This window comes from Amblyomma americanum, chromosome 8 (genome assembly GCF_052857255.1).
Source record: "Amblyomma americanum isolate KBUSLIRL-KWMA chromosome 8, ASM5285725v1, whole genome shotgun sequence".
Lineage (NCBI taxonomy): Eukaryota > Metazoa > Arthropoda > Arachnida > Ixodida > Ixodidae > Amblyomma > Amblyomma americanum.
This window is the reverse complement of record NC_135504.1, coordinates 109,871,599-110,015,777: the sequence shown is the minus strand read 5'-3', so window position 1 is coordinate 110,015,777 and position 144,179 is coordinate 109,871,599. Positions and strand designations below refer to the sequence as shown.

The 144,179-nt window shown below is 46.2% G+C and overlaps 1 protein-coding gene and 1 non-coding gene across 6 annotated transcripts; both read left to right on the top strand.

Moving 5' to 3' along the window:
- Positions 1–40,198: 40,198 nt before the first annotated feature.
- LOC144102031 (uncharacterized) lies at positions 40,199–97,191 on the top strand. Of its 5 annotated transcripts, XM_077635291.1 has the most exons (10): positions 40,211–40,465; positions 65,997–66,091; positions 68,762–68,800; positions 71,283–71,315; positions 76,554–76,653; positions 77,964–78,088; positions 82,507–82,554; positions 92,730–92,765; positions 93,321–93,456; positions 96,889–97,191. In XM_077635291.1, the coding sequence occupies exons 1-10, from the start codon at positions 40,396–40,398 to the stop codon at positions 96,912–96,914; spliced, it is 708 nt and encodes a 235-aa protein (XP_077491417.1). In that variant the 5' UTR covers positions 40,211–40,395; the 3' UTR covers positions 96,915–97,191. The 5 variants fall into 5 exon arrangements, with proteins under 5 accessions (XP_077491421.1, XP_077491420.1, XP_077491418.1 ...); XM_077635294.1 differs by lacking the exon at positions 93,321–93,456 and having other exon boundaries at positions 40,201–40,465; XM_077635292.1 differs by lacking the exon at positions 68,762–68,800 and having other exon boundaries at positions 40,204–40,465.
- Positions 97,192–111,323: 14,132 nt separating this feature from the next.
- On the top strand, positions 111,324–111,395 carry TRNAS-ACU (transfer RNA serine (anticodon ACU)). Its single transcript has one exon. It is a non-coding gene; the product is annotated as a tRNA-Ser (tRNA).
- Positions 111,396–144,179: the final 32,784 nt, after the last annotated feature.

Here is a 144,179-nt window from a genome sequence, read left to right as displayed (position 1 = left end):
CACAGCTTGACTCTTGGCTGCTTAAGTAGTAAGTGTAGATCATGTTCTAAATATCACAAAGCAGCATGACCAGAAATAAGATCAACACCTTCAGCCTTACTTGCCTGTACACTTCAAATACAAAGCCCTCACAGTGAAATACTGTTAAAATGAAGAACTAGCATATGAGTTAAGACCAAGAAACACAGCAAATGGCACTGTAACATACAAATATATTGCACATTGAAAGAAAATAACACTGCTTTGCACTGACTGGAAGCATTTAACACATCTATTATGCGACTCCAACACAAATGCTCAACATACCGTGTGCACCCAAAAGGCCTCATGAAGGTTCCATGTTTATGCATATTCATGTAGGAAAATTGGACGCTTTATGTGTACAAAAGGAACACCACTGTTTGCAATGTGCTTTGTGCATTGCAGATAAAATGTGTTTTTTTATCATGTGCACTGTCACAGCTAAGATCTACGCGAGATTCCGTGGCACCAAACAAGAGACCAAGGCACAAGTGCTCTTTACTTCCTTGTTTCGCGCTATGGAACGGCACGTGAATTACCCACTAGCCTGAACCCTCACACTTCTAAGCTAAGGATCATAGGCAATGTTACCAGTGGTTCATCATTATTCACTCAAACACTCACTGCTTAATCAATCAGACAGGAGTGCCACGTTAAAGTGCAGATTTCCTGCAGCTATACAGATACTGTATAGACAAGCCAAGGAGCTGCATAATATGCTTAATGTGTAAGACAACTACTAAGTGCAATCAATGAACCTGCATATTTTATTTTCCATACAATGTGCACCAACTCCACACATATAGTTCTTTGGGTCACCACTATGCATATGTAGCTCACATGTATCAGATTTTGTTTCATATAACTTCCAGTTGACAGGAACGTCTTCCTGCAACCAAGCAGTTGAAAAATGGCAGCACTTTTGTTGCATTAACTGCTCACCAAAACCTCAGAGGGTAGCACAAACACTGTGTCACCTTTATACTACAATTATGGTAGTCTTCATGAAGAGGTCAGTAGTAGTAATGCATAGCAAAAGCAGCCAAAAGATGAAGCGGTGCAGTGCACGAAACAAAAAATTTGGGAACATAAGTAGGCTTAGAGCAGTTTAAAAATTTTACAATAATGTTTACAGGACTTTACAAGATAAAAATGCAAAAAAGCTAGGATATACAAGACAGTGCTCAAAAAATGGTATGCAAGACATACGAGGGAACAGCATATGAGGATGCCACAGTATGTACAGCTGTCATGAGCCAGAATAGGGTCAGTCCGTTCTGCAAATATCATTGCATGACATGAAAATGATGAATGAATGTAAAAACACTCGTTAAACGTATATCGAGACATTCTTGCAAAAAGTGACTTGAAACACGCAACTTCATGGTGCATATACATGTACACTCTCATATACAGGACGTCAGGAAACTACAGGCAGCAATTAAAGGAGCCAGGTGCAAATGTCGTGCCAGGGGCAAGCAGTACGCCGGCGTACCAGCACACCAGTGCCCCAGAGCTATCAGTGATCATCATTGAGTTGGAGGAGTGGCGACTGGACTGCGTATCGCAGGCGTCACTCGTGCACGAGGTGGTGACTGACGAGCCACTGCCATCACGCCACGAGTCGCTGCCCTCACGCCACGAGTCACCTGCGTCGAGCCAGTCGGTGTCATCCCTCCAGGCACCTGTTGGCTTGCTGGAACAAGAGGCATCAGTGCTGCAGTCATCAGCGCCTAGACAGAACAAGCGAAAGAGGAAAAGAGAATGTGCTGATGATGCTCTGGTAGAACACGTCGGAAAACTTGCAGATGCACTGCAGACCTGTGACGGACATGACGAGTACGACCAATTTTGTCTTTCAGTGGCCAAAATGATGAAGCGCGTGAACAAGAATCAGCAGATTGACCTGCGCGTCAAGCTGCTACAAGTTTTTAATGAATTTACTTTTGAATGAAGTTGCACTGTTTGGCATCTTTCTTTTGGCTCTAGAATATACTTAAAATGTGACACCAAAATAGTAATTTATGCCACAGTGTAAAATTACGATGCGCGAGAGATTTTGGTCAGGAACATATGCTTGATTATGTGCCTGACACAGGCTATGGGATTCACGAGTATAGACAATTCCTTTACCCCAAAGAAAGAACAGAGGCCGTGCTTTTGATTGCCTAAACACATTATGCGTAAAGAGGCGTCAATCTGTTGCGCAAGCCTCACAAAATTGCTTTCACTAGCTTTATTCACTTTCATGAAATTCGGACTGTCCTTGGCTGCATTTGCTTGCTTTCTTTTCTTTTTAAGTCCTCGGGTGCTACAACCCGGCCTTCCTGTGCTGTGAACCTGCATTGCTAGGGGTTCCCTACTCTTTTGGCCACGTCTTAACCATTTTGTTTTTGTTCTGGTTTCTCCAGTTGTGACTTATTACTTTTATCTGACTTTTTTTTTCTTCGCATTTTTCAGAATATATTTTTGAGCATTTAGCACTGTTCAGTTTGCCTTAATTGGTTTCAGCTCTGTAAGCAACAGCTGCTCCGATCTCTCTCGCCCTTTCATTTTTTATTTTTTGAGAGGACCATTACAAGGCTTAAAGGGTAGCATGTGCATTTCGCCAAACTATCACACAACTATGTGTCGAAATGCTTCTTCTCAGAATATAGAACTCAAGCTTTACAAACCTCAATGCTATAGCCAGTCGCTCGCCTGGCTCCAGGGGCTCTCTCACAACATGCTGCCGTGTGAGGTCTGGCAAAGCAAATCCCAGCACTTCGTCAAACAGCACTGGAGTCATCCGGAAAAACTTTCGGAAAAATTCATGGTCACCTTCACGCATGCGACGCATCTGTAGAGGGAAAATATGTGGTTTGTTATGCGAACAAGTAAAAACCAGACAGCATGACTGCAATACACTGTAATGCGCTATTACAGCACAACTATTGTGGGTGGTTTCTGTGACTGAATGAAGCAGCCTTGTTGTGTACAGTGTCTGTGAAAAGTCTTCAGGAAAAAAGATTTTCATTTCAGCCGCACAGTGGAGATATCACGATGCTATTAAGTCCAAAGAGCCTTGAAATGCTAGGTTTCTTCTGATTGAGAGAAGTTTACTTCTTGAATTCTTCACTACAAGAAGCATTCAAGGGACATTGATTGCACAAGTGAAAGTTGTGGCCTGACGACCTGACAGCGTGTGCATACTATTTATGCCAGCTCAGTTATTGAAGTTTTTTCAAAGCTGCATCTTGTCAATGTCAGTGCTGCCCTTCTGCCTCACTAGCTTTGTTATTTCAAAGTTGCATCTCTGCGATGCTGGCACTACACTTCTGCACGAGCAGTGCAGAAGCAGCCAATTTTTCATGCCCCTTGGCTCTCCTGACACTGTTTTGCAATAGCGATGTGCCCCAGAGACCACCGAGAGGAGCCCCAACTTTCGAAGACCGCGCTTATTCGTCAGTTGCCAATGTTCGAATACGCTGACGTGAAACTCCTTTGCCTTTTTTATGTATCTCTGTTGGCAGCGAAGAACTTTGGAGCGTACTTCATCCGAGTTACTTCACATCTCCAACGGTGGATGATAGTTGGCCTCCAAGTGGAACTCAATGCTTTCAGATAGATAGATAAAGAGGAGGAGGGAAAGACAGGGAGTATATATATATATATATATATATATATATATATATATATATATATACTCTCAACGGTTCACTTGGAGGCAAACTATCATCCAACGCTTTCAAGAGTATATATATATATATATATATATATATATATATATATATATATATATATATATATATATATATATATATATGCACTAAGTGCCTAGAAATCAGTTCAGATGGAACATGACTGCTATTTTAGTCCCATCAAACAGCAACTACCGGCACTGCAGTTCCACCTGTACCAAAGCCTCCATTCCTTTTTGTCACTAACCCCTGCCACCCACTCCCGCTGTTGAATGTCACTTCTTATGTTAACGGTATGTGTGGACACCACTACAGAACATTAAAACATGTATGATGGCGTATTGGTAGCTGGCTTTTTTTCTTAACCATTACACCTCAAATCCAAGCAGTTATGTTTGTTTCAGTTTGGGTTCGTTGTCACAGAGTGGCAGTTGCTGTTCATTTTGGACACAGCTACAACAGCGGCGAACTTTTCTTTCTCACAGTGCACAGCCGACAATGTACCTGCTGCTGGAATTCCGTCCGCACGTACCACTGCACAGTACCACAAAATGTAGCAATATTTGCTGTTGCGTGGCTTTAACCTGTTAGCTAGATCACGTCCGCTGTCGTTACGGGACCTATAAGTGACAGCACAGTGTAGACGCAATCAAACCAGTGATAATATAGCCCCACGGGACAAAGCATTCTTCTTTGCACAAGGTGCAGTCAAAGGCACATTTTCCAAGCAGATTAATGCAGAGAAGCCGACCACCAGACCAGGGGAAAAGGATCCCTGTACCCAGTGTATCATAGTGGGTACCCGGCGGCACTGGCGACCGAACTGCGCGCCTACGGCATAGGGGTCGGATGTTTTAACCACTAAGCCGCCGAACTGTTGCGCTAAATGTCTTTTCAATACTCTACACGGACCTTTTACACTTACAGAGGAAACGAAGATACTTACCGTAGGGTGATATCGGCCTTCTTGCCTGCGCGCCACGAACACGGGTCGAACCCACCATCGGTGCCTCATCCGCTGGCGACGCTCCTGCCTCCTCCTCACAATGAGCTGAAGTGCTGTTCTTATCACAAGCAGTAAAACTAGTCTTCGTGCACACATCGCTGGCATTATTGCAAATAATGATGCTTGGAGGGGAGCGCAATACCGAAGATCTGAACTGGGATCCAAGCGATGCTATGTCGATCGTGCTGCAGATTACGCTAAACACCGAAGAAAACTGCGAGGCGATGTGTGCGCGTTTGCATAAAAACCTATTGTGCAAACTACAATTCAGTTTATAAATAGATTTACTTCTCCTGCCGCTTTAAAAAGCTAAAGGCTTCAAGTGGCAGTCGAAAAGTTTCGGCCGATTTTAGCCTATGCAGTCTAGCAACGATACGGCAGCGCGAGCGATACGCGAGCACAAGCGCGCGCCAGCAACTGGCCATGGAGATTCGCACCGCTTTCGACGTCCGTCGCGGCGCGCCGCTAGGCGCGTTGGCGCTTCGCGTGTACGCCTCGGAAGTGTTCATCGAGTTGGGGCTTTACGCTCAAGTCGCTGCCTCGTCCTCTCCCTTTGTCCACCCTCCCCGACCGGCACCGACATCCAACCACATCAGCGCAATGGCGACGGCTCAACCTCGCCATCCTATAACGCACCTTGGCGCCCCTCACGTCCAGAGTGCTACTACTGCGGAATTCGAGGACATATCTCCCGCTTTTGTCGTCGACGCCTTCAGGACGAGCGCCGTGGTTACGCCGCCTTCGAGAGTGAGCTACCCTCTTCTTCCTATTATCAACGCCGGCCTTCTTCCAGCCCACCTCGCCGCTTCTCTCCGCCGCCGGTACCCTCGTCTGCACCTAGTGGGGTCCATGTTTCCCGACGCCGGTCCCCGTCTCCATATCGCCGCTCAGCCTCCCCCCTCCGACCAGCAACCACTCTGCCTCTCCGTCAACCGGAAAACTAGGAGTTGCAGTTTCCGGAGGTGAAACTGCCCTTTGCGAAATCCCCAAAAGTCCTCCAGATCGCCCGTTCAATATGATTTCTGTTTTAGCGGAAGGATTACCGGTTGAAGCTTTGATTCACACAGGGGCTGCAATTTCTGTTATTCACGCTGATTTGTGCGGCCGTTTGCGGAAAGTGATGACACCATATGATGGCCCTGAACTTCGTGGAGCAAATGATGTCACACTGCGTCCTTCCGCGAAGTGCACTGTGCGCGTTGTTATCGACGGTGTCCGCCACCATGTGCAGTTTGCTGTGCTCTCACCTTGTGCGCATCTGATGATTTTAGGATGGGATTTCTTGTCTACAGCTTCAGCGCTAATTTCTTGTGGCGACCGTGTCATCCATATGACAGACAGTGATTTTTCGTGTGATTCTTCCGACCGACATCATTCCCATCATTCCCTCACTGCAGCAGCTGATAGTTTTGCCTCCTCAGTGCGAAAAACTCCTTACAGTTGTTTCCGACTGCATCACTGCTGGGGACGTCCTCATTGCACCATCTCATCGCCACTTTGCGCGTGGAATCGCCTTCCCATCCAGTCTGGTCCGGTTCTGCAACGGCTCAGCGATCATAACAGCCATGAACACTTCACGAGAATCCCTCGTGTTGCCTAAAGGAACTTCCCTTCCTTGTGTAGTGGATGCTCAACCTATATCCGTGATGGTGCTCACCGCCCCTCTGCACCAGCAGCCTGCTTCATCAGACGTTCCTCCACTGTTATATCAAAGACAATTAATCCTAACCTCACGCCGCATCAACGACAAGAATTGCTCACATTGCTTCGCCATCACCAAGCCATTTTTGATGCAACTTCCCAACCACTCGGCCGGACTACTGTTGCACACCATCGCATCTTTACCGAAGGGAACTCGATTGTACGGCGACGCCCTTATCGGATTTCTTTCTCCGAACGCAAGGTCATTGAAGAGAATGTCAATGATATGCTACACCGCAATATTATTCGTCCCTCAACACGCCCATGGTCCTCACCAGTAGTGTTGGTTAAAAAAAAGGACGGCTCGGTCCGATTTTGTGTTGACTACCGTGCGCTCAACAAAATTACCCGCAAAGATGTCTACCCGCTGCCACGGATTGATGACGCCCTTGACTCTCTCCAAGGCGCCGAATATTTCTCCACCTTAGACCTACGCTCAGGCTATTGGCAAATACCTATGCACGAGGCCGACAAAGAAAAAACTGCTTTCGCAACTCCCGATGGACTTTACGAATTTAATGTTATGCCCTTCGGCCTCTGTAATGCACCAGCCACATTTGAAAGAATGATCGATACAGTACTTCGTGGTCTGAAGTGGAGAACCTGCTTGTGCTACTTGGATGACATTATCTTTTCTTCAACTTTTCAAGGCATTCTCACGCGCTTGAATGAGGTTCTCACGTGCCTCGCTTCAGCGGGCCTTCAGCTGAACACCAAGAAGTGCCACTTTGCACAGAAGGAAATTACAATTTTGGGACATCTCGTTAGTCGCGACGGCATTCGTCCAGACCCTGATAAAATCATCGCGGTCCTGAACTTCCCTCGTCCACAACGGACGGCAGGTTTGCGCAGCTTTCTCGGCCTGGCGTCCCATTTCCGCCGTTTTGTCAGAAATTTCGCAACTATTGCTGCTCCACTTCATGACCTCCTTAAAGCACACAACACTTTCGTGTGGACTGACCAGTGCGACACTGCTTTTACCAACCTCAAGCACGCTGTCACATCGGACCCTGTCCTTGGGCACTTTAGTGACACCGCTCCAACAATTCTTCATACTGATGCCAGTGGTCACGGTCTCGGCGCTGTACTTCTGCAGCGCGACGCAACTTCGCGTGAGAAAGTGATTGCGTTCGCCAGCCGGACCATGACTCCATCAGAGAAAAGTTACACCATTACCGAGCAGGAATGTCTAGGAATCGTCTGGGCAGTCCAAAAATTTCACCCTTACCTGTACGGTCGCCACTTCACAGTTACGATCGATCACGATGCCCTTTGCTGGTTGTCTTTGCTCAAAAATTTGACTGGACATCTTGGCCGTTGGGTTCTACGCTTACAAGAGTACCACTTCGACATCCTTTATAAATCGGGTCGCCAACACAAGGACGCTGACGCGCTTTCTCGCTGCCCACTTTCGGAATCAGCCTGCTGTTTTTCTACGCAATGCCGTTTCTCCTCTGACCAAAGCCGGCACTCTCCGACGCACATCACAGCAGTTTCTTTTGACGACTCCGACAACAAACAGGCTCTCCGCTCGCAGCAACTAGCCGACGCCTACTGCCGTCCCATCATCGACCACCTTACCGGCGCTTCGAGACCACCCAATGCTCGACTGCGCCGACAGCTACGCAACTTCAAGCTCGAAGATGGCATCCTACGCCGCTACGTATATTGCCCCGATGGAACTCGCTGGATCCCAGTCGTGCCGCGGGTGCTTCGCTCCCATATCCTAGCGGCTCTCCATGATGACGCTACTGCCGGTCACCTCGGTTTCCACAAAACCTACGACCGCGTGAAGCGACGTTTCTTTTGGCCTGGCCTCTCCTCAAGCGTTGCTAAATACGTCGCTTCATGCCTCCTGTGCCAACGTCGCAAACGGCCGACTTCTCCACCCGCTGGCCTCCTTCAACCCCTTCCCTGTCCCGCCACGCCGTTTGAAGTCGTCGGCATCGACTTATATGGTCCCCTGCCTCTCTCCGATCGAGGTAATCATTGGGTCATTACAGCTGTCGATCACCTTACGCGATACGCCGAGACAGCACCCGTACCCACTGGCTCGGCTCAAGAGGTTGCAAATTTCTTTTTGCAATCTGTTGTGTTGCGGCATGGTGCTCCCCGGGTGCTCTTCAGTGACCGCGGGAAGACCTTCTTATCGACAGTTGTTGCCGAAGTTCTTCACGCATCGTCCACATTTCATAAGACAACCTCAAGCTATCACCCCCAGACCAACGGTCTAACTGAGCGTTTTCATCGCACCCTATCGGATATGATCTCCATGTACGTGACACCGGATCATCGAAATTGGGACACTATTCTTCCGTTCGTCACTTTCGCCTATAATACAGCAATACAGCGTGCTACCGGTTACTCTCCCTTCTTCCTCGTGTACGGCCGTCCTCCCACCACCATTCTGGACAGTTCTTTCTTCTCTACGCCTGAATATTCCTCCCCATCAGTACCTGCCCAGGTTGTATCCCGTGTGGCCAGATGCCGTCACCTTGCTCGCCTCAACACTGAAGCCTGCCAGCAAGACCGCAAGAGTGACTACGATTCTGCTCGTCGGGTGGTCTCTTTCCGACCATGTGACGAAGTACTCCTTTTTACACCACTGCGCACACCTGGCCTTAGTGACAAATTTGTCCACCGCTAACTTGGTCCCTATCGGGTCATCAATCGAACTTCTCCTGTGAACTACAGTGTCACACCTGTTGTTCCTCCAGCCGATCGACGCCACCGTGGTACTGAAATTGTTCACGTTTCCCGTTTGAAACCGTTTGTGCGCCGCAGAGCATCGGTTGTTTAGGAGCGGCCAGGATGGCCGCTTCCGACCCCCCGGACAGATTGTGTGAGCCTTCCAGGGATCATCTTCTTTCTCTTGTACATACCATCATCATCATCCCACGGCTGCGCTGGTGGCACGCGCCTCAGGTCCGCCATTAAAAAAACGCCAGGCACAGCCATCTTGCCGTCTCGGACTATCCTTCTTTCACAAACGTCTTGCCGTCGCGGCCTGGCCTTCCTTCACAAGATATATATATATATATATATATATATCCTGCGCAATTTGGTTTCCGAAAGCGGGTCAAGCAGAATGAAGATATATTAAGGGGACAGATAATATATATAAGTCTACTCACTGTATTGCTAGACCTTCGAAAGGCCTCAGATACAATGGACCTTGATCTATTATAAGCTGAATTATAGGAGGCACCCGTGTCAATGCTTTTTAAACAATCATTTTTATGGCCGATCAAAGTGCCTCCGATTTGATATAAGACTTTGAACAAACTGCTCACTGTGAAATACGGCGTACCAAAGGTTTCATATTATGTCCTTTCTTAACACGTACGTGAATGACTTGGACAACATGGCGTTGAAATAAAAATGTACCTATGTGCTGATGATGCAGTTCTTGGTTTCCATTTTAAAGCTTGTGACGAAACCGCTAACATTGTACAAAAAAATAGGAATACCTGTTTAACTGATATATATATATATATATATATATATATATATATATATATATATATATATATATATATATATATATATATATATATATATATATATATATATATAAGATCATATTTATACGAAAACAAAAACAAGTTTTATTTGCTTTCATGGCCTGTAGAAATTATTTAGTGAAGCTCAGCCAGCGCCCCTACATTCCAGCGACTGCTTACTCTGTGCATTTCCCTTTGTCAACCTCACACACTGCGCAAAGTAACTTGGCCTCATTCTTGGTAACACACTATAATAAAAACTCCAGAATGAGGAGATCGCAAAATGATTACGTTTGGCATGTGTGAATCTATTGCTTAACATTTGCTTTGTATCCTCCTGTAGCAAAAATAGCCCCCAAAAGCTTGGGGAATCTGTGTGAAGGATACGCACCAGCTGTATGGCAAAGTGGAGAATACCTCAATACGATTACCCCATTTGATATACTTTCATTCTCTAATTCTGCTGGTTTGACAAAATAAGCAATTTTTTTTTCATAGCAATTGGAACATAGAATATGCCAACGGGGCTACAACGCACAGTCGAAAAATTTCTCGTTCCCCATGAACCCAGGAACAGAAAAACAGCCGAGACTTTTATACTTCACCCTGTTCTTATAACCAGAATAATAAAAGGGACGCATATAGCACTAAGCAGATGAAAAGCCTTCTACGATTGTTGGCGAGTATGCCATAGCTGCAAGGAAACACTAGATAGTGCTCAGGCTCTCATGTTAAGATATATATAAAGGCTTTTCACAATTTTAGATTTTGTGCTCCATGCGAAATAGCGCATTTTTGATTAATAATATGACGTGTGTATTTCGAATTGCACGAAGGCTGATTGTTGATGCTTTGCATTTGGGATAATAACAATACAATTTCTTTTTTAAAATTCATAGGGCTTTTAAAGATCTCTCAACAGCGTTTTTTTCTTGACTCCCAAATCGCATTCACAACCTGGCCTCGCTAGCTTATGCTGGATGGAAAATTATTTTACACATTCAGATGAATAGAGAATTATAGAAACCGAGAGGAGCAATGGTAATACTCACTGACGTCAAATAACGGCCATTACAAACGAGAAGAGAAGAATACGGTATGTTTAGTAGAGATAAAGTTGGGAACGCGTGCTGGTCGCAAACTCGGTACAGAATGAGCGTTGTGTCATCTATTTTTGCCCGAAATGGGTTTTACCAAGTGGGACTCATCATCAGCAAGTTAAGAAGAGCAGGTTACTGAGCGATTTTTGCTTAAAATCGCCTGTTGGGTTCGTAATGAGGTATAGAGCGCCCATGAGGAAGATATAGCATATGGTCGAGGAACGGTTTCGTTATTTTTCTTTCAGAAGATGCAATGCCTCTTAGAACTTCTTAATTTTAATGCTCCCCGGTGGCTCCTCTATGCTTTCTTTGTTCTTTTATCGGCATTCAACGAAAGATTTTGCCCGACCGTTAACTCCAGTTCGAAGTAGTGTTTCTCTTGGTTTCCGACACCTGCGCTACTATTTTCCCAGTGCCCTCTGTAGCTACCTTCCGGAACCTTGCTTTTTTAATATCAATTGCATGCAAAGTGCGTTTAATCTCCAGGCACGTGTAATATATGCATAGCTTTTTCATTTCATTTTATGTGTCATATATCAGGTACTAACCTAAGTGCTGGTGCATCGAATAACCTGGTGCAGGACTTATGTAACCGAGCATTCTCTAGCGATAGTTTTAGTGGGATTTTTGCTCCCCTTCATGGAATGCAATTGCTCTGCTGAAGTTGCTCTGCTGAGCATAGTTCGCGCGCACTGCAAGATAACTTTGTGGTGTAATTTATAGTGCATCTGATTTTGGAAGGAAGCGCAAAAACCTGTTTACGCTGTTTGTCGCATCGGTACCAAAGCCAGTGCTATCTGACGCCAAAGCAAAAAGTGGTTAAAAAACGATGCGAGTGTTCCCTTTTGTGAGTAATTACTCTCTTTTAGATTAGCCTGCCGGCATCTGGAAAGGTTAAGCCAAGAGACTTGAAGAGGAATCTCTGGGAGCCATTTGCGTCCTTCAGTAAGCAAGCTGAAAAAATATATTCGACTGCTCGGCACTGTTGTTCGCAATAAGTTCCATTTTGTTTCAAAAACTTTAGTTGCACACACCGCTACAGCAAAGCGCCGCGCTTCCAATGAGGTCTGTCAGATATCGTACGGGTGCTTACCTAACAATTCTGTTCTGCCACAGCTGGGATCAGCGCAGCACGTGCCTCTGCGTCAGCCTCTGACCAGCTGCGGAAACATGCTCCAGCACTGCACATGCTGTCAGAGTTTAAAGTAAACAAGTCTTGAATCGTCAGATTGAGACACGTGTATGAAATGATATAACACAAGGAAGGGGATATATTTATAATTGCTAAAGCATACCCAATATCATTACTATCGGAAAATAAAATGATCATTACGAAAGGCTGTGAAGCGCACTACAGCTCGTAATTTGGGGTTGGCTATACTGAATCTAGACAAAAGACGCCGACAGTAGAGATGCGAAAGGACATACGCTAGTCCTTGCGTGCGACAGGAATTGTGTATGTACTGTCACTTATCCATTGTCCATGTCGTTTTTTGCGCTAATACGTTTGACATCATTATATTAGTAAACCACTTACTGAAATACTTCAGAAATGTAGTAATCTGGGGTATTAAAATATCCTCTAATGTAGATAATCTTTACTTGGTCACGCGCTGGATCACATAAACATTTATTTAGGTCATTCTGCTTGCTTTTTAAACTATGGAAGGGTAGAATAAGCTCTTCTTGCCAATAGAACCTCAGACATTTTGAGCCTGCTGCGAACGTAGTTCCCCAGGTTATTTGAGCAGTCTCCTAAACGACACATTTAGTTGCACTATTGGAGGGCCTGCGTGTGAGATAAGATTGTATTTCCGTGTGTTTGCGTTACTTGGAACCCCAGTTTAAGCTGATTGTTGTAATTCTTTGTAGCGCCACCTGTGCCGCGCTCGGCTCGCGTGCCAAGACTTGAGAGCCGAGCGCTACGCGAGGTGTGCCACAGGGCTGCCCCTCGTAGAGCAGAAGTTACAGGATGCGCCGAGCCGATGTGCTTGGAGGACGGTGCGCACAATGGTGGCGAAGTCGAAGCGACAGTGACTGTAGGGCCCACGAGCAGAGTAGTGGCAATGTACGCTGGTTTGAGGCGGTCATCAGCCATGACGTCCTCACGGGCGTTTATGTCTTATGTGAAGCTCTTCTGCGCACGATGGAGGACGCGGAACGGTCCATCCTAGGCCGGCGTGAGGGGTGAACGGACGTAGTCACGGCGGATGAAGACATGGGGGCAGGAGGCCAAGTCCTGGCTGGCGAACACGGACTGAGGGTGACGGGCTGCAGGGGCGACGGAGTAATGTGGCGAAATTTGTTGCGTAGGTCTTGGATGTAGGTGGAAGCGTCATGGATTTACAGAGTGGTGGAAGGAGAGAAGTCCCCAAGGAGACACAGGGGAACGCCGTAGACAAGCTCAGCGAAAGAGCTGCCCAGGTCAGCCTTCAGAGCCGAGCGACTGCCCACGAGAACGAGGGGGAGGTGGTCGGATCAGCGTTCCCTTGACAGATAAGTGTTAAGGGCAGCCGTCAGTTGTCGATGCAGTCATTCCACTATGCAATTGGCCGAAGGGTGGTAGGCGGTCATATGGATGTGGCGGACATCCAGAATAATGACAAGGGCAGTAAACAGGGCTGATTGAAACTGGTTGCCCGTCTGTCGTTACCACCGATTGGGGCCACGACCACGACCGTGGCCTAATATACCAAGTTAAAGCTCGGCACCGACACATGAAAACCGACCTACCATGCGCGATAGGAGGCTACTCTCGACACCATCCTCCTTGTGCTGCCGAAAAAGCCGCAGCCCGCGGTCATTTTGAGAAGGATACACAGTGTAGCCTCCTGAGGTGAGGTGACTTGTTGACCACTGGCGGTGTTCATGAATCTGACGCCACGCTGCGGCAGCGCTGCGAACTAGTCTAAGGAATCATCCTTACAAGGGCACAAATTTGGACCAGTTGGTTATAATGCATGGTTGGAAAAGCGCTTGACAAATTGGGGCGACGAAAAGCCACAACAAAAGTGCAACTTCCGTTGCGAGTTAACGCTTCTCATTATGGTTTTCCATCGTCCGCTTTTTTACCCATGCAGTTTAAGATCGCCGTGCGGAACCGCGTGGATTTCTCCGTCACATTAGTGGTTCATGGTAGAAAAAGCACCCGTGCTCGTTTCTTTGTTCCGTCTTCGTCTTAACGCGCTTTTTCCACCTTGCACCTAAACCAACACGCCCAACTTTCTGCTCTAATCAGGCAGAGTGGTTTGCCGGCACATTTAAGAGTTGTCAAAATTTGGCTGTAAACTTTTTACCCGGAAGCACTGGTACATAAATATCGGCGATCTAACGAGATAAAGTGCCGCTGAGTGTCACGGCGTGATTTTTCTGATGCGAGCAATGCATAGAGGATGCGAACTCGAGGTTTCCACACTGCAGTGAAATGCTCACAATTCTTAGGCCCCCAAACTATATGTGGAAAGTTGCAACTTGCTTCAACTAGAAGCGCCTATCTAAATACGAGGCGCTATGTGTTAAATAAAAGGTCGCCTTGCATACATGAATAAAGGGCACGTTTCAAACGCGAACATCATGTGAACGACTGCCTTTCTCGCTGCAGTGATCGTCGCAAAGTGACTGTAACCACGCAGACGCTGTAGTGCGATAGCCAATCCTGTACCGAAGCTAGCCTTAAATTGCTCGTGAACCTAACAATCTCTCTGTAAGGCCTACAACCCCACCAACTGTGAGTTCTTTCTGTATTTCTGTAAAGAAACATGTAAATAATGCAGGTGTAGCGGTGTCGATGAAACATCAGCTCTTCTTGTTGGACGTAGGAACCTGAAGTCTGGTTTGGTATAGATTATGGGATGGGGTTTAGCATCTCAAAGCGCCTCCGGCTACTAGGGAGGCTGTACTCGAGGACTCTGGATAATTGCGACCACCTGGGGTTTTTAATGCGCACTGACAACGCACAGTACATCGAAATGCAACCGCCGCCGCTGGGACCAAACACGCGTCTTTTGGGTCGGCACCTGAGCTCCATAACCACTGAACCACGCGGGTGGATAAAAAATTTCAAGAGACAACTGATAATTACAGCGATGTCCGAAAATGTAGCATAGACTCGGCAGCAACATAATGGTGTTTGAAGGAAACGAACTTCAAGAGTGTCACAATTTCCGCGAGTTGCGGCCCCTTCCGTTGCTGTGGTGCTGTGGCGTATTGCATGCCGGGGTGGGGGGAGAGGCGCCTTTTTCTGATTGAAATAAAAGGTGTTCCAATCAATCAATAAATCAATCAGTCAATCAATCAATTTCCGCTTCTGTGTCTTGTTAGCAGCTGCAATATGTATTCTCGCACTTTGCTTGGCAGCAGTAAGCATTAATTTTCTTTAGGGTCCATGTATCAAGGGTATTAATTTCTGTGGAGCTTTATGTTACCAGATGTCCAATGTCAATCATCCTGGGACTCTACCCAGCCTACCACCTCTTATAGGGAAAAAGAGCGCTACACACCATGGCCGTGAAAAACGAGGACACAAGCGCTCAGTTTTTGATACTGTTGTCTTCAGGAAATAACAACTCACTCAGTGCTTGTGTTTTCGTCGTTCACCATCCTGGTCTATTGTACTGCTCTTCCCTCGAAGCACAAACAACAAAATATCCAAGACAGCTAACCTAGTCTTTCTTTGCACTTGCGTAATGGCGCTTCAGTAGGACTGACCATATTAATGAAAACCAAAGCTTGATGCTTCCTTTGCACTGTTCACTAAATTAGCCATTTTCCTAAAGTTGTGGTTGGAATGAGCCACTCAGATCCGAATACAGGGGGGATTTTCTCTTCAGGAATTTGGCAAGGAAAATTTTTGAGTGGAGGAAATGAGAAAAAAACACAGCGGGAGTATCCTAGCTTCTGCAAAGTTAGAAGTTGCGGCTGACTCTTTGTGGAACCATACATCGTGTGGTGTGGAAGTGGTATGCTTGAGGTTCTGGTTAGGTCTTGACCGAACAGCGATCCTTCATCCCTGGTGAGAAGCAGGAGGAAAACATGCTTATTTCTGTGGTGTGAGATTTGCGCGGGGAGGTGAATGCGCATTTCAGTAGTGCAGTACTTTCATTAGAGTGCATTTCTTAATATAATGCATTGGATTCCGTTTACAAGGAAGGCGTCATTACAGGTCAGTGCCGCCACGTTTTAGCAAGTTGCAGTTTTATTACTCAACATAATGAAACAGCAACCGCTGAAATAAAAGAATTTTTCGCATTAAGGCTCTTTCGTCATATTATCTGCTATAGATGGCACAGTTTAGGACACCGAGTGCCGTGTAAAAGACGTTCGGTTGAAGACGTCTGTCTTAGCCAAGTAGTGGCAACAGCTTTTTATGATGTGATTCAAATAACTAAGAGAATAAGAAGGAGTTTAAATGCGCCCGGGAGATAGCTAAAGATAAAAAAGAGAGTTTAACAATATATTTTGAAAGTAAAGTACAATAGTTAGGTCTCGTCACTTCTAATCTGTGAAGTGGAAACTTCGATGCAAACGAGATGGCTGGGATCTAACCAAGTGCAATGAAGCAATATATGAGGACGAAAACAATTGGGAGAAGTTAAAACACAAGAAAAGAGGACATTGGGTTAGAGATTTATCGGGAGTATGATATTCAAGCTGAAATCAAGAACAAAATATGAGCAAGGACAAGGCTCTTAATATTGGCAGCAGTTCAGCGATGATCGTGTAGGGTAGAAGATTGAATAACTAGATAATGAAATTGGAGGAGGCCAATGGTGGGAGGGGCAGAGATTGAATTGGGAAGATCAGACTGGAAAAACTGTGCTGTTATGATGGCCGCATTTGACGGAGGGCAGTCACTAGAAGAAGCCTTTGCCCGGCACTATACGCATGGGCAAGATGATGATTATGAGGGACATTGTTCTTGATGTCTTACTGAAGGCTTCATGTGAACGTGTCAACGCGTTACGAGTAATGCACTCTTTATCCAGTGATAGCTCCTGTATGCACTTGAGGCTTCTACTATGGATACTATAGCAGGTTTGCCTGACGTTAGTGGCTGCCGTTGAATGGAAGATATCCTTACTAACATTCAGTGGAATCAGCAAACGACGTGTTATCCAAGAGGCGCAGTTCACAGATGCCCATATAACTGCATTAAATTGTACACGCGAGAAAGCGGAACCATCCTTCAGCTCCTTTAACCCGTTCAGGTTGCTCGCTAGCAGATCTATGCTGTACCAATGTAGGCAATGCCACTCCTTAGGCGATCTGAGTACACGAAAGAACTTCTACGGAGAATACAGCAGCCGGTTACTCTTGAGGAAAGAGTACCTGATATTGGAGTGGAGCACACAATAAAGAATAATTAGGGCGTGCTAAAACCGTTCACATCAGTCTGCAATCATGAAACCACTTGTAGCAATAGAATGTTCGAGAGAGGCATACTTGCAAGGGCAAGTTCGTAGTTCGCAAGGACTCTGCGGAAAGTACTTCTCAAATGGCGCTATCACTACAAAAGTTGCTCCGCTTCTGGCTTTCCATTTTCTTACAAAAGGCTAGACAGTGAAAGTAATCGTTACAGGTAAGTAATAATGAATGAAAGTGCACTAATTGAAGAAGTCGAGCGTCTATTCGCTGTTTCAATACGTAAGGCCTCTTAACTTGTAAAACTGGAAGTTAAAGTACTTGATACGTGTTATTTGAAGAAAGAGTGGAAAAGACACCGGAGCGCCAAATAAACGGGACTAGCGGTGCCGCAAAACTTTGCTCCCAAATTAAGAAACTCCGATGTGCTTCGGGCACATGCTTCTAATTCTTTTCTAGTATGACACATGCCATAAAACACAAACAGTATGCCAGAAAACACCAACAGGTTCTTATACTGGGACGAAAGTTTTTTGTCAGCGCTTGTTCTATTTACTTGCTTATGTTACCTTTACGCTGTTTCGACAAGTACTCCTACTTTTCAACGTTGACGCTACTAACAGGGGCTGTTTCGCAGTTTTGACCAATTAGTATTTGTTTATCGGCGCTCACAGTTATCTTTTATGCGCCGGAATAAAGGAGATAAGTGCACAAACAGAGTAGAATAAAGAAGGGGACCATCGTTGAAGCTAAGTACATCTTGAAGGAAGACTCATTTTTCCGCATGATGAAAACTGAGTACAGCAACAAATGCGTCATAAAGCCAGTCGTTCTTCCGCGTAAGTCGTTTCCTTTGATGCTGAAGGACTTGGATCGTCATAAATACAGTGACTTGAAAATAACAGTACAATGCGTCCAAATTCGTGTCGCAGAGGCTTTCGTCAACCACAGCAACGATGCATCCCCTGTACGGCTCGAGATTCCAAAGGAGGTAGCCTCATTTGGAAGATTATATGCATAGAAATGCAGGTCACAAACGAACAGCTGTAGCATCACTGACCTATATTTGTGCCATCGGAAATGTGATTAGCCCCACATATATTGGGCTCCGCTCCAGTGCTTTATTGTTCAGTTTCGACGTTTTCCCTTTGTGCTGCTGATGCCGAGAGGCAAGTTTCGCTGTTACTCTTTGCTCTCAAAGGAACAGGAACAGACAGGACTTGTTATCACAGCTGTGTCAGTGGATAATCGAGGTCTATTTTGCTCGCCAGGACTACAGAGAACCTACCAAAGAAGTGAGCGAACTAGGTCACATACAATGCAGCAAGCATGTTGGCAAGCTTCAAACCGGAACATTGTTGTCTGCTTATCAGAAAATAGCTTCATCGGAGCAAAACCCATTCTTGTCTTTCGGCGCCTCTTCTTATCTAACCAATGACAGTTTTCTGATCAGTGTCTACGCCTGCGAAGAAATGTATGGACATCTTGAGAGACGTGACTTTTGTGCTTGCCACGTCGGCAAGGCATGGGATTGCCAACGCAGGCGATTCATGAAATTGAAACATAGTTTCGATAATCGAGGTCTATTTTGCTCGCCAGGAGTACAGAGAACCTACCAGAGAAGTGAGCGAACTAGGTCACATACAAGACGCACACTAGCTGAGACAAACGCAAACGCGGGCATTATTATTTAGTTTGGATTCCGACAGGAAGTAAACATGAACCATAAAGTGCATTACGGGTCCCTGAGAACAGAAAAAGTGACTAGTGTTGGAAAATATTGTGACAAGAGGACAGAGCCCCCCTGGCCATTCCGTTCGGTGCGTCCAAGGGCCTCAGCAGTCGGCTCCTGGCAACTTGCGCCCCGGATGCTTCGTTGACTGGGACTCATTCGCTCATCTCTTTCATCTTTGCGGTCGGCACTTCAACACTTTCTTATTGCTGTTCTGTCAATATCTCAAGCCCATCACCCTTATCGCTCGGCGGCCCCGGATAGTGTGACGAAAAAGACGAGGCTGGCACTGGCGCGCGGGACGGAACGCTCGCGGTAGGCCAGAGGCCATTAAAATCATTTCAGTGCCATTAGTCATCTCGTCTGAATCTTCGGCGTGCCACCTCGAGACAAGATTATACATCTCTAGTCTCTGCGAATGCTTTTCTTGCAAAATTCTTATCGGATCGGACATGTATTTACATTCCTTACTCGAATCCTGAGAACTAAGCCTGTATGCACCCTAGCTATTGTTCCCTGAACCTGGAAAGAAAATGGTGTCTGTTGAATAGAAAATTAGCAACCTCTGCCTCCCGATTCTTGGCCAATTCTCCAGTATGGGTAGGTACCACCTTTTGAAAGGCCAACAAAAACTATAAGTCAAAGGCATAACGCAAAGGACTTGAGACGCGCAAGAGGCACGCAATATTTCGCACCAATTACCTTTCATTGGGTGCTGTCCTGATGAAACTTACAGTTTCTCGCACAAGTACTGTGGTGTGGGGCGGGGCACACGAGCCATCAGAGAGTTCCTCTGGAAAGTAAACTATCAATTGTTTCTAGTTGACGCTGGCTGTTCACAAAGGTTGCTTCCAAACTGTGAACGTAGGATTACACACCACGCAAGAGTTAAATTTCTACAATATACCGTAAAACTCCAAAAGAATGAATGCCAATTTTTCAATTTCTCAGTTAAACATAGAACGTCATGGCTAACAGAGACTGTATCTGATGGACAGAAGTTTCGTTTCATAAATTTTCTATGATTAATACTGTCCAAAACGCTTCATGCCTCTTTATGAATGTCCATCAATTTGTTGGCAGCGACATTTTATATATCATTCGAATATTTTAATCATTTTATACAAACCATTTGATGTTGTTTTGGTGTAGTTCGGAAAGCATTCACTGGAAGAAAGTTTTTGGTTTAGGTCCGCGGATACAGTGACATTGCAAAGACGATGCAGGTACATACTGCCAATGTCTATATCAATTAGGCCTTCTGTGTGTAAGGTTCGCAGTTTTTCATTTGATGTAAGCTTCACTGTAGAGCAAGTTGTAATGCATGCTTGTGTTTTTTTTTCTGCTGTATGCCCGTATGCCTGTCTTATTCTTTACAATGGTCATAATATTTTAATTCCGCACTACTCGAGTATCGCGACACTTGGTGCCGTTGGCGGCTAAGCCTCAAAGAGGTGTAAACATAAAACGCTACAATAGTGCAAAAGCAATATTCGAGAGAAGTATGTCAGATGCAGGCGCATCATAATATACAGTGTGCCCCGTTTAGGTGGCCACTGAGACATCAGTGCGTTGTTAATACAGCGTGAAAATTTCCTTCAAGGAATTTTGACATGCTCCTCATTTGGTTCACTGCTGAGCCTGTGTGACGTATTATTCAGTACTTAGTTGATTCAATTGCAAGTCTGGTTTTGTATGAATATGAATGCTAAAGCAGCCCCGCAGAGAAGAGGACAAGTACCGGAACATCAGGCACAGGATGCACAGGAAGGACCGTGAATGTGCCTGATTGGTACATTCGTATAAATGTACCAGAATGAAAATTAGCCATCACAAAAGCGAGAAACGATAACGTTGGTTATCCAGTGCGCGCTTATTGCACACATAGAACACTGTCACCCACTTTACGCAGAAAACTTTAAAAAGCTGAGGTTTGCTTTAAACACACATTGTGCGCAAAAAAATATCACCTGAAATCATAGGCCATGAAATGCACAAAACACTGAGGCCTGTGTTCGGTTTTTTGTTTTGTGTACGTGGTAGGCCTCGTCCTGTCGAATGCAACTTCACAGCAGTTTATGAACCTGCAGCTCAGGTGCCAACCGTTCGTCACAATAACTTAACAGAATTCAATCAGAACGTCCAAAAAGATTTCGGAGGTATGCTACACAAGATATACATGCAGTATAATTGCACAAAGCTCGGTACGCTGACATATGCTAGCAACTGACATGGTGACGAGTGGTTATACCTGTAAAGTCAGTCATTCATTTTCGTAATACCCTTTCCTTATTGTTCAATGTTTGCTTCATTTTTATTCGGAGATATGTCAGATATATAAACTTCCTTGAAATAGAACTCGGTGCAAGACATATACACGTTGCTGAAGGGGAAAAAAGATCCAAAGCTTAAAATCTGAGCTAATCTTTTAGGCAGGTGTAATTTCACAAGCTGGATACGCTGACATAAGCTGCCCACTGACATGGTGGTGCCTGGCTCTTTCAGTAATGCCACTCATTCATTTTCTCGATATCCTTTCCCTACTGTTCCATGTTTATTCAATTTTTACTGAAAGAAAATTCAGTGCGTCACTTTCCTGATGTAAAGTCCTGTGAGGCGAAAGCCTTTAGCGCGGTGTTGCTTGCATCACTCACGTGTGGCTAAGATGTTGAACAAGTACACAATTGTTTGTGAGTTTTAAATGCTTGAGACACTGGAGAGCGTTTGGGAGGCATCCGCCTGATTTGACGCCTTTCCTCAAGCACTCTCCAGCGTCCTTACGCTGTACATGTATTAGTGTGGGCAGAGAATAAGAAATATAATGTTCTTCAGTCCACTTACGCTTGATAAAAATTATTGTGGAACTGTAAAAAGATTGAAAAATAAAGTTTCCCTGCCCATGCCATTAAAAGGAGAACTGCGTATGCATTGGCAGGAAGTAGTGTAGTCGTTACCACGCTCGGCTGTGGAACGGAAGGATGGTGACGAATCCCTCCGTTCACAATTATTTTTCTTATCGAGTTGACGTCATTTGATTGACAGCTTTAGTGTGACAGATTTCGCGGATAGGCGGACGGACAACGATCAGCCACTAAAGGCTTTCGCCTTAATATTTCAGATATACAAAATGCGCCGGAATCAAACTCTGCGCAAGACACGCACATGTTTCTGAAGGGCACTCAAGATGAAACTTTTAAAATCTGAGCTCATATTTCAGGGTTCAGTGTTAACATTGTCGAAGAAAAACTGGCGATTTCAATGTTTGGTGACATAATCGAATGGCCGCTGCTTCATTAAAATTCGGCGTAATTTCCTTTAAGTCGGCTGTACGCGAAAGTACATTATTCAATGCTGGTTCAATGTATCATGGCGTATGGAGCATTTTATCAAATTCACGCATTAAAAGCCGGCGCTGTCCCCGAAGATTGTGCAGATTTTTTACAAGTAATGAAAATCACCATTAACCAAACTGCGGCGGCGTAGATCGCCATGTGTCGTCACTGGCCTGTCACCGATGAAACTATCCATATAGGGTTCATGCTGAACGTGCACGAACTTGGCCCCGTTAACTGATCGGCAACATATACAGGACCTATTGCGCTACGGGCTCCCCTCATAATTCGTGTATTGCAGGATTCAGCCCGGTGCTGCTGGCGCTTCAAGAAAAGATGCGGCGAAAGATGTCAATAGTCACAGATTCCTCCTTTACACCGCTTGCTTTTTGTGCGCGCCTGGGTTGCGGTAGGAAAGGCGAGGGCGAGCATAAGTGATCCAAGGAGTTCCAAATTTCAGAAACCTTACGAGGATATAGTAGATAGCAGGAGACAAGAGCTCATAGCACAAAGACTGACGAGAATGGGCCGTCATTGTCGGCGTAAATTTCTCCATGAAGATTCCCAATCCAAGAAGATTCACAATGAATTCAATGCTCCACCGTCAATCATTACAGAACGAAGAAAATCCTGTGCCCACACGTATTGCAGAACCCTGGAGTAAAGGTTTCTCGCTCGTTTTTTTATTCCCTCTTCGCACCTCCGTGAGCGCTCTGCAAAGGGGTGTCCATTAGGTTGGTGAGCGGTGCCTGCTACTTGAACCTTCACAGTACTTTTATTGCGTTCATCACCATGTGCCACATGGATGGGTAATTCGTGAATAGCACGGAACAGAAGCGGCGAATAACAAAGAACTATCATAATAATTAGGCTTCGACTTGCAGTAGGTTACCAAAAAGTGCGTAACCGTTGGTTTCTGTGTGGCGTACCGTCTTTTAGAGCTGTGCGATCTCGTTTTGCCGATGTGGGCGCGATTGACACTGGAAAAACAGGGTGCGCCACTTATTTAGCTTATGCAAAAGCACAAAATAGAAATAGGAGCGTCGCTCTGGCAACAAATCTATTCGTTGAGCTTCACAGTCACCCGTACTAACAGCCACCGCTTTTCGGAATACCTCTATTTTGCTCTCATAGCCAAATTTTAGAGCTCTGCTTGGCTGAGTGGGGATCCTTCAACTGGGTATCTAAATCGTTAGGCCAATCACTGAACGCGGTTTACTATGGCGACCACAGTGAAGGCTAGCTTGGAGCGCACTTATCAAAGGTAGCCAGCGCGTTACCTTCGTTCTTCCTTACCTCGGTCCGTACCGTGAACGCATGCCTCTCCATCGAATCTCTCGCACTGCATGTGCGGAGTTAGGTCCTTCCCACAGATACGAAGATTCGAGAATTTGGCCAGACTTGTGTTCCGTTAGGTTGAGTTTGCGTAAGTGCACGCGAACCCGCCTTCCTGGATTCGCAGCGCTGCTGTCTTCCTTGGTTCGGCGGTTGACACACCTACTGTCAGATTGGTGGAGGGGGCTACATGGTTAAATGAAATACTTTTAGGAAGGAAAGTGTGAATTCCTTTTCGCACAGGTTGAATTCGGGGTTCTGTGTAGGCGTAGTAAAATGGTGAGTGAACAGCGTCCTGCCCTCTGTGCTCTGCGACTTATACGGAAAACCAAGTCGCTGCCCAGTTTACACCTCATTTTGAAGCACGATGCTGATTGCACTGCCCACGAGCACGCCAAGCGCTGCCTATTAGAAAATGCAGCTCGCGGCTCGTGAGGAGTGTAACTATGCAGCATTGTACGCGTGCTTGCTGTCGATCTTCTATTTATTGCCACATTGCTTTCGTATTAAGAATGGCAACGGCATATAAATAATCGTAAGGCCTGAATTATAATACGGGTATCTTATTTGCAGTCCGTACCAAGACAGCATAATAAGTAAGTTTGAACGTAAACTTTGGCTCTACGCTTCATACAACACATGTATAAGCGTTGCTCTAGCGTTTACAAGTTAACAGATAAAACAAAACTTGCAGACTCTGTCGCAGCACAGAAGAACATGATGATGATGATGATTATGGATTTTTATGGCGCAAAGGCATCTAAGGCCAAAGAGCGCCATGACACAAGGTATTTTTCTTTTTCTCAAGGTGGGGTCAAAGACCCGTTTTTCCAAGCATTTCACCCTAAATAAGCCGAGCACCAGACCAGGGGAAAGCTTGTACCCATTGTATCACCGGTGGGTACCCGGCGGCACTGGGGATCGAACCCCGCACCTCCCGCATGCGAGGCGGATGCTCAACCACTTGGCCACCGCTGCGGTACACAGAAGAACATGGGGATCAAAATGGGCTTTTCATTTTTACTTCCCCGGACCTTCTCAACCCACAAGGCCCCCAGATTTTGGCAGGAGCTTAGAGGAAACACAAGCTGGACCACTGGGACACCAAATTCAAGACGGTGGGACCAATTTTTGGTTTTTTACCGGAGTTGGAAGATTCCAGGTGGCCGAGCGGGCGCTAGGGCTAACGAGGCTTAGCTCGACTACGGGCGCTCGCGGGCTCCCCGGCTCACCCCTAGGCGACGATGCAGCCCGGTACGGGTCCTCGCCCCACGAATTACCCTAGTTTTGAACCGACAACGAGCAGACCAGCCCAGAATTACTTGGAAGCCCAGGAAATGGACGAGGACTACCTAGACGCCACCGACTCCGAGAACTCGGCAGACGGGGAAATCGAGGATGCCGCCATGCGAGAACAGCAACAAGACGCCCCAAGGCAAGACGAAGCAAATTGGGAATTGGCCCTGTCCGAACGCCAAAAGAAACGCCAATGGAAGAACGAACGGAACACTCCCGGGAATTTTCCACCGACCGCTCAAGGTGACCTCGGCGGAGAAACCCCGGCCAATGCTCCGTCGGCAGCTGGTGCGACAGCTGACGCTACTTCGAACAGCGATGGGAAGGGAGCGCCGTGGCGGCCTAGGATGAGGCTGCCACCACTCCCCAAAGACGATTTCAAGATCATTCTGCCACCGAAGGGACTTGCAGTCAAGTCGCTCCAGACTCATCAAGTAGCCCGCGCCGTAGCGGTAGCATGCAACCACGAATGTAAAGGAGAAGATCTGATCATCAGGCTTCGCACCGGTTCCAACATTATAATAGTGAGCACTGCAACCGAGATGGCCGTCCAACACGTGAGACGCATTTCCAGTCTCACTTTGGGGGCAAACTCATACGAAGTAAACGCTTACGTGGCAGCCCCGGAAGACACTCACCGTGGTGTGATACACGGAGTGGACCCCGGGACATCGCCGGAAGAATTGAAAGCCAACCTACGAGTGCGCACTCAAGGAGTAAAAGTCCACAGCGCTCGAATGCTAGGACAATCCAAGTCGGCCGTCATCACCTTGGACGGTCCCATAGTCCCGAAGCAAGTCATCTATTACGGAGGCGAGATGTGGTGCTACCTGTATTGCCCCACGCGGCAGGTATGCTACATCTGCTGTCTACAAGGCCATCGGTCAGACGTGTGCCCGAATCCGGAAGCCAAGGCGTGCAAGTAATGCAGCACGCAAAATCCGGCGGAGGGCCACCAATGCACACCCAAATGCTTGATCTGCGGCGGCAGCCGCGTCACCAGAGCCAAGGAGTGCAAGGACAAACTGAAGAAGACATTAAAACTGCGCAACAACCACGGCGGCAGCGGAGGCGGTGGCGGCAGCCACGACAGCAGACGACGCAGTCGGGACGACCGCGGAAAGAATCCGCGGTGGTTCAGCTCTGAGGGGGAGACCTCGCGGAGCCGTTCGAGTTCCCGGGCTTCACGGAGCTGGTCGAGGAGCCGTTCACGGTCCTTCCCGCCCCTGGTGCCCCTGGTTGGCCAGCAGCAACAGCAGCAAAAGCAGATGAAACCCGCAAGGAACACCGGAGTCAAGGTGAGCTGGGGAGCAGGAAATCCTTGGTTTGCTCCGCACTCGGGTGGGAAGCTGAACAGAACACAAATACAAACAACAGTAACGCGCCCAAGCAGCAGGAGGACGCGAGCAAAGTTATCACAGCCCTAAGACGCGAACTAGAGGTCGCCCGTATCAGACAGAGCGATCTAGAACGCCAGGTAGCCGAGCTCACGAAGGCAGTTAGGGAACAGGGACCAAACAGCCCTCGGCAGCCGCAACTCGAGAAAATCCAACCGCCACCTTCGCCGCAAGCAGGTAATGAGGATTTCAACAACTTCAAAGCTGAAATGCAGCAGATGATGCAACAGATGCAACTACAAATTATATAGATACGGAGCTCAATCCACAAGCAAAAATTCACTGAGAATATTAGAGAGAAGGCGTATCACAGTCCCGCGCTGGCGGCTCTCGCCAACACGACAACAACCAACACGGAAGCTTAAACATGGCGAACAAACCTTAAGCAAACAAGAAAACCTAGAATTTTGGCAATGGAACTGCAGAGGCTATAGGTAGAAGCTAGACCTACTTCAACAGTACATTCACACACAGCAAACGCCACCGGACATTATAGTGCTTCAGGAAACGGGCATCACCCCAAACCTAGGAGGATACACGTGCTACAAAACCCAGGAAAAAGGAAGGGCGGCAATCCTAGTCAACAAAGCGGTCATAGCCATAAGCCACGACAGCATAGCTGAATTGGACATAAAGCATGTGATCATAGAAATTATTCCACAGAAACAGAGAAAAAGGGGCAACATTTTCATCATTATTACCTACAGCCCGCCGAAACAGAGGGAAGCCAAATTCCAAGAGCTTTTACAAGGCGCCAGAAAACTGGCAAAGGGCAACACGCTAGTCGTGTTAGGCGACTTTAATGCCCGGGATAAAAGCTGGGGATACAAGGCTTTCAATGTCGAAGGAAAGACATTAGCGAAAGCGGCAAAACTGCAGGCTACAATTTACTCACAGACCCAGAGACTCCGACCAGAATAGGCAACAGTGTCAGTACCGCCACCTGCCCGGACCTCACCTTCATTAAGGGTTCGGGACATGCGCAATGGAAAAACCTGATGGAAGATCTGGGGAGTGACCACTACATAATCAAAACCCAAGTGGCCTCCGACCGACTCAAGCGGCAACTAGGCACGGCTAAAATTACAGACTGGAACGCCTTTAGAGAAGCATGCGACGAACACCTCATCAAAGGAGGGATTCAGTCGATTGAAGAATGGGGAAACATACTCAAGCAAAGGCAAAATGAGCACACCAAAGAGATCAAACGAACAACACAGACACCCGAAGTAGAGCCAGGCTCCTTAGGCTATGGGAAGCCAGACGTGGTCTAATCAAGAGGTGGAAAAAACAGAAAAACAACAGGAAGCTCAAACTTAAAATAGCAGAAATTACAACGAAAGCAGAGGAGTACGCAGTACAGTTGGCGAAAACGAACTGGCAGCATTTCAGTGACTCCCTCAACGGAACTCTGAGCAGAGCTAGGACATGGCATATCCCGAATGCGCTCATCGATCCGACCAAAACCAAAGCAGAAAACAATAAAGCAATATACCGATTAATCCACCAGTTAGAAGGTACCGATGAGGAACTCCTGGACAAAGTGTGCATCAAGCGCTTCGGGGACAAAACCCGAGAACCTATGCAAGAGATTATCGGGGGAAAGAAAATCCAAACCTAGATAGACCCATCACACGAGAACAAGTATATGCAGCAATTCGAAGCACAACTAGGAATACGGCAGCAGGTGCGGACAAAATCAACAACGCTCTCATCCGCAACCTCAATGACGAGCTAGTCGCAGAATTAACCGATTTCCTCATCAACCACTGGGCAGCGGAGACCGTTCCCGAAGATTGGAAGCATGCAGAGGTGGTTATGATTCCAAAACCGGGTAAAAAGCTACAAATAAAAAATTTAAGACCCATCTCCCTCACATCGTTCCTCGGCAAGCTGTACGAGAGAGTGGTAACATTAAGGCTACAACAATACATGGAGGATCACGAACTCCATCCCCAAAGTATGTTCGGATTCAGGGCGAAGCTGTCGACCCAAGACGTACTTCTACAAATCAAAGAAGGAGTTCTAAGTTCTAAGTAACGTTCCTAGGGACGGAGAGAACGTAATAATGGCACTGGATATCAAAGGAGCTTTTGACAACTTAAGCCACGAAGCCATCCTGACAGGCATGGACGACCTGAACTGCGGCAGGAGGGTCTTCGGTTACGTCAACGCTTTCCTCTCAGATAGAACAGCGACGATAGGGCTGGGAGAACTCCACTCGGAGTAGTTCCGCACCCCTAACAGAACTCCCCAGGGCTCGGTCATCTCACCTACGATTTTTAACGTTGCAATGATCAGCCTTGCGAAACAACTTAAGGAAGTCGAAGGAATACACCATTCCATGTATGCCGACGACATCACCATCTGGACAAATACGGGCTCACTAAAAGAAAAGAAAGAAAGACTATAGGAGGCCGCGAGCTGCGTAGAGAACTACGTAATCGCGAGAGGGTTAGCATGCTCCACCGAAAAATCAGAACTGCTCAGAGTCTGGAGAGGGAAACAAAACCGCACAGTCCCGAACAGCGACGAGCTTAGGCTCAACGTCCACCTAGAGGGAAGACCCATACCAGAGCAAACACTCATAAGAATTTTGGACAAGTGGATACAATCAAACCAACGGTGTACACATGCACTTGCTCTACTCAAAGCTTCCACCCTACAAGTTGCCCGCATGATCACGCGCGTCTCCCATAAGGACGGGACAAAACAACCCCAACGCGGGAGCGGCTGTGATAAACTCGGACATGCGGGAAATCATCAGCGCGTCGCTACGGGACTGCACGGTAGTCGAGGCTGAAGAAGTGGCCGTCGCTCTAGCGGCAGGGGAGGGCTACCGGACTAAGCGATCCTTAACAATACTAACCGGCTCTCAAACGGCATGCCGAAACTTCATGTTAGGCAGAATAGGTCACAGAGCGCTCCGCATACTCCGCTCTGGGGACCGACTCAAACAAAGCACAGAAGAAGAACCAATAAAACATACGATAGTATGGACGTCGGGACACGCGGGAGTGGAAGGCAACTAAGCGGTCGACAGGGTAGCTCAAGGGTACACTTTTTACCGAGCTCCCCCCACAAGCGACCTCGAGGAAGCCGAACATCTTCCTAGAGATTACACGGCAATCTTAAACCAACACAAGGGCTGCAGGAAACGGTACCCCCCACAACATAAATCTCTCTCCAGGGAAGACGCCGTCGCTTGGAGGCTGCTACAGACGGGCTCATACCCGAATCTAAATACACTCAACAAAATAAGACCCACACAATACAGAGACAAATGCCAATAGTGCCATGAAACACCCACGCTCTATCACATAACGTGTGCCTGCCAGAAAATAGAGTTGGCACCAAAAATACCAAACCCGAGTGCGGAGCAATGGGAAGGAATGCTCTCCAGCGACCGTCAGGACGTCCAACGTGGGCTGATCCGGCGAGCGCAGCTTGCAGCGGCATCCAGCGGAGCCCTGGACTAGGTGCAGACGACAATTGCTAAGAAGACGGACGACACACCTGACTCCGCCAAATTGCTCACCTACTCTCTAGAGCTCAATAAACGTTTTCCTTCCTTCCCTCCTCCTTTACCGCAGTCACCTTAAACTAAACCCAATGCACTAGCTTAAGGAAACTTGCAGGCACTCATTACCACTAAATCACAACAAAACTATACTGCAGCCTATTAGCCGCGTTAACATATGCAAGTTTACATGAATCTCATTAGTGAATTCTCAATGAAACAAATTATTGGAGATCGAAAGTAGGGGTACCTCTGGAAAAACATTTGGTATGAAATATTGACTTTACTTAGTTAATATGTCTTCCAGACATGTAATCATTACTGGTTGTTCTGGCTTCAGATCAATCTTTTGTCATGTGTTATACGAGCATTGTATTTGATTATTTTTTTTCTCTGCTACCTCTGCTGCAGCACTAGCACGAGACGCGTCTGCAGTATATGCAAACAAATTATAAACGAAAGACGCCAAACCTCTCAATAACGATGCTCGGCTAAACAGAAGATTCCGCGCCGTGAGAAGCCCGGGGCGTAGCGTGCCGAAAATCGCCTCCACCAAGTTATACCACGAAGCGGAAAGCGGCTATATCCTCCATAGCTATAGGAACTGCTGGCAGGCGCCTGGGTGGCCGACCACACGCACTGCAACGGCAACAACGCGGTGCACCGCCCTGCCGAGAGTGTCTCTGTACAACCGCTTAGGCGACTAGGTCCATGAACTACTGCTGCACACACCAAAAAAAAAAGGCAGGAGAGGAAAGGTGGGAAGCAATGAAGCGACAAAGCAACGACAGAAAGCGTTGTCCAAAAAATTGTACGCAACATATGCCCCATACTCAATGGCATGCCGGCAGGAGCAGCAGAGCTGGTGCACAAATTTCGCTCGGATTGCGCAGTGACAGAGGTCGTGTTGGCCAGCTGGTATTTCTAAGTATCCTTGGCCCGGCATGAGGTGCGGCCGCTGAACACACTATCCGGGGAAGTAGATAAAGATTTAGAGCCCAATGCACAACGGGACTCACGCCCAGCATCAGACTTCACATCTAGGACTGCGCAGGTTTATAAGTCTTGATAAGAAAGAACAGGGGCACAGAAAGCCCTATGGAGGATTGAATATGCTCCCTTTCTGTGTATTCCGAGGCGGCACTGCGCTATATATAGACTTTCGCACTTGAAACTGGTGTTGCTGAGCCTGTTTGATGTCACAGCGCTTGAGGGGCTTCCCTACTCTCAAAGCTATTCGTTTACGCTCCTATGTGCTCCCTTTCCCCCACCTAAGCGAACGGGCAAGCCATCTCAAATAAAATTCATTCTTTGATTCATGGAATATTTCCTTATGTGATCAACAAATATATGGAACTCGGCAAAGTATTCAACATAAATGGGTATTGTACAACTCTAAGATTATAAGCCATTATGCGTTATTTATTTTTTCCCCATGAAGTGATGCCAAGTGCAGGGCCCGGTTGCGCGAGTACCATGCTGGCTGCGCAGAAAAGTGCATCGACATTCGATAAAGGAGACATTGTGTCGACTAGAAAGGAAAAGCGCTAAGGCACAAGGACGAGAGCGGAGGAGTGAACGAGACGAGCTTTAACTTTCAACATATTGATTGAAGAACGTGGATCCTAGCGCTTTTGAAGCGAACGCTTCACTGCGCCAGGTTTTCAAGAGGGTAGTGTAGTTCTGTTTATCACCTCGAAATGCTTTAGAGGTTAAACCGTGAAGCAAAGTCACGTAGCCCCTCCCCCATTTTTCGTAGGCCAGGTCAAAGTCAAGGTCAAAGGTTGAAGGGCTGGGACAACTTGCGATGTTGTATGACGGTGACGTCATATAAAAGGAATTTGAGAAAACAAGCTCATAAATCATGGTGATAGATACTCTGCTTGACAAAGGGGGCGGAGCCGTCTGTGACGTCAATGGAGAGCTGTATATATATACCAACGGTGAGCCGGTGGGGTGGGGGGGGCTAGAAACTGGTTTTAAGATGAAGGAGGAAGAACATCCTGTCATGATAGTGCCCCGAAAACCGCAGCTTCAACGTTTGAAGGAGACTAGGAAGAAACGCCGTGCCGAAGAGACAGAGGAGGAGGAGAAGGATAAACTTTATTTTTGTCGAACAAGGTAGCAGCTGGTGTGGGGTTATAGCCGCATCAAGTGGCCATGAGCCCGTGAGAAGAAAGTGTGACACGCGTCGAGAAACGACGGTAGAGTGCTAGTGGCGAAGAAACAGCAGAAAGTACTTAAGGCGGTACGTCTAACCAGCGACGAAGAGCCGGAGGTTTGTTTTGCTTCTCACCCAAGCTAAACCACAGTTACTTTTTTCTTTGCACTATTTCATCCTCATTATGAGCTACCAACAATCCCAAATTACCACTCTTGTAGCTACTATGGCCGGCAACAACTCAATAACGGAGCGGCCAGTGCAACAGCATGGAGGCCCTGGAGTCAATGGTGTCGAGCTTAATCCGTGCTTAATGCTCTGTAACGGTAGCGTGACATGGAACTAACTATGAATAAACCTAGCATGACAGAGAATTAATCGGGACATCATGAAAATCGATCTACACCACTGCCTGGAAGGTCTCTTTTTAGGGATATTTACCGTTTCGTTCCAGAGTTGCATCCGACTGTAGCGCTCTTGGCAAGACAAGAAAAATGTACCTCAGCTGCAAAACGTTTTGAGCAAACAGTGCATATCCACCTTGTCCAGAATGTAATGAAATTCAGCATTCTTTTCGGAAATCAAAAACGTGGAGCACGCTTAAGCTTCGCCTTCAAGTGTAGAATGCGAAAGCGTTGTCGGACCGCGGCCGCTACACGGCAGCCGCTATCTGTAGCTGCTCGGGTAGGGTAGATAGATAGATAAAGAGGAGGAGGGAAAGACAGGGATGTTAACCAGAAAGGGGTTCCGGTTGGCTACCCTGCACTGGGGAAGAGGGATTAGGGGGCTAAAAGGAGGAAGAGAGAAGGGGAAAAAGGCATAACACACACATACACGCACAACGCTGTCACAATTTGTCACTCAATCCAGTCGCTATCAAGTAGGCAAAGAGTGCCTTGTATGCCTTGAAGGCAGTCGACTGCTGTGGCCTCGGATCGAGGATCTTTTGCTCTGTTAATGGGCGAGGATCGAGGCGGTCCAGAGCACAACACAGTGTATGTCTTGCACTCGCAAATGCAGGGCACTCACAGAGAAGATGAGCGACGGTCTGAGCGATGGCAGGACTGTCGGCCATCCCCATCCGGAAAGCATAGTGGTTGGTAAATGCAACGCCGATCCATAAACGGCATAACAATGTTGCGTCGCGACGTGCTAAGTTACGTGTAAGACGAAGGCGCAGTCCAGGGTCCAGTGCCTTGAGGCGGAGGTTGCAAAACACTCCCGTGTTCCACGCTAAAAGCGTGAGCTCCAGCGCCAAAGGGCGAAGCCCACACGCTGCATCAGGTCTTGATATTGGGATCCTCACTGGAAGTCCGTCGTTGTGAGTAGAACGCGCAGCCGCATCGGCCTGGTGATTACCGTTAATACCACAGTATCCTGGCAGCCATTGAAAAATGATGTCATGACCTTTGGAAACGGTGCCGTGGTACAGTAGACGGATCTCAGCAACACGTTCCTGCGACCCGTGGCGTAGCGCAGCTTGCAGGGCTTGAAGGGCTGCTTTAGAGTCAGTGAAAACCGTCCAGTCATGTGGAGGTTCCTGAGTGATCATGTGGAGACTCCTGACTGAACGCGCAGCCCGTAAGGCTGCGAGTTCCGCACCAGTTGAAGATGTTGGATAGGTCGTCTTCACTTTCATGAAGATGGATCTGGCCTGTATCTCCACCGACCCCGCAGAACTGGTCGAGTGAACTGATCCATCTTTGTAAACATGTATACGGTGACTGTGGTAAGAATGCAGGTGATTCACTGTCAGTTGTTTGCGAGCGGGTAGTGATACACCAGCTTTCTTCGTAATTCCAGGAATATAGAGGTGAACCCGAGGTTCATGAAGACTCCATAAGGATGAGCACGGTCTTGACGGAGGGGTGAACTCCGATGGAAGATATGCGCGATGAGCTTCAATGACTTTGGCGAATGCAGTACGCGGCCTAATTATTGGGAGTGTTGCGAGGTGATGACAGGGAACCCGTGTGAGGTGCCGAATATGTGTTCTAATGGTGTCAACAGCAATATATGTAGTAACAGGATGTTCCCGGGCGACAAGAACAGTTGCTGCCGTTGATGCACATTTAGCCAGTCCAAGGAAGAGCTTGCGCTTGCACACTTTGAAGAGTCTTGATATTTGTCTTACTAATGGAACTGAATATCGGAAGACTGTACCGTATGTAGCCCAGAAATAGGGAACGGTACAGTTGCAGCATAGAGCGCATTGATGCGCTCCAGGACTTTCCCCCGAGGAAGGAGAGGACGTGGACAATCGCAATTAGCCTCTTTCTCGTGTCGTAGACATGTGGACTCCACGAGAGGTTCCTGTCGATGACGACACCAAGGAATCTGTGGCTGCTCTCATAGGGAATGGCTTCACCATTAATGCGAACGGTGTAGCGTGACATTATTTTGCGTGTGAACACCAGAAGTGAACACTTTTCGGTCGAAATGTTCAGGCCCTGCAAGCGAAGATAAGATGTCAATATCGATGCCGCCTTTTGAAGTCTTGCACGAACTTGAGGACGGGTCACCCGTGATGCCGAAATACAGATGTCGTCTGCAATACCGAGATCTGAGCAGATTGTGGCAATACGTCGACCAGGCCGATGAGAGAAAGGTTGAAGAGAACTGGGCTCAGCACTCCACCCTGAGGGACTCCGCGCGAATTTCGGTGTAAGGACGTTGGTCCGTTCGCAGTCAGGAGAAAAAACGACCTCTCTGATAAATAGCTGCGTATCCAGCTGAACGTGCGGCCTCCGATCTCAGCAGCTTCCATTGCGTCCAAAATGGCCTGATGCGTTACGTTGTCGTACGGGCCCTTTATATCCTAAAACAATGCCGCGGTCAATCTTTTCAAGCTTTTGCTGTGGTGCACCGACGTTACAAGGTCAACTACGTTGTCGATAGAAGAGCGGCCCCGTCGGAACCCAGACATGAAGGTTGGATAAATCTGATATCGCTCCAAGTACCATTGCACGCTTGTGAGCAGCATTCTTTCCATGACTTTGCCGACGCAGCTGGCGAGTGCAATTGGACGGTATGATGAAAGGTCGAGCGGTGATTTCCTCGACTTAAGAAGTGGAACCAGACGACTGGTCTGCCAATCATGAGGAAATATGCCAGCAGTCCATGACTTGTTATAAGTGTCCAGAAGAGCCCATCGAGCTTCTTTGCCAAGGTTGGCAAGTGCGGAGTACGTCACACCATCGGGCCCTGGTGATGATGACCTTATACAACAAGCCAGCGCAGCATCAAGTTCTTCCATGGAGATTAGTGCATCCATCCGAGAATCACGTGAGGGTGGAACATTGTTGCAGTGCAGCGTTGCGCCTGGATTCGGAGGGCCTGTTATTCTTGCGCAGAAATCTTCAGCTACCTCAACCACACTGCGCCTTTGGTGGAGCGCTACGGATTTGAACGGGTAGCGCTGTTGAGGGTACGTGCGAAGACCCCGAATTACACTCCAAACGCGTGACAAAGGCTTCCGTGGATCAAGTGTTTGGCAAAATGTCTTCCACCGTTGTGTTTGCAGTGCCTGAATTCTGCGCTGAATCTTCTTCTGTATGCGCCTAGCATCTCTTAGGTCTAGGCGTGACTTTGTGCGTCGGTATCGGCGCTCTGCCCTGCGGCGTTGTGATCGCAGTCGCTGCAATTCGAAGTCAAAATTGGTGTAGTTAGCGACAGGGCTAAAGGGGCAGGTGGCGTGTTCCGTGACCTCTTTAATTTTTTGTTCAAGACCGGTAGAGAAGCCCTCTGCGTAAGCAGCCTCCATAAGTAATTTAAAAACTGTCCAGTCAATACGCTGCCTACACGTGGCTGGGAAAAATGTGGAATGGCCAGTAATAATCAGATAGGTTGGGATATGGTCGCTGTCATGAGTTTCTACATCCGAAAACCACCGAACGCTGGTGTTAAGGCACTTTGAAACGAAAGTCAAGTCCAAACGGCTGCTATAAGTCATCCCTCGTATATAGGTCGGGCTTCCGTCATTCAGGCATTGGAGGTCATGGTCAGAGGCGAAGGAAACAAGCTGTCTTCCCCTAACGTCCATCCTAATGCCTCCCCACAGGGTGTGATGAGCATTGAAGTCACCCATAATAACCCACGGGGCAGGTGTAGCTGCCATCAAACCACTCAACCTTCTGGCGTCGAAACGACTTGATGACGCCAAGTACACCGCCAGTAGCGTAAACGTCAGGTCACGGCTCTTCACTGTCAGGCAAACGTACTGATTGCCTTCGTTCGGAGGAACTGGATGTTTCACATATGTAAGTTCACGTCGAATGTAGACTTACATTCGGGTAGGGGGATGGCGGCGCGGAGGGTGCATGGCTCCGCTTCCTCCGGGGATTGACAGCGCCCTTCGGTGGAATCCGCGACCGATATGGAAAGCTTCCTTCAGACGAACCAAAGCTGATGTCAAAGTACTATACTGCGTGACCACGTGGCGGCACACTCGGCGGCCTCGCGGCGGGCTTATACCTCCCTCTTTCCCCGATTTGTGATGTCCGAGTCACAATTTGCACATTGATACTGAACACATACACACGCATCAAACCGCTCAAGTACCATAAACAGTCTCTGAAGTCTAATTAATCTCGTTGAATTAACCAATCACTAATTTGCTTAGTCATAGTTAAATATGCACGCATCTGTGCATGTCCTTAAGACTCAATGCCTAGTTAGAGACCAGAACGGATTCACCAGGTCCACATCTATCCCGCTTAAACCGACGAGATATTGTGGCCTATGGGTAGCATGCCAGTCTCGCAGACCATGGGCTTCGTGTTAATTCACCGCAATTAGTTTGCTTTGCGTATATCAACATCCTTAAGACGTTTGCAATCAATCTGAGCATGCTAGCACCAATTTATGTCTTTCAGCCGGACGGTTCCGCGCATTGACGGCGCAGCGTATGTATATACGGAAAGTGATCGCACAGGGTGTTTGAATTACCCGTGCGAGGTCATGCGGCTGTGATGTCACGACTCGGTTAATTATTTCTTTTACGGCCACGCCGCCGGTCAACGCCGACACCGGCTTTTCTGCGACATGGGGCCATTAACGCTAGCGAGCTAAAGCTCTCATCATCATCATCATCGTCATCGTCATCACCAGCCTTACTACACCCACTGCAGGCCAAACGTTTCTCCCATGTCTCTACAATTAACCCTGTTCTTTGCCTGCAAACTTGTTAATCTCATCCGCCCTCCTAACCTGCTGCCGCCCCCTGCTACGCTTACTTTCGCTTGGAATCCACTCCGTTACCCTTAAGGACCAGCGCTTATCTTGCCTTCGCATTACATGCCCTGCTCAAGCCCATTTCTTCCTCTTTATTTCGACTAGGATGTCATTAACTCGCGTCTGTTCCCTCACCCACTCTGCCCACTTCCGGTCTCTTAACGTTACACCTATCATTTTTCTTTCCATGGCTCGCTGCGTTGTTCCTAAGCTTAAGCGTTTCTGCCCCGTAGGTGAGTACCGGTAAGATACAGCTGTTGTACACTTTTCTCTTGAGGGAAATTGGTAAACTGCCGCTCATGATCGGAGAGAACCTGCCATATGCGCTCCACCCCATTCTTATCCTTCTAGTTATCTCCCTCTCATGATCCGGGTCAGCTGTCACTACCTGCCCTAAGTAGACGTATTCCGTCACAACTTCTACGCTCTCGCTGCCAATTGTGAACTGTTGTTCCCTTGCTAAGCAGTTGAACATTACTTTGGTTTTCTGCATGTTAATTTTTAGACCCATCGATCTGCTCTGCCCGTTTAACTCATTGATCATGATTTGCAGTTCACCTCCTGAGTGACTCAGCAAGGCAATGTCATCAGCGAATCGCAGAATATTTATGTATTCTCCAATTACTCTTATTCCCAACTGTTCCCTATTCATGCCTCGGAATGCCTCCTGTAAACAGGTAACAGGCGGTGAATAGCATTGGCGAGATCGATTCTCCTTGTCTGACGCCCTTCCTTATTGGAATTTTATTGCTGACTTTATGGTGAACTATAGTAGCTGTGCAGTTGCTATATATATCTTCCAGTATTTTTACATAAGGTTCTTCTACCCCCAGTCCTTGGCGTCTCCGTTCTTATGAATTAAGACAATGTTTGCATTCTTCCAAGCTTCTGGTACAGTCGAGGTCATAAGGCATTGCGTATACAGGGTGGCTAGTTTTTCTAGCACAATGTCCCCTCCAACCTTCAACAGATCTGCTGTTACCTGATCCTCCCAAGCTGCTTTTTCCCTTTCCATTGCTGCTAAGGCTTTCTTTACTTCATCTTTCGTTACTGGCGGAATGACGCATTGCTGTGCGCTACTGTCATTCTCGTTAACGCTCTGGATACATCGGCTACTGTACAGATTTGTGTAGAACTTTTTGGCTACGTTAACTATCTTATCCATATTGCTAATGACATTGCCCTGCTGGTCTCTTAACGCATATATCTGGTTTTTACCTATGCCTAGTTTCCTCTTCACCGCTTTTAGGCTACCTTTGTTCTTTAGAGCATGCACGATTCTCTCCATATTATACTTCCATATGTCGGCTACCACACGCTAATGTATTAACTTCGATACCTCTGTCAGTTATACTCTGTCGGTAGGGTTAGACGCCCTCATGCTTTGGCGTTTCTTAATCAGATCTTTCGTCACCTGAGATAGCTTTCCGGTATCCTGTCGAACTGTTTTAGCGCCTACTTCTACTTCGCACTCCGTGATGATGGCTGTCCGATTATCGTTCATTGTATGAACATCAAGATCATCTGCCTCAGTTAAAGCCGAATATCTGTTTTGCAGCGCTATCCTAAACTCCTGTGCTTTCCCTCTTACGGCTAACTCGTTAATGGTCTTCTTCTTCACTAGCTTCTTCCGTTCCCTGTTCATGTCTAAGCTAATTCTAGACCTTACCATTCTGTGGTCGCTACAACGCACCTTTCCGAGGACGGCCACATCCTGAATGATGCCAGGTTTAGCGCATAGTATGAAGTCGATTTCATTTTTATTCTCACCATTGGGGCTCTTCCAGGTCCACTTCCTGTTTTCTCGTTTGGGGAAGAAGGTATTCATGATCCGTAAATTATATCTATCCGCGAATGCGACTAATACCTCTCCCCTGCTATTTCTAGAGCCTATCCCATAGTCACCTACCATGTGGTCGTTAGCCTGCTTCTTGCCCACCTTCGCATTGAAGTCGCCCATCAGTACAGTGTACTGCGATTTTACTTTATTCATTGCCGATTCTACGTCCTCATAGAAACTTTCAATGGTCTGGTCATCATGGCTGGATGTGGGTGCGTAGGCTTGCACCACTTTCAGCTTGTACCTCCTATACAGCCTAATTACTATAGCTGCTACCCTATCGTTAATACTGTAGAACTCCTCTACGTTGCCAGCTGTATCCTTATTAATGAGGAATCCCACACCTAGTTCTCGTCTATCCTCTAACCAGCGATAGCACAGTGTGTGTCCGTCCTTTAGTACTGTGTACGCCTCACCTGTCCTCCTAACTTCGCTAAGCCCTATCACATCCCATTTAATTCCCGCTAGTTCCTCAAACAGCACTGCTAGGCTAGCCTCACTAGCGAAAGTTCTAGCGTTAAACGGTGCCAGGTTCAGATTCGAATGGCGGCCTGTCCGGAGCCAGAAATTCTTAACACCTTCCGCCGCCTCACAGGTCTGACCGCCGCCATGGTCAGTTGCTCCGGAGCGCTGGGGACTGAGGGCCGATGGTTAATTGGTTTGTTCATAGAAGGTGGTGGCCAAGTACTACACCAGGGTGGCCAAGTCCTGTTCTGGTGACGGGGGGCGCTGTCGGTTGTTGTCACCGAGATCAGGCCGCAGCCCTGGCCTCGTTATGCAATTCCATTTACACGCGTTTTTTTCCGTTTTTTTTAACCCGGTGGAGAATTGCGCGGCACCAGGATTTGAACCCCGGTCCTCTTGCACGCTAGGCGGACGCTCTACCTCTGCGTCATCGCTGCCTCTGCGGAAGGCTAAATCGCCTATTTTCAAGTTTATCATTTCACACCGCTAACGCAATACGCAGAGTATGCAGCAAGCAGCTGGCACGCGCTGGAATTTTGCGTGATAGTACGACTGCCGTGCATTCCGTGCCACCTGCAGCAGCACCGCTGGGTACCTCGTACGCAGTGCAGTTGTATTCGACGGTGTTCGCCGGATGTTGAAGGCTTCAGAGGAAAAGCGAGCAACCCTCTGAGCTACGTTCGTCAGGGTGATCGAGTGAGCTAATCCACAGCGATGAACTGCCCAGCAATATGGATCCCTTCGGTTCTGATCGCATTGTATACCGTTCGCTACAGTATCACAGGTAGGCATTAACGTAAGATTTTATTTTGCATCTGTTTTGACGCGCATTGTTGTCCTGGATTCCTTTCCGTCGTTGACAGAGGTAGGCGGATCACATGTGCACAACGTGTGGAGGTTAGAAAATGCGACGGTGGCTCTAATGACAAACAAGAAAATGTTCAACTCCTTTCGTGTCTGTTTTAAAGTCGGAAGATGAGAAGAAAATCAGCAGCCTGGCATGATTTGTTAACACAGCAAAACAAAAAGATGGAGCCCACAGAGGTAAAACTCCGCCAGCTATTAATACAATAAATATTATGCGGGATTTTTTCGACATTTACGTAAGACATCTCCATGCCGATCGGAGTCAAAGTATCTCGCTACGAAAACCGCCACTTTAATCCCTACGCCATGGACAGTTTGGGACCGGGTGAGCTTGTGCTCGTGAAGGAAACATTATAAAAGAGTTATAGAGCATTATCAATCTGTTTATAAAAAAATTGAGACGTTATCTGCCGCGAACTATCGTCCAATCTGAATCACAAGCAAATGCTGTAAAATGCTGGAACATGCAGCATCATATATTCAACAACACTTGAAAGACAGTAGGTAATATCAGAATTTCAGCACAGTTTTCGGAAAGGCTTATCATCTGCCAAACAAGTGTTATCGAGTGTGCAGGAACCTGCTTGAGTATTGGACGGGAACGGTCAATTAGATGTGTTGTTCCTTGACTTTTATACAGCCATTGACCAGGTTTCACATGCTAAACTGTTGCTTTGAAACTGAAATGTATCCACGTTTTGTTGAATGGATCAAAGCCTATCTTACTGATAGGAAACAGTGTGCTATCATTCGGAACTGTTCTTCTCGGATGTTGAATGTTACATCTTCTGTACCCAAGCGTGGCGTTTGGGGCCCACTGATTTTTTTATTTTCATGAATGATTTGTTAGATGCTATTCCTACGTAAGTGTATGCCCCGTTATTTGCCGAGAGTTGTGTTGTTTTGTAATGATAGCAACACTACGTCAGCCCATCCGCGAGGTCAGCTTGGCTGCGCGCTGAGCCGTGGCACCGCCGCTCCGCCAGCTGTGCGTATGCGCGGAGTGACGTCAAAGCCCGCTGATAGTGTGCGTGCCGCGCGCCTCGCCGCTGCGCCGACGACGGAGCAGAAGCCGCCCGCCTCGTCAGTTGGGCGCATGCGCGGAGTGACGTCAGAGCACGCAGCTGGTGTGCGCGCCGCGCGCCTACATTTACGCCAGCATTTCCAGCCTTCAGACTGGCGGCGCCGTGGCCACCGTGGCAGCTGCCGGCGGCGCGGCGCTCCGGCAAAACCCAGTGGAGGAGGAGTGAAGAGGGGGAGAGAAAGAATCCACGTACAAGGACGAAGATGAAGAAGGAACGCGCAGGGAAACGCAGTGGCGAAAGACTGACTTTGCTATTCGACCGAGCGAGTTCCAATCGGCCAGCTGTAGCTGTCGCGCCAATCCAGGTTTAACCAGAGCTAAACCACAATCAGTTTTTGAAAGAAATTACGTGCACAAAAGATCAAGAGACATTACTGCACTCCACTGCACTTAAGACTGATTTTGCCAGTACTAAATAAACATCTTGCAGATAAGAGCTGCGTAAGGGCTAAACTCGAGTATGCGGCGGTTGGTTTGGTACCCGAACAATAAAAAAAAAGATGTAGTAAAACTTGAGCGTGTGCAAGAAAAAGCTGTGCGGGTTATTTCTGGAAAATATAGAAGGCATGATTCACCGTCTAGGTTAATGAAGGAACACAACATACACACTTTAGAATCCTTAAGGAAGAGTAGTCGCCAGCAGCTTGCTTAATCGCTGCCTACAAGGAAGAATAAAATTGAAGTTGGCTAAATGCGTCAAAACAAATTGTACGAGGAGGACCAGACACACGCAAGAACACTCTCTGGGCCCAGTTATGGCCCGCACAAACAAATTTAGAAACAGCTTCTTTCCCACAACTAATATCCGATTGGAATGCCTTACCGTCTGATATTTCTGTGACTTGTAATTCTGCACAGGAATTGGAGTGTAACCTCATTATTTCTTGAGTTTGTTATTCATAGGTTGTTAGTTTATTTTACAATGCCTGTTTTTATTTGTTTACAATTGATTGTTGATTTTTTTTCTGCGCCAAAATTATCTGCATATGCTTGTAATTTCTTCTTTTTTAAAATACTTGAATGCACCCCTCCTGCTAGGACCATGCATGGTCTGCAGTATTTGAAGTAAATAAATAAATATTGCTCATCCAATCAACGTCGACCAGAGAGCGCCAACTTTCGTGTGGATGATGTTTGGGGCGCAAACAACGTTGTATCTTTTAAACTCCTGGCGGAGGACAAAAAGTGGGTTTTTGTCTCTCTCTTGCACTGTTCTATGGTCTGATATGCTGCTCAGATTTTGAGTGAAAGTATTCTGTCCATTTCACGAAATTATGAAGCAAAGAGCGAATCAAGGCGTACAGGTATTTTTCCGGAGACAAGATCCCTTCATACAGCGCCGCCGTCTGTGCTTGGGGCTGCATGTATTCTTGCAGGAGCGAATGGGCTGTCTCATTGAAGAACTTTATGTGCCCAGCAAAGCCATTCTTCTTTTTTTTCACTCGCACAATTGCGAATGGAGACTCGGCATGAAACACCCATAATAAATTAGAAGCAACCATATCCAAAACCACCTAAAAAGTACGCATGAAGGTGCTCTCCACGTACAGGAGCCGCCGCGGTGGATTATTCGTTATGGCTCTTGGCTGCTGGTCCGAAAGACGCGGGTTCGATCCCGGCCGCGGCGGTCAAATTTTGATGGAAGCGAAATTCTAGAGAACCCCAGGGGGTCAAAATTTCTGAGGCCCTTCACTATGGCTTTTCTGATAGCCTGAGTCATTTTGGGACGTTAAACCCCACAAACCATAAAATATAAACCTTAACCTCCCCACATACTAAATTCTCTAAGCCAGTTCATGTCTGCCATAAAAAAAAAATGAGTGGTGTAGCGAACAGAGTTATAGGCAAGAGGTATAGCGCAGAGGCAGGAAAATCTGCGTTGAAGAACGATTCATAATTGAATGAAGCATTGCAATAGCTTTTAAAAACCTTAAATAGTTTCTCTTGAATTTAAATATCCTTTGGTTTAGGGTCTAAGTTATACATTGCACTTCCGCACGCACCAGAGACGGGGAATTACGCTAGTAACTTGGCTTGCCCGTCCCTTAAATTTGTGTAAATCGTACCTGCTAGGTGAAGATTGCCCACATACGTAGGTTTTGGTACGGCTTTCCGTCGGGTATCCTGCGGCAGCACATCTACTTGAAAAGGAAATACAGGACATTTCAACTAAGACTTTGCCTATGTTTTAAATATAGGTTTTTAAAGTTAGAAGAGCGCTTCTTTGTCATAGCATTGTCAGCGGTGTAGTGCATCAGATCACAGCTAAGAGGTGCTAACATACAGGTCGACCAAGCAATACTGAATAAATAAATTTCTGCCTATTACTGTGAGGCTCCTTAATTATTGAGAGGGGTGTAACCCACCGTAAGTAATATCCAGACCAGATTTTAGAGTATCGAAAACACTGTTACCCTCGATGCTTTGGCACAACACATTTTGGCTACATCGCGACTAGAATACATGCGCTTTCCAGAAGCAGCAGGCAAAACGTCACCTCCTGTACATGTAAATTTCCGAAAAAGCCAAAAGTTGTCGGGTAACTGCGCCGAGGGTAACCGCGCTTTCGAAATGGGTATTACTTACGACGGGCTACACGCCGCTGAATAATTCAGTAGCCTAGGATTAATAGTTATGAAGTTAAATATTGAATATTAGTTAACCGGCCCGCCGGCTAGAACGTCTTGACTGTATTCTGACGAACTGCACCGCTGACAATGTTATGCTGAAAAAGCGCTTTCCCAACTGAAGATTAATATTTTTAAAAATTGTGTAAAGCCTGAGATGAAAAGCCCTTTATAAAATCACGAGCATAGAAAGCTTGGGCGCGCAGCGTCTGCAACCTGACCAACCATCTCCGCCACAGCTCAAAGCAGCTGCCTCCGGAGACAAACGTAACACCGAATAAAAATCGACAATATAAATACGTCAGCAGTGACTTCACACTGAATGAGACCGGGGGTGAGACATTTAGCTTTTATTGGGCTGTGCAGAAGCGAAGAGATGTTCTGCTATCCATAAAGAATAAACAACATTTGTCATACATGGCCTGAGAATTTTGACCACTGTTTGAGGTTATGTAGATGAAACTGTGGACTTTATGGCAGAGATGGCGATGTGATGAAACAAGTTGAAGAAAAATCTAAATGAGTGATTTTGCACTGACTGCAATGTTTCGGGGTGGAACAAAAAAAGACAATACCATACTGCGGAACATATTCCAGGTCGGCCCGAACAAGGCAAGCAGCAGAATTTGTAGCATAGCTTCAGGTCTGAGCAGTTTTTTTATATTTTCGTGTCTTTGTGTCAAGGTGTGTCAAGGCGATGGAAGTGGAGGCTGCTGCGCCTTCTGTGGAACCCGGTGGGTCGGCAGCGGCCGCCCAGAGGAAGCGCCTGCACGCCCCGGGTGACTCAAGCAGCCAGGACGCTGTTGTGTACTGTGATAACTCCTGGGCTCTTCGAAATGATGGCTCCTCGACCGACAAAGGATCCATACCCGTCCTTAGTAAGAAGGCCAAGCGCAGACTGCACAAAGTAGCTGAGTCGCCGTCAACGAGGTCCTCAAGCACAGGCACGATCATCATGGCGCGAAGTGCCGAGGCACATACAGCCTTGTTTTTGATATTCGAACTAACGGACAACTTGGGCCGCCTGAACAGGCAAGCCCTCTCTGTGTATCTTGAAAGCCTCGTACCAGGAGGGATGAAAGACGTTAAAGTGAACCCCCGCAAAAACATCATTGCCACTGATGTCATGAAGCGAAGCGTACTCGACAGTTTGGCCGCTGTCACCAAACTCAGCAATATCAGTGCACGCTCTTTAATTCTACAAGACAGCGGAGCCACGGCTGGCGCAATATACAACGTCAATATCGCGATCTCTGATGCCTACTTTCCCATCTTAATCAAGCCGGCAGCCAACAGCAGTTTCATTATACAAGTTCAGCGCCTTGGAAGGTCTACATGCATCAAGCTGACGTTCAAGGGTGACTGCATTTCGTCATACGTGAAGGTGGGGCAATTTCGTCACCCAGTTCGTCCATTTGTACCTAAGCCGCTACAGTGCAGGAAATGCATGAGGACTGGTCCCGTGAGCGGCCTCTTTCACAGTTCCATCACGTGCCCAAGATGCTGCGAGCCACACAGCGGCGACAGTAGCCGCGCGACTGGCTTGAAGTGCGCCAACCGTCGTGGACCTCATGGCTCTTTCTCGAAGGACTGCCCTCGCCTAAAGGCTGAGAAGGTGTTGCTGAAGCAAATTGTGTGAGGCCATTCCACCCAAAGAGAGGCCGTTGCAAAGGTGCGACAACGTCGTTCGAGCCGCCGAAGGTCGTTGAAGAAAGCATTCAAATTTGAAAAGAAGACCACATGCGGCACTGCAGTTTGTCCGCCTCCACCAACAACCCCACTAAATTAGGAAAGCTCAGCGTCTGGTGACACATGACCGCTGCCTCAGATGCAACGTGGCCTCCACTACCTCAGCCAACGTGGCGAACACTGCGTCAGGTACGTTGCCGCACCCCATGTCTAGAACACCTATGATTGATCCGGGCAGAAGGCACGATTTGGACCATGGCCAAGATGTACAAGTGATTGCAATGCTTCCGTCAGTGATGAATGTCATGCGTGTTCTGCTTTCCAGCTTGCGCACGCCAGCAGCACAAAATGCATTGCAAGTACTGGACGCGCTTCATCCAGTTCTTGAAGCTCTATATTAGAAGACACCATGGCTCTCCTGGAACTATATTTTCCGAAGAAAGTCAAGCAAGCTTTTACTTTTTAATGGAATTCCCGCGCAATCCAGTCCCGGATTTCAGATATTCGACATTATGTTTATGAAAACCACTTCACCATTTGTTATCTGTAAACCTAATCCACTTAACATTTTATGGTTACCTGGTTATGAATTAAGCATTTGCTTCCACCACGCGCTGCAGAACCAGCAAAGTCATCGTCGACATTCGTCGTGAAATTAGATATGTGCTCCATTCGGGTCTCCCACACAACGATAACCATTACGTTTCCCTAATAGTGAAGAGCCGTGACCTTACGTTTACGCTTGTGGCTGTGTACATGGCGCCGTCAAGCCGCATTGACGACAAATGATTGAGTTGAGTGATTTGATGCGAACCACATCTGGTTCATGGGCGATTATAGCTGACTTCAATGCTCACCACACCATGTGGAGAGGCGTTAGGATAAACCTTAGTGGAAGGAAACTCGTGTCTTTTGCCTCTGATCATATCCTCCAGCGCCTTACTGACGGAACCCTGATGTATATTCGAGGGGTGACCTATAGCAGCTGCCTCGATTTGACATTCGTTTCGCGACGCCTTATCAACAACGTCGGATGGTTTTCGGATGTAGAAACCCGTGGCAGCGATCATGTTCCAACCTATCTGATTATTACCGGCCATTCCACGTTCCGTTCAGCCAAACGTATTCGGCGCATTGATTGGACAGCTTTTAGAAGACATAGGGAGGATGCTTGTATTAAAGAATTCTTGAAAGGTCATGAAAAAAATTAAGGACGTCATGCAGAACGCAACGTGCTGCTATAACCCTGTCGCAAAGTGCACCGACTTTCATATCGAATTGCAACGACTACGGGCACTACGGCGCAGGCAGAGCGCAGATACCGACGCACAAAGTCGCGTTTAGACCTCAGAGGTGCAAGACGCCTGTAGAAGAAAATTCAGCGAAGAATTCAAGCGCTGCAGACACAGTGGTGGTGGTCATTTTGGCAAACGCTTGACCCACGGAAGCCTTTGTCATGCGTTTGGAATGTAATCCTTGGCCTTCGCACGTCCCCTCAACTGCGCCACCCGTTAACGTCCCTCGCTCTCCAACAAAAACGCAGCGAGGTCAAAGTAGCCGAAGAATTTCGCGCAAGGATAATAGGCCAACCGAACCTACCCACCACGCTGCACTCCAGTGATGTTCTACCCTCCCGGGATTCGCGAATCGATCATCTGTTCTCCATGGAGTAACTTGACGCTGCACTGGCTTGTTGTAGATGGTCATCATGGCCGGGACCCGAAGGTGTGACATACTCCGCACTTGCCAACCTTGGCCAAGAGGGTCGACGGGTTTTTTGGATACATGAAAAAAGTCATTGTGTGACGGCATAGTTCCTAATGAGTGGAAGGCCAGTCGTCTGGTTCCAATTCTTAAATTGGAAAATATTTCAGCATACTGCCCAACTGCACTCTCCAGCTGTGTCGGGATAATCATAGAAAGAATGTTGTTAACACTGTGGAATGGTGCCTGGAGCGATAGCAAATTGACCCAGGATTTAAGTCTGGGTTTCGACGTGGCCTTTCTTCCATCAACAATGTAGTTGACCTTGTAACACCGATCCAGCACCAAAAACAAATTGAAAAGATCGACCATGGCGATGTCTTTGGACATCAAGGGCGCCTACGACAACGTAACACATCAGGCCATTTTGGACCCATTAGAAGCTGCTGAGACTGGAGGCCGCATGTACCGCTGGTTGCGCAGCTATTTGGCAGAAAGGTCGTGTTCTAACCACACTGAGGAGGGACCATCCTCTTTAAATCTAAGTCCACGCGGAGTCCAACAGGCTGGAGTGCGGACTGAGCCCAACTCCCTTCATCCTTGCTCTCATCGGCCTGTTTGACTCATTGCCACAATCTGTTCAGATCTCAAATATGGCGATGACATCTGTATTTGGGCCTCAAGCGCGACTCGTCCCTAAGTGCGTGCGAGACTTCAAAAAGTGGCAAAGATACTGAACTTCGGCAACAGGGCCTAAAAATTTCGACCGAGAAATGTTCACTCGCGGAGCTCAGACGCAAAGAAATGACAAGTTGCCCCATATATATATATATATATATATATATATATATATATATATATATATATATATATATATATATATATATGAAGGGAGCCAACAGTCACCGAAACCAAGGTGCATAGGGGAACGTTAATTTTTTTTTTAATGTGTTATGCTTATCAGTGGGATAATTATTCTTAGATTAATAAATCGCTTATAGAAAATTACTTATAAAGCAGCAGAAAAAACAACTATGCCGCCGGTGGGATCCGAACCCACGACCTCCGAATATCGCGTCCGGTGCTCTTACCAACTGAGCTACGGCGACGGCTGTCCAATCTGCTGCTCTCGTGGGTATTTATGTTTACTGGGTGTAAGCGAGCCTTGAGAGTGTTCACCAGCGCCACCCTCGACCATAGCGGCGGACGTAGCACGTCCTGTAATACCGCGAGCGTGACGTAGAACGTCATCTAACGGCGAGGGCGGAAACTGTGCGAGAGCCCTCTTATGCTACCTTTGGCATTAAGACTGCCAGAACCGAGACCCTCGTTAAGCTATCAGCAGACAAGTTAAAGGAAATGAGAGGCCCGTTTGACAAATTTATGAAGGGAGCCAACAGTCACCGAAACCAAGGTGCATAGGGGAACGTTAATTTTTTTTTTAATGTGTTATGCTTATCAGTTGGATAATTATTCTTAGATTAATAAATCGCTTATAGAAAATTACTTATAAAGCAGCAGAAAAAACAACTATGCCGCCGGTGGGATCCGAACCCACGACCTCCGAATATCGCGTCCGGTGCTCTTACCAACTGAGCTACGGCGACGGCTGTCCAATCTGCTGCTCTCGTGGGTATTTATGTTTACTGGGTGTAAGCGAGCCTTGAGAGTGTTCACCAGCGCCACCCTCGACCATAGCGGCGGACGTAGCACGTCCTGTAATACCGCGAGCGTGACGTAGAACGTCATCTAACGGCGAGGGCGGAAACTGTGCGAGAGCCCTCTTATGCTACCTTTGGCATTAAGACTGCCAGAACCGAGACCCTCGTTAAGCTATCAGCAGACAAGTTAAAGGAAATGAGGGGCCCGTTTGACAAATTTATGAAGGGAGCCAACAGTCACCGAAACCAAGGTGCATAGGGGAACGTTAATTTTTTTTTAATGTGTTATGCTTATCAGTGGGATAATTATTCTTAGATTAATAAATCGCTTAATGAAAATTACTTATAAAGCAGCAGAAAATACAACTATGCCGCCGGTGGGATCCGAACCCACGACCTCCGAATATCGCGTCCGGTGCTCTTACCAACTGAGCTACGGCGACGGCTGTCCAATCTGCTGCTCTCGTGGGTATTTATGTTTACTGGGTGTAAGCGAGCCTTGAGAGTGTTCACCAGCGCCACCCTCGACCATAGCGGCGGACGTAGCACGTCCTGTAATACCGCGAGCGTGACGTAGAACGTCATCTAACGTTCCCCTATGCACCTTGGTTTCGGTGACTGTTGGCTCCTTCATAAATTTGTCAAACGGGCCCCTCATTTCCTTTAACTTGTCTGCTGATAGCTTAACGAGGGTCTCGGTTCTGGCAGTCTTAATGCCAAAGGTAGCATAAGAGGGCTCTCGCACAGTTTCCGCCCTCGCCGTTAGATGACGTTCTACGTCACGCTCGCGGTATTACAGGACGTGCTACGTCCGCCGCTATGGTCGAGGGTGGCGCTGGTGAACACTCTCAAGGCTCGCTTACACCCAGTAAACATAAATACCCACGAGAGCAGCAGATTGGACAGCCGTCGCCGTAGCTCAGTTGGTAAGAGCACCGGACGCGATATTCGGAGGTTGTGGGTTCGGATCCCACCGACGGCATAGTTGTTTTTTCTGCTGCTTTATAAGTAATTTTCTATAAGCGATTTATTAATCTAAGAATAATTATCCCACTGATAAGCATAACACATTAAAAAAAAAATTAACGTTCCCCTATGCACCTTGGTTTCGGTGACTGTTGGCTCCCTTCATAAATTTGTCAAACGGGCCCCTCATTTCCTTTAACTTGTCTGCTGATAGCTTAACGAGGGTCTCGGTTCTGGCAGTCTTAATGCCAAAGGTAGCATAAGAGGGCTCTCGCACAGTTTCCGCCCTCGCCGTTAGATGACGTTCTACGTCACGCTCGCGGTATTACAGGACGTGCTACGTCCGCCGCTATGGTCGAGGGTGGCGCTGGTGAACACTCTCAAGGCTCGCTTACACCCAGTAAACATAAATACCCACGAGAGCAGCAGATTGGACAGCCGTCGCCGTAGCTCAGTTGGTAAGAGCACCGGACGCGATATTCGGAGGTCGTGGGTTCGGATCCCACCGGCGGCATAGTTGTTTTTTCTGCTGCTTTATAAGTAATTTTCTATAAGCGATTTATTAATCTAAGAATAATTATCCCACTGATAAGCATAACACATTAAAAAAAAATTAACGTTCCCCTATCCACTTGGTTTCGGTGACTGTTGGCTCCCTTCATAAATTTGTCAAACGGGCCCCTCATTTCCTTTAACTTGTCTGCTGATAGCTTAACGAGGGTCTCGGTTCTGGCAGTCTTAATGCCAAAGGTAGCATAAGAGGGCTCTCGCACAGTTTCCGCCCTCGCCGTTAGATGACGTTCTACGTCACGCTCGCGGTATTACAGGACGTGCTACGTCCGCCGCTATGGTCGAGGGTGGCGCTGGTGAACACTCTCAAGGCTCGCTTACACCCAGTAAATATAAATACCCACGAGAGCAGCAGATTGGACAGCCGTCGCCGTAGCTCAGTTGGTAAGAGCACCGGACGCGATATTCGGAGGTCGTGGGTTCGGATCCCACCGGCGGCATAGTTGTTTTTTCTGCTGCTTTATAAGTAATTTTCTATAAGCGATTTATTAATCTAAGAATAATTATCCCACTGATAAGCATAACACATTAAAAAAAAAAATTAACGTTCCCCAATGCACCTTGGTTTCGGTGACTGTTGGCTCCCTTCATAAATTTGTCAAACGGGCCCCTCATTTCCTTTAACTTGTCTGCTGATAGCTTAACGAGGGTCTCGGTTCTGGCAGTCTTAATGCCAAAGGTAGCATAAGAGGGCTCTCGCACAGTTTCCGCCCTCGCCGTTAGATGACGTTCTACGTCACGCTCGCGGTATTACAGGACGTGCTACGTCCGCCGCTATGGTCGAGGTTGGCGCTGGTGAACACTCTCAAGGCTCGCTTACACCCAGTAAACATAAATACCCACGAGAGCAGCAGATTGGACAGCCGTCGCCGTCGCTCATTTGGTAAGAGCACCGGACGCGATATTCGGAGGTCGTGGGTTCGGATCCCACCGGCGGCATAGTTGTTTTTTCTGCTGCTTTATAAGTAATTTTCTATAAGCGATTTATTAATCTAAGAATAATTATCCCACTGATAAGCATAACACATTAAAAAAAAAATTAACGTTCCCCTATGCACCTTGGTTTCGGTGACTGTTGGCTCCCTTCATAAATTTGTCAAACGGGCCCCTCATTTCCTTTAACTTGTCTGCTGATATATATATATATATATATATATATATATATATATATATATATATATATATATATATATATATATATATATATATATTATTGGCAATGTCATTCCCTATGAAAGAAGCAATCGCTTCCTTGGCATTGTTATCGGGAGGAATCTCTCGTGGAGTCCCCATCTCTACAACATGAGAAAGATACTGACAGCGATTTTTCATTCATAGCCTCTCATTTCTCGGATGAAAGTCCTTGGGCGCATCTGTGCACGCGATGCTTCAACTGTACCGTTCGCTGTTCCTGGGCTACATGCAATACAGCTTTTCCTTTTTAAGCAATATTAAAAAGGCAAATATCACGACACTTCAAAGCGTTCAAGCGCAAGCTGTACGAATCTGCCATGGACTGCCTAAATGTGCGTAAACAGCAGCCACTGTTCTTGTCTTTGGGGAGCATCCTGTTACTACATACATTGCAGCTGAAACCATGAGAACGCACATTCGGCACCTCGCACGAGTTCCGAGCCATCATCATGACGATCTTCCAGTACTCAGACCACATACTGCATTTGTAAAAGTAATTGAAGCTCATCGTGCCTATCTTCCTTCGCAGTTCACCGCTGCTTCAAGACCGCATGTGGAGTCTGCATGAACCTCGGGTACACCTCTCTATTCCGGGAATTACTAAGAAAGCTGGTTTGTCACTGCCTGCTCTCAAACAAATGACATTGGACCATCTGAATTTTAACCACAATCACCGCACACATGTTTAAACAGTTGGCTCAGTGACTTCAACAAGTTCTGCTGGGTCTGTGGTGATACCGGCCAGGTCTATCTTAATGAAGGTGAGGAGTTCCTATCTCACCTCTTGAACTGGTGCTGAACTAGCTGTCTTAGGAACTGCAGTTCAGTTCGTCGGTCAGGAATCTCCACATGATTGGACAATTTTCACCGACTCTAAAGCAACTCTTCAAGGCCTGCAAACTGCACTACGTCACGGGTCACACGAATAACTTGTTGCAGGAATCCGCAAGCTTTACCACGACGCCACATTGAAAGGGCGTGACATAATTTTCCAGTGGCTGCCAAGACACTGCGGTATTAGTGGCAGCCACCGGGCAGAAGAAGGTGCCCGTTCTGCCTACAACGACGGGATCCCTGTCGATATTCCTGTAACGAGAGCTGACGCTGCGTGTGGGCTTCGTTCTTTGAGGCTGGCGTTCACACATTCAGCGTGGAACACTGAAGAGTTCTGCAACCGTCGCCCCAGGGCATTGGACCCTGGATTGCGCCTCCGTCTTCGCATGACATAGCGCGTCGCGAAGCAACATTACTGTGCCGTCTATGGCTCGGTGTTGCCTTCACAAATCACTATGCTTTCCGGAGCGGGATGGCCGACAGCCCTTCTTGTGTAAACTGTGTCTGCGAAGAGACAATCAGTAATCTTCTGTGTGAGTGTCCTGTCTTTGTCAACGAAAGACTTAAGCTGTGTTGTGATCTGGACCACCTTGATCCTCGCCCCCTCACAGAGGACAAGATCCTCGGCCCGCGGCCACTACAGTCGACTGCCATTAAGGTTAACAGGACACTGTTTTCTTTTTTTTTTACTAACGACTGCCTTGAATGACAGATTGTGACTGTGTTTCCCGTTTCTTCTCTCTTGTCTTTTTAATCCCCTCATTCCCTTACCCATCGCAAGGTAGCCAACCGGAAGCCTTTCTGGTTGACATCGCTGCCTCCCCCTCCCTTTATTTTATCTCTCTAGTGGCATTTGGTTTTAGCTGTTTTCAAACCCGATCCGCTCGAGAATGTTACTGTGGTTCAACGTGTGAAAGATAACATTGTGCTGCAAAAGTAGGCGCAATAAGATTTTATTGCCTATTTTCAAAAAATTCGACGCCAGGCTGCGGCGGCGCCGCGAACTAGTCGAAGAAGGATCGTCAGCGCGTGAAAGCTTATGCTTGCTCCTTTGTGAGTGCTTTTTTGTCGCATTCAGACTCCGTTTTCAGAGTTTTCCTTTAAATATTGGCAATTTTCACGACATAGACGCGTCGCATTAAGACGGCACTTGCTGGTGCGTGCCGTTGGTGATGCGTAGCAAATAGTTGTTTTTTTTGGGGAAAGGAAATTGCGCAGTATCTGTCTCATATATCGTTGGACTCCTGAACTGCGCCGTAAGGGAAGAGCTAAAGGAGGGAGTGAAAGAAGAAAGGAAGAAGTGCCATTAGTGGAGGGCTCCGGAATAATTTCGACCACGTGGGGATCTTTAACGTGCACTCAGATCGCACAGCACACCGGCGCCTTAGCGTTTTTCCTCCATAAAAACGCAGCTGTCGCGGTCGGGTTCGAACCCGGGTACTCCGGATCAGTAGTAAACACTTTCAGAAGTTATCCTCTGTACGTAGTGGCGAAAGGATGGGCAGTACTGCTGGTTCCCTTTTGTATGTCAACGAGACAGAAAGGCCAATGCGTATCGTTTCATTGCTTAACCACTGCTAGCAGCCCGCAGAGAAGGCAGCTTTGAGTGCAGAAACTGTGGATTGGCAAGCCCGTCACAGCGTCGTTGGTCTTGTGTCCCCGTGCTTTTTAGGGAGACGACGTTTTTTTCAGGCAAGGACTCGGTGCCGTTATAGTTTGCTTTAGTTGTGACTGAACGACTACGGTTATAATAGCGGCCGGTCGTTACATCTTCTGCCGCGAAACATCCGTTATCCGTGCGAAATAGTACCTCGTGGTACCCAAGCTGCAACCAATGCATCGGCTATATATTTTTTCCTCTCTGCGTTTTATATTTTCGCATTTGTGTCTGTGCTTCGTAAACACTCGTGATTCACAATCTCCGAATAAAGCCTCAAAGCGAAGAGACCGAAGGAGCGAGAGACGAGGGAGTTTGATAAAGTATGCGCCAGCGGGCAAGAGAAAATAAAGCTACGAGGCAGGTGGAATTAACTCGCCGCAGAGTGTAGGTTTACACGATAGATCTGATTGGTAAATTGCACCGCGCCTGGTAATTTCATTACCGGTAAATGAAAGCAGGAACATAAGCTTGCACCTACTACCCGGGCCGCCGTGCCGCGGAGAGGGCGCTCCTGCTCGATGGCTTTGAATTCACGGCGCAGTGTACAGATGGGAGCAGGTTCGTATCGCAGAGCTCAAGCGGCATTCTGCAGAGGGAACGAAGCAAAATTTTACACTAGGTATGGGTTTCCACGGCTAATGCTTGCGCTGAAGTGAAGCTGCAGAGGAATGTAAGCAAGGAACGAGCATTCTGCCCTTAGCACAGCACTTGCGCGCTGTGGTTTGTGCATGCCGCAGCACACGGCTCTAGCATTCTAAACAAGTCTCCTCGCAAATGTACACATAAGCACATTGCTTGCTAGTTTGAAATTATTGCCTCGCGCAAATGCTAGTGGGGTCCATATATATGAATTGATATCTAAGCACTTGATGGTCGAAAGGGAAGCCATCGCAAACCGTTTTACCTTTCAGAGTTATGCATTGAACTCGCAAAGCCTTGCTTATCTGTAAAAATGGAGCAGCAAACCCCAGACGTGCTTGCATTTCACTGACTTTCCCGCCGTATCGCAACTTTGCGCTAGCTTTCTTTACACCGTTTAAAGCATCATGGAGGCTGGTGACGATCGCGCGAGCTTGCGCTTGGTCGGCGGATCTTTGCAGATACAGGCCGACGACCTCGAGTTTGCCATCGGTTTTCTTCTTTACGCGACTAATACAAAGTGTTTACCTATAATATAGCACTCGCCTTTAATAAAGAAGACTGACTCAAGTGTCACGGGGTGCTATTTACGGCTGCCATCTGAGCACGATCGGCAGCTGCCCCGGCTATAATTCGCAAAAATCGCAACAACAATATCTGTTGTATGACCGAACATGACAGGTCATGCAGTGTGTTCGTGCCTATGTACTTACGTTCATAGTTTACGGGGTTTTAACGTCCCAAAGTGACTCAGGCGATGAGGGACGCCGTAGTGAAGAGCTCAGGAAATTTCTGCCGCCTGGGGTTCTTTAACGGTCACTGACAAGGCGCAGTACACGGGCCTCTAGAATTTCGCCTCCATCGAAATTCGACCACCACGGCCGGGATCGAACCCGCATATTTCGGGTCAGCAGCTGAGCACCTTAATCACGTGATGGCATAGAAGAAATAGTGATGTAAAATTGGTTGGAGCTAGGAATAATGTTGCCGCCGTCGCCATCAAGAACGCGATGAACTGCCTAAACTCACATCAGTAAACGGAGAGAAGGACGTTAAAGGAAATCCTTGCAGTAATGTAATTCTAGTAGTAGAAGAAGTACTTGCCTGATTTCAGTACCAGGGACCGCATCTAAAATCACGGGAAACCGAGAATTAGCGGTAATATTAGCATTCAGAACTTTGTCTTGTTCAAAACTGCGATGCGGATTGAAATAGGTTCGATGCATGGTTATTTGCTAAAGGTGGAAAGTTTTCTGGAAAATAACTAGATATAAGCATTTCCAAACCTTATGCAATTATATCAGTGAGTACGCTGAAGTTCAGGCTTAACCATCGAACACTAATAAGAGCGCTGTGTATTAGAGCCAAAACCGTTGTTTAGGTTACTCTATCGGGTAAAAGAATTAAAAAAAACAACTGCAAATGAATAACAGCGGAGGCTTTTAGACCCTGCATGTGGCGGAAACTAACGCTTCTTAAAAAAACTATTGGCGGCAACTGCTTAACGAGTGCAAAGACTTTTCTTTGAGTCTGGAGTCTGGAATAGTCCAGACTTGCCTCTTGTGTTCTGAACAACGTCCTTTAAACGATAAAATGCTTACGGAAACACGAAACAAAATTACATTTGTTGTGCTTATGGCTTCTGAACAAATGGTACAATATAACGCAGCGTAGCGCAAATACAGTCCCCACAGCACGCTGTCGTATGTAGGACGAACGGAAAACACAGCGGTGCGAAGTTAGCGACCTACAACGTATTAACGCTTGTGCGAGAAATATGTTTCTGCGATTATTGGTGAGAATGTTCAGTGATATAACAGCATAGGCTTCACCAAAACGGTGTACGATGGAAAATAGAAAAACAATACTGACAGGCTAGTTACCACTCTGTAAAAAAAAAATTCTGCGACAGTGTGCACAGAAAAGTGACACCCCTCGTAAGACACCTCAATATAGATTTTCTTGGTGTAGACGCCGCATGATGTTCCATTGAGAGTTTCGTAGACCACGTTGCATGGTGGGTAAACAGCGCAACAAAAACGGGACAAAGACAAGACAAGCACTGACTAACAACTGAGTTTAATGAAGATGAGTTGAGTGGTTGTAAACTACCGGTGGGATTAGCCTTGCAGTTGCTGACGGCAATTGCTCCACCGTAGCGACACTTAAATAGAAATCACAGAAACACTGTCCGCAAAAACCCAAATAGACACTCCTGAGGTCACCATGTGGAGGCCAAATCGGTGTCCTGCAGGTAAAGTAGAAGAAGGCGAGAAGCATCCCTTCTACTCGACTGGCTCCCGCGCGGGAAAACAATGTCCTGAAGAGAACTGTGAGGAACTCCTGCCTTCTTGAGGGATCCGAATAACACAGCCCGTTCCGCGTTGTACAATGTAGAGCACAAGAGGTAATGTTCTATGTCACCACACACACCACACGTTGAACACAATGGTGACAACGCTAGGCCAGTCTTATACATCCACGCCGGCGTACGAGCAGAATCCGTGCGAACGCGGTGCAGCAAAGTGGCTTGGTACCTTTTGAGACCCTTGGTCACACATGGCTGATGAGGAGAGCTCCGCAAAGAACTGAAGTGGCACAACACCACATCTCTGAACATTTGCTTGACTTCATGAGGGACTCCATGTACTGGAATCCCGGAGAGAGCTGTATGGGCGAGGTTGTCTGCTATCTCGTTGCCTAAGACACCTATGTGCGAGGGCACCCATTGAAAACGTATAGAGAAGCCTTTGCTATGTAGATTCTGCACCAAACGTAGGGATCTAAGACTCAAGGCATAAAGTGGGGAACCCGTACTTTACCCTTTGAAGGGCAGATTTTGAATCCGTAATTATGACAGTAGGTTGAGGCGTACAACACCGTAGCTTCTTAGAGCTGCCTCAATGGCAACGCTTTCGGCCATTGTGGAGGACACGACTTTAGTAAAACGAACAGACCAATCATACTTCAAAGACGGAATATGAAAAGCAGCTGCACTAGATCCTCTGACCTTGTCCACAGAGCCGTCTGTAAAAATTTGAAGATGACTGGCATATTCGGTCTCAAGATGTTCCAGTACGAGCGAACGCATTGCCGCTAAAGGAGAATTCCGCTTAGCGCGAACGTGGGCAATTGTCAAGAAACAATCGAGGCTCGGAAAGGACCAAGGTGGCTTCAACGTCTTAGGTCGATCTCGAAGGTCGAGACCCAGAGAACGAAGAGTATTTAAAGCCAAGTACTCCCGGGACTCAGATCTCTTTCGAAGGCGCTGTAGAAGCGCTCTCCCGGCAACAGTCTCTCTGAGGCGGCCAATTTGCAGTAAAGGTCTTTGTGAAGTGGCTAGCCGAAGAGGTTTCGATTGAGACTCATACAGTACTGCATTGTTTGGAGCAGCCTGCGGAACGCCGAGAGCCCTCCTTAGTCCCATTCTGTGCAAAACCTCAAGGCGTTCCAGCTGCGATACCGGGGGGGAAATTAAAGGGAGCTTGTACATTATGCGACTTGTCACCAGGGCATCGTGAAGCCAGATCATTGAAGCAGGATGGTTTCCCCATTGCTCACTAGCAACTCTACGAAGCACATTGAGACGCGCAGATAGTGAAGCCACCATCGAGTCCACAGCTCGTCGCCACTGTCGACGTGAGTCAATAGTGACGCCCAAAAAGCGTATGTGGTTAACCTGACGAAGGCAAGAATGATCAAGGTCTATGCTCAGCCGCGCATACCGTCGTCCCCTACCTGGAAACAGGACGAAGCCAGATTTTTCCACCGAGAGAGTCAACCCAACACCTTGAAGGTAACTTTTAACTGAAAGCACGGCCTGTCGCGCTAATAGAGCTAAGCGTTTGTGTTGATATCCGGTTAACCAAAGACAAATGTCGTCTGCATATATCGACATATGGACATGCTTACAATGTTTTTGCATTTTTGCGGGAAGACCAGCCATGACAACATTAAAGAGCGTTGGGGACAGGACACTACCCTGAGGTACCCCTCGCGATACCGCCCTTTCGGAGCTCATTGTACTGCCTAACCGCACTCGAAATTTACGATCACTGAGAAATGAGTGAATGAATCGCAGAAGATAGCCCTGGATGCCTATGACCTGCAGACTATTCAGTATTGAGCTCTGGAGGACGCTATCATAAGCCTTTGATACGTCTAGGAAAATAGCTAGTGTTGAAAGTCCAAAAGCACTCTGATGTTGAATGTGGCTTATCAAGTCCAGGACGCTATCTTGCGCACTTAAACCTGTGCGGAATCCAGTCATGCATGTTGGTAGTGCCCTTCTATCCTCAAGCCACCAATACAAACGCTTACTTGCCATCTTCTCCATGAGCTTAGCCAAACACGACGCAAGCGATACAGGACGATACGAGGCCGCGTCTGTCATCTCTTTGCTGGCCTTCAGCAGTGGGACTACACAAGCCACCTTCCATGAAGGGGGAACGTCACCAGACTCCCGCACACGATTGAGATAGGTTAGGAGCATCTTCCGGTGTTCCAGAGGCAGGTTCTGTAACATTTGATTGGTAATGCCGTTAGGACCTGGTGCACAGCGACGCCGCAGGCTGCGGAGCGCTGTCTGTAGTTCTCGAAGTGTGAACGGGGCGTCCATAACAGACGGAGACGTAGCAGGCAGAGCGCAGGGATGAATGCCTGGTCTGGAATTTACAAATGCATCCGCAAATTCCTCTGCCAAGCACACGAGATGTTTCTGCGTGCGCCATGCAAGCGCCTCGAAAGGTTTACTCGGACGAGAGCCACCAGCAAGACTGCCAACGACACGCCAAATTCTCGTTATCGGTGAGAAGACAGTCAAACTAGCGCAAAAGAATGCCCACTGGGACCTACAGAGCTTGTTCGCATGACGTCTAATGGCAGAGTTGAGCCTGTTGAAAGTTGTCTTCAAGGCTCTGTCGTCCTTCTTCCGCAACAGTTGTCGCTCCGCCCTTCTACGCGCTGCGCAGAGGTTCCTGGGTTTTAAATCCGGAGTTGGAAAATGATCAGGTAGCTTGAGCGCAGTGGTAGCAGCCATCTTAGCATAAATCATTTTGTCTGTCACATCACCGGAAACACAGGCTAAGAGCTCCCTGTATTTGTCCCAATTAAAAACATGGCAAATTTTAGTACAACGCAGATGGAAGTCGGCAGTAAACACAAATATCGGGTAGTGATCACTTCCCATTCGGTCAGCTCTAGTTGACCACTGCACACGGACGTCAGGTGAATGTAAGGTTAGGTCTATAGATGTGGGTGAGGTTGGAGGCCGAAAGAAAGTGGGACTTCCTTCATTGGCCACGCACAGGTCCAAACTGTCGATGACTTCTACAAGTTGGCGTCCGCGAGGATCTGTGTTCCTGTCACCCCAGGCAGGGTGGTAGGCGTTGAAGTCACCGCAGATGATTCTGGGTGCTGGGCAGCGGTCACAAAGTTGCTCGAGGAACAAAGCCATATCGACCTTCTTCCGCGGGGACACGTATACTGATGCAATTGGACAGAGTTCGGAAGGCGAGCCGTATCCTCACAGCCCCTACCTCAATACTGTCGGTGCAAAGATCGGTGACGTTCAAAGCCACATGAGGAATCTCCCTTCGTATGTAAAGGGCGGCACTTCTTGCGGGGAAAGACTTTATGCTGCAATTCTTGTGGGCGACGTGTCCCGGAAAAGACCTCCCGCTTGGCAAGCCAGCCTCCGAGAGGGCCAGTACTAGAACACAGGTCTCTTTCAAGAACAATTTTAGCTCTGCTAATCGACTTATAATCCCAACGCAGTTCCATTGCATGATAAACGGCACTTTTCTAGGGTTTTTAGTTGCAACAGGTTGAAGAAAACTAGCCATCTAGGAGTTGAAGTTCTCTGCGAAGGCGGTGATCAAGGTCTCAAAGGAAAGCACCAGCTGTATAAAGTTCTTCAAAGTGCCAGGCTGCATCATTTGGCTATATGAACGCAGGACATCAAACAAAACGCGTAGAAGGTCGGAGAGATTCCGGCTTTTGAGCTCCTTATTTTGCTGCACGCACTGGCGCACCACTTCGACAAAAGACGGGGACTGGGACCCACTCTTGGCCACGGTAGCTGATGTCTGCATCTCTTTTAAGGCTAGGGGATGTCCTCCATGTTGTCCAGTCTTGCTGTGATCTGGTCGCTGAGGAATATGGACACTTTTTGCAGAAGCAGATCGAACAGCCAGCTCACCCTCGGAGGCCGTTGCCGACTTGCTCGGATCAGGTCGTGCAGCGACGTCGCTTGCTACCACGTCCCGAGCTTCCGACTCGAGCGCAGGGAACTCTTCACTACCATGTATCGGCTTCTCAGTAGGTTCTTGTTTGGGGCCACTAATGAAGGACTTGCGACGGTGTAAGGCGCTTACACGGAATGTGCAGCCACTGAAACTCGCTGGATGGTCACCTCCACAATTAGCGCAAGCAAAATCTGCCTTGCACTATTTGTAATCATGGCCACCACCACACCGCTTGCAACGTTGATCTTTGTTGCAAACTCTCGCTACATGTCCAAAGCGTTGGCACCTGAAGCACCGGGGAGGAGTTTCAACGAACTCGTGGACTGCATGTTTGGTGAAACCAAGGTCAATTATTCCAGGGCGCTCGGTGTTGGGAGCAAACGTTAGCACAATAGAGTTTGTAGGCTGCGCTGCCCATTGTTGTTCTTCAGGCTCCACCCGGCGCATTAACCGTCGCACGTGCAGAACTCCTTGCGGTTTCAAGTAGTCAAGAAGGGCACTTTCCGAATACTACACTGGTACTCCCCTTATAACACATGTGTTAGTCATGTAGGAGTGCGGCAACCGGGCTTCAACTCGTATGCCACCGATCTGAGAGCACCGCAGAAGAATGTCTACTTGCTCTTCCGTTGAGATATCTAGATGAAGAGCCCCTTGCGTTGTGAAGCGACTGCGAATCGGAGCAGATCCCAGTAGTACTTTAATATCATCGAACAGCCTGATAGGGTTCCACTCTCTGAAGTCAACACCTTTCTCTTTTGGCTGAACTATCACTGGGATGCCGACTGTCCGGTGCTTCCGATGACTCACCACTTTGAAGCCATCTTTGTCCATTTCCGCCATGTCAGCCACTTCCTCGTCAGAGGCGACGATAGTTGAGTCGTCCCCACTGAGCGATGATGCACTGCACTGCTGGACGTTCCTGATGACTGGCAGATCCCCGCCATGTGATGCCATGGCCGCCTCCGCCCCTCTGGGCTCCTTCGGATGGCGCTGTCCCTTTAAGGATACCGGCGCCGGAGCTGCCGTACCCTTCCCGTAGGGACAGTACCGCCATAAAGACGCGGCCGTCTTCCAAGGATGAAAATAACCTGGTTAATAACTATAAAACAAGGCAAAATTACTGAGCTGAGGTGACAACAGATCGAGCAGCGTCGTCTTCCTCTTCTTCTTTAATCAAGAAGTTTAATGAAGTTTAATGAAGAACGGGGAGGGATAATATACAGCGAGTGTCAACGATGAAACTGAAAAAACAGAAAAACACCGTCAAAACGGTAAAGAACCCACACCGTGCGCGAGGCAAGACATTCAATTTCCTTGCCATTTAATGTGACGGAAGGACTGCTGATGCATTTTTCTCCAAGATTATCTTTGACCACACCATGAGTAATCAAAAAGAGCTTGTGCCATGGCGCTCTTTGGCCATAGATTTCCTTGCGCCATAAAAATGCATAATAGTCATTTATCTACACAGAATGATGTAATTATGCGGACAAGTTTTGCAAACACAAAACACGGGACATAGCCTAGTAATGCTTTCACATTAATAAACTCAGTTATTAGGCAGTGGTTGTTTTGTCTTAGTACCGCCTTTGCTGCGCGGTTCACCCACAATGAATGCTGACCAAGACACCCAAATCACAGCTTGACCACGCTGCATTCATTCGTGCTCCTTGGCCTGACGGCGTGCTCACAGGGCCGCAGCTCGTTGGAATGCCTTCGCAAGCTACGCTTTACTCATCTTGCCTAGGTATCTGTGGTTGCCGAGATTGTGTCCCCGCACAACACCACCATTCCAGAGCTTGGCGGCACTCTAGTGCCACACGCTTCTTGTCTCAGTCAGCGTGCTGTCATAGAAGACCGAACCCCAGTGCGCGCCGCTCAGACAGCGGTGTTTCGGGCAGAACTACCCGGAATAAGCGCGGAAGAATGCGACCTCCTTCCCCACTTGCTTTAGTTACCGACTTCGTTCCAGTGCTTTAGCTGCACTGAAGCCACTTTCGCTCCTGCGCATGCCCAGATACAAAGATTGAAAATAATTGGCCCTACTCTAACCGCTAAGCGTACTGTATGACTTCGACGTCACAGAAACAATAGAACTCTAGCTCTGTAATTGGCCCACTTACGCTAATGATCGCCCCGAAATGCGCGCCGCATACAAGAAACTCGGCCTGCCATCTGACACGTCGGCGACCTACATTTTCCTGACGCATCACCGCACAAAAGAAAAACCTCCCTGTCTGCTCTCGCCTCCTTCATCGACGAGGGGGCATCCACAGGGGCATCCAGTGTCGCCCGCCCACTTTGCGTTGTGAACAAGCGCCTTACTCGCGCTGTGTCCATATGCCCCTTCTGACTTTCACCAGCGCGCGCTCCATTGTGAGTGCCCGCACAGCCTCCTCCTCTCCAGACTCGATCTGTGTCTGCACCTCGCCTCCTCCTGCATTCAGACTCATTGTGTGCACTGCGTTCATGTGCATCTGCTGACTTCCACAAGCACGGACACGCACTTAACTCCCCTTCCCTTTCCCCGTGCACTGCAGAGAAGTGGTTCTCCCAAAGAGATAATTGAACGCCCTGTACACAAAATTTTCCCACCAAATAGAAACACTTGCAAACTTACTGTATGGTAAAATCTATGCTAACTGCTAAATGTCGAATATTTCCCGCGTGGTAAACCATTTGTGTACTAAGTACTAAAAGTGTTATTCAGCACTGAATTCTGTATTCTTCACTTGAGTGTGAATAAGACTGCATTGTTTTCACATGTAGGTAATAAAAATGCTGTCATTGCACATTCATCATTATTTCATGCGGTTCGAGCGCTGTGTTATTGATACACCAGTAATAACAATGACGTACATTCGATTACAGGGTGCGTGGTTACTTTGTTATTGAGGAGGGTGTGGGCGAAAGGCATGGCACAAAATGCAGCATTTTGTTATTTACCGTCAACCAGCTCTTAAATGCTGCATCAATTTCATTTTATATTCAGCTTAAATTATTCCAGCACGCACAACCCCGCTTCTTATGGCCTTCAACGTACCCTGAGTAAACCAACTGCGGCTTCCGCTTTTTTTAAAATAATGCGCTTTCATACAGAGCACAAAGCAAGCAAAAACTTTAAGGTACTTGGTTTCTTTGCTCGGCCGTTAAGTGCATATTGAGATCCGATGGCCTCGCACTGCTTCGTGAGCTGTGGTCCTTAAAAAGCGGTAATGGATTGTAGCTTAACTTAAAGGCGCACTAAAGAGGAATCTGAACTCATGTTTTTACCGCGGGAACTCTATCTACACGTTCCGGGCATTCTTAGAAGCTTCGAATTATTTTCCTATGCGGCGGATTGCCCTCAATAAATCGGATTAAATGTCCTGGCTCCCGCCTTTTTTTTTAATTCAGCGCTTTAGGTGGGAGGAGTCAACCAACGCGTCCGCCAGCCCCGCGGCGGCTTGCCGCTCTGCCATCGGCAGAGTGATACGTAAAACAAAGAGTCCAAATGTATTTTTATTTCTGTGGGCCTAATTTGCGACTATATTGTCTGTGACTGAAACTGTTGATTCACAGAAACCTAAAAAACAAAATAAAAGCGAAAGCGAAGCCGCCTCTGGACTGGCTGAAAGGCACTCCACGCGTTGGTTGACTCCGCCTATACCTACCGCGTTTTGTCTGTCTCCAGGGTGGTCAGAACGAAAAGAAGGCAAACAAAGAGTGATAGCCGCTGGGCGTAAATAACACACGTAGAAGGGCCTAGAGAGCATGAAAGAAACAACGGTGCGACGAAGCGTCTACGTGTGAAAGGGCAGTAAAAAATGGCTGAACGAGTGAATGAATCTGCGGTAGGAGTTAGCAAAAACGACTGGAAGATTGGTGCCCCGGCAGCACAGCTAATGAGTCCAATATTGGAAATGTACTTGCAACGGCAGGTTCTTTAAAAGCCAATACTAAAACCATTCATTTGCAATACTGGGCCGATTATCACTGCTGCTTAGGTGGTGAAAAGCGGGGTGATGGATTAAGGGTGGAAATGCAGGGTTAAAGTTTGGTTTAAAGAGGGTGGCGAACTTATGATCAATTTATTGCACCGATAACAGCATGAAATATAACGAGAAAAATCTCGAGCATGGTGTCGACGGCTACCACGACTCTTTAAAAATTGAAGCTCATAACTTCCATGTACTTATCGTGAACGTGAAGGGCGGGCAGGAAGTTCGAAAGGTTTCTTTAGAATCTAAGCTAGGCGCCCTTTCCAGATAGCAAGAACGATTACTTGTAGAACATGTTTTAACAGTGCGACAAGCTTTGTTCAGGCAATGCGGTAATGACGGGCTAGGTGACATGCGATTAGTACATTCATTTCCATGCGATTAAGGAAAGGAAGAAATAGCCCCTGAATTAACTGAAGTTTCCATGCATATGTACCAAATCTAGATTTCTTTCATCTGCAGATCAACGCAGGGCCCGGACAAACATAGTTGAAGTAATAAAATATCAGTAATTTTTTTGCAACTTTAAAGCGACTAGCAAGTTCTGAACTAAGAATGCAGAATGCTGTGTCATTGTTTCCCCTTTACGCAGTGTCGGCAGCGAGTGACCAGACCCTGGAGGCAAATGCTACTTCTGAGGGAGACTGCAGAGTAGCCACCATACTTGATGTAGTCGGCATTAAGGAGGTATGAAGTAGTCACTGTACGACAATCTTGTAATTGTTTTTCCTGAGGAGAAGATGAACGTGTTCTTGCATTACACGCGTATTTTAAGGAAGCATGAAATGCTTGTCGGATATTTCGAGGTGACCTCTAGTTCCTTTATTGGAATAGCCTCAGCAGCGCAATTTCCGTTGCTCTGATGCCTCTTGCACCCTTCAGAAAGTACTCCTTCTCTGACTGCAATGCGTGAGAGCTCGGCCGCCGCACGAAAGATTTCACTGTACGGGTCTTCGTTGTCGTGCACGAAGGGACCTCAAATTAAGATATTCGTCAGTAATTCTGCTTTTATCGTGAATGGAATCCGCACCATACCAGCTCTGTTTTACAAAATATGCGTATATGCCAACTCGCCCAACTGAACGCCCAGCTCTAAACTTGAAACGACCACCTCCGCATTCAGATAATTGAGAACGTGCCCGTGCCGCCGTTCAAAAGGGCGTCACCATAAGAGAAAGTACCAGCGGTCTCGTATGTGCCGGAGTAGAAGTTTTAGTATTGGCCAGGTGTCCGCACTCTGCGCGATAGTGTCGACGTCATATTTCTGGGTATAGAGGGTTGACCTCTTCACGCACACCTTATGCTATGAACGCTATTTCCGCACTCATTTATCTGCTCACATCTCGACACCTCTAAGTGAGGGCTATAGCCGATAAAATTTCAACGTTGGGTCACTTGTTGGCGTTCGGCCCCATCCCATCTTTCATATAAACTTCTTTGCTCTTTATTAAACCGAATAAAGTAGTTAGGCTAAATAACTTTGGGGAATAAAAATTTCTTGCTCATGTGACAGGCCTTTGAATTTGCGAGAAGAGTGCAAAGGTCCTCTTTCTAAAAAATTTACACAAATTAAGTATTTTGTCTCTTCCTTCGAAAAGTATTTAGAGGTAATGCATATGCATTGCGGTTTTTTATTGCACAGTAAAAAAATTGTGAACTAACTTTCTCGCGTTGCTTTAATTGATTATATTACCCCAAGAAGCATCGCCTTTGCTACTTTTAAAAGCTCTTTCGCGACATCCATCAGGAATGTTATTTTTTCTGCGGTTCTCTATCAGATGTACTATGCTCGCATTAATTGTTCTAGCCTACAATAACACACTGCGTTTCATTTAAAAATTGTCGAAATTATAAAAAAATGTGTTGTGGGGCATTTTAGACAATAAGTTTCGCACAGATGCATTCCAAGTGTTTGAAATTTGTCGTAGCCTTTCTTGTTTTCAGCGAGAAAAACTTTTGAAGTCCAGCGCCGCGCCTCGAGCCATGGTTGTCCAGTACTGCCACTGCATCGCAGAACACGGCCGTTGCGCCGCTCAGAATTCTACGTTGGGTTTGCACGAGCAGTGGAATGCCAGATTAGCATCGAAGTACTCGAGGGGGAACCGGGAAGAGCTAATATGATTACTTCAGGAAGCAGGTGTCCAGCCACCTCTGCTCAGTGCTTTTTCCTGATCCCCCTCTCACCATTCAGCCACGCCCGAAGCAATTAGCTTTACTCTCAAATTTTTCTAACGGCAGTTGTTCGCTTAATAAAAGACAAGCAATACAGTACTTATTCCAAATACAGAATAATAGGATTTTGCTCTAGCAGGGGAGGAAACAGGACATTCAGATTTTTTTTTTTGCAGTGTTGCTCAAGCAAATATAGAGCACGCAATGTTTTGAATAACATGAATGGATAAAATATTTTCCATAATATTTTTTCTGAAAGATCTGAAATATCTTTGGGATCTGAAAGACTCTGGGAGACACAGAAAGGTGGCAAATGACTGGAGGGCATGCACAATGGAGAGGACCTCGAGGGGCAATATTGCGCAATCAATGGCAAAAAGTCTAAACAGTTGGGTAAATACGTATATTAAAAAGAGGAGTCGACCAAGAATACTCCTTTCTGACACACCAGAAGAAGCTTTAGATTGAAAGAATTTCGGGTTATTAATCGAGGTAAAGTTGAGACCACCGGAGAAAAAGTGCGTATTTAAAGCAGTAACCTCAGGGAGAATGCTGTACAGAGTTATTTTGAGTATAATCCTGTGGTGAAGGACTGTATGAATGCTTTGGAAAATATGAGAAAAACAGCACAAACGTTATTGGCAGCATCAATAGAGGAATGCAAATCATGAAGAATAAGAATAGTGTTCTTCTCGCAGGTTCACTTTTTCATCCTCAATGAGGGGCATATAACAACCCACTTCAATTATTAATAAACAGCTGCAAATCACACATGTGTTGTCGTTGCTTTTGCCTATGTGCTTTCTTTTTGTTTTTCACGTTCATAAAGCAGTTCACCAACTTTCCCCACAGCTTATTTTTGTAGAATACAGCTTCAGCTTGCCGAGGCTGTGCCGCAGGGGTGCCACACTTACTTTCAGTAAATCCTCACAACGCGAATAAGCGTGTGATGAGGGCACCATGCAGGCGGTCCATTCTTTCAGCTCTTCTGCGTCTGTCTTAGAACTTAAAGCAGGTTCACAGCACCATACTCATTGAATCAATGAGAAAGGTAACAATCAGCACGCGCAGCATGCAAAGCAGATGCAATTTTAGAATAGGCTGATTAATTTGAAGGATATCAAGTTCATCAGCCTTTGCTTTTAATAACGATCGCACCTCAGTTCGTTTTCTTCCATTTTGCAGTGCCTACAAGGCAAAACGAATATGTGCAGTATCAACAAAGTAAGTAATATACTCGAAAATTGCTCATTGCTGGCGAAAAGAAAAAAAATACATCTCATCTTGTCTTTATGTTGTTTTTCAAGATTTGTTGTGGCGGCCGTATTTTGATGTAGGCGAATGCAAAAACACTCGTGACCTGTGCGTTTTCACCGCAAGCTTATGGGTTTCAGGCGGCCTCAATCTGTTTCCTCCAATAAGACCTCTAGCATAGCCCGTGGGTCGCTTCGAGACGTTCACCCTCACAATTTACAATTTATTTTGTTTTTCAGATTCCACACAAACCATTGCAGAATAAAAAAAAATGTAAAGCTTTTTATGCAACAGGTGGTAACTATAAAGGTGTCGCGCTTTGCACTCCGGTAACGAGGCGATTCCCCGTTCAGTATCAATGGTATTGAAAGCGTTAAGAATAACATGAACAGAGATCGGGGTAACGGTTACTTCATGCCTGGGTTGCGGAACGGTTGTCGGTAATTTTTTGCCACACAAACACTAGTGTGACGTTTAGCGAATGCGTCCTATATATTCGATGCACCAGAACTCCATTCACTAAGAATTTTGAATATTTGATTCAGATGAAAACAAACAGCGGCTAAATGTCACACTGTTTTATTTGGTGAGGTTCACAGCTCCGCACAACATACATGTGGAAAACTGGCTGAATGAGTGAAAGAAGGACGAATTTACTGCAAACGGCTTTCAGGTGCTAATAAATTATTAAGTTTAATTCTGTTGATTTCATAATTGTTTTGTTCTCTGGTATGATGCCACTTGTGTTATTGCGAATATACAGCTGTTCCAAGGGGATGTTGTGAGGAGGCATTATGTTTTCGAAGTAATGCCTAAGGGTGAAGTTCCATGCAGCTACCAAAGTTTACTTTCAGTTATCATTACAGTTCTTCATCAAGAATGAACGCTAAAGAGTAGAACTTTCCTAGCACTACGTGTTGCGCGCGTTTAGGCTTTTTGCTCCAAACTGCGGCAAGAACTTGAAGCAGGTGTGATTCGCGAGAAAAACTAGCTGCTTTTCTGCACTTAAAGCTACGGGTTAAAAGAAAAACATGTTTTAAATGCATATATAAGCTTTATTAGGCAACAACTAGTTTCCCAATAAAAGCAAAGGAAAAAGGCACACGAAAGTCTAGCATGAACTCGTACCTCGTACATGAATTTTACAGTAGTAACTCAGATTACTATTAGCTCCACTAGAACGCCGTGCTAACATCCAAACTGGCTCTAATAAACGACATTCTAACTTCCGCAAATCAAGAAAAAAGTAATCTAGAACGTGTTACTCGACGAGCCTCCGAGCCGTGAAAATGCAATTCAGGTTCCCGGAATAGTGTTGTTGCGGCTCTGAGAGGTAGATGACATCGGAATGACAGCTGGATTTGCTTCTGTCGCGAAGACGTGATTATAACCGCAATATAGAAGAGATTGCAATTAAATAGGCTAAATGAAGCACCACCTTTTTAGTCTGTTAATGTCCGCCAGGCAACTTAAGTTTCTGCAGCGTGAACGCTATCGTTTACAGCCATTACTAATTGATTTATTAAACAATTATGAAACGATAGTGCCAACGTGCTCTGTGTGAAAAGACCGCAAGATGGGGCTTAATGCTGCATTTCAGTCTTATCTAGGAATAGTTTTAGCGGTTCACTTGAACGTAGAGGGCGCGTGAAAGCACTGCCATGTGACAGAGGTTCCAACTGTCACATTTGAGAAAGCACCCAGATGACCGTAAGGAAAACATTTCTGCGCTGGCATCAATTGCTTTGTTGTCTTACTTTCTATTTCACATTGGTCCTTTTTATTGGCAGTAATTTTATATTTAACTTCAAACGCCTACCGTAAAAAATCATTCGTTTTCCTGCGATTTCTTATAGTTCTCTTCGAGGTAATGCGGATTACCTCTTTTTTTCAGGCCCAGTGTAAAAGAAAAATTGTATGAAAAAAATTATTACCTGAAACGAACCTCACTGATTCGTGGGCATTGCATGATCTCCAAATACAATTGATACTTTGCATCTAAATCGCTAAAACCTTACCAACCACTACTTAACCACAAATCTGCGGAAATGAACATTAAAAGAACTGCGGAAAATAAGTATAGATATGCAAAGTGTGGTTGTTTAGGAGTTAGCTGAGGTTCATGAGCCAGCATTATCCGCAGCGCCTTCGTGACGGAATTCTTAGTCCATACTAGAATATATAATTAAATATTTAAATCCACATTTGAAGTCACAACTAACCTATGTCCTTGCATTTAGATATGGATTAAGGATAGGTGATTAATTTGACTTTCCATAAAAGCTAGCTGTTTCAAAAGCTTGTCAAAATATCAGCGCGACTAATTACTTTCCCAGTGCTTTCACAATGCATCATAGGGGAATGACGACAAGACCATTGCTTTTAATCTTTGTCTTCTACTTAGAGAGTAGTCACGACTTCTGAATTTTGCTGTGTGAAACTTTTTTTACAGGGGGATGTCGTAGAAATTCAGCCACTCCTCAAAGTGAGTAGTTAACATCTCATTACAGGTTTTATTTCATAGATATTGTTTAGTAAAAGATGTTCAAAACGAAGGACGAACTTCTTTCCAAGGAAGAGCAGGAAAAGTGCGGGAATGTGTGCATAAAATAAAAGTTATAAAAGATTCACGATGAGCAAGAGTATGCAAAAGAAATGTGAATTAGATAATAAAAGAAATATTATTTCCACAAGACAAGAAATATAGAGATTTTCAGAGGAGGTATCTTTGTGAAATGCTGCACTTTGTTATTTATAGTGTTCGTGAATTCTTTCAACGGAAAAGTAGCCGCAGAACTACTGGGGCTATTCCCGGCATGGAATTGCGCTTCAAAGTAAAGTACTCACAATATTTATGAGGCATCTCCCGCACAACGATTAGATTAACGCTAGTATTCAGAAACTATAAATGCTCAACTTGATACTTAAACTAATGTACCAATGTCTGCTTAATTTTCGACCATATCTCATTTAATGTGCTTAAACTGGCCGCGACATCAACTGCTAGGAAACTTCCTGAACTTGTCACGTCACTGCTCCTCACCGTATTCCGCATTTGACAACGTTATGTTTCGCTTTGTTTTACTTAGTATCCATGCTTTTACCCATAGCGTCATTGATCATCATCTCAGGATGTTACATTATTTGCCAATGCCTGTTGCGATGTATCAATTTCTGCTACGCTATCTCCGACTTGCGTTCCTGAATTTTTATTTGTGCTCTCTCTGGACCCCTGGTGGGTATATATTCATTTGTTTACAAATACAGCTGCCTCATTCACGAGATGTAGAAAGTGTGGGCTTTGTTTTTTAGCGCACACAACTTACCATTTAATTAACAAAAATATATTCATGCTTTCCTAGTGGTCATGGGGCTAGGCAACACCTAAGTAAATGTTTTCACTGAATCACTACGATATTTTCGTGTTTAGGCAACTTAATCTTAATGTCTGAGAGTTATATTACTTCTAGAATAATGATTCAGTTTTGGTGGGAAAATAAAGAAACAAGGAAGCCGAATTCAGGGAGATTTGGAGTGAGTTGTATCTTGGGCCTTAGCGAAAAGCAAGCAGAGGAGATTAGCATTTATGAAATTTTTGTTCCTAAAGTGTACTTCACTATGTTTCTTACTGTTTGCCACGCCTTCTTCAGCAAAATAAGCTATTGCCACTGTGCTCTAATGTCGGTCCTCATGTCGTGCAGCAGCCAGCAATGCTTGAGCAAAAGGGTCGATAGGCAGAAAACAAACAAACAACCTTGTTTGGACTTGAAAAAAAAAATGGTTCTTGTACATTTAGCTACTTGCATTTCCAGAGCATACTCACCGGTTCATATGGCTGCATGACAAAGTCGCACGCGACGAATTAGCGCGCGCTGGGACCGCGCCCTGGATGGAGCTGCGTTTTACAGGCAAATTGGTCAACTGCTAGGTAACGCAGCTAAGCATTGTAGCTTACGAAGCTTGAATGCAAGGAACAGGGTTCCTTGTTCGAAGTAATCGTACACATAACGAAGAGGCATTTTCCCCAGAATTTAGGTTCTAGCGGATCTTCCCCACAAGTCAAATGCAGCGACCTCCCCGTGTCTAGCTTCACGTCGGTTACAAAACCACTCAACGTGCTGTAACTATAGGCGGGCATACAAACGCCGAGACTTTAGGGCTCTTTCGAGACACAAAAACATGCCTTTTGAACACCTTCCACCTTCAATTTCTTTTTGAGGGGCTTCATATAGAACATCCACTGGAATTCACAATATTCGGTGTCTTGTTTTTCAGAATACGGTAAAAAACTGCCCGAAAATAATTTCGCAACACGGTAACTTTAGCTCAGTTTAGAGGGCTATAAGCCAGTGCATACATATTCACATACACGTAGAATTGTCGTGACTTTGCACCCAACATATAGAGAGGTATTGAGATCATATATCCACTTCCGTGATGATTTTCTTCCCCCCCCCCCCCCTCCCACACAAAAATACACCAGTTATATTCTTCTCGTGCTGCACGTGACTGAAAAAAAAGTGAGCAAAAGCGATGTCCCTTATTCCTGGAAACGCAGGGTAAAAACATAGGGCTAGAATAACAACCCGCGCATTAAAGGACGCCGAAATCGAGTACGGTAAGATTACAGAACACACACTAGCGAGGTGGGAAGCTAGCAAGATGATAAAATAGGGAGGAGATACTGAACTCCGCCCTTATGTTACGACGCGATAGTGTTACTGAGTTAAGGCCCAAATAGGCGGAACTGATCATTGTCAATTTAATTTTCATATCTCCCTGCGAGTCCTCATACCACTCCTTGCGCAGTGGAGCCAGTGGTTCAAGGATGCGCCATTGCCCTGCGATGGCAGGTGCTGCCACCGGTGGGTCTTGTGCGACCTAGGTTGCTCTTCGCGAGCACCCAATCGAGACCGAGCGTTGAGTTAACAGCCACCTGCCAGTGTGGTTAGTTTTCTCACAATTTAGTGGGTAGGTTTTGATGACTCAGTTAGGTCACGTCACCTAGGCTGCCCACCTAGGTTGTTTCTTCGGGGGAGGCTGCGTGGTGCAACCTACGCCACCCGGTTTATCGCTCACAACGACAACGCCGACGCCGGATTTTCTGCCTAACAGGCTTTTAACGCTGCAGCGTTAAAACAACACTACGAGAAAATTCCGCTGTTCAGAACATGACTGCGAAAAAAATTGGCGGTGGTTTAGCTCTGGTTAAACCTGCAGTGCCGCGATAGCTACAGCTGGCCGAGTAGAACTTGCTCAGTCGAATTGCAAAGTCAGTCCGTCGCCGCTCCGTTTTGCTGGGCGTTCCTTCATCTTCCTCTCACTTGACACCGCGCATGCGCATAGCTGTGGCAGCTCGGTTTCGCCAGCGAGCCGCGTCGCCGGCAGAAGTAGCCACTCCGCACCACGTGGCTGGTCACGTGACAGCGTGGCGGCGCTGCCCCCGCCACGGCGCCGCCATGCTGAAGGCTCGAATGCTATCGTAGTGTAGCTATCGCTACAAAACCGTCAAATAGGATTGACAGCGTTTACGCTTCTGAGCAAATGAAAACTTGTAGTGTAAGTTCGCGGTGCTGCAGTTAGCCTCTCAAAAATGCACAGTAGCCGAGAGGCGTTGCGATGCGTTTGGAGGCTTTTTTCGACCGCACGTGCCACTCAGTGGCTTCAACAGTTTCACAATGCGCGAAGCTTTAGAATTCCTGCAGAGTGGAATGGGGTAGCGGGAGGGTTGACTGGTGAGCGCGCGTCCCACCCGATGGACACGAAAGTAGAAGAATTTATTACAAAAAAAGGCTGCTGTAGGCAGTTTTCAGCGGAGAGGAGGAAAGCAGTGGTGCGCGGCGATGGGATGCTTGCTTCCTCTTGAGGGAACATAATCTATCTCTAAAGCTTCTTCAAGCTTGTGAGTCTTTGATGATCTCCGCCGCGGTGGCCGAGTGGTTATGGCGCTCGGATGCTGGCCCGAAAAACGCGGGTTCGATCCCGACCGCGGCGTTCGAATTGCGATGGAGGCGAAATTCTAGAGGCCCGTGTGCTGTGCGATGTCAGTGCAGGTTAAAGAACCCCAGGTAATCGAAATTTCCGGAGCCCTTCACTACGGCGTCTCTCATAGCCTGAGTCGCTTTGGGACGTTAAACCCCATAAACCAGTCTTTGATAATCGAATACCCGAAAGAAGTGTATTTCTAAATGCCACAGACTAAGAATGTGCACTTAACTTACCATAATAAGAACTTTAGCTAAAAGATAATAATTGTTTGAAGGAAGTCTTATGATATTAGTATTTACTAGAAAGCAGTGTGGGTTACCCATTTGTTTAAACAGGGATGTACGAGATTTAATTTAACAAGTTTGTGCGTTGTGAAAACGCCACGGATATGTATTGAAAGCTCAGCAGTTTATTAATTAATATGATTACCTGCTCAGCACGCCGCGAGCACGTACTCAGGCGTCTATTTACAACATTCCGGACGGGATCTCATCTCGTCTAAAGGCGACCAGCCTCTTCTACCTTCGGTCAGTCTCCCTCAGCAGTTTCGTGGGAAATTTATTTGAGCATGTCGACCTCAACAGACTGGAACTCTTTCTGGAAACCTCGAGATTCATATCGAACAACCAATTTGGCTTTCGTTCCTATCTCTCTGCATAAGACACACCCGTATCCCTGAAGGAAACCACATTCCACACAAACAGAAGCAGACGGCCAGCTCAATCATGGAAGGCCGCTCTGCGAGTGTCTCAACCAGCTGGCCAAACACGGCTAGTGGACTGACCTCTCTGTGAAGCCCCTGTCCATGTACTCTTGGACAAGCAGGAGCCCCCCTTGAGGACTTTTTTTATTCATTTTTTGCTTAAAATGAAGTTCTTACCACCACCACCTCAAAAACTCTTCTTCTGGTCAGCTTCGTCGCCGACACCAAGCACGCGACACTTACCCCTTCGCAGACGATGCCACCATGGAATGATAAACAGGTTTTCGAGGATTGAATCTTTTGATCTGAGCGATACGAGCCACCTGGGCATTTCGTGATCATCAGACACTGTAAGTAGGCGCGATAAAACGTAGTTCACATCACTGATGTTCTCCAGCACAACAAAACAGACAGTGTAGTGGGACAGGAGCTTCTGATAAGAAAACACACTTGCGGTGCGGCGTCCACAACCGCAATATTTCACCGGAGACATAGGAGATTGGCCGGTGTAGCGTGTCGTAGCGCTGCTTAGAGCTCTCATGCGAATCCAAAATACGGCAACATGAACTGTTCGCATTGAAGGGTAGTTTAGCTGCTTTATTTTGTTTTCTTTTGAAGGTGGTGTATTTATCATGGTGTGCAAGTGAAATATAAGAACTACTATTTATGGCAAAGTGCACGTAACTGCATGAAGTCAATTCATGTTAAAGCGTCGAATCAGCCTTGCTACATAGAAGACTGTGAGATAAAGGCTCAGGTTTAGACCACTTCGTGCTGCACATCTGTCTCCCTGTGATCGCTTTCGTGCGGGCCATCAAATCTACGCACGCACACAGAAGTGATATGAACAGAATTTCGCTCATTGGTATGAAATAGTGAATTAATTATAGAAGCTATATTTTACTGTGAGCATTTAGTCACCGACTGATCATCAATGATCAAGCATTAAAATAGGATTCTTTTTTTTAGATGGCACCAAAAATATATATGTTATTTTATTTGTCTTTTATATGTTATTACTTTATTTTTCAGTGCATCATGGTTGGACTTTTTGGAAAGATCTACAGGCCGTTCGCTCTAAAATGGCTCAGGTTTATGGTCGCAGATTTCGCCTGGGATAAAGACCGCGAGGGTGTGTTCTTTCCCGGCTGTTGGCCTCTTGTCTTCTACTTGAACATTATGAATATTTTGTCACGGTGTAGAATGCGGAGTAGGGAGGGGTTGTTATGGTTGAAGGGACAATAGTATGATGTACCGCGTAGCCGCTAAGAAACATGGCTGGGACAGAAACGGGAACAGCGTCGTTAAAGGGCGACTATAAATGTGGTATATCTCGTACACTTATAGCAAAAGTACGCGCCCTCATGTCGTATAATATAACAATCGCGAACATTTAACCACACCATAAACCCTGAAATTCAGGGCTCCCACAGTTATCGCGAGCGCTGTTACTGTTAGTGTTGGGGCGATATTTATAACGCTGACTTCTTGGGGGAGAAAATTCATAGGCATAAATGTGAAATTTTAGCATCAGAAAATTCCATCGAAAGCATTTAGCCCCCTCTTCCCCTCCTAAAATATAAAAGTTCTGTTGGTGGATCTGAGCAATAAATAACACAACTGTTGAGGTTGGTAACTATTTTGTTTAATTTAGTTCATTGCAATCTGTCACGTGCCTGTGGAAAGAACTGAACGGAATGAAAGTAAACAAACATGCTAGCCAAATTCAGCAGCATCTCAGATTCTTAGAACAACGGATAAACTGAAACATATCAGTGCCGATTGGCATCTTAAAAATGTCTGTCTGCAAAGGCCTGTCGCCAGTATAACCGGGTATGGGGTTCTGAACCGCAGTGTAATGGTTGCCGTGCTGTTGTCACCCGTACACGAGAAGGGTGTAGAAGTATGGATGTTTTATTTGGTGTTATGCGATCAGACGGCCTCAGAGATTTGCTGGAGTCATTGCTAAGTTTATGCAAGCAGAAGTAATATACAAAAGCCTCTTTTTAGCATGAGTTGGGCAGAATGAGAGCTTATGCGAGTAAATAAAATTTGTGCCAAACGAAGGTGCCGAATGTGCGCCGTTCCTTGCTCTGTTCGTAGAAAGACCAAGGGAAGCGTTCATTGTTCATTTTGTATTGCCTCTCGCATGAACCATAGGTATTAATTTGTCTGAGCGATTCCTTGAAGAAATTCATGTTCCTATGAGAACAGAAAAATATTGCACTATGCAGGAAACTGTCAACAATTTCAGAGCTGTTTCATGTCCTTAACGAATGAAAATGCAAGTTTACAAACGTTACTTCGTCCCTCAGAAATTTTTTTCCTTCCGACGCTTCCGCTAATGTATTCCCACTGAAGGTATTTTTGTATTTATAGCCCCAATATTTTTATTGCACTAGCGTTACTGACTTCCTGACGGAGGCTATATTTCTATTCCAGTTTACATCGGAGCCACCAGCCTAGCGCAGCTAGGTCTTTCCTCTTTTCCTGACGAACTTTTTTTGGCCAAACACACGACCTGCGGCGGCTATTTCCAAGTGACATTGCCAAAAAGCACTGAAAAGGTGAGTAGCGGTCAGCCTGCCGTGTGAAATGTCAACATTTGACGAGTATAGTAGCCACATTTGTAGTGTGAAAAACTACGTTTTACAAGCATTTCCTTGTTCTTTATTGTAAAAAAGATGTGATGCCGCCGTCGGAGATACAAGCTTTTTTTTTCTAGGAGTTTCGAGACATCGTAACATTAAGACAAGATGCGAGAGAATGTAGGAAGAAAAGATGCCAAATTTTCTATGAGCCGTGCAATATGCCGTTATGACTTGAGGTTGATTTGCTTCAGCACATTCAGTGCAGCTACGCTTCTCGCTGTCGTTCCATGGTGGGGCTAACAAGCGACTGAGATGAATACAGAATTTCTTACTGCACTGGTCTGGGGACGTATACTTTTTTTTGCAACCTCTTTTACGCAGAATTACTTTTGGAGAAACATAGTCGTCTTTTCTAGCAGCTATGATTTTATGCACGTTAAATGCTTGTACGCTTAATATTTGTGCCCTGATATTATCACTGAAACTTTACTCGCTTCCACGTATAATATTACTGATGTCTTTCCCTCAAAAGCGCAAGCCTGTCACGGGTGGCTCACTGCTGGTGAGAGCCGTCCATGCAAAACAGAAGCTTTGAACACAACACACTTCTTAGGGTGCTAAAACATTGCGGAAACACACGTTTGCATTCTGCGCTATATTGTTCTACTGAACAGAACTTTTTTTTTCCTTTACCTTAGCCAACGCAAGCCAAATTATTATTTTCACCGGTAACCTGTTAACGTAATGATGGAATTAAAGTTCGTTGTACCTTTATTTATACTTCTTTAGTCGTTTATTACATTTAAAGTTGAGGTTTACAAAACACAGTGCGCCTGTTTTGAGGAATTTTCCAATCAAACGAAAAAAGTTACATAAACTTTTAGCGATCAGTAACGTCCACGATCGATCGTATTTCGGAGTTGTATGTAAGCCCTGCCATCCATGTTTTCCTAGATTTTGATGTAAATTGTTATTCGAGACACAGCAAAACAATTTATTTGCGTAGAGAGCTTTCGAGTGCGATCGTGATCCCTAGACTGATATTTCATACTGCATTGAATCTTCTCGTTAGGCTTTAAATAGCAGTTTATGCATCCTTATTGGGCAACTCATCCTAAAATGATAAAGCCGACCAGAGAAGGATTTAAGACGAACGATGAGGAGAAGGCATTTAATACAGGACAGGAAGAACAGAGGCATACATTTTTATGCAGAATATTCTGTTCCACGGAGAACTCCTTGCTCGCTGAATACTGTGCGATGTTCGGCTTTCTGAAGCGAATCGATATTATGAGACGGACATAATTAACAGAAAGAGAATGAAGAAGACTACTATTGTACTAAGTTTCAGCTAGACCACGCTTGTTAAACTACACATTTTGTTCTAAGATGCATGGAATGAATGACGGTGCATTTTTAGCTTACTGTTATGTACCCTATTCAGTTTGTTCATGAACATGAATCTTAGCTTCAATAAACCAGTTTAAAGTAATGCTCTCTGTATCTTCGTGAGTGTACTTGTGTTGTTTGCACCTCATTGGCAACATGCCTTACCTAAAAGTTAGACTTTTATGATTGCACATAAGTTGAAGAGGATAATTTCCGTATTTATTTAAATATATGTGATATTTGGCGGACCATTCTATTGCCGGCAAAAGGACACATTGGAACTAGGCTATGGGTTTTCATGAGTGATTTGTGGCCTTATTGGGGTCATATTGTCTCAAGAATAAGAACCAGCTCATCAGCTAAACAGAGGTCAAATCGGATACACCAACAATAAAGAAAAATTACCGGGGGAACTCGTAACTCTGCTTACGCGCTATGAATGCGAAAGCCTTGTGCATTACTGCTGTTTCCGTTTGCAGATTTGTGGTTTGTGCGTTTGCGTAACTTAGTTCGTGTTGGCACCAAACTGCACAACATTCGGAGCTCCGTGGGTTTATGCCCACATATGCTGAATTGGTAATTTTCTACTTGGCACTCTTAAATGGTGGTGGGTCGTCATACCACTAACACGCAGTATAGCAGCTTATAGCAGCGGTTAAGCGATGCGCCACTGCACTGGTAGGTGGCTGTTGGTCTCATAGCCACCCGTAGGAGTTGTGCGATTCATGTTGCTCTTCCCAAACAACTTATCGCGCAGCCGGCCCGACGCTCCTCCGAACTTACCCGAGCTTCCTCCTGTTCGCTGTAGCTTGCGCGGCACTCCTCGGAACTTACCCGAGCTTACCCGAGTTACTACCTCGCGTAACTCGGGTAAGCGCGGGTAAGTGTCCACGCATTCTGTAAACCCCACGCACGAGCCGAGTAATGGTTACACATTAATAAAGGCTCAAGTATTGATCTGCGCAGTGGCTCAAATCTGGCCTGCTCTAAAACACTGTAAACACGCTTTACCATGCTACCGCGGCTGTTGCAACATGGTCAAAAATAGTTTACTAAAAGTTTTTAAGGCGTCCTAAGTCTACCTGCGTAACCTGTACAGAATAATGTGTGATCTTTGGCGCAGAAGGTATATGGAAAGTCCATTACCTATATATATATATATATATATATATATATATTTTTGCAGTCAGCTGACACGAAACGTTTTCCTATGTAGACTGCACAACGTAATATGTTCGGCGAAGTAAATCGATTAGCTGGAAAGCACTCTTTTGTGTAACGCTTAACACTGACAATAGATAACTAAGGACCTGCAATCTATTCTAACAGTTCTGGAAACCGCCTTGTGCAGGCACCTAACTACCAAGACTCAGTTCTGGAAAGTTATTAACCGTTTCGATGCAACTGTTCAGCGCCAACAGGGCATAATTTTTAAATATTAAAACTTTTGTAGGCTGAATTCGCACAATAGCCTTGTTGTAGCTCGAAGTATTATTCACGGAAAGCGAAGCATGACACCACATAGATTGTCTTGCATCAAGTCCTCAGGTATTGTCAGGGCGTACTGTGTCTGATGTTGACCCGAATCCAAGTTAGCAGCACAGCAGGATGTCCGGCGGGTTTTCCGGCGAGGAAAGTCAGTGATGCTTTCTTTTTAGATAAGGCGAGGCATAGCACAGCAGGCACTACATCTATGTACCTATGTGGCCCTGTGAAAAACAACGGATGCGCATTAATCTGTTAACGACAAATTAGGATATATCATCAGATACCGTTAAAATGGACTCACTGAATGGTTTTAAAGGGTGTACGAGTCGTAGGACTCATCAGGAGTCACCGCGTCTGCTGCGCGCTACATCCGTGATGTGGTGTCAGTTTACAGCAGGAGCTAAACACAGCGTCCAAGCACAACCACTGAAATCCATACGCTTCGACAAAATGAGTGCGCGCAAAAATTCACGCCTAAAAAATAGTTGGCACACTGCCACACCATGTGATAAAGAAAAAGGGAAAGGGGTGTGGGCGTGTGCAAAAGCTACATGCTTGATTGGTATTGGTGAGGTGACCGACATGCCGGTTTTCAGGCGGGGAAAAGGTCCCTGTCTGCAGCTGCCGATACAAGGCAGGTTCATCTCTCCAGATTCTACGGGAAGGTGACCGGTCTTCACGGAACCCGTGTAAACACTGTGCTTTTCTGAAAGTAACACTGAAGACTTTCTTTACAGTCTGGGCTAAAGCCGCAACTCCACTCGAATCAATCTGATTTTGTTGCCAGTGGCTGAGCGCGTGAGCGCTCGCATTCGTAGAAACAGCTGAGCGCCCTGGCACCCAGATCATGTGGTATCAGCAGGCACTAGTGCCGCTGTCGTTCGCAGCACGCCTGTGTTGATAGTGCTGTGAAATGTCCATATTACTCTCAGCCATATGCTACAAAAATGAAAACTAAAGTGCTATTTGTGCGCCACATGACCTCAGAGCCGCAGTCAGACGCACACGCGTGAAAAACTATCCTGAACACTGATAAGCAGGACGAGGCCCGCGGAAGGAAACAACTTCAGCGAAAAAGGTGCTTTCCAAAGTGGGCACCGTTGAGCGCTCTTGTTGCTTCAGGGACCACGCTAGGATGATATAAAATAAATTTTTCATGAAGTTAGGATAAGATATAAAAGGTCGCAAACATTGGAAAGGTAAATGACATGTGTAGTGTTAAGCAACAAATAAGAATCAACATGAAATAGGTGGAACACGTATGTTGAGGATATTTTAGCCGAAATAAATCAATTGCCATCTTTCGCACATATTTTCAGCTAAAATGAAATTTACGGTTTTTAGGTGCTAGTGGTTCTGGCCAATATTTTTTAAGATGTCTTATCAGCTAAGATACACACAAATTGTGCTGCTTTGAGCATGTGTAAAATATATTTTTTGTTAACTCTTCTAGGAAACTTATCTTTTGCGCAGGACATCACCTCATATTGTTTGAAAAGAATGCCTTTCTTTTTCAGTGCATAAATGAAACTTTGAAGCTCTGTGAAGCTGGTCAAGAAGTGGACGTAAGTTCATTAATGCTTAATATTATTAGTGCTAGTTTGTAAAGAGTGCATGGTCATTAGGCAGCAGGAATCAATTGGTCACGAAAATAACTGACACTAATCGATATGAAAGCGTCCATGCATCCAGAAAGAGTACAACGCATTTTCTGTGATTGCTCTATTTCTGTTTGTTGGATGTGTGCTTTACAAAATAAGTTACACATGAAGTTCTTGAGTGGACTACGATGGCATGAAATATCGCTTCTAGGGACATATCACTGCTACGATACTTCTAGGAACCCAGTATTTGGTTTGTTTTTGTGCTTTTGTACTTCCCGTAAGCGGAATTGGCGACTATGTTGAAGCGAAAGCTTCACCACGCCCGGTTTTCAAGAGGGTAGTGTTGTTCCGGTTATAACCTTGAAAAGATGTAGAGGTCAAACCGTGGAGCAAAGTCACGTAGGCTTTGGTGGCGCATATATGCCAAACAAAGATGGTGGGCCGCCCCCAAATCTCGCCAAGGTCAAGGTCAATGTCAAAGGTTTAAGAGGTGAGACAACTTGCGATGTCTGATGACAGTGACGTCATATAAAAGGAATTTGAGTAAACAAGCACATAAATCATGGTGATAGATACTCTGCTTGACAACGAGGGCAGAGCCACCGTCTGTGACGTCAATGGAGAGCTGTGTATATATACCAACGACGAGCCGCGGGGGGTGGGGGGGGGGGGGTTGCTAGAAACCTGTTTCGCGATAAAGGATGAAGACCATCCTGTCGTGATAGGCCCCGGAAAGCGAAGGTTTAAAGTTTCAGTGAGGCTAAGAAAAAACGCTGTGCCGAAGAGACAGTAGAAGAACGTGCGACAGACGTCGAGAAACGACGGAAGAATGCTACTGCGAAGAAACAACAGCAAGTAGTTCAGGTGGTACGTGTAACTAGCGACGCAAAGTCGGAGGTTTCTTACGCTTTGCACCTGATTTAAGCAAACCTAAACCACAGGTAATTTTTGCAACACTATCATTAGCATTTCATTGAACAAACGTCCTGGATAAAGCAGAACACATGCAGACATAACGCACGAGAGAGCAGTATTACGGCTCTCGTGAAATGTGGTGTCTGGTATGAATAACGGCAGATGAGAAACCAATTAGGAAAACATGACTTTGTTATAGCGTGAGGTTTCGGTAAAATAACTTAAGTGAGCCGTCCACAGGAGTGCGGCCGCACGGACGCCACCTTCCCAGCGGAAGCCTTTCTGTCGACGCAGGGGCCAGTTAAAGACGTAGCCGCATAGCCATGGGAAGTGATAACCGCTCTCACCCTCTCCACAGGCGTTGCCCTTCAAATCATTTCGACAGTTGCCACGAATCGCGGGTTGATATTCCGGACGACAAACAGCCCACTCCTTCATGAAGCATACCGATGCTAGAAAAACCAGACAGTGGAAAGAAAAACCATGGACAAATAAGAGACGTAAAAATATGAAGAAGATTCACACAGACAAAAGATGAAAATAATGCCCAATAAATAAAAGAGAAAGAACCTTTGAATGAATACTTTCTAGAAGCTAGGCAATGGAAATCTTTGCAGTACTGAACTGCGCTGTGACTATTGCACGAAAAGTTCAGTATAGTTACAGCGTTGCGGCATCTGTGGACGTGCGTAAATAATGGTTAAAATTTGGGCGCTAAGACGGTTCCGTCGAAAATTTGCCTAAAATGTTCACTTCATGCTGGTACGCATGTTCAGCCTTTACGCATAGATGGCGCTTTGAGTTCATGGCTTTAGAGAATTATTACCCTTTTAAAATTTGCAGTGCCCTATTCGTTTTGATTTTACGCTAGGCTCTTAACCACAAAAACAGATTGAAGGCTGAGGTTCTTTCTTGCACAAGCTTCAAATACCACCACATGCTTAATCAGCCACATGGCTAAAATTACTAACAGGAAAATTACTAACAGGTGCAGAGGGTGAAGGGCTGAAGAAATAAATTATAATGTGCACACAGCTGTACTACTGTAATAGTAGGCATTTGCAAAATAAAAACAACAAAAATAAGAAAAAGTAAATCTTCATTATCATCAGCTTGGCTACGCCAACTACAGGGCTAAGGCCTCTCCCATGTCTCTCAAATTAGCCCTGCCCTTTGCCAGCTGTGGCTAACGTATCCCCTAAAAGAAACAAATAGACGAAAATACAAGAGACTCTAAAATACAAAAAATCATGTAAGCACATAGAATAACACTGCGAAAGAAAACTTTACACAAAAAATAAAAGGAAGCAGAATTCTTATAGCGAGGGTTTCGTGCAAAATTTGATTATACTTGTAGCGCAATTTACAGGTTGATTTAAAGCTTCTGGCCATTTTTGCCTCAATCGGCAATTCGTTTCATATTTTGGCTCCATTGAACTCTATCAGGTTCTCACCGTAGGTGCTCACCCAATGACGATAAGGAGGTTTTTGTATGTTTTTCCCGAAGATTCACAACAGTAACTGATAGGTGAATGCCAGGACGAGAAATAGAGGGAGCGTAACACATGTCATTTAAAGTAATATCTCGCAGTAATGAGCATGTAGCATTTGAAAACTAATTTTTTCATTTGTCGTTGATTTGCTGTTTCCAAAGTAAACGGCCGTCAAAAATAACCCATCATTTTTTAAATGAAGAAAGTTGCTGTAGCTATTACCATGGGTGAGAGCAATTGTCTTTTGGTTTTCTTGTGCATAGAGTGAAAAATGACGCCAACAGTTTTGGCTACTTTCAGCGTTCAGCGGTTTTCTAAGAGCCAGGAAGACAAGATCTTCAGTTTACACGTTAATGTGGTTTGAATTACCGAGGGAGATTCAGCACTGACTACAAAGCGATGTCATCTGCGTACATTACTACTTCAGATGACTGAAGTAGCTGCGGATGATCGTTTATGTTAAGTGAAACAATAAGGGACTCATAACAGAACCCTGCGATACGCCATATGTTATATTTTAGACATCTGAGGAAATCAGTCATATGTACACTTTTCTTCTGACAGCATAAATACCAATGGGAGAAATTCATTGAACTGTCAGCACAACCATACCTTTCCTATTTTTGCAATAAGACTGGATGACAAACCAAGTCAAATGCCTTCTCAGAATCTAAAAAAACAATGACAGCTATGTTATTTTGAGGCATGGCTGAATTACTAAATTGTAGTAAAGTTAATCCTTCTGTAGAAGTTCATCTCTTTGTAAGAAAGCTGTGTTGCTGAGGTGTAATAATATCTTTACGTTCCAGAAATTTTTAACGAGATTACACTGCCTGCTTTTCGAAGACTGTGCTGATATACTCAGTACAGATATAGGCCAGTAACTACCTAGATGGTTCGGATCTCCTGCTTTATATATGGAAACTGCTTTAAGAATTTTGGATATGCCCTTGGAACAGTTATTTTATAGGGAGTGATGAAAGAGTGCCGTAAGTAACGACAGAGGATAGCAATGTTATCTTTAATTACGTTGTATGAATGCCATCAGAACGAATTGCTCTGTTCAAAGCCATTTCAGTCATCAAAGATCTTATGTCCTCAGTGGTGATATCGTGAAAATAGAAATTATTGCTCACAGGTTTAGGTGTAGACGAGGTAGGTAACAGGATTGGGAAAAGACTACCAAGGCGAAGTCCAATATTAACGACGTAATCATTGAAAAGATTAGCAATTTGCGGAAGAGATATTATAGGATGTGGCTGGATTCTATCGATTCAATTCACTTACTTGTCTGTGTTCCATAATTGTACTGCATTGCCTTTGTTTTGTAGCGAAAGCTACATTGACCACGAACTCGCCGTTTCGCCATGCTCGCATTCCCGCCGTGGCCGCATTCCCACCATGGTCGCCCCGCACCACGTGACCCACCATATGACAGGTCACGTGATCAACCGCGTGACGAACCACGTGACAACAACTAGCCAGACAACCAGACTAACGTGCACTTGCAATCAAGATTAACCAGGGCTAACCAAGCTATGCCTTAATTAGCTTTCGCTGCGTATATCCTGGCATAGCTGAGCTAAGCCACTGCCAATTTTTCTTTAACCAATAGCGCATATTCTAATTTCCTTGGTTTTATAATCATTCCTACTGGCTTCTTCCTGTAATGCTTGTGGTAATGCTCATTTTCTTTGTTTTTCTTCCAGTTATTGTAATTTGAATCCTTTTTTATTACTAATAAATCCTCGATTTATTTAGTGCAAATGTTCTCTTTTTAAAAATGGTTTACCTATTTACGTGTTTATTTGGTAATTGTGCTTATAATGTACAAAATAAATTTTTTGAATTCAGTGTTTACGTTTTCAACACGCAGGCTTTCGAAATTCATAGACTGAACAGATTTCTAACCCACATATTCAATACGAAAAGATCGCTTTGGCGATTTTAACTAGCCGATAACATACAGGATCTTGGCGAGACCATTAACAAGGAAAATTGCCGCCAACAACAATATCGCACACACCGAACTGGAAACTCATGTCAAGATTACTGAACATATGGTTTATAAGAGACGCAGATTTACTGTTTATCTGAGTTGGAGAGTTAATTATGGTGTTTAGATTCAATGAAGGAATAAAAAATGTAGTCCATGCAGTCGTCTCATAAGAGGTCACTGTTAAAATAGCCGCAGACTCCGGTGGGACTGTTTGTTGTCGTATGTGACATCAAACTATTTCGATACCGGAAATGAATGTTTCCACATTGGAACCCGGGCGGTGATAAATCAAGCCACTTATAAGGCCAGGCTGAAACAGTTTCACTTGTTAAACTACTGTCCTTTTTAACATCGGAAGTGCAATACTCAGGTCAAGCTTTCATTGAAACGGGAACACCGCCGCCACGCGCACAGCTACACTTAGGAAGCGATAGCATTCCAGAACCTAGTACAAAAACAGATTCCTCTTCCTTTAACCAATCTTCTGCAACAGCAACGATGTCACATCGGAAAGAATACTGTGACAAATAAGCTATAAAATTATAGTAATTTCTTCGCATGCTCCACAAGTTGCAGTGTAGAATAGAAAAGTTATGAGAGGAAAGCCTGGCTTGCTGTGTCTCAAAAATGGTGCATACCATAACATTAGACAACTAAAGTCAGGTCTTCTACGCTTGTAACGTGGAGTACCTTTGTACTTTCTGCTTTCATAATTAGGTTTTACCATCGGATACCTAGGTATATTTACACTCCTCTTCTAGTTTTCCTGCCAGAACATTCCCTAAAAATAATTTATTCGGCGGACAAAGACATCCAGCAATAAAGATATAATGGTGATCATGATCAGCCTCACTACGCCCACTGCAGGGCAAAGGCCTCTCCCATACTCCTTTGCTCTTAACGAAAATCGGTTATCTTGCAATCGCAATACATGCCCTGCCCCAATCCTATTCTTTTCTGTTGATTTCGACTACAATGTCATTAACCCGCGTTAATAACCGAACCCATCCTGCTCTCTTCCTGTTTGTAAACGTCACCCACCATTTTTCTTCATACCTCAATGCATTCGCAATAACTAAATTTGAACCCCTTGTCGTAACGTCTACGTTTCTTCCCCATAGCTGAGTACCGGTAAGGTAATACCCATGCATATTTCCACTCTTTTTCTCGTTTTCCTGCCAGAGCATTCCCTAGAAATGGAGTATTCACCGGACAGAGGCATCCAACAATGAAGATATAATCATCATCATGATCAGCCCGACTGCACCCACTGCAAGACAGGCTAAGGCCTCTCCCATACACATTTACTCTTAAGTACAATCGGTTACCTTGCCTTCGCATTAAATGCAATTCCCAATCACATTTATTGCTCTTGATGTTGACTAGGATGTCATTAAGCCGCGCTTGTCCTTGAACCCACTGTGCCCTCTTCCTGTCTGCCAAAGTCACCTATCATTTTCTTTACTGTAGCTCGCTATGTTGCGCATAACATGAATTTCTCCTGAGGAATATTGGTAAACTGCCATTCCTGACTTGAGAGAACCTAATATATGCGCACCACCCCATTCATGTTCTAGTTGTTTCGTTCTCTTCATTCGGATATGCGGTGATTACCTGCCCTAATTAGACTATCCCTTTGTCACTTCCAGCGCCTCGAACACGAATTGGAATCTGCTGTTGCCTTCCGAGACTGTTAGAAATTACTCCTGAATGTTAATTCTGCATGTAAATTTTAGACCCACCGTTCTGCTCTGCGTGTCTAAATCATTGATCATGCTTTACAATTCATCTCCTGAGTGACTCAGCAAGGCAATGTCATCAGTGAATCGTATGTTACTGCGGTATTCTCCACTAACTGTTATCCCCAACTGTTCCCAATCCAAGCCTCGAAATACCTGCTGTAAACCGACGGTGAATAGCATCGGCGAGATAGTGTCTTCCAGGCTCACAGCCTTCCTCATTGAAATTTTATTGCTGATTTTATGGAGGACTATGGTAGCTGGGCAGTTGGTATATATATCTTCCAGTATTTTGACATAAGGCTCTTCTACACCCTGGTTACGCAATGCCTAAATTTTTCCTGAGGTTTCAGCTGAATAAAAATTCTTCTTCGTAATCTGTGAAGGCTATAAATAGGCCTTGGTTATATTGTGGATATTTCTCTATTATCTGATGCATAGTGTTGATAAGGCCTATTGTGGACTCTCTTCTACAGACGTCTGCCTGATCATTTGATTGTTTGAAGGTTTTCCAGACTTAATTAGTGATTTCCATTGTAAATACTTTATAGGCAACGAACAGTAAGCTGATCGGTTTGCATTTTTCCAAGTCCTTGACGTCTCGTTTCTTGTGAATTAAGATAACGTTAGCGTTCTTCCAAGCTCCTGGTATGCTTAAGGGCGTAACGCTTTGCGTATACAGGGTGGTTGGTTTTTTTAGCAGAGCCTTCCCTCCCTCTTTCAACAGGTCTGCTGTTACCTTGGATACAACGGATCTAGTTGTGCCACCTCGAATATAGCAATATTTCGTGTCTGGATCATGGTGGTAACAAACTTAGTGTGTTGGCCTCGTATATTTATTTATTTATTGGGTACTGCGGACATGAGGTATGTTCAAGCAGGAGAGGGAAATAGATACAGGAGAAAAGCAAAGCAAGTACGATAGTACCGAACAATATAGATGACACATAATAAACCATAGAAAACACAATTGAAAATGGTTTGGTTTATGAGGGTTTAACATCCCAAAGCGACTCAGGCTATGAGGGACGCACAATTGAAAATGCGGTTACAGTGCATGTACTAAGCAACCAGTGAATATATCAAGAATGATTAGAAAGTAACGGAAAGTTCTGCGGTAGATTATTCCATTCAGAAACTGTTCTTGGAAAAAAAAGAAAACATGTATTTGGGCGTGCAAAAAAAGGTTTCAGGCTAAGGGTATGCTTATGGCACGAGGCGCGACTAGAATCACTAGCGATGTGATTTTCGGGTCGAATACCAAGTCGAGAAAAGTATAATGAATGAAGGAAGTTAAGAATGTTTTTTCTCTTCTGTCTGCAAGTGGTTTTAAGTCTGCAAGTCCCGTCATGGCGGAAGGAGAGTCTAGGCGCCAGTAACCGTTGAAAATAAAGCGAGCCGCAAAACGTTGCATTTTTTTTTCTAGTTTTTGGTTGTCATCTGTGGTGTAGCGGTCCCGTACAATGCAGGCATATTCGAGAATTGGCCTTACAATGGATTTATATGCCTTCAGTCTTAGGGCACTGGGGCAGCCGCCCATCTGAAACTTGAGAAGTACTAACTTTTTGCCGGCGGAGGAACATATATTATCGATATGTTTCGTCCATTTGTGCCGTAACGTTATTTTGACACCTAGATATTTATTTTACGTCTCTGATGGCATTGTTATTTATGTTGTATGTAAAACTAAGTTGCGTAGTCTTTTTACTGATGCAGAGAGAAACTGTTTCGTCAAGTTAATAATCATTTGCCATTCGTTACACCATGTTGTAATAATTGTAGATTTGCGTTCAAAGTAAGCTGGTCAGACACAGCTTTGATGGTATTAAATATAATACAATCATCCGCAAACAGCTTTACGGATACAGAGGGTTCGAGAGCTGCTGTGAGGTTGTTTATATAGATATTGAACAGTACTGGACCCAAATCAAATCGCTGAGGCACACCTCAGTAAACCTCTAATAATCGAGAGGTGGCTCCATCGATGTCGACAAACTGCTTTTGTTTTGATTAATCTGAAGTGACCAAATAGCTTATTCGAACCCGAATGCCTAATAATTTCATTTTTGTTACTTGTTTATGATGAGGAACTCTATGAAAGGCTTTGGAATAATCTGAAAAAATCATGTCTACAGCCAACACAATCAAGCACTTTGCCAAGTTCATCTGCAGTGACCACTAGTTGTGTTGTTGTGGAGAATCCTCGACAGAAACCATGTTGCGCTTTGGTCATTATTACCGTCTGGTCTAAAACACTGTTGAGGTATTTGGTGAGTACGTGTTCTAGCAATCTACAGGAGATGGAAATCAGTGAAATAGGGTGGTAGTAACCAACTTGCAGTCGGTGTCACTTTTAAAATCAGCAACCACGCGGGAAATTTTCCATTCATCTGGTACTATGCCCGATTCAAGAGACTTAGTAAATATTATTACCAAAAACTTGGCTAGTATTTCAGCGTACATTTTAAAAAAGGGAGTGGGACTATTGTCGGGCCGGGGGATTTCTTGCGGTCTAGCCGCAGGACTATTTCTACTGTTCCTTCTCTGCTAATAGCAACACTTCTTTGTAGAGGGTTAAGACAGAAATCATTAAACGTTGTATTAGATTTGGTAAACCCGCTTTGGAAGTAAGTATAAAAAGCATCGGCTATCTCTTTTTTATATGTAATGGCAGAGTCGTCGACAATTATCTTGTCAAGTTTTCCAGTTCCTTTGTTTGAGAGAAACTGCCAAAATTTACTGGCATTTTCCCTCACGAAACGACCACGCGTCTCACCAAAGTAGCGCTCTGTAGATTTTTGTATCTGTAACGCAATTGTAGTTTTTAGGTTGCTAATGATAGAAATGGCAGCGCTTTTTTGTCTCCGATATCGTTTCAGCTTGCGTTTAACGTGAATTATCTCTCTAGTTATGCAAGTACTTCTCCTATCTAGCTTCTTTCCTCTGTCTGGAACAAAGTTATGCAGGCAGAAGCGGCAGAGAGTCCTAAACCTTACCCAAAGTGTACTATCATCACCACTATTGAATGATTGTAGTGAATCTTCTAAATAGGAAACAATGCTAGGATGATCCGCTAAAGCAAAATTTTTTACCGTTACGATCCTCGAAGCAATCTTCAGGGATCGACGTGAAAGTGAGCAACAAAACAATACCAACTTATGGTCCGAGATTTCATCAAGCACTTCAGTAGTGCACCTTTGTTGTGCCATTTGGACAACGGTTTAGGTCTAACACTGAAGCTGTTGATTCAGCTACACGAGTGGGGAGTAGAACTACCTGCTTAAGATTATAAGCTAACAGCATGTCCAGAAGACTGTCTGCACTTGGTACTTCACTGCGTGCCAGTAGTCAGCGATTCCCAGTCGACATTTGGAAGATTAAAATCACCTGCAATTATGTTGTGTCGTCGGTATTTACCTAGTTGATCATACAGTTTCGACATAAACTCATGGTGAACTCCAGGCGCTCGGTAGACACCAACGATAACAATAGGATAACCACAAAAATCAATTTGACAGAACAAACTTTCGTGTTCACTGTAGATTGGAGGCAGAGCATGAGATGATAGTTCATATTTAACCAGAATCGCAACTCTGCCTGCCCTCGATAAGCGATCCTTACAGTAGCTACTGTCAAGCACATTAGGCTTTAGTCAGTCAGCAAGCGATGTAACGAACGTTTAGCTGCTAAAACATTCAACCGATATACGGAGGATCGCCTAAGAGTTTTCATTAAAGACGTCATGCTGTTTTCTTAGTGCCAGCTATAGATACAGTCCGGATGAGTGATTTGAAAAGAGATGATAAGTTTTTATACTTTTGTTTTGGGTGTCCGAGAGCGCAGATGATCTAAGAGATTATTCATGTTTGGAACGTATAGAGCTTAGTCCTGTTGCGCGGCATATATATGCTGCTCCTGTGTTCTCGAAATTCTTTGTTCTCATGCATGGGTATCATGGCATGTACAAAGTAATCGTTCTTGTTCTTGCAGAAGTTGTTCCTGGAAAAGTTCTTATTTCCCGTAAAGGTGAGTTCTGAGCCTTTCAAATAGAAGCTAAACGTCTGAACTGCCAAAAATGTAATTTACGTATGGATACCAATAAAAGAAACTTAAAAATGTTGGCACCCAAGATTTATAACGTAAAGCGTTCTCGATGAAATGATTTTGACTAGTCTGTGCGAAATCAAGGAGGTTGTCGCAGCAGCATCGGTTCCGGCTTGTGAACGTTAATTAATTTAAGAAAAACACTGCCTAACTTATGCTTTTGTAAGTATGCGACCGTTGCGAAGCCCTGGCTGCGAAAAAGTCATCGCGTTCTTCCATATGTTTCAGAAAACACGGACAAAAGCAAGGCGGCAGCTTTCGCCGAGTTTTAGTGCGTTACCAAGCACAGCATGAACACTAGGCATTTTTTTGGCGTTATCATGTCATACCATATCTGAGAGCAAGGACAGAGTACGCAATAGTGAGAACATTGCGTGCGACATTCATGATTGTTAAATGTAATGCAAATGTGCTGTGCTGAAATAAACCGAACACTTCATTTGACAGTGGTGACTCTGGGGCACATTCTGTGCGCAGTGTGCCGGCATAGAACTTCTCAGGGGAACTTCCCAACAAGAGGTCCGATCTGTTTCGTGCGACCTGATGAATTCCGTGAGGGGTTTGTTTAACGCCAAGGGACGCCAGATTTACAAGAAACGCGTGGATCCAGTTTGTAAGTAGGACACTTTGCGTGAATATAGGGCTTGCACATCGCCCAAAATGAAGGATAATGTTCCCTGCGTTGCGCGCGAGTCATTAAATGCCGGCACAGACATTGGCTGCACTTGCTAATGTTTCTCATATGGCAGGAATTGAGAATAGCGCTGTAAAACACGGGAGGCTAAGGAAAAATGACAAAACATGAGCAGTTTGTCAATGCGTTATTTGGCACACAAAAATATCCTTTATTAAGGCAATAATTAAGCGCCTGACGTATCACCGTATAGTTTAGTTGGTTATCTTTTCCCTGGCCGTCATTTTTCTTGGAATCTAGTATTAGATCGCAAGGTGTATCTTGCATATCTAGGTAAAGTCCTGAGTTTAAATGCTGTCTCAAGGCGATAAATAATGAACGTAGACTGAGCCGCTGCGGTTTTTGCTAGTGGTGTTGCCATCCTGTAGAGCCATTTTTCTCCAGTCTTGTGGCAATCATTATACTAGGCGAATTTTCACAGCGCCACCCTTAAGGTGTATCCAGACGACGGACCACGGACCTGTTTTGGCCCGCGGACTAGCGGTCACGTGAGGTTTCGCTTCCGGTCTATGAGGTCCGCGCATGGTCAGCGGGACGGATCGCGCGAGAAATGCGAGAGCATTTTTTCTGGCGGCAACCACGGACTTTTTAGCCTACTCGCACACATCGAGTCTGGAAAATACACCACACTGGTGTTTCTCGGCTCGGTGCTCCCGACAGTCGAGGCGACACCAGCGAAAGTAGTTTTGTTTCCATTGTTAACATTTCAACATGGTCGGACAACGCTACGTTTTATTTTTTAGCCTTAATTAGTACAGCTTTCGGCACAGCATTCGGCGGCGAGAGCGAGCGAAATTAGCAGCAACGTCGGCGCTCGCGACGTACACAGATATGGTTATAAAAGAACAATTGACTCTGTCTACGTGCCATAAGCGCATGCACTATCATGTATGCTAAACGCAGGTATTTTTCGGCACGTTACAGCACTTTTCACATTTCCCACATTTAGTTCAGCGTATGCAAACACAGACGGAAGGATACGCTCAGCCTTGTGGCGCCGTCTAGTTGTTAGGACGGGTAACTATATCTGTCAACAAACGCACGCTCCGCTTAGGCCTAGAAGGGGCACAACCGTCACTCTAAATAAAAGATAAAGTAAATATTTCACTCATACGTCTTCTTATATGCGAGGTGAGACCAAGCGAGAAATGGGTGTGCCTTTTATTGCCAGTGAACGCAACAAAAAAGGCAGTAACAACGATGAATCCAGTCCGAAGCGAGCAGTCCTGCTTGGATGCGCGCCGCCATGTTTGCAGCCGTGGGAATACTACCGATGCTACATCCTCTTCACCACGGCAGAAATCTGCTCCGTACCGATCGAGCTTTCCGCCGGGTATTTAGGCGGAATATCTGCCGCGGATTCCGCTTGTTCTCGCCGCCGAATATCGAAGCGTGAGATGAGCGTTGCTGCAGGCTGATAACAGAGGCTTCGCCCGCCTTGTCGTCTGCTCTTTTGGTCCGTCGTGTGGACGCTGTTGCCGGCCAGACCCGACCGGGCCACGAGCGTTCTACCCCACGTGACCGGTCCGCGGGCGAGTACGTGGTCCGCCGTCTCGATACACCTTTAATGGCCAATTCCCGGGTTGAGCGCCGTGCCTCACCGTCGGGGTAACTAATCGCAGGGCGCAGCGGAGGATGAAAGACTGCGATAGGGAAGAAGGAAAGTAGAGTGGGAGCATATAAAAGTAAGGCGCGCCAACTTCCGTTTCCCGGTGACGTCATCGTTAAGGTTTACGTCGCTTTCGAGAGATCGCGCTGGAATAGCCTTGTAAACGGGCTGGCCGTTCGCACAGCGCGAAGCTCAGCGGAGGCGGAACGCTGTGCGCACTGCGCAAGTTGAAGATGAGAGCCGCCGCCGTTCGGCACTGCTTGCTCTCTATGCGGCCGCCAGCGTTCGAGCCTCGCAGCAACTGTGCTCAAAAATTGCATTAGCGAGAAGCGAATTGCAGAAGCATTTGGCGAATTTTGTAATTCAATTTTTTTTCGTGTTATTTGTTTTTAAAAGCCACCTGCACGCTGCCTTATCAAGTTGAATGCCACGTGAGGGGGGACAGGTTAATCTGGGTGATAGCAGCCTTGCTACATTCTTCCAGAAGGGCGTAGATGTTTACGCTGCTTTTGTGAAAAAATAATCTTCTTAGAAGTGAGCATGGCGAGGAGTGACGATCGTTCATAATCAGACCCCAGCCTAATGACCTTGCTGCGCTCGCAGCTTCTGAGTAGTGTCCATGAGCAGCACTTAACCTGATATAGAATTCTGGTTTATGGTTTACTTGGTGTAATGTCCCAAAGCTACTCTGGCTAAGAGGGACACCGTAGTAAACGGCTGCGGATGATTTTGACCACCTGCAGTTCTTTAACAGGCACTAACATCGCACAGTACACGGCTTCTGGCATTTAGCAACCTTGAAGATGCGGCCACCGCAGCCGGGATCGAAATCCCGTCTTTTGGGACAGCAATGAAGCACCGTACAAGTTGAGTGACCGTGGCGGCCATATATACGATTCAAGCTCTGCGATAGCCTTCATCGCCTTTTTTTCTATTTCTTCATCCTTTGACCACCGTCACAAGGACGTGAGAAAAAATTATCGGGACGTTTAAGTCACCTTAAGAGTTGAATGCGACAGTATCAAAAGCAACAGACACGGCGGTGGCTCACTGGTTATGGCGCTCGGCTGCTGACCCGAAAGACGCGGGTTCGATCCCGGTCGCGGCTGTCAAATTTCCATGACGGCGAAATTCTAGAGGCCCGTGTACTGTACGATGTCAGTGCACGTTAAAGAACCCCAGGTGGTCGAAGATTCCGGAGCCATTCAATACGGCGTCCCTCATAGCCTGAGTAGCTTTGGGACGTTAAACTCTCATAAACGAAACCATCTCTTCTAGTACATGTTTATGTGACTGTGTCGGTTCTCTTCTCATATATACAGTGTTGTCACAGTCATCTTATTTTCTTGAACAAACTTAATGATGTGTGTAATGAGTTCTGTGAGAATCTGTTCCACCCTGCTTTTCCCGCCCTTTCCCTGTTGCGCGCTGTCCGCTTGTTTTTAAATTTTAATTTTCGCGTAATGCTTATGTGACCTTGTGACGTTAGCGCTCTCTCCACCAATCAGCGGTTTGCGGCTTAAACAGCTCATGAAACCGTTCAATGTGAAGCACTATAGTGGGCAGATTGCTCACAACCCAGTGGGCAGGCTATGATGACGTCAAAAGGCCACGCGAGCTCTCTCGACCAATCAGATACTTTTTTGACAGACGCAGGGCGCTAAATCAAACGATGTGTAGCCTAATGCGGTCGCACTAATACAAGCCATTTCTCGCGCTAAGTGCTTCAACTTATTTTGCAGGTAATGAGCTCCTCGCAACTGCATGATGGCCCCGCACCACCTTCGTTGATTGCTTGGGGGACGTACGTCATCACCAGGGATTGGTTTAAAATTATCGATTAGGATGGAGACTGGTGCCACCAACGGACAGTAGCGTCGCCGAGAAGCTGTCGCTTAGCGACGCTTGCAGGTCGGAAAATTTGTAAACCCGGTTTCGGTCTACTATAACCAAACCGAAGATAGAGACGATGACAAATGTCAGATCAGTTCTTAATTTCGTACACTGATCATGTTAACGGTGGTAAACTCGATGATTTAAATTTATCGTAGCCCGATATTTAGAACTCAAGCGATAGTTCAGACCCCTGGAACTACCACCCTGTTTCACTCACTTGCACGATGTGTAAGATCCTTGAGCATATTATTCTTAAGCACATAACTTTTGCCGCACGAAACAATATCCTGAACACAAACCAACATGAATTTAGAAAATACTTATCAAGCACAACAGAGTTCATAGAAGCCGTTTGTAACCAAGGCTTCAAAATGAATAAACGCGATCGATTTGACTTTATATTTCGTAATTTATTGAAAGCCTTTGACGATGTGTCCCACATCAAGTTAGTTCACAAAATGAATAGCTATCTCGGCAAATGCAACGTGACAAAATGGCTGCAGCGTGTGTTTCACACCGTCGCCGCATTGTATAGTACGAAAAACATTTTTCAAATGTAGTCGGCGCATTACCCGGAGTACCGTAAAGTAGAGTTCTCGCACCGGTCCTCTTCCTCCTGTATATTAACGACGTAAAACGCAGCCTTGACGCAACAGTTTGGTTGTTCGCTGATGATTGCATCATATACAAACAAATTCATAGCCATGAAAATCAGGTTCTGTCGAGCGCGCGGCCTTATCGCATCAGGACGTAGCCAGAAGAAACGAAAGGCGTGTTGGGTTTCTATGTGTGTGCTTGCCACTCAACGACGACAGACGAGAGACACCCTCCCCTGAACAGCAGTTACGGGGAGATCATCCGATAAGACCAAGATCTGCGCCTGAGAGAGGCGGCGCCTCCCTAATGGCCGTCGGATTTTGGGAAGCAGTGAAGATTCCTTCACAAAGAGCCGACCGAAGGGAACGACGGGGAAGGAAGGACAAGAGAGAGCGAGCTGGAAAGGAGGACCGGGAAGAGAGGAACGAGAAGAACGGGACAGACGGGTGGTGGATGCCGAGACGAGAGGCCGCATCCTGCCGGAAGAGTGGTGTCACCGCAATTGTGAATAGATGTGAATAAATTAGGCACTGTGTAATCGGAATGTTTGGTGTGGTGTGGCTGAATCGGAAGGAGAGGAAAACGAAATAGAGCAGGGAGGAAGGAACCCGCCTGACTACGCAGTCGACATGACCTCCCGACAGGAAGCGGACCGGCCATGGGGCTCATCAAGACGGCAACAAAGGACCCACGGCTGAGCGACCATTTTGGGCGTGGACCAGCAGACCAAGCCATCTACAGTGAAGCAGGTTGGTGTCTTGTAGGTCCTTCCCCTGGGCACTGTGACAATTGTGTGAGCGGGGAGGACGGGAACAGACGAGTAGGAGGGAGGCAGAGGGAGCTGGTTGTGAACGCCGAGGTAGCACGCGTCAGCGGAGGGTCAGGGTTGTCTTTCGCCGATGAGATGGCGCTGCTGAAATTGAAATCGAAAATTTCAGAAGCAGAATTGGCAACTGAAAATTGCGGTATAAGAGAAGGATCAGGGATGCTGCGGTAGGCGTGAAGGAAGATGGGGTGCGCCCGGAGAATGGGGCGGGCATCGTGAAGAATTTCGAGGTAGGCCAGAGAGTGGTAAAGGCAGACCGCAGACTTGAAAGCTCGAGTGGCGACACTGAGGTCACGGTTGAGAGACAGGTGGTGGGGGTCTGTATGGGAAGAACAGGTTCAGGGAGAAGGGGCTCAGGCTCACGGGCACGCAGGTGCTGCTGCGCGTGTAGTTCGCCCTACAACCTCGTCCGGGAGTGTCCAGAGTTGGGACCGGCACATACAGATCCCATGAAAATTAACGCGCAGAAAAAGAGTTCGGTCGTACTTTCGAGGAAGGCTAAATTTCAAAGCGAGAGCACGTCTAGTGAGGCACCTCAATTTCGCGGACTTGACGCGGTCTCACTCAGCTTTTTGGAAGGCAAATTCGCGGGGTATCCCAAATGGAGCGCAGAGAATTCTACGGGGAGTGTCGGTTTTCGCATGCAGGCAAAGGCTGAAGCGAATGGTGCCTTCGAGGAAGAAGTACGAACAGGGTGGGCGTATGTGGCTTTGGGGTTTCTGGGAGCGCCCGAATGTGTTTTTGTGACCGCAGCTGCGACTGCAGTTGTCTGTACTGCGACGGGCAGGTTAGTGCCGAATGTGGGGACACTCCTTGCGCCAGTTGCGCATGTTGGTCTGTTGGAGGAAAGAGTGCTAGAACTGGCCGCGCTAATTCATGGTGGCGACAAAAAACAAAGAATGTGTGGGCGCAGTTGTGGCTGCGAATGTCACCGTAGCGGATCAGGTCGACGGTGCAGGCGTTGAAGGAATGAACGGCCTGAATTAAACTTCCACCGTAGGCGATAGGTTTCAGCGCGCACAAATTGGCGACATGATGCTCAGCACGGGCGAGCAAATGAGCGAAGATGCGCATTGTACGATCGAAGGTGGCACACAGCTGAGCCATGGAGACGCAGTGGTCGGTCGGCCGCACATGCAGCCTACGCTGCCGGAATTTCGGCAAGCGGTAATGATGCGGATAGCGAAAGTTTCTGTGCGAATCGGTAACATGGGTGAAAAGAGGCGCGAAAGGAGTGAACGAATGCTACATTGGTACGGTGCTTCCATCGAGAAAAGGCGCTGTCGTCAAAACTGCAAAGAGCGCCAGGTGCAGCCCAGTAAGGGCCCGTATGACAGGGGAAGCAAGAAACAGTCGGACGAAACTAGTACGGACGATCGCGTAGGACCGACTGACCGCCCTCCGTAGTAGAGGGGCAAACGTACAGAGCAGCATTGAGGGCTGGTAGCTGCGGTCGATAATAGGTGACCGGACTTAGCTAGATTGTAGAATTGGAAATCGAGCGAGAAACGCGAAATTACAAGGCCGCAGCTGATGCGCTACCCAGGCTCGTAGCACCAGCTCCGTTGATAAGGGGAGCGGGGTAAAATGGGTGACGATGTTCATTCGTCCGTTTTGTTTTAATGTTGTAATAGTGCGCGGTGGAGGATCGCGGGACACCAGCCGCGCGCGGTTGTGGCGTGAGGTGTGATGTGCTTCGTGGAGGCACGCATCACAGTGGCGGTGGAGGTGCTGGGTGCGCGGCCTTTTCGCATTCGAACGTAGCATCCGAAAGCAGGCTATTGTGATCTGCTTCACCAGATACAAAAATTCTAGCTTATACTTGACTACTTTGCCCTATACCAGAATATAGCATCATAGCCTGGTTCCCATATACAAAACTTTGTACAGATAAGTTCGGGAGCGTCCAACGCAAAGCAATAAGCATTGTTTACAACCGATACAGACGTGATGATTCTTCAACCGAACATTTGCATCGACCCTGCCTTCCACCAATAAATGCTCGCGTCAAGTTCACACGCCTCAAAATTCTTTTCCTCCTTTTAAATGGTGGATTCAAAATGTACGAAAGTCAATATTTGTCTTTAACATCTACACGCATTACAAGGAGCAAACTTTATAAAGATTTAAATGAATATAGGTTTAATATTGACTCATTCAGGTTTTTGTTTTACCCCAAGATGCTGTTGATAACACCCCTTCGCTTTCCTCATTTTTTTTTCAATTTGAGAGGTATTAATTATGACTCTGAGTGAATTTTTAAAATAATCGCTCGCACTGCATTTTTTCATAAATTTCTTATATTCGAGTTTGTGGGATATAGTCTGTTTTCATTTTCTTTCTTTTGTTCGCTTACAACTTGCAAATCTCTGATCGACGTTAACAATAATAATTATTCTCTTGGGGAAAGGAAATGGTGCAGTACCTATCTCTCATATATCGTTGGACACCTGAACTGCGCCGTAAGAAAAGGGAAAAAGAAGGAAGTGAAAGAAGAAAGGAAGAAAGAGGTGCCGTAGTGGAGGGCTCCGGTGCTCTGATTAAGTGTGTGGTTGTTGAGATTTTTTTACCTTTCGCTGCTTTCGCTATTTTTGTTGCTTTTGCGCTATACTATGTCCCAAACCTGCCACAGTCTCAAACGAGGCTAGCAGTATGTTGTTAATAAACAAAAATAAATAAAATAGCTCAGGGAGTGATAGGGCCCTCGAGCGCTTTCTTTAGAATGCGCTGGCCTCCCGGGCGACCGAGAAAATATCACGAGTAGAGGTGCCTGGGAGGCCCCGCTGCGAAGCGATGGCGGTCCCTTTGAACTGCCACGCGCAATGCGCCTGTAGGCTGGAGCCGCCAGTTTTTGCTATTCTTCAGTCGCGGAGCCCCGACCCCCGTCCCCTTAGCCTTGGTGCCGGGGCGGGAAGTAGGACGCCTCCTACATAGGTAAACAATAAAGTTTTCACTCTATAAATCCTACCCTTCCAAACACATGCATTTCCTTTTCATGTAAACCCGATACGCTTCAGCTACAAACGTCATTGCGTCTCAGAAGTTCTTTATTAGGTAACCTTTAGGCTTTTTTCAACGTCAACACAAGTTTTACAGAATAAAAGAATATATTCAACTTTCGTGCAGCCCATATCTTTCAGACCCATAAATAACTGAATGAGTTTTTTACAGTGCCCGCACTTGACTTTAGGCCAATGAATACAGTTGCAATACATAAGCTGGTACAAGGCTGCCAATATGGAACTTCAGACTAGCACTGCAGTCAACAATGATCGAATCCTCTGGTAACGATTGCTACTGAAATATCTTCAGACTGGTCAGTCTTCAGAGAATCAGGCACTATTTATTTCTGATGTCAACGCCATCCAGTAAAGCCAAAAAGAATAATGAAAGCACCATTGGAGGCATCCAGGAGAGGCTGCATGCTTTCCAGGAGAAAATCAAAATTTTTGATTAGTTGTAGGAATACGTTAGAGACCTGCAACGACCATGTTGATTCTCCTCTGTTCCGGCTGGACGACTTGTAGGGGCGATTGCGATGAACCAGTGTTATTTGTAGTGTTATCTCCAATTAGATGGACGCATGGCGAGAATCTGAGGCCCATATCATAAATGCTGTAAAGATAGTAATTTTGCCCGAGATTATATTATAACGCGCTCATCGTCTTGTTTCATTTTCACAAGCGTACTTGTGGTGTGCCTTCCAGAAACCCTTGTATCGGGGAAAGTGGGGGGGGGGGGGGGTTGCTGTTCCGGTCCTTCAGGAGGCGCCCTCGAATCAACGTGACAGCTAAGGCGGTATCCAGCTACCAAGGAACAATGAGTGGTGGTCGCTTGGTACCCAGGTTACGCCGATCGCAAGACAGAGAATGGGTCGTAGTAGAAGGTGCAGAAGAAAAAACAACCTTTATATAGCAAAAACAAGATACGGAGGAATGTATAACCGTTCATAAGAACACTTACAAGTGGTCTACAAAAGAGTGCAACACGTGTAAATTAATGCTATACAGTGGTCTCAGTACAAGAAAGATGTGCAGCAAGAGTGCGCTAATACATGAAAGAGGATATCAAAAGAAAACACAATCTGTTCAGTGGGCACTACGACAGTATGATGACCGGAGGGTTACGATGACGCTGTCCCGATCACTGGCATGCGATCCTGCACAGGGCCGTGGCTGAGCGACTGGTGTTAACCCGGAAATCGTGCCGGAGCACTCGTTCTAAGCTAGCACTACGGAATGGGCTGGTCATCGGCGCTAAGCGTCTTTCATATTCACGGCAGGCCATTTTAGTTTGTCACTACGCGGCGAGGCAGGAGCGCTCATACAAAGCATGAGCAGTTCAACCGCTCTCTCACCCTCTTACCGAGGCACGCTTCGTAATTGGACAGGCCTGGACACAGGTTCCAGAACATCACAGCCACTTCTTTCAAACCTTTCCGACCCGGCGCCGTCAATTCCGAGCGAGCGGAAAGCGCATCACTCAGCAAGGACAAGGTTACGCGCTCCGCTTGTTTGGTTGATTTGGTTTGGTTTATGGGGGTTTAACGTCCCAAAGCGACTCAGGCTATGAGAGACACCGTAGTGAAGAGCTCCGGAAATTTCTACCACCTGGGGTTCTTTAACGTGCACTGACATCGCGCAGCACACGGGCCTCTAGAATTTCGCCTCCATCGAAATTCGACCACCGCGGCCGGGATAGAACCTGCGGCTTGTTTAATAGGGGGGGGGGGGGGGGGGGGAGGTAAGAGTCATTCCATGCACGACCGCACGAAAGACAGTGTGATGAGTGAAGTCCACATCCCGTACATGATAAAAGACAGCCTTATAAAGCATTACCTGGTAGGCCACACGGAAGTGGGAGGGGCAGTGGACGCGCTCATTCCCTTTTTCTATCCTGGGCACTTTCACTGGAAGCATTAAAAACAACGCAATTTTTTCACGTCTGTAGCAAGCATGCCTAACCTTCACATTATTGTAGTTACTGAATCTTCACCGCATCCGCACATTCAGGACCTCGAAATCTTCTTAACTTCACATCCCTTCTAAGTTTTTCGCAACGATCATACGATGGGACAAGGTGGCGTTGTTCTTCTGGTTATTAATGAACTAACTCCTATCCTCTAAGGAAACAATATTGGTACTAACTTGGCGATTTTTTGAGTAGTTAACAAATTGTTTCCAAAAAATTATATTTGGCTCACACTAAGTGCCCGTTCTCACACTAATTACCGAAATTACGAACAAATGGGTTTAATAATTGAATCTTGCTAACGAAATACAAAGCACAATCAACACCTTTTCAGTCCACAGTCAACATCGGTATTTCTAACGTAGTCCGGAATAATGGATCCAGTGCCTTATTCCCATTCAGGTCATAACATTGGCTATCAAAAAAGCGCGACGACTTCTTAACACCCTTTACCTAAGAAACGGGTCGCCTGATTTTATTTCCATGATTACTTATTTACAACCGTTCAGTGATCATTCTCTGGCTCATTTCGACTTCGACATTTCATGGCCAAATCGCGGAAATAAATTAAGACCCTCCGTGACTAACAATATCACTTTTTGAATCAAATAACAGTGACCTCTATAACTTCTTCGACAATTATCGCATTGACTTCGATGATTGTAGTGTACAACCGAACTTTGATATATGATTACTGAAACTTGTCAATCAGGGGAAAGTTTATCCGCACTTCCGTTGTCCTTGAACAAAAACACTCCTTAGCACAACGCTCATATTAAGCGCCTAACAAAAGAAACAATTGCGTAAATCAGGTCTAATATTTTGGTAAAAATGAAAGATGAGAAGTCTACAAACTTGCTTCCAACGATTACATAAGAACAATTAAGCATGCAAAAAAACTTCTTACACTCATGAACATTGCAATCTAAGCTGCTGTTCTTTCACCACCTGCATAATCATGCACACATATTGGTGGAGTTCAGAGCAACTTTTTAATAAGTATCTTTTTAACGTGCCCAACAAGACTTTCTAAACGCTACGCCGTCATTGTTTTTTAATAAATGAATGGGTCGGCGCAGAAAAAGTACTTTGATCGCTCAGCCTCTTTAACGGCTGGCTGTGGCTTAATAATTCCAAAGTTTCTGAAAAACCATAAGAAATATATTGTTCCGTTATCCTTGGGCAGATATTTCAGCAATAACGTATTAAAAGTTGACTGCTTGCCGAATGAAAAATCGGGAAGGTGATTCCTGTGTACTAAATTGGGGCGAAAGATTCGGCCCTTTACTAAATATTATGTTAACTACTAAAAACTAAGTACTGATTTACATTATGAATCAAGGATGTAATTTCTGTTGCAGAGAATTCTGTTTTGCAGAAGCTAGGTTGAAATAATTTAATTGGTACACCATACAAAATTTTTGTACATATTCTCTTTTTCGATCTTTAAACGTTTTTGAAGCACACCAGTTTTTTTTTTCTCACAATTCCAGCCCGGCTTCTGCAAACAGGATTCTCTGCAACAGAACTTAGATCCTTCTTTCATAAAGTTAATCAGTACTGGTGTTTAGTAGTTAGGGTAATATTTTGAGACTTTTCAAATCCATTTAATGAACCATGTCACATGGAATCAATTTGAAAATTGCAATAACTAAACTTTTTCCCAGAATTATGCCCGGGAACGAGGTTTTCCTTATTAACAGGTACTGTTAGTTTCAGTTAATGAAAACATCAAACCTGAGCGTAATTCACTCGGTGTACGTGAAGGCTCCGTGCTTATTTCTATTTTCTTTGTGGCTTAAAATGGCGCCGGCGACTTCTTTCCGCCGAAACAAATAAACTCATCTGAAGAAGCGGCAGCAACAACATACAAAACAGAGTACAGAAAAAACAGCGGACGCTCCAGGAATGCCATTATGCGATCGCAATTATACTACAAGCAATGATAAGACATTATTCGACTAGAAGACAGAAATTAGGAATACAACACAAGAAGAATAAATGACATAAGGGGATACCTGAGAGACACTTGATGGTAATACATAAAATAGCTTGCCAGGCAAATAATTGATGTGTTTCTTCTGGTTAATTGATTCAGGGCTAAAGAAACAATGACAACAGAATGAAAAACAGGAGGCCATTATGACGGAAGCCAGCAGTCACCGAAACCAAGTAGCACAGAAAATGTTTTTTTTAATTTGTGGTAATCACCAATGCAAGATTAATTTAGTAACTATATTTGAAGACAATTACTCAATTAATCCACCAATAATGAACACCGCAAATTAATAAAAACAAAAACGTGCCCTATGTTCTTTGCTTTCAGGGATTGTTGGCTTCCGTCATGTCGGCAGCCCATCTTTTCAATGCCCTTTTCCGCTCAATAGCTAAAGAGGGCCTCGATTCTGGCAGTCTTGATGCTGTGGTAGAAAAAACATCGTCGATCTTTGTTTTCAAAATGCTCTCCGAAAACCATGCACGCATATGATGATTGAAAGTTTTCAAAAGCAGTCCAAGAGGCTGACTAAAGCTGGTTACCGCACTCATGTACAAGTATCTGTTGCAGAAAACCTTCTCAAGAAGCCGAATCCCGAAAATCAATGTCACCCTCGTCCATGTCTCGACAGACGGAGGCATCCTGTTGTACTATCTTATCTACACAACATTTCTCATAACCTGAATAGAATAGGTCGAAGGAGGAAAACAACAGTGGTGTTCTCGGCCCCTAAAAACTTGCTACCTTGTGCGAACTTGGAACAACTAACAGCAATACACGTGGATCCAGTTAAGCGCCAGAAACCGTAAGTAGCGTGCGATGAACGGGTCGTGTGTCAGATTTCCTTATCTTGCGGTAACGAATATATAGGGCCACAGGAAGGTACCTCAATGAGCGCAAAATAGAACATGTTCGCAGCATCAAGAACAGGAAAGTAGGGAAGCTCGTGTAACATATTCTTTCATGCGAGACAAAAACATGCAAAGCTTTTCTGGATAAATGTGTCGTCATAGCAGAATGCTGAGATAGGTTAACACGAGAAATAATGGAAGCTGAGAATATAAATAGAGCAGGTCGCACATGTGTTAGCATGCCTTCCATCTTTTTAAGTGATAAAGGACTCACATTTTAGCGGATCAGTTAATGTTCTCCAAAACTGCGTACGCGTTTTGTTCTGGCGTATAAATGTGCTGCTTGAGAACAATAACATTTTTGGAAGTTAGCGCTCGTGGTGCTCCTTCAGCTCTTTTTTGTCCTCGTCTTTGTTTGCGCTACAATGTTTTAAAAGAAAAGGAGTCAGCCTGCTACCTTCTGGGCCTCCATGCATAAGGTCATGCTATGACTGCTACAATTACTCGTCTGAATGGATATTTTCTGGTCTCTGAGAAAGTTATAAATCCAATGCAACGGTTTGCCACTGACACATAGTTCCAGGAAACTGAGAGAACATGATGGCGATAAAAATGTCAAATGATAGTCCAGTATTCAAAACTCCGCCATAGTAATATTACTGCAACTTCGCTCGTGCCCACGACCTCTTACAATATTCATATACGCATCTATTGTGCATAGAACCCTGCGAAACCCAGTAGTTAATTCTGAGAGCACACCTGTCTCCTCACAACATTATTGAAGTCTGGCGGCAATCATGAGCCACATTGCCCTTTGAATAAGCAGCTCGTCAGGATCGCCAGGCGATCTCTTTATTGAGTCAAGAAGGAGGGCTGACTTACAGGATTTCCAGACAGGGATGACACGAGTTTCCTCCTTTGGTGCAACTTCTATTTTGGCTAGTTGGTGCATTTTTTAAGCAAGGAAACGAAACGTGCAAAAACAAGCAATCACACAAGAAGGACAAGACACGACACGAGCGCTGACTGACAACTGCATTTTATTGAGCGGAGGCATGCCTTAAATAATGCGAGCAACAGAGGTGAAAAAGGAGGAGAGCGGACAATCAATAAGGATATCAGCAAGCACTCAAACGTTAGCTGCTTCCAAAAAGTCTATTTCAGCTACAAAAAGCGATAACGAGGGAGTGCTGTAGCAAGTGTCTGCATATTTCTTGATATAGTAGGCTTCCAGGCTAACAGAGGATGCGTGCAGAGGATGCGTGGCTCGTTTGGCTGAGACTAGGATTCTAGGCAAGAGTGCCGACAAGACTGCGCGTGTTAGCCTGGAAGCCTATTATATCAAGAAATATGCAGACACTAGCATCAGCCCTCCCTCGTTATCGCTTTTTGTAGCTGAAATAGACTTTTTGGAAGCAGCTAATGTTTGAGTGCTTGCTGATATCCTTATTGATTTTCCGCTCTCCTCCTTTTTCACCTCTGTTGCTCGCCTTATTTAAGGCATGCCTCCGCTCAATAAAATGCAGTTGTCAGTCAGCGCTCGTGTCGTGTCTTGTCCTTCTCGTGTGATCGCTTGTTTTTGCGCTGCTCCGTTACCTCCTTTGACTGGGGAAGAGACTCCTTGACCCGTATGTCGTATAATGTCTGCAAAGGCCAAGCTATGCCCTTAGGCCCAAAGTTTAGAAACAAGCTGTGGGTAATGGCCTCACGGCCAGCAGGAGGGTTTCAGCCACGCGAAGAAAACGAAGATTTCAGTTATCCGATTGTAACTTCGCAATCAATATAGGCGTACTTTGCGCGGAAACAAGCGCTAACTTTTTATGTGCTCATATGAGCAGCCGAGCTCGCAAGTTCCTTACGCCTTCCGAAGTGCTGGAATGACAAATAAGCTCACAGAACCTGTCAGGGTTTTTCAAACTGCTCGTTCTATTGGAAAGAGTTCGGAAAAGGTTAATCTAAAATTACGGGCCTACTAAAGCTCGGACTGTCATATAGCGTTTCGGTGTATGGGTATGAGGTTTTTGTGCGTCACTGGAGTCACACCAGTGCTTAGTACCTAATGTCTGTAGACTCTACGCTTCGCAGAGTGGATGGTTTTAGCAATGGGATATGACTCTAAGGAATAATTTAAGCGACAAGCCACTCGTGCCGTCGTTAATAATAGTTACTTTGTCAGGTACAATAGCTATTTATTTGCTGCAAAAAACTCAGGTTATCCTTCGGCATCGACGTGAAGTCCTCGATATCAACGTCTGTGCCAAGATGAGTTATTCCATGTGTTTTCGGAAAGGTGGTCACTAAAGGTGATCACTAAAAAAAGGCGGATTATGTTAACTAGTAAAGCGGTTAACCACATTACGGCAGTTAATTTTATAACTGTGCGAATAGGCTCGTGATTACAAATAGATATTGGTAGCCGGCCGTCAGTAATAGCCATATCAGTTTTTATAATTAAAAAAAAAAGCAATTACTCTTGCCACTGTGGCTTGACAAGTTAGGGCTATTTCGAATAGTTATGTGCACTGAAGGGGCTGCTTTGCCTGCAGGCTTTCCGAAAAAAATGCGTGTATTTTGGCACGACATGGCCAAAGGTACAAGGATTACACGATGGAATACTGGTCACTTCCCCGTGTCTCAATGACTATTGCCTAATAAACGTCACTTTCAAGATCGTGTGAGCATAGAGTCCAATCTACTTGGGCTATTGCTTCTAGTTATGTGCACTGAAGGGGTTGCTTTGCCTGCGTGCTTTCCGAAAAAAAGCGTGTATTTTGGCATGATATGGCCAAAAGTACAAAGATTACACGACGGAATACTGGTCACTTCCACGTGTCTCAATGAATATTGCCTACTAAACGCCACTTTCAAGATCGTGTGAGCATAGAGTACAATCTATACAGAAATAATGATAGCCACATACAAAGTTCGGTTAACTATCATTCTGCAAACACATCTTACACTTTTAGGCGACACACCCAACAACCCTTCACCGCACAACACTACCCAAAGCAATATTATGAGCGCAGAAATCTATGAATACCAGTAAATTGTAGGTACCTATTTTGAAGTCACATTGAAGTGAGAACCCATATAAAGATGAGATTAGAGTTTTGGAAGCAGACACTTATAACCGAAACACAAACCTCACAAAAGAAGACACTGCAGGCCGCAAACTCTGGAAATTCAGAATCACTCGACTGGATCAGCTACGAGGGCAGGTCTTTACTCACGCACAATGTCACTCTGCATAACTATTTAACCACAAAACTTTTCCCCAGAAACGCACCAAATTCGCCAAAACTTATTCAGTAGTGAAATGTTTTTCTTTTAATTTTGAATCTGAAAATACATTACTTATTCAGTCTGTACTTAGAGTTAGACAAACATTAAGACAAAAAAGCTGCTCTCCAGGCTGGCATTCCCCAGTGCTTGTCGTAGTAATACATTGTAAGTGCAACACAACGCCGTAGCACATTGGAAGTGAAAAGACGTTACTTCGTCCTAGCACAACAAGGTTTCAACATTATAAGTTATGTGCACCACCCAGTGCGTGGCCGTCGTCAACGTCGCTCTCGTGTTCATGTGAAGCAGTCTCCAGATCGGAAAGTCAGAGTCACCGCCAGAAACAAATTTTGGATCGTCAGCAAAGCTGCTGTCAGAACTGCTGTAAGAACCATCCGTCTTTCTCGGTTCATCACCGTCATTCTTCATGCGTGTTGTCATTAAGAAATAACTGCTTCGTGTTAAAACGCCCTAAATAAGGGAAACGCTCTATTCATCGAGAACTACCGCCTTCTAGAGTTTAAATTTTCAAACAACGAAATTGCCGGCCGTAATTTGCCGTTGGCGGCGAAGGTCAGAAAAATCGGGCCGGACTAGCGTGACTCGTCATGGTCGATATACGTACAATACCCCATGTCGAGAACAGCTCGGGGTTGACGCTTATAAGTTTAAGCCAGACCGACGAGAAGACTTGTAAGTTACATACTTCAAAGGGTGGAAATCATAACCCATCAGTGAGCCTGGCCTGGTGCTCGGCTTACCTTACGTGACATACTCAGGAAATGGGTTTTGAGCCCACCTTGCCTAACGAAGACACCCTGTGCTGAGACGCTATTTAGCCAAAGCTGCCCTAGTGCCTCTCTTTCTTCTTGTGTCTCTGATTTCTTGTGGACAATAATTGTCTTGAATTCCTGTGCTTCGCCTAAAAATCTGTTATTCGCTGACGATTGTGCCTCTTCACCAAAATAACTGGCAATGATGATCTAAGCTGGCTCCAGATTGACCTTAACGCGGTTTTTGCATAAGACAACTTGTGGTTAAAGTAACGGAATGTCAGCAAATGTGGATTCATCTGTGTATCAAAAGCTATTAAATTAATACTTGTGTACTCACTTAATAACAAACCCCAAAATCCTAAAACAACTTGAAAGTGGCTTGGCATTCAAATCGCCTCCGGTATCAGCTGGAATATTCACTTCTCGCATGCAACTTTCATATGCTAACAGAATACTAGGTTACTTACGATGATAATTTCTCTTCCTCCTTTTAGTCCCCTAATCCCTCTTCCCCAGTGCAGGGTAGCCAACCGGAACCCCTTTCTGGTTAACATCCCTACCTTTCCCCCCTCCTCTTTATCTATCTATCTTTATAAAACACTTTCTTCCTTTATCGTTACTCCTTCATAAATGTCTATAGTACTACCCAAACTGGAGTACGCTGCGTAAAATTCTGAATCCAAGCAAAAAAATCTAATCTGGCCGTATGAACTGAAGAATCAGTGGCATGAATTATAGAATGTAGTTACCATCTTTGTGAAAAGGTCGTGAAATGCTTCACGCGTGCGTCTTTGATAAATTATTATATCACCCGCAGTTATGCTGTTAACTCATCTCATCATTTCCGCATGTACCGCACATGCTTTCTTTCAGTACTTAGTACTGTGAACATCCAAAGAGTCGAATCACCTTCCAGCCTCGACGACTGCCATGGCAGATCACCAGTTACTCAAAACCGTAATTGCTAGTTTTTTATGGCCCCGCCGCGGTAGCTCAGTGGTTAGGGCGCTGGACTACTGATCCGGAGTTCCCGGGTTCGAACCCGACCGCGGCGGCTGCGTTTTTATGGAGGAAAAACGCTAAAGCGCCCGTGTGCTGTGCGATGTCAGTGCACGTTAAAGATCCCCAGGTGGTCGAAATTATTCCGGAGCCCTCCACTACGGACCTATTTGTTCCTCTCTTCTTTCACTCCCTCCTTTATACCTTCCCTTACGGCGCGGTTCAGGTGTCCAACGATATATGAGACAGATACTGCGCCATTTCCTTTCCACCAAAAACCAATTATTATTATTATTAGTTTTTTATAACCAGCCGCCATAGTTGACGTGGTTTTAGTTGGTACCATGAGCGGCGTAACTAAACGTGTGTATCCAGGAGTTATTTGTCTATATTGCTCTACCTGGTTACACCAACTTAAATTTATTGTTTGTACGTATTGCTTGATACCAGTCCTCTTAATGCCAATAGGTGAGGCAGTTACTGCGTAATTTTCCTTTCCTTAAAATAACTAATTTTGTTCCCTCCAGGTGCTCTAGATATCCACTGGGCAGTGAGAGGGATACTGTGCGTTTCGTTTCCTCAATAAGTGTTTTCTAAGAACGGATATGCGCAGTACTTGTCTAAATACTGTGTGGAGACTATCGATGCCTCAACCGAGCAATCACAAAAGGAAGGAAGGTGCGAGTGAAAGAAGAAGGAGAGTAAGGTGCCGTAGTGGATGGCTTCAAAATAGTTCAGACCACATAGAGTTTTTTTAGCCTGCGCTGACATCGCAAAGCTTACGGGCGCGTTTTGCGCTCCGCCTCCATTGAAACGCGCTCGTCGCAGGCGTGTTCCAAATCGTTAACTTTGGCTCAGTTGCAGAGCGCATTAACCAATTAGCCATCGCCTGGGCTTTTCGTTCCCCGTAAACAAATTCCTTTTATTTCATTTTATATACCCTCAATCGCATAAAAGCGATGCCGAGGGAAATAGTTGCAAAAGATAGGAGAGGAGAAAAAGCACGAAACCGAACAAAATCGAAAAAGGCATTTGACGCTATTCTAACATGAGGAAAGAAATACAAAAGTGCAAAAAGCATGAAAGGTTACAAAGTAAAAGCTGAATTATTAAGATAATTTCAAAAAGGTAACTACAAAAGAAGTTAAAGTAGAATTGTGAGAAATCAGGATCTATGTCAGCGATATATGAGACAGATACTGCGCCATTTCCTCTCCCCAAAAACCAATTATTATTTATATTATTAACTGACAGGACGTCTTGGGTAAAGTGGTCCCAGTCAGCTGATGTCCACATAATGAAGTAAAAGAAATAGTTGCTAGTACAAGTTGAGGAAGAATATAAAGGTCAAAGTGCTTGTCTGTGCCACAGTTTTTAAGGTGTTCGTTTTTTTATTTTTTCAGTAACAACTTAACTTTCTAAATGTCATGGTAGGACGACACGCCTACAGGAGCAGGAATAAGCTGTAGCCAGTTATCTCATATGTCTCGGTGCTGAATGCATGCGTGTGTGAGGTGCACAAAAGAATTAACCTCGGACGATTTGTGAACGCGGTGCCTCTACAGTGATGCATCGAACAGCGGAGCGCTGCGCGTGCCAGCCCAGCTTTGCGCGTATGCACGTGCGAATGGTGTGCGCGAGGCGACGGCGACAAAGAGCGTGGCGAGCACGAGGAGCGGAGACCTGACGCGTCAGAAAACCGAGGTGTTAAGGAAGACAGCGCAGTGGAGATCGGGTCGTTCAAGCGCGGATATCGCAGCCGTCGGACGTTGGGTCCGTGCTGCCGCGGACCTCCCTTGGGGCACCAACGCAAGCCTCCTGCGTTCTGTGCAAGTGTGGAGGTGGCAGCCGATGGACTGAAGGTCCGTGTGGACAAAAGGCACTCTTGGATAGCGTGCTTTAAGCCTCTGGCGTCTCGTGACGCCGTCGACGGGACCTGGCTACGTTTTTTCTGCTGCTGCCAATTTCTTCGGGCTGTTGACGGGAGACCAGCGGCGTCTCCCTGTGTTCCTCTCCGCTCTTATCACCATCTGGCTCCCTTCGGCCGCTTTCTTCGACGCAACGCCAGCGATGCATCACACTACACCCACCCGCGTCCGCCCTGTCTGCAAGCCATCCCCGTTTCACCTGGGATGCTCAGCGCCCGGTGAACTCTTTCCTTTTATTCTTTAGTCTTGTACGCTTGTTTAGTGTGTGTTTTTATTTTTGGCGTGTGTGTTTCTTATTGGCCCCTTTTCCTTTCAATTATAAATACGGCTTCATTTTGTTTTCTTTGATATTTTCATCCCTTGTCCTCTTGTTCGAATCTGCACTTGATAGCGTCCCCTTCGGAAAGCCGGGGACACGATGCCAATTCGCGACAATTGGCGTCCGCGACAGGGCGAAACCGCGTTTTTTTACCTTTCGTGGGCTCGTAAAAAAGAAACGATGGCAACACCAATAGATTTGGTCAAGTTGGGTGAACGGATGGGGTTGAGAGATGCCGAGCTCCGTTCGTGGGTCACCGCTGAGCAGCACAAGGGACGCGTCGCACGTGCAGCCGAACGCGAGCATGCCAAGGCCCAACTCGAGCATGAAAAGACTCAAGCAGAGGCTGAGGAGCGCAAATCAAAGCCGAACGCGAGCATGCAAAGTCGCTGGCAGTGGCCGAGGAGCGTAGTTTGCAGCTTCAATTAAGGCTCGCAGAAGCTGATGGGGGTAATCGAGAACCCGCACGGGGCCCTCATCAGCACCGGTAATCCCACACAAGTTTATCCCGCCTTTCGACGATCGCAGGCATGTCTTAGATGCATACCTAAAACGTTTTGAGCGTATCGCAGAAGGGCACAGCTGGCCCAAGGAAAAATGAGCTACAGCACTCAGTATGTCTTTGACTGGGAAGGCTCTCGGTGTGTTCGGTCGATTGCCTCCCACAGATTCAATGAATTATGATAAGGCAAAACTAGCCCTGCTTCAACATTTTCGGTTTACAGCACAAGTTTATCGCGAAAGGTTTCGATAAAATAAGCCAGGTGATAAAAACACAGGCAAGGAATACACAGCACGTTTGCTCAGTCTTTTTGATCAGTGGGTCGAGATGTCGGGAACGGCCACAAGATACAATGATTTATTTGACCTGGTGGTGGCTGAATGGTTCATGAGGAACTGTCATAGTCGTCTGGCGATTTTCTTCGAGAGAGAGAGAGAGTGCAAGACGCTGGACAAAATGGTTGAGGTGGAAGACAACTTTCTGGAGGCCGAGTGGCAAAGAAACTTGTCTACGTTCAAAAAATCGTTCGAGGTAGGCATTCCGAGAGAGAAGGATGTACCATCGAGTAGACAATCATGAAGGTGGCTCAGTTGTAACCGACCGAGATATATGGCTGCCGACCGTCGCTCTAAGCCAATACAACTTTATTGTTTTTATGTCGAAAAACAGGCCATAATATAATTTTCTGCTGAAGGAAGCACGAAAACCAAAAGAAATCGTCCTTTTGTGTTCAGCCAGAGAATGTTGCGCCTGAAACTGCGTCAACAACAGCAGACAGGCTTGAACCAGCTGAGGATAAGGTGATGGCCGTACTTGTAAAATGCCTGCAGATGCCCAACACATGCCAGTACTAGAGGGCGAGCTCCGAGGCCTATCCGTACGTGTTTTAAGGGACACGGGGAGCAATACAGTGGTGGTGCGGAGAGCAGTAGTTCCTGAAGCAGCTCTTACCAGTTCGAGATCTATGGTGTTCGTTGTTTATGGCAGTAGTCTGGAAGTCCCCGAGGCAGAAATCTGTATCGCTTCCCCTTATTTTGCTGACACGACCCTGACAAAGTGTATGGGGACACCGTTGTTCGTTGCCATAACTGTAAATATACCGGAGGTCCGTGAGCCGTCAAATCAAGATATTAATAGAAAGAAATCACAGGGCGCTGCTAAATTGTCCAGGCATAGTCCGTGACGAAGTTGCGAGTGAAAATCGCGAGAGCGAGGGCCCAAAAGTAGGTTTGTCTGGAAAGGAAGTTTCTGGACGAAGCATGGAAACTACTGCTTTTATCTTTGGACCCATGAGGTTCTCCAAGGAAATGCTAGAAACAGAGCAAAGAGAGGATAAGTTATTGAAGGCGTGTTGGGTGAAAGCAGGAAAGGTGTGCCATGGCAAGCACGGCACTTCGTACTAGTATTTTTTTGAAAAGGGTTTGCTGTACAGCATCAATTATCTCGCATCCGGCAGAGAGGTTCGACAGGTAGTACTTCCAAAGTCTTGTAGATCACATGTGTTAAGTCTTGCTCAGGACAGCCCGTTGGCAGGACATCAGGGCATGAATAACACTAAATATCGCGTTGTGGAAGACTTCAACTGGCCGGGAGTGCAGGAGGAGATTAAGAGGTATGTCAGGTCGTGCGACACTTGCCAAGAGACGTGCCCGAAAAGCAAAGTAGGGAGGGCTCCGCTGGGGTGCATGCCTCTTATCGACACTCCATTTGATCGGGTCGTCGTCGATATTCTCGGTCCGCTGCCGCCCACATTGGTGAAAGGGAATGGATATATTCTCACTCTCGTAGATTTTGCCACGCGGTATCCCGATGCCGTGGCTCTGACAAAGATAGATTCAGCGACCGCGGCAAAAGGTTTGTTGGAGATTTTTTCACGAGAAGGTTTTCTGAGATAGATCCTTTTGACCACGGCTCCTGTTTCACTTCTGAATTGATGAGAGAGCTCAGTTTTGGCGGTGAAACATCTCAGCACGACTCCTTACCATCCAATGTGCAGTAGGATGGTGGAGAATATTAACGGCACACTCAAGCAGATGCTGCGGAAACCCAGTCAGGAGCAGCCCAACACATGGGATCGTTATATCGCTCCGCTCTGTTCGCATTCAGGGAGGTGCCCAAGGCGAGTCTTGGGTTTTCTCCATTTGAGTTGATACTTGGACGTCACGAGCGAGGACCACTCGCAGTTTTCAGAGAGCTCAGGACCAGGGAAGTGCTGGGAGAATGCACGAAGACGACCCATGGTTACGTTCTCGATCTAAAAGAACGTCTCGAGCAAACTGTAAGAGTGGCACATCAAAATTTGTTGCGTGCCGAACAGTCTCACAAGAAATACTATGACAGGAACAGCAAGAAGTGGCATTTAAAGGTTGGAGATTGTGCCCTCATTCTTTAGCCGAGCAGTCACCATAAGCTTCTGATGTAGTGGAAAGGTGCATTCGGGGTTGTTGGCAAAAAGAATGACGTGGATTATTGCATCGACCTGGGCCACAATAAGAGGCCCTTCCACATCAATATGCTTAAACGGTACGAAGAGCTTGCGTCCCAAGTGACCATTCAGGCGTCTTCTTTTGTCGTAGTCGAAGAAGTTGACAGGATCAGAAAACGTAGGGGCTGATTGCATGAGTGGTTTGCAAATTACCGGAGGGTAATGCCCAATGTACACTGCTATCCGGTGTGTTTGCAATGGTTAGCTGCGCAACTTTAGTCTAGAAGTATCTAAATGCTGTTAATTTTCTTCGTTTTCCGGTTATGTGTTGTTAAGTGTGAAAATTTTCACCTTTATGATGCAGACGTGTTTAAAGTTTGTGCCCGATGCTTTGTATGGTTTTCATTTTCAATTTTTCTAGATGTATTATGTTTGACCACATGTTTCCTCTGTGCGTGTTTCCGTGTGCCTCTATGTGTCACTGTGTAAAGTGCCTTCGGTCACTTCGGCAGCGTTTAACTTGTCTGTTTACCACATGAAAATAATTTTTGTGTACACCAACAGCAGTTTTTGCTATGGGAAAAAACTTTTTTTCGAAAGGGGGTGAGGGGATATGTGAGGTGCACAAATGAACCTCGGAGGATTTGTGAACGCGGTCCGTCGAGAATGGTGCGTCGAACAGCGGAGCGCTGCGAGTGGTGGTGGTAGTGGTTTTATTAGAAGTAATAGAAAAAGGAAGGAAAAGATTTTTGCTAGCCCAGGCATCTGCCATCGATACTGAAGCACCTGAGCTGGGGCAGCGGAAATAAAGGATAGCAGGCAGGATGGAGAAATGAAATGAAAGAGGTGAGGGGACAGGAAGAGAGGATAGGGGGAGAAGTAATATGTACAAGCTATTTACACAATAAGAAATATGTCCAGGTTGTGCGCGTGATTAGTTCATTTTAGAGGAATTAAATCCTACACGCGCACAGCACTGTGATGGTTACAACTGGAGTGGGGCGTCCAGTTGTTAATCGTTAAAGGTAGAACTCGCGGAGCGTTCGGTCATTGCGTGTAACTACCTGACGGAGAAAAGACAGGACGTCAAGCCCGTGTGTTCGAGGAATGCACAGAGGCTCACCAAAGTTCGCTCACAAGTGCGCGCACTGCCCGGCGGCCACAATAGCGTCTTGATGGAGTCCGGTAGTATGCCTTGCGCCCTATAATAATAATAATAATAATTGATTTTTGGGGAAAGGAAATGGCGCAGTATCTGTCTCATATATCGTTGGACACCTGAACCGCGCCGTAAGAGAAGGGACAAGGGAGGGAGTAAAGAAGAAAGAATGAGGTGCCGTAGTGGAAGGCTCCGGAATAATTTCGATCACCTGGGGATCTTTAACGTGCACTGACATCGCACAGCACACGGGCGCCTTAGCGTTTTTCCTCCATAAAAAAGCAGCCGCCACGGTCGGGTTCGAACCCGGGAACTCCGGATCAGTAGTCGAGCGCCCTAACCACTGAGCCACCGCGGCGGGTTTGCGCCCTATAGGCAGCGAGCATATCGCGACGAGCATCGGCGAACGCGACACAGTGAAGGAGCAGGTGTTCTAGTGTTTCCACTGCACCGCATCCGTCACACACATCACTCGTCGCGATTCCGTGACGCACCCGTCGTTCCCCGGGCCACACGCAGCCAAAGCGCGCGCGGAGGATCATTGCACGTTGTGACCGTATAAGTGCGCGACAGCCGGTGACACTCTCGATGCGCTCACCTCCCGCGATGCGTGGGTCGGGGTGCTGCTTTCGCAGATGGTCGTGGATGGCCGCACGCACGTCCTCTAGCGCAGGGGGCAGATTGCTGGCAGGTAGTGCCAGCCCAGCGTTGCGGGTGTGCGCGTGCGAAGGGTGTGTGCGAGGCGTCGGCGACAAAGAGTGTGGATGGCACGGGGAGCGGATAGCTGACGTGTCAGAAAACCGAAGTGTTAAGGAAGACAGCGCAGCGGAGATCGGGTCATTCAAGCATGGAGGCGGCAGCCGTCGGACGTTGGGTCCGTGCTGCCGTGGACCTCCCTTGGAACACCGACGTAAGCCTCCGGCGTTCTGTGCAAGTGTGGAGGTGGCATCCGATGGACTGAGGGTCCGTGTTGCCGAGAGGCACTCTTCAATAACCTGCGTTAAGCCTCTGGCGTTTCGTGATGCCGTCGACGGACCTGACTACGTTTTTCCTCTTGCTTCCATGTTCTTCGGGCTGTTGACGGGAGACCAGGGGCGTCTCCCTGTATTCCTCTCCGCTGCTACCACCACCTTGCTCCCTTCCTCCGCTTTCTTCAACGCAACGCCAGCGACGCATCACACTACATCCACCCGCGTCCGCCCTGTCTGCAAGGCGTCCCCGCTTTACCTGGGACGCTCAGTAACTTGCGAAAATCTCCTTTTATTCTGTAGAGTTGTACGCTTGTTGAGTGCGTGTTTTTCTTGTTGGCGTGTGCGTTTCTTATTGGCCCCTTATCTATGTAATCATAAATACAGCTTCGTTTTATTTTCTTTGATCTTTTCTTCTCTTGTCCTCTTGTTCGAACCTGCACGCGATAGCTTTCCTCTTCGTAAAGTCGGGGACGCGCGACCAATTCGCGACAACATGACAAAGGGCCGTATGTTGTCCCAGAAATGGTATTCTGATTGCTAACGTGTAAAGCATGTTATTAAATGTGCTGCGTGCCAGCTCAGTGAACCCTTTTTTTATGATGATTGGGTGCCGATTATCGAAAAAAGATGCTCATAATTGGAGAAGAGGTGCACTTAATTCTCCTTTGGTGCGGAAAATGCGAAAGCATTTCGAGTTTCGTTCCTTCTTCTGTTGCTTAGTGATGTAGTTAATCATCGATGGTAGGTGTTTAACTAAGTAGATAATTATGAACCAAAATTAATGGAAATCAAGTAAAAGTCGAATATTAGACAACATTAATAAACTAAAATAAATAAATATTAGTGACACTTATTATTCAACTTCATCACTATTTTTACTTTGCTTGATTCTGGAGGAATTATTAGTAAAGCACTAGTTTCGTGAATTACTCGCCGAAATTACAAAGAATAATTGTCTTCATACTTAAGAAATTATTTAATTTAGTAGTGCGGTAATTTAGTCGAGGGTTCGACGGCATACCGTCTGGTGAGGAATCATGGCTGGATGAGGTTCACTGGTCACTGACCAAGGTCAACAAAAAAATGACGTTTCGGGAGCGCTACGGCTCCCTTGTTCATAAACGTCAATTTTTTGTTGACCTTGGTCAGTGACCAGTGAACCTCATCAAGCGGTCATTTAAGCTTTCCATTCAACCATTATTGGTCATTACAATCATAACTGCATTCGTACAGGATGATCGACAGTTGATGAGGACACGCTCTGTCCACAGTGCGTGGTGATACGTCCTGTCTGCACCCCTCTTGAGGCAAAAAATGCTTTCGTATTAAAAAAATTGTGGCAATCTGGTGACCTCATGCACTAATATAGAACTCCACCGGACACCTAGAAAACAATAGACTCCCTTAGCATACCGTGCAACTCGTTACGATTACCGAGCTCGCCCACTGCCAGCGCGCATGCGCTGATTGGTCTCGATGCGGCAGGCGAGCTCGCAGCTGCCGTGTATTTTGCGCCATCTGGTGCCCTCAAGGCGGTCTGCGCATGCACACTGTCGGCGCGCGGGCTCGTGGTACACGATAAAGCCAACCGTAACGCGGTGCACGGTATGCTATAGGTGTCCAATGAAACTTTGTTCGCGGTGGCTGCGGGTAGACGTGCCGTCTCGCAATAGAGAGTCTTGTAGTAGGCAGAAACTATGAGCAAACTATGGGCATCTGGTGATTTTTGTAAAGCACCCCTGAGGCCGGTTCCTGTTTTCTCAGAAGCCGCTCGTAGCAACTTCATCATGTGCAGGGGACATAGCTGAGTGGACGTCCGCCGTTAATGCCGCTGACAGACGGTGCATGTGAAAACATAATTGTCGGTCGTCTGAAGCATCCCTGGGAGGAGAAATGGTTACTGGTGCGCTGGCGCCTGCGGGAAGAGCCCAGACGACCAGAAGTGGGGCTGTCATACATGGCGCGCAGAACGCACGAATGGAAGCTCTGAGAAACTAACGGAATAAGGCGCATGACAGTGTTAGAGTAGGCCTTTTTGTTTATGAGATCGTCACAGGGTAACGAAACTGCCTCGAGGGTCAATTGTTTCTTTTGCTCATGTAGAAACTTTGACGAGGAGTAAGAAATGTGGTTGTAAAGTAGGATGGTTGTATTATTCGCGCTGTTTGGAGGTTGGCGTCACTTATAGTTTTGTCACGTAGCGGGGCCTTTGCCCAAGAGGTGTACCCGTGGGAGACAACACGTGCTAGAGGCAAGGACAAGATATTAGAAGATTACAGGTATTATGCATGGCAAGGTATTATACAAGGAAGATTATATGTATTTCACAAGGACCAGTTATTAGAGGATAATAAGGCAACCAGGAGATTATATATATCTTATTTACAGGAAATTAAACAAGTTGTATGTAAAGTTCAAAATGGTTCGAACTGCCTAACGCTGAGGCACTCTCCCTCCGTCTACGGCTGATGGTGCATAGCACCGAACCTTCGACCAGAACACTCGATTAAGCTCCCAGGCTCAGTATTCAGCTCTAGGTGTAAGGCTATTATTCAGCTGATACTCAGTCACAGCCAATGACCAAAAGAATTGATCCATGATCGCGTGTCAGGCCCCTTACACTGGCAAAGTTTTGAAACCACCTCTCGAAGTAAAGGCGACAAACTACAAAACAACGCCAATTTCATTTCAGCCGATGGTGCCTCTGACTCCACACGGTCGGGTCATTAAAGATTGGAACGAGGCGCACTTCTGTTTAAATTTTGTCAGTTTCAATTGGGAGGCCCACTTAAACAAAGGACGGAACGCAAGCGTTGCCGCTTCCACTGCACGCCCTTCATTCAGGAATGCACGGCTCCCATTTAACCGATGATGCGGAAGCGCTAATCCCGCGGAGTTATGGCTGGAACGCGCTTTGTTGTTGTCCCAGCGCATACATTATAGTCACCAATTCCGGTCGCTGGTATCCTGTTCTCCCCCTTTTCCCATCGCCTTGCTCTCGAAGGGAGCGGGATCTCACCGTGAGCACCGGATGTATCATTCGCATTCGCGTTCGCTCAGTCCCCCATCAATAGGCAATATTTATCTGGCTGGTCGGGGCTGCTCGTTCAGCCTGCTGTCATCAGTATTTTTTTTCTGGCTTGCATATCCTGTGCGGCCAGGCAGCGTAGAAAGCCCTAAGCTCGCAAAACGTGCGCCTATCTTTCCCTCCACCCTTCCTTGGCTCAGTAGGGCAACGGAAACCACGTATTATGGACTCACGCTGGTGAAGGAATTATTGAAACTCCGCGGAGATTTATCCATTCCTGACACGCCTGTCCTAAATCTCTACAAAGGCCCAATAGTACTTTTGGCAACCATGCCATCAAGCAATCGCTGTTTATCATCGCGGCTACATTGAGGAATACATTTTGCGGAAAAGGGCATATGACGCGAAGTGCACACATGGCACGATCAAGGCCTCGTACGTGAAAAAAATTATACGAACAAAGTTGAAACAATAGGATAAACACGGTTTATGTATCACGTGCACTTTCAAAAGGAGTACAAAGTATTGGCTGTGACCACTCGAGAACTTCGACGTAAGCACTCATCCTTTAAAAGAACACACACATACACACTTGGAACTCTAATTTTCGTCAGATTCCTCCGATGTCCGCGACCATTTTGATGTTTACTTCTCCAATATCGCTCCTGCTCCTATAAGTGTTGCAGCCAAACATCCCTGCAATGACATGGTCAACGGCGTATCATTATCGACTGATTACGCCGCAGCCACAATGGGAAAAATCAGGACTTCATGTCGTCGACAGCCAAGACGACCAAGCCATGACTGGAGGCTAACTCTAAATGGGACCTACAGGAGCGCTATCTCCGTTGAGTTGCGGTATAGCGTCGTAAGTAACGCTACGCCCGTAGGTACCATTTCTCCGTCTGCCAAAAGCAGAATAGCCAGAATTACTCTTTTTTCTTGGCCTACGCAACCTTAAAACGTGCTGCTTCTCGCTGTACCTTGCAATGGAGGCTAATCGCGCCATCGCAATCTAGGAAACTATTCAGACTGCGGTACTCTACGTCGCAAGCGCTTCCATGCTCTATATCACAGTCATACACCGAGGCCGCGGTGATTAGCTTCCGGTTACTTGATTGGATGGGCGCCAGATAACAAATTCTTGCACGTCACCCATTATGCGATACAGCGCGAATAAAGACGGGGACGAAGCGAGACAAGACACCACAGCGCTGTGGTGTCTTGTCAGAATGGGACCATTCGAAGGGATTTACCTGCGCGGAGTTCCAAACGTTCGGCACCATTACCCCGTCTTCGTTTTCTACTTCAAATGCGACGCTCCTACAGTCGCAATCAGTTCGAATCACTTAACGCACAGTGCCGCATAACAAGTTTTGTTGCGCCAGTGGCAAACTTCCTCTTATCGCTAGATTGCAAAGCTTGCATCTATCATCTTTAAATACACCTGGAGCTTAAAGTGTCGTATTCGCCATCTACCTGCACCGGTTTGCGTTAATTGTTTGAATCAGAACCAAAAGAAGCTCTGTAATGCCTCGTACCTCGCCTTAGCCTTGGTTAGACGGTTCTTCTCGGGCTGCTTACCAGCAGATGACCTCTACTCAGCCTCCATGTGATTATCAGAATGGGGCTGCTCGTTTTCTTTGCAAGGCTCCCGCACTGGTGGCCGCACTGGTGGCTAAACTGTGCCCATTGTGGCTTCTACCGAACTTTCGTCCTCGCCCCCTGTCGCTGATATGGAAGCGGTTTTTTTCAGGTTGAACCAATTCGGCGTCCACTACCTCTGCGTTATTCACAGCGTTACCGGCTCGGAGGGGTGCGTTTAAACTATATATTCTAAGCCGACCGGTGTCGCCGCCGCCTGTCTGATTGTGGTGCCGAGACTTTTACAGTCTTCCTGCTCTGTACATACACCCGCCCTAGCAATATGCACTCCTAAATACCGGAAAAGGAAGGAATCGTTATGGTATCGTATAAAAGCCCATTTATGAGCACTCATTCTCATCGGATCTGGGTTGGAATGGATTAGCTCTGCTCTTCTGAAGGTCTAAGCCACCAGTTCAAAACTAATTCCTGCCAAGTGAATGCTTTTCTCGCCACTTTTTACTAGAATGGGAGGAATGGGCTAATTTCTGCAAATCACAAAGCCAGCGTGTCAGAGCAAAAGAATAAAACCTCCCCCCTCCAGAAACGCCACCTGCCTACCCACCCCTACTCTCGAGAAGTCTTCTACTATATCGCCGTGTAGCAGCAAATATAAGGAGCTCACCACTACTTCTGACATCTAACGTCACTCTCCTTCCACCTTCATCCTGGAAAAGGCCTGTACCCAGCCTTACTCCTCCAGACACATCACCCATCAGAGGCTCACAGTGATGGCTAAATAGATTGTAAGACGTGACTGGAAGGCGGCCATCATGAATTGAAGGAAAAATGCAAGATGGTGAGCTTACGTGATGACGCTAGCAAGAAGAAAAGCACGCGTGACGTCAAGCGCGAGAACCCATATGTAGACTGCATGCAAGGTGTCATTTACAAGACCCCAAAGACATGCAAGGGGTATACGCTCGCGAGACCGGCAGATGGATAAATGAAAGGCTGAATGAGCACAAGCGTGCATGTAAGGAACACGCCTGCCTGACAATAAAATAGTCCTAACTGTTTGTACCCACCCACAACTATTTCTGCAAAGGCTTTTACTGCCTGAAAATAAAACGCTTGAAAATAAGCGCTTCTGTTCGTCGCCTCTTTGTTCCAGGTTGCTCTTCAGAGTTAGGTTCTGGAACGGCTGTGCGCTAAAAAGACGTTCACAGAAAAAAAGGGGGTAGAGACGACAGGAAAGAAGCGCGACTTTCAACTTTAATGACGACCAAAGAAGCCAGACGCACTTATATATCCGCTGTTATCGAGAGACGAGCCGCATGAAAGAGCGTCAACCTAACAAGCAAACACAAGAACGAGCAAAGGGGCATATCTAAGTGAGATTAAATAACCAAAATAGAACATATTAACACGTGCCGAGGTAAGGTAAAAAAGAATTCACAAGGGCTAACAACAATGGATAACGACATGAGAATACAGAGCTGCATGAAAGATGACAGTGAAAAGAAAGAAGTGCGTAACAACATGAAAATAAGCATAACATGAAAAAATTTTGACTTTGAAAGGGAACAAGAGAGACGGGTATAAAAACCGTGTAAAGGGCGGCAAAAATGGTAAAAGCACATTAAAAACTCTAAATGCAAACTAAACTACAGAACAGCGAACGGGTTAAGAGACTACATGTAACTATACAAAGAGGATAGTGCATTCCTAGAAATGTTAATAGAAGGCGTGCTAAAGCACTTTTCTTTTCATAGGTGAATGAAAAAGGCCTCAGTTACTTCCCTCTCGGTCTTGTCCTAGCATTAGCTAGAAACTTAGTTTCAGTAAACTTGGGGTAGCAGTATTGGCAACTGCTGCAGTGTAACGGGAAGTTACCTCCAGATTTGCTATTCAGGGTTACGTTGTGCTGGCGGGCGCGCTCATTGAAACATTATTTCAATGCTGCTTTTATCATTGTGCTTTTATCATTTTTTCCGTCCTTTACACGGTTTTTATCGCCGTCTCTCTTGTTTCCTTTCATTGTCAATATTTTTTCATGTTGTTACGTACTTTTTTCTTTTCACTGTCATCTATCATGGAGCTCTGTATTCTCATATTGTTATGCATTGTTGTTAGCCCATGTGACTTCTTTTTAACCATGCCTCGGCACGTGTTAATATCTTCCCCTTCTGAGGTTTTTTAATCTCACTTTGATATTCCCCTTTGCTCTTTCTCGTGTTTGGTTGTTAGGTTGACGTTCTTTCATGCAGCTCGTCTTTGGATAACAGCGGATATATAAGTGCGTCTGGCTTCTTTTGTCGTCATTAATGTTGAAAGTTGCGCTTCTTTCCTGTCGTCTCTATCCCTTTTTTCCTGTGAACGTCTTTATAACGCACATCATTTCAGAAATGGATATGTACCAACTAGCCCGTCAGAAAGCCTTACCAGATTTAGCTCCTCCATTGCAAAATTGCCCCTGCTGTCGCAGTGTCGCAGCATCAGTTCCTTTTATCGCCCGACGACGCAATTTTATACCATTAATTATCAACCCCTGAGTCAATTTTGTGTTCCTTGGGTGAGTGTTAAGTTTTGGTAATACTTTTAGACGATTGTGAAAGAATACCGCTGTTTAAAAAGATTTTAGAGGAGCCGGGAGACGTAAGCAAAACTTGCTGTAGTGTACAGTGGGGGAAACGGAATTAGGCTCCGAAGGGCAGTGACCACATCACATCGCTCTCAACCCGAGCCAGCACCGTCGCCATTAAGTAGACAGTCTTGAAAACGATGAAGACGACCGGGAGTTTCGTTTTTACTGTTCGCTGTGAGTGTTGCTATAGTGGGCGAATAGTTTTCTTCGCAGTGAAAACAAGGCTACAAGGCCACATCATCCATGACGCCCATAACTGCGTCACTCGGCCTGTACGACATGGTTTACGCAAAAAGCGTACAGGCGCTAAAAGACGGAGACAACACACAGACAAGACAGGATTGTCTGACCTGTGTGTCCTGTCTTTTGTGTGTGTTGTTTCCGTCATTTAGCGCCTGTACGCTTTTTGCGTAAACCATGTCATGCTACAACCGACTAGCTGAAATAAAAGTCTTGCTGCTCCGCCTGCAGTTCGGCCGCATGATTGTTGCCGGTATGTAGTTCGCTGCGAAGGTGCTGCGCTTCTTTGTATCGTGTAGCTAGCACCATCCATTAAGACTATCGTGTAACCGAACGTGTCTAAACAATCTTATCAACGAAACTGTTTTAGTTGCAAATGTGTCGTTATGCTATAAATGGGGTGTAAACAACAGGTATCACTAATATGCTGTTTGAGGATGCAAATATTTACTAAATGTGGAGACTATAATCCGCTGCTTTGCCAAACACTTGTCTTTCGGAGTACAGTGCGTGCTTTCCTACACTGTGCCCATGGGTACAGGGGGGGGGGGGGGGGCGACAGCAACTCTGATAGCGACGGCAGTGTGAAACCAGAACAACTAGATTAAGACTTCTGGTGTTCTAAGAATACGATAGCAGCTCGATGCGTCCTTCAAAGCTATGAGGATGAGAAGGCTCCCTTCTCTTTACATGGCTTGCCAGAAGCGATTCGCTTGCAACACATTCGGCGCAAATAGCTGTCTTTCGCCCCCTTGCCATTGCACACACAAAAGCACTACCGAATTTTCCATGAACACATCTCTTCCAAGCTTCATACTTCGTCTTACATCTCCTTTGCTTTTTGCAGCTCCATTCCTGAATAACTTTTGCCATTCAACACTGTTCATCATTGCGGATTCATAAGTCCCCGCTTACCATTCTTGCCACTCTCTGCTCATTTATTTTTTAAGCTATGACCCGAACGTGCAGCACGCTATACTGAGAAATATGCAACTTAAATTATTGAACGCTCTCCACGTCACTTCTGATTGCATAGAAAGACTGGTATAGAAAAATAGAACTATCAATTCAGCTTTACTTGCAATTTTGCCCTGTCATCTCCTGAGCATTTAGTTGTAGGACAATACATAATAAAACAGAAAAGTGGAACAAAAATACTGTTATCTTTAATCACCCGAAGGAACCACAACTGTCCTAGAGCGCCCATGCCGCCTGCAATGATGTCAAGCAAAAGGCGGTCACTATGTGTGGCAAAGTATAAAAATAACAACGCCTCGGCTGTAATTCCCGTGACGATTCAGACTCACTTTTGTGACGTAATAACAAGCAACGCAAAATAGCGCTATATACTGGACAAGGAAGTAGGCTAGGGCGATGCGGTGAATATCGTCACTGTGGTTTTATTCGGAAAAAATTGCCATTTAATACGCGCACGGACAAAGCGAAAATACAAAGAACTCTTGCTAGAGGTGGGAAAAATCTTTTTCGTTCAAATATTTAGATTGCACGCTCACACAATCTCTTCCGGTGTTTTCACTCGTAAACGTCAGGAATAGTGCACGTGCCAGTTTTTTGCGGTATTTTTCTCCACATGCCATTTCTTGAAGAGTGGCTTGCACCCTGAATTTCTACCATGAGCAGCCAATTTGCTGTGGCACATGGTTTTCAGGAAACAGTCATGCTCACGCAACTTGCCGCCGAAGCAAATACCAGTCTGGTCGATGTAGCTGCCCCGGGTTCGTCGAACCCGATCGCGGCAGCTGCGTTTTTACGGAGAAAAAACGCTAAGGCGCCCGTGTGCGGTGCGATGTCAGTGCACGTAAAAGATCCCCAGGTGGTCGAAATTTTGCCGGAGCCCTCCACTACGGCACCTCTCCTTCCTTTCTTCTTTCACTCCCTCCTTTATCCCTTCCCTTAGGGCGCAGTTCAGGTGTCCAAAGATATATGTGACAGATACTGCGCCATTTCCTTTCCCCCAAAACCAATTATTATTATTATTATGTAGCTGCGGCCACTTAAGAAGGGGGTCCACATCAGCCTACAGCCTCGCATCTTCTACTACATCGGTTGAACGACAGATAGCGCGAGCATGAGTGCTTCACCAACACGTGGCAAGTCATTTGAATCGGTATTGGTAAACCACTCTTGAACAAATGCCACGTATTTTAAAAACACTGCACAAAAACAGCACGTGAACTATTGCAGCCTTTCGTTATTGAAAAGGCGGGAGCAATTATCTGCGCCGGCCATCGATCTCATTGGAACATGAAAAGTTATATCTCTAGCAATAGATATTTGCTGTCTCGCTTAGTCCATGTATGAAATATTGATGTTTTCCAAAAAATCACACGGTCAGCGTATCGCCCTAGTCGCCTTCTACCTCCCTCTTCACCTAAATTTCATGCATCTTTTTGAATACGCTCTAACCAACCCAAGTAACCATAATTTTGGAGCGATTTAGTGTTTGAGTGCAGGGCAACAGCTTTAAATGATGATATTGTGTTGTGTGGAAGAAAGTAATAAAGTAGAAGCAATAAAGCGGGGTCAAGGAACCCGCGCCTTTCTCCTCTAGTCGTCTCCACTTTAAACCCCAGCCATGGGGCTAGCTGCATATTCACTCATCCAGAGGCAGAGCTCCGACTTGTCTCCGCTCATGTTGTCCACACGTGTACACAAGGTCTAGAGAGGCCAACTTGGCCCCAGGCCTGGTTCCGAACTGCTAGTAGATCTCGGGCGCTGCCACATGTTCACCTACGAATTGTTCGCAGCTGATGCCTGCCGGCTTTAGGAGGTAAAGACACCTACGTCAATACAGCACACATGGGCAGTGTCGTGGCGTGCCAGTCTCAGCCTCACCGCCAGGAAGGTGTACCCACCACCTACCATGGCTTCTGGTCAACTTGGTTATGAGTCTGACAGCAACCCTAGCTTCTGGTGCCCGTAGAAGGATTAATGGGGCGTTAGATCTTGAAGAGGATTTGCGCATGGGTAGTGCTGTAGGTCACCCCCTACTCCCCTCCTACGAAATGCCTAATGCAAGACACACGGAACCATGCCGGTCTGGGTCTCATTATCACCGATGAGCTATATGCCTTGTCGGGAAAGAGACGAGGAAAATATTTTTGAGAAAGATGGGGTTCTCGCTAAGATAATTGCGCAACACCGGCCGTCTACTCAAACGCGCCTGCGTCGGGCGGCCGATTTCTTTCAGTTGGGTCAAGTTAACATCTGACATTCAAGCTCTAAAACAAATGGTAAAGATGAAGGAAATATGAATATTCTGGTTGCGTAAAAACAGTATGCAACTCATAAAACGCTTGCTTATGTGCATGCTGATTTCTTTGATCATGCATGGTGAGGATTACAGACCTACTCTGGTGGTTATCTGGCTTCTCGCTTCAAAGCATTTTAGAAAACAAGAGCATATGTAGCCTGAAAGCAGGCCTCAGGTATTCTTAGCGTAAGTAAAAGGAAAATTTTAGTTTACCAGATGTAATTTTATTTTACATTGCGTCATCTATAGCTACAAATAAAAATGCAAGAAAAACAATCTGAGCCATGGTGCACGATGGCTGAAGGTCCGATGGCACCTTTTAGTGGCTAAAGAGCACTGACAGAACAATTACGGGGACAATCAGGCATCTGATTTGGCAACTCTTTTAAGAACAGTTGGATTTGCCAGAGATTATTTACTTTATGCATTTAGTCTAACGAATGCTTTTAGACCAGCCGAGGCAACACACAAGACACATAATTTTGCGCCATGAGGTAAGCGTCTCATTCTGAACAAGATCCGCCGTTGATGTAGTGCTCGTTGAGTGCGAAAAATCCGGTTTGTACGAAAAGCTGGCAAGGTCACACATGAAGTGACGCAGTTTAAAACTGAAGGAAACGATACAGAATTGTAAGTTAGAAGTATATCATAGCTGCATGCGGCGGTGGGCGCAACTCGTAAAGCTTGTTCCGTGCGAGCGCAACTGGCTTTTAAAGGCCACAATAGGACATAACAGTGTTACAACCAAGGTTGGCACCGGGATTGAAGCGAACCGTGAGCCACTATAACTTTTCTTCAACACGAAAGTTGATGGGCTTCTGTGCAACGGTGCTGCACTGTGCTCTTACAACAGCGGTGTCATCAAGCACTATGGAACCTTTTTGGCACACTCATCATCGGTAACCGAGAAAAAAAGGCCGATTCAATCGCAGGAAAAAAGGACCGCCATATCATTTTTCGATAACAGAGCAGGAGCTGAATCGATGAACCCACTAAGAAAAGGACCACGTCCGGGAGACCGAGATGGTACCCGGGCGCAGCGAAGGGCGTATATCTCAGATCTAGGTGCAGCTCGAGATCGACCTGCACGCCTAGCGCTCACTCATTGACCAGGGGTTCAACATCGCTAGTGCTGCCAGCTGCCAGGAGATCTCAATCAATAAAGGAGTCCAACAAGTGCAAGCAGCAGCATCCCAAACAGGTAATTTTGGCAGAAGTTGTCTCTGGGCAAGATCGGCTAAATGAAATTGGTAAAAAGCTTGAAAGGCGGTAGGCTAAGCTAACAGCAACTGAGGAAACTAAGGGCTCAGGACAGTAACATGAAAAAAAAAATTGGATGTGGTTTAGCTCAGGTTAACCCATGTTGAATTGCGAAAGCTTCGTTTCGTCTCATTCTGACGCTCTCCTAAACTCAAAGCTGTATCTTCGCAGTTGGAGTCATTCCGGGACGCGGCACGACTGCTAGCCGCATCTTTGTTACAATGTTTCTCCAGTCGTGCGGAGCGTTCCTCTGGCGTCTCTTGAGCGCGTTGTCTCTTCCTCGCTTCGTTCTGTCGTTCCACATCAGGTGTCGCCAAAGTCGCGTCAGCATTGAGAGCATGCATGATACTTGTAGATGCACCCAGATCAAGAGATGTTGAACGCATTCGCCTGGCTGCATAATATGCACGCCGTTTAGCTAAACGTTGTCCCCGCTCTTCATCCGTTTCTTCCGCACGCCGCCGCTTCTTAGCTGCAGCACATCGTTGCAGCTTCACCTTATACACATCATCCGACATACCGTGGAGGATTCGCTGGGACGACTGCGACGAGCCGAGTTGAGGGGCCGCTTTTCCACAGCTGGAATGACGTCACGTAGAGCGAGCGCCTCCCCACGGCAGCAGCGCGTGGAGGATTCGCTGGGACGATCGCGACGAGTGGTGTAGGGGGGGGGGGGGGCGCTTTTTCACAGCTGGCATGACGTCACGTACAGCGAGCGCCCCTCGCGGCAGCGGCGCGCAGCTGCAGCATGGAGGATTCGCTGGGACGATCGCGACGCGCCGAGTTGGGGCCCCGCTTTTCCACAGCTGGTATGACGTCACACATAGGTCACGCTAAAGGTCAATGGTGGATTCTCCGCGACGACGGCCAAGAGTGGAAACCTCGAGCAGTATTGCTTTCGCAATAAAACGCCTCAGTGAAGATTGCAATAACACGCCAGTCCTGCAAGCCAAGGGAAACAACGCCTAATGCACCCCAACCTCACATTACAGCTCATCAACCACAGCCGGAGCAACACAAATCAAGCCACAACTAATGAACCAGTTCAATTAAACAATGTAAAAAATTAACCAAACACGTAAACTGAGATGCACAAAATGGAACTTCTAACAGAGCAACTCAACAAACCACGCCAGCCTGTAGCACTTGAAGGCGAATTAAACAGAAATGGATACAAGCTCTTACTTAGCAAGGACGCCAAACAAAAAACAGCGCATAGAGACCGAGAGCCGGCTACAGCTACAGTGAATCGCTTGCGAACCATAATGAAACAATACCGGCCACCTAAACAACAAACACTAAAAATCTGGGAGTAGAACTGCTGTGCTCTATACAACAAGAATGACTTTAAAATTCACACCACAGCTGAGTCGACCAATCTAGACGTCTCAGTTCTACTGGAAACTAACAAACCGCCCGAAATCGCAGGATATGAAACAATGAGAAATGACATTTTCAACAGTGTAAAAATACTTAGCAACTGAGGCATAACCGTCATAAAACACTGAGACACTGCAAAGGATACTTCAATGAACTCTTTAGGAGGCCGCAGACAAACCAAGAGAAATCTATATGGTCCTACTGAGGTGGTGGTGGTGAAAAGCACTTATTATTCTATATGTAGAGAGAGATTCTCGGCAAAAGGCCCTTGTGGGTCTCGCCCCTTACAATAGAAGGCGGAGTCCCTCATTCCGGGACCCCGTTGGTCCTGACCGCTGCGCAGGTCCGCCGAACCAGGGCCTGTTGGGTCGATAGTTCCTTGCAGCCGAGCAGAGCCGCCTCTCAATCCTCTCGGGTAGGGGAAGGGATAATGGGGGGGGGGGGGGAAGGATTTTGCCTGCATGCCCAAACCAAGTGAAAGGTGTCGGCTACCTCCCCACAGAATAAGCAGCGGCCGTCAAAAGAAGAGCCAAAGTGCTTGAGAACCGCCGGGCACAGCAGGGTGTTTGTAAAGAGCATAAGGAGCGTTCGTTCGCCAGCTTAACCCAGTCCCTTCATAGGAACCGGGTAGCACCGGTGTTCGGCACGATAGTGCTCCGTAGTGTTATTTAAAGAAAGAAGAGGGCTGTGATCTGGTTTAAGGTCCTCCCAAGAAACGCCTGGTGGCGGTAAATCAGTGCGCGGGCTGCCTCATGAGCGGCTTCGTTATCTGGCATGCCTTGGTGGCCGGGGACCCATATGATTGAGCGATCTGTTGGATCGCAGTCGCGAGTACTCTGGTGAAGTATTTGGTGAGAAAGTGGAGTGATCCAACCGAACTCAAGGTTACGACAGGCTCCGCGATAGTCTGTGAGGATGAATTTAGAGTCGCGATGGGAGGCTGCGAGGGCGATCGCTACTTCCTACGCATGAGTTGAGCTGGGCGCTCTGAACGAGAGACCATCCACCTGTTTTCCCTCGCGTATGACTGCAGCCGTGTACCATTCCCCCCCCCCCCCCCCCCTGGAGGGGTAGGGGCTTGCAATGTCGACGTAAAATACGTGTTTCTTTGAGCCATAGTGGCGGTGCAGGGCATGCGCCCGCGCCTGGCGCCGGCCATTATAGTCCTCCTTGTTCATCTTAGTCGGAAGGGGTCGAACGTAGAGGGCGCGTCTCCACAGTTCGGGCACTCGAACCCGTTCCATCGTATGGTGGTCATGTTTGATATGTAACCGTTCCAAAAGGCGGTGACTGGACATGGTCTGAGCGAGACGTGTGTATCGGTTAACGAGATGCACCTTGCGAAGATCCCGATAGGTGTTCACGACCCCCAACGCGAGCAGTCGCGCGTTGGAAGCGGATATAGGGAAGTCGAGGGTTCTCTCGAAAATTTTGCGGAATACAACCTCCAAGCAATCTTCGTCATGTTTCCATAAGCGGAGGTAAGAAATCGAGTACAGTACTCGACTAGTCACGAAGGCATGGGCGAGCCGTACCGCATCCTTACTTTGCAACCCTCCTCGCTTGTTCGAAACGCGGCGTCCCATTCTGCCCACCTGGTCGCCGACTGTGCGGAGTTTGGCAAGGGTCGTGTATGCCTTGCGGTGCTGAATAATGAAGAGACCGAGTATTCGCAGCTCTTGTGCTTCACGGATGAGGCCGCTGGCGAGAGAGAGCTGAACGGAAATTTTGCATTTCGGAGAATGTCAAATATGCACAAATTCACTACTGGGAGACTTTAGCGCTCCGCGCAGACCATGGGGCTGCAACAAAGAGACACAGAAGGGTAACACTCTCACTGAATATATTTATTGTATGGAACTCGAACTGGCCACTAACTGCAACGACCCACCTAGAGCAGTGAACAGCGCACTGAAAGACACATATCCCCATCTCACACTAATACATGCATGAACACATGAAAAAGTTTCGGCCGCCATCACTACCTGCTAGAATACAATCGAACAAACAAAGTACACAGAACAAACGAGACAAGTAAACTTAGCAACCGGAATAATTTCCGAAAGACCTCTAACCAAGGCCCGATTGAGATAATAGAAGAATAGTGCGAAACAATCGTGAACCAATACGAGGATAATACCAACGAAATAGCCTGTACAGAGGGATTTCCAGGAAAAGACATTCACATTGCTAAACCTCTGGTAGGCAAGAAGGAGACTTACCAAGAGATGGACTAAACTAAATCGAACAGAAAACTTAGAATACGCATACGCAAGCTCAATGAAGAAATGAAAAAATACGCAGCACAGTTACTCAGGAACAGCTGGGGATTGATATGCGACTCCATCAACAGAATACAGCCCTAAAATTTGGGAACTACTGAGACACCCTATAAAACAAAGAGGGAAGGTGAAAAAACGCTGGAAAGAATCATACGCAACCACGAAGTGGCGGAACAGAAAATAAAAGGAACGGTATCGCAGAGATATGCAGGGACATATCTTCTACTCACCTCCCCCCCCCTCCCCGCAAAGACATACCAAGAAACGTGAAATGAGTAGCTAGACGCACCCATAACACCATAAGAAGTCTACACGGCAACCAGCACTTGTTAAACAGCTACAAAAATACCGGGCATTAAATTCGTCCCATACGAGGATGATATGACGGTGTGGTCAAAGAAAGGATCCACAGCGACTGAAAAAGCAACCTAGAAGAGGCAGCATGCTGCATATCTGACTACGCAGGAAAGAATGGAATATAACGCTACTTCAAAAAATCAGAATTTTTTAGGATAAGCACCAAAAACACAATCAAGAGGAAATAACACCAAAGGCTGACGGAAAAAAACCTAAAGATAGATAGATAGATAAAGAGAGGAGGGAAAGGCAGAGATGTTAACCAGAAAGGTGTTCCGGTTGGTTACCCTGCGCTGGGGAAGAGGAATTAGGGGACTAAAAGGAGGAAGAGAGAAGGGAAAAAGGCATAACACACACACACACCCACAACGCTGTCACAATTTGTCACTCATTCCAGTCGCTCTCAAGTAGGCAAAGAGTGCCTTGTATGCCTTGAGGGCAGTCGACTGCTGCGGCCACGGACCGAGGATCTTTTGCTCTGTTAATGGTTGACGATTGAGGCGGTCCAGGGCACAACAAAGTGTATGTCTTGCACTCGCAAATGCAGGGCACTCACAGAGAAGATGAGCGATGGTCTCCTGACAGCCACGGCTTTCACAGGCAGGACTGTCGGCCATCCCCATCCGGAAAGCATAGTGGTTGGTAAAAGCAACACCGATCCATAAACGGCATAACAATGTTGCTTCGCGACGTGCTAAGTTATGTGGAAGGCGAAGGCGCACTCCAGGGTCCAGTGCCTTGAGGCGGAAGTTGCAAAACTCTTCCTTGTTTCACGCTGAAAGTGTGAGCTCCAGCGCGAAAGGGCGAAACCCACACGCAGCGTGAGGTCTTGATAATGGGATCCTCGCTGGAAGTCCGTCGTTGTGAGCAGAACGCGCAGCCGCATCGGCCTGGTGATTACCATTAATACGACACGAAACAGAAATACTTGAGTCCTGGGGATGTGGATTTAAAGCCGCGAAAAAACGACTGGGCACTCCAAACAATAACCAAAACAACGACCTAAATCGGAAGCATGATACATCGAATAACGAACAAAAGAAGACTAGAAGAGCCGGACGCAACTACAATAGCCACAGCCGTAGTCATACCACTAATCGCATACAGCCTGCCCTACGGCAGATTTACCACAGGGGAAGTGAACCATTGAATTGCCAAATAAGGAAAACTTGCGAAAAAGCGCTAGGGCTACCTCCCACCACGCCCACACAAAAACGGCTAGAACAACGCATACTCACCTACAGCGAGTACAAGGAAGCGCCTCTATACTCCTTGAGACAGAGGCTACGGCAGTCGAAAACGAGCAAAACACTACCAGGAAAACGGGTACCAGGATATCACCGCAGAGATGAACAGGAAAACCGGAATATAACCGTATATCAGGAACATTAATCGCAAACCCAATACCAACGAACCTGCGCCCATCCTCAGCCAGGCACGTTGGCACACCAGAAACATCAATCGCAACCTGACTAGGATTAGATTGGATCGTAAACCTTTGTATGTCAAACAGATGTACAGAAGGTTGTAGCCTTCCCACCTAGACGATAGCAAAGTCTTTGGACCCTAGTGGTAGCTTTGGCCAGTCAAGCGCTCTAGAGTTGAATCTCCGGGTGGGAGCTGAGGAGGAAGGCCTCCAATTGTTCAAAAGACTTTATGCTTTTTCCCTCAGTGAGAGCCTGAGGGCATTCCCAAAGAATATTATTGAGGTGAGCGCTTTACAAATCCTACACTGGCTGGAGTACTGAGCCATGTAGTAGAATCTGCACTACCCTGGTTTGGGAAATGAGTTGGTTTGCAAGCGACGCCAAGTGGTGGCTTGGCTTTTGTTTAAAGATGCATCGGCAAGAGGACATTTAGCCCGTCCTAGTCTATAGTGTTCTGTGATCTCTCTGTAAGACATTAAGCGGTCGCGCCGTGTGAAGCCCTCGGCTAGCCCACCAGCTCAGAAAGTAAGCCGTCTAGCTGATTCATGGGCCGCCTCGTTCCTAGAGAGGGAGCAGTGCGGAAGTGTCCAGATTTTCGGAATTCATCTGCTATCCCTGCGGTTCTGTAGGATTCGCTTCGTCTGTGGAGAAATTCTCCCCTCGGCGAAATTCATCAGCGGAACCTTAGAGCCGATAACTATAATTGTCACTCTAATGCATGCTATGCAGATGCTATGGAAGACTTTTCTGCAATCATAAAGCAACCCGTTGAACTGAGCCACTGGCTATAAGTAGGATTTCAGCGCTGGCTAGAGCTACGGCCATTCGGCCGTTGCCATAGTCTGAGGCATCAGCATAGACCATGTCTTGTGAGTTTTTGAAACGTCTGTCAAGTCCCACGGCCCGTTTCTCTCTGCGTTTCCTTTGATAGATGGGGTACATGTTTTTATGTAGTGGTGCGATTAAGAGTTGATTCCACATGCTCCGCTGCAGATCGAATGACTCCTTGCGGTCCTTCACAGTTATGCTTAGCCTTGCTAGGATTTTCCTGCCTGTAAGACTTACCGCGAGCATTTCATACTGCGATATCCTGACTGCTTCAATAATCTCCTCAAGAATATTGTGTAGCACTGTATTTATAAGTTTTTATTCGCAGTGCGGATCAGAAGCACCAGTGGCTAATTTATGCTTTTAAGTAGAGGCGTTTGCCCTGCAGTGGGCGTAGCCAGGCTTATAATGGTGATGATGATTCCCTCAATCATTTTTTTCTCAAAGGATTTATCGAGTATAGGGAATTAATTTTGGTGACGAGTTTTCTTCTCTACAATGATCAGGAGGACACTACAATTCACGGATGATCATTTGGTATTCGCCTACGGGAGCTAAATAATTTATAATCAAATTTTTCTGTGCCGTCATGGCTGTGACAACATAGTGTGGCTGTATGTCACATGAGGCGTGTCAAAACGTCGATATAATCGCTGCATCATCGTTTCAATGCATTAGAGCGCCGAAGCCAGCCTTCCTTAAGACAGCGAGTGACAACGTATGCAGAAGCAGTGATTATATTGCAGGTTTTCATGCCTCACGTGACCTACAGCCACACCTTGACGTCGCAGCCTTCTTTCGTCTGTTGAAACTGAAACCGAAACAGCACAAGAAAGAAATTCGACTATAGTTATTAAGCGGTCGTAAGAGAATATCACGTTGTAATCCGCGTATTATAATATCTTACGCATCAATACAAACAAGAAAACACGCCCCCAAACGTTAGGGTCGGTACTTCGTTAAGACTGAGGAAGGGAGCAACATAAGCCGTTCTACTTACAGAAAAGGCCGGGATGGAACGAGCTTAAATAGATTCGCTTCTTTCACACCATACCGCCTGTTGGCAATCCTGCGGATGAGCCTCATGGTCTGCTGGCTACTCTAGTTTGCTTACTGTTTCACCGTTAAAGCCGTGGGCGTGAATAACAAGTCCCAGAACTCTGTTTTTCTCTAATTTTATAATGGGGATCCTCTCATGTGTAACGAAGATTTGCGGGACCTCCTTACTGGCCCTGCCTTTGGGCTGACACAGAAGCAATTAGGATTTTTGCTGTGAACATTTAAATCCCCTAAATCCGACATCGCCTTCAACTTCCTGGATGACCTTTTGAAGGCTCTGCTCTATTTGGACATCGCTGCCCCTAGTTATACACAGCGGTATGTCATCAGCATACATGCTGTGCTTCAGTCCTTCAATAGCCTCGAATCTCTTAGGGAGCTTGACCATAGCCGTGTTGGAAAAAAGGGTGAGTGCCACGGTGTAAGAATGTGCTCTTACACCGTCGTGAGAGCACAAAGCCTTTCAGGGTCTCTGCTGCCAAAATTAATGTGTTCTGATTTACATTCTCTAATTTTAATTCGCACTTCTCGGTCGCACAAAAAGTCCCTAATATAGTTGTAGGTTCTTTCCCCTACTTCCAAGTCCGGAAGGTTCCCCAGGACTTCTTCATGTGTACTGTTCTCAAAGACCTTCGCTAGGTAATCTCCTGGGACTGCCTTTTCGTCTCTGGCGTCGGCATCCATGATTTGGTGTTCCAGCTGGAGCATCACAGATGAGTTGAGAGCTGATGCCGAAATCCCAACAAAATGCCTCTTAAATGCCTAAATGCTTAAACAGCGATGCCTAAATGCCTACTTTAGTGATCAACAACATATGAGCGGTTTTCCACTGCTTTGGTTCTTTACTCGCCCAGCTCCTCTACATAAAGGTGGTTAAAGGGACACTGAGGAAAAATTGAAGTTGGCTTGTATCGACAGAATACCAGCTCCTGGTCACAAAAACGCCGCTCTTATTGAAAACAGAGCTCTTGTAAGGTAGAAAATAGCAAGAACCAAAATACAGGTATCGCCGCCACCGGCCAAACTTGCAAGTACAAGCGTGGTGACGCCATAGGACAAGAGACGCCACCTTGGAGGAATTTTCCTTCCTATTAGATTGCGCGAATCTCTGAGGCTCACAAAGGAAGGTTGCGCGGTTCAATATTGAAGTAAGTTTTGTTTTAAAACCAATAGTGCACTTTTATCACACAAGGAAGGCAGACAAAAGACAACTTGAATGTTGGAAGCAAAGAAAACGGATGATTGGCGGCACCACAGGCGTCCAGGAGAGTTTCGATTTGTTATGCGCTTCGCGTCTAGGAGCTTTGCGTGCTCCGTGGTTTTGTTTTTGACGCGCCTCGATTTACAAGCGCCGAACAGCAGAGGAACTCCAACTGCCGCTTCAAGTGCTAGTTAACCTTTGTTGGAGCCTGTTAAGGTTTGTCAGATGATCGCCACGGTCGATGATAAACTATGATGGCACGATGGTCGGTGATCGTACAAGGCAGCACTTTATATTCGCACGCTCGCCCGGCGAAACATTCCCGGCTGTGCCAGTCAACTTCAAGCTACTTAACGGAGATCGTGTATTAGGGACGGGAGACAAAACACAAGGCAGTTCAGAAAAATTGCTGATGGCCTAGCTCTGTTAGGCCAGTATATACCTAGCGATAGCGTGGAGATTTCTGCATGAGAAGAGTGCATTCACTAGATGCGCCTTTATTGATGGTTGCAACTTGAGCCGTCGTGGCGGAGTGGTAGCGTCTCCGCCTCAAACGCCAAAGGCCCTGTTTCAATTTCGAACCTCGGCACTGGACTTTTTCTTTTATTCAGTGAGTGGGCGGGGGGTTTCAGTGGCTCCCGTAGATGCTGCCACCGAATACGTTGGTTAGCGGTTAAGCGCAGGCTCTCTTACGGCGCGTCCATGCTCCGGCGTAACGCGCGCGCGCGCGCGCTGCACGGAGACGTCACGTCGGCCAAAGCGAGAGCCTCTATACTCAATTGCGCTTGACCGCCGGTGCGTTCGGCGGCTTCGGCGCACTCTGACCGCACTGGCGGTTAGACTTGGAGCATGTCTCTATTTCGCACCGAGTGCGCCAGCCGCCGCCGGCCCGGCCAGACTGATGCAGCTCCGTGGCGAGGTGCGCGTTGTGACGTATTTCAATAGCTTCGGCATTTGGGCGGAGGTGTTCTTTTCAAACTCGGCTAATTTAATCCATCGCAGTACATATCTGAAGGTACATGCAAGTGGGCGAGAGACCAGTGGACTCGTTGGATCTAGCGGAAGCCGTTGAAGCGTAGTGCGCCGGCTTTAGTTTCAAGCCGCCAACTTTAAACGCGACAGCCCTTGAGCACCCACCTGTTTTTTGTGGCAAAAATCAATAAATAACTTGGCCCTTGCAACCATGGGAGACCTCGATGCCGCCTGCTGCACCGTGCAACCACGCCGCTCAAGGAATCACAACCCGTTGGCCCCAAAGCCCCGGCCAGCCTCCGATGGGCGCAACGCGCCGACCTTGTCCTGGCCCCTCGCGACTCCCCGCACTGGGGTTATGATATTTAGTTTGCAACAGCTGCTCACTCAGGAAGGGGGAAACGACCCGCCGGCGCCTAACCTAACCGTGCTCTCTCAAAAGCATCGCACGCTCTGTGGGGCGTAGGTCTCTGAAATGCAGGCCGGAGTTTTTGCGAGAAATACGTCGTCGGGTTCGGAAATGGGATCCATCGTAACGCTGGCAAGACACCGGTTCAAACGTAAACGAAGCGACGGTAGCGACCCCCGATAGATGACTTCAACGTGCGGCGGCGGTAGCTTTCATTTCGGCAGCTGCTAGACCGCACCGCTAGCCGCCAGAAACCACGGAGTCTCCGTTTACGTCACGTTTGACGTCATAAGAATTCTCCGTGACGTCATAAAAGTTCTCGAGTTTGAATCGGAGCGGCGGGAAAGCTTTCTCAACTTCGAATCCAAATTTCTTTGAAATAAATGTATCTCTAGCTCCCGGACAAGCGGCAACAAAACCATGAAATGCCGAACTATATTTTGCTAACAAAAAAATTTGATAGGTTTCTCGTCAGTGCCCCTTTAATGAATTTATGAGGCTGGCGTCTAGATTAGGAAGGTGTACATTAATCTAAAAATCCTGAAGGACCACGCCAAGCCTAGGCTCTTGCAATATCCAAACCCGTCCAATAAAATATATATTACATGAAATTGTGCCATGTCTAACGCATATATATAACATTGTACTTTCTACCGGCAGTTTTCCTGCTGCCATGAAACTTGCTAGGGTGGCCGTAATTTCAAAAAAGGAAGACAGAAATAATGTAAGTAATTATAGGTCAATATCTGTTTTGCCCCTGTTCTCTAAGGGGCTTCCAAGTGTAATTCATTTCCGTGTTCATAATTTCCTACAAAAACACTCTATTATAAATGACTGCCAGTGCGGGTTCACCAAAAATAGATCACCAGAACCGGCATTAATTGATCAAAAGGAGTATATATTAAGCAATATTGAATCCCAGAAGCTTACATTAAGAATTCTTGTAGACTTTAGTAAGGCTTTTGATACGCTTAATCATAAAACTCTCTTTGTAAAGCTTGAACATTTACTGTATACGCGGTCATGCGCTTAATCTTTTCAAATCATATATGTGCTCGTGATCACAATATGTTTCCATCAATAATTGCCATTCTGAAGTTCTACAAATTTCTAACGGTGAACCCCAGGGCAGTCTTCTAGGTCCTATACTCTTTAATATATATTTAACCGACATACTTAACATAAGCAATGAGATAAAATACATTATCTATGCTGACGACACCAGTTTTTCTTCTCCTCCTCATATATGAGACAACTGACAGACACCGTGAACACAGCGCTGAATAACTTGAGGGAATGGTCTTTATTGAACGCATTATTAGTAAACCGAGAGAAAACAAAGGAAATAATATTTCATTCCAAGGGCAAGGTTGTCGCGAATTCTCCACCAATCCTTTTCAGCGGCACAGAACTACAATACGTTGAGGCATTCACCTCAATTGGCATAGATTTTACTCCCAAAATGTTCGAGAATACCCACATTAGCAAGGTAAGCATTACCCTGTCTAAATTCGTAGGTATCATTGCTGGTAATAAACATATTTTGCCCGTGAAAACGAAGCTCGACCTTTATTACGCTTTTTTATTCTCATATATAGGTTAATAAATTGTTACTTGCTATGGGGAAATAATAGTGTGTAAAATATACAAAAACTTTTTACACTAGAGAAAAAAATGCTACGGATCATTACAAATGCTTCCTTTGACGCCCCGACTCGTCCCATAAGACAAAGGCATAAAATTATTCCGGTTATTAAGCTATTTGATTACAGGTTTGCCTGCTTTTATAAAAAAAATCGCGGCACGAAATGACCCTTTTTTGAGCCGCATTGCTCCTCTTGCACCATATGCCACAACCAATGCAACTAGACACCATGGAATGTTTGCAATACGAAGATGCAGAACAAACTACAGTTGTGGGATGTTAAAATATATTCTTCCGAATTGTTTGAACACCCCTGTCTATAGCAAATTAACAAAAATGAGTTCTTCTGCACTTAGGGAACTGTTATTTGACTAGGTTGTATTTTGTTACTGTGTTAAAATTGTTTTTACCTGTCACTACACCCTTTTTTTTTATCGAACAATGTATATATGATTCTCCTGTGTAACTGTCTCTGCTAATGCTGCCGACTTCTACGGGTGATGAAGCTTGTCAAGCGGTTATTGCGAACCGCTTTTTTTCGTCACTCACGGTTTTTGTACGACAAAAGCTTAAATAAACGACTTTGTTGCTAACGCCATTCGGGACTGCGGCTTATTTTGTTTTCAGCTTGGCAATCTCCGCTCGGATTTCTGTTTTGCTAATGGGCTGGTCTAGATTAGCGTAGCGGACGTCTCCATAGTTAGAAAGGGGTTCTTTGTTTCTGTCCCCCATGTAGCTCCTCTGTATGTTCGGTACCTTTGTACAAATGCCCAGCTTTTTGAAGGTGTTCGCGCTGAGCTGTACTGCAGGCCTCTGGATCCAGGAGGCGGCACGCGGAGTCCATTACATGGCCTAGCTAAAACTATATTTCCTTCCATCCTATCCCATATGGACACCTGGATCTGGTGGGTACTTTGAGCGTGTTATCTATTTATTGAGCCTAGCGATTCTTCATCTGAGATCCTTCGCCTGAAAACGGCTCCGGAGAAAATTATGGAACATGACCTGGAAAAAAACACCGTCGCTTACGCGGACGAGCCAATGTACAGAAATTGGAATGCAGGAGCCATCCCTGTCACAAACAACTTGGGAGAAGGACTGACGATCATATCGGTCAAAACTCGAGACATAGAGGCCGCAGAAGGAATGGCCACAGCAGTCTCCACTACAGAAGCTATCAGAAGAAACAAAATAACCACTGATTCGTAGAACGCGTCTAGAAACTTCCTAAATGGAAGAGTAAACAAACTAAACAACAGCCTACTATACAAGAGATCTACAACAACCCAAAAAGACAATGAAATATCGGTTCTCGGACATGAGGGAGTTAGGGGAAGCCACATAGCCGACGCAATTGTTCTAGGGTACGCTAATAGAACTAGCGAAGGCACAGGCTCTGAGACAGCCCGCTGCGGTGGCTCAGTGGTAAGAGCGTTAGGCTAATGAACCGGAGTTCTCATGTTCAAACCAGCATGCCGCGGCCACCTTTCTATGGAAGCCACACGCAGAGGCTTCCGTGTCAACGTTTCAGATCCCCAGGTGGCCGAATCCAACACCAAGCTTCAACAACACCAAGCCAAGCAGTAATCAGACCGCTGCGGGTGGCAAAGCGTACGCTTTGAGCTCGGGTGCTCGAGTCGAGCGGCGCAGCGATGCTTGCTGCTCCGTGTGTTCCTGCTTGCAGTGGGGCTGCAATTCGCAAGGAGCGATTGGTGCAGAGCGCCGGCCGAGTTTTCGCACATGTGTCGCCTGCTTTACTTCGGTCGCGAGTGTCGCACTGCGGAGTGCTTCTTATCAGTGCCACTGAAGGTGGCGAACTGCTCCGTTCTCCATGGCGTCATGGGTATAGCAGTAGCTTCGCATTCCAGAGATCCCAGTTCGAATCCGTGTGGTCGAGAATTTTTTCTTTTTGTTATTTTAGCCTTAAATAACCTCTCCCGTC

What these genes read in the sequence shown, in the direction of transcription:
- LOC144102031 (XM_077635291.1), top strand. Translation starts at nt 40,396, where the DNA reads ATGAACTGCCCAGCAATATGGATCCCTTCGGTTCTGATCGCATTGTAT. An exon ending in AGTTCTTATTTCCCGTAAAG is followed by an intron (nt 92,766 to 93,320) that starts GTGAGTTCTGAG and finishes TTCTGTGCGCAG; the next exon opens with TGTGCCGGCATAGAACTTCT. An exon ending in GAAACGCGTGGATCCAGTTT is followed by an intron (nt 93,457 to 96,888) that starts GTAAGTAGGACA and finishes CTTATTTTGCAG; the next exon opens with GTAATGAGCTCCTCGCAACT.